This window comes from Saccopteryx bilineata, chromosome X (assembly GCF_036850765.1).
Source record: "Saccopteryx bilineata isolate mSacBil1 chromosome X, mSacBil1_pri_phased_curated, whole genome shotgun sequence".
Classification (NCBI taxonomy): domain Eukaryota; kingdom Metazoa; phylum Chordata; class Mammalia; order Chiroptera; family Emballonuridae; genus Saccopteryx; species Saccopteryx bilineata.
This window is the reverse complement of record NC_089502.1, coordinates 60,431,261-60,575,439: the sequence shown is the minus strand read 5'-3', so window position 1 is coordinate 60,575,439 and position 144,179 is coordinate 60,431,261. Positions and strand designations below refer to the sequence as shown.

The 144,179-nt window shown below is 38.9% G+C and overlaps 2 protein-coding genes and 2 pseudogenes across 2 annotated transcripts; 2 read left to right on the top strand and 2 right to left on the bottom strand.

Moving 5' to 3' along the window:
- Window positions 1-4,838: 4,838 nt before the first annotated feature.
- On the bottom strand, window positions 4,839-15,886 carry LOC136317682 (uncharacterized). The gene is given in 3 exon segments (XM_066250472.1): window positions 4,839-4,982; window positions 6,948-9,675; window positions 15,803-15,886. Coding segments are annotated over 3 exon segments (2,826 nt in total). The 3' UTR covers window positions 4,839-4,968.
- Window positions 15,887-20,828: 4,942 nt separating this feature from the next.
- LOC136316857 (protein BEX1-like) lies at window positions 20,829-22,399 on the top strand. The gene is made up of 3 exons (XM_066249172.1): window positions 20,829-20,972; window positions 21,321-21,401; window positions 21,765-22,399. The coding sequence occupies exon 3, from the start codon at window positions 21,770-21,772 to the stop codon at window positions 22,154-22,156; it is 387 nt and encodes a 128-aa protein (XP_066105269.1). The 5' UTR covers window positions 20,829-20,972; window positions 21,321-21,401; window positions 21,765-21,769; the 3' UTR covers window positions 22,157-22,399.
- Window positions 22,400-34,076: 11,677 nt separating this feature from the next.
- LOC136317681 (E3 ubiquitin-protein ligase SIAH1-like) lies at window positions 34,077-36,535 on the top strand (annotated as a pseudogene).
- Window positions 36,536-36,926: 391 nt separating this feature from the next.
- On the bottom strand, window positions 36,927-124,580 carry LOC136317680 (extracellular tyrosine-protein kinase PKDCC-like; annotated as a pseudogene).
- Between the last annotated feature and the right edge of the window lie 19,599 nt (window positions 124,581-144,179).

Sequence of the window (144,179 nt, the reverse complement as noted above, 5' to 3'; positions counted from 1 at the left end):
CAGTCAGACAGACTCCCGCATGCGCCCGACTGGGATCCACCCAGCACGCCCACCAGGGGCGATGCTCTGCCCACCAGGGGGCGCTGCTCTGCCCCTCCGGGGCGTCGCTCTGCCGCGACCAGAGCCATTCTAGCACCTGGGGCAGAGGCCAAGGAGCCATCCCCAGCGCCCGGGCCATCTTTGCTCCAATGGAGCCTTGGTTGCGGGAGGGGAAGAGAGAGACAGAGAGGAAGGAGGGGGGGGTGGAGAAGCAAATGGGCGCTTCTCCTATGTGCCCTGGCCGGGAATCGAACCCCGGTCCCCCGCACGCCAGGCTGACGCTCTACCGCTGAGCCAACCAACCAGGGCCCTTCTAAATAAATTTGATAATCAAAAAGTTATTGTCTAATATAATAATTGTTTAAATCCACAGAAACATGCTAATGGTATTTAATTTGTTTTTTTTTAGTGTTTTTTAAAAATTAATTTTAATGGAGTGACATTGATAATCAGGGTACATATGTTCAAAGAAAACATATCCAGATTATTTTGATATTTGATTATGCTGCATTCCCATCACTCAAAGTCCAATTGTCTTCCATCACCTCCCAACTGGTTTTCTTTGTGCCCCTTCCCTAACACCCTCCTTCTCCCCCCCACCCATAACCCCCACACTCTTGTCCATGTCTCTGAGTCTCATTTTTATGTCCCATCTATGTATGGATTCATATAGTTCTTAGTTTTTTTCTGATTTACTTATTTTGCTCAGTATAATGTTATCAAGGTCCATCCATGTTGTTGTGAATGATCTGATGTCATCATTTCTTATGGCTGAGTAGTATTCCATAGTATATATGTACCAAAGCTTTTTAATCCACTCGCCCACTGACGGACACTTGAGCTGTTTCCAGATCTTCGCTGTTGTGAACAATGCTGCCATAAACATGGAGGTGCATTTCTTCTTTTCAAACAGTTCTATGGTGTTCTTGGGGTATATTCCTAAAAGTGAGATGGCTGGGTCAAAAGGCAGTTCGATTTTTTATTTCTTGAGGAATCTCCATACTGTTTTCCACAGTGGCTGCACCAATAAATTAATAAATTAATTTGGGAAAATTTGTGTATTTATGGTGTTGAATCTTCCTAACCAAGAATATTATATTTATTTGTTTAAATTTAGTTTTGCTTTCTATGTAGGTTTTGTTGTTTTTTTTTTATTTTTTATATTTGTATTTTTCCAAAGTTAGAAGCAGGGAAGCACTCAAACAGACTATCGCACGCACCCAACCGGGATCTACCTGGCATGCCCACCAGGGGGCGATGCTTTGCCCATCTGGGGCATCGCTCCTTTGTGGCCAGAGCCATTCTAGTACCTGAGGAGGAGGCCATGGAGCCATCCTCAGCATCTGGGCCAACTTTGTTCCAATGGAACCTTGGCTGTGGGAGGGGAAGAGAGAGACAGAAAGGAAGGAGAGAGGGAAGGGTGGAGAAGCAGATGGGTACTTCTGTGTGCCCTGACTGGGAATCAAACCCAGGACTTCCATAGGTCGGGCTGACGATCTACCACTGAGCCAACTGGCCAGGGCCATTCTATGTAGATTTTGAACATTGCTTCTTAAGTTTATGTCCAGCCATTTTTACTTCCATTATGTTTTTAATTTTTTTTTAAGTTATACATGAGAAGCCTATTGATTTTGGATGTTAATAATATAACCTGCTATTTTGATAAATTCTCTTTTTGTTTGTTGCAATTTTTCAATATTTTTCTTTGAGTGTTTCAATGTGTGACCATATTATCAGCAATTATAGATTGACAACATTTACTTTTTTTTTATTTTTTATTTTTATTTTTCCATTTTTTTTTTTTTGAAGCTGGAAACAGGGAGAGACAGTCAGACAGACTCCCGCATGCGCCCGACCGGGATCCACCCGGCATGCCCACCAGGGGCGACGCTCTGCCCACCAGGGGGCGATGCTCTGCCCATCCTGGGCATCGCCATGTTGCGACCAGAGCCACTCTAGCGCCTGAGGCAGAGGCCACAGAGCCATCCCCAGCGCCCGGGCCATCTTTGCTCCAATGGAGCCTCGGCTGCGGGAGGGGAAGAGAGAGACAGAGAGGAAAGCGCGGCGGAGGGGTGGAGAAGCAAATGGGCGCTTCTCCTGTGTGCCCTGGCCGGGAATCGAACCCGGGGACAACATTTACTTTTAATTGCTTGTTTTTTCACTTACATTGGAAAATATCATCCAGAAAGTTTCAAACAGAGGAGATAAGTTGGTATCTTGTTTTTGTCTATAACGAGAAAAGAAAGACCTCCAGTATTTCCTCATTAAGTAAGATGCTGGCTATTGGCAATGTTGACCGAGGACACACCAATAGAATTCTAGACTCAGGGTAAAACAAAGGAAAAGTTTATTACACTCGCGAGCGGGCCCAAGGCAAGGAGATGGCCAAGAGCCCTGAGCAACTTCAGCAGGCAAGTTTTATACTTAATTTCAGGGAGGGGAGTTGTAACGGTTCTCAGGGTGATTGATTGCCTCAGATGCTTGCAGCCTTGCCTTTCTGATAAGCCCCTAATCAAACACCGGATGCCTGCGGCTTCTTCAAGGAGCCTGGGCAAACATCTAGGGGCCAGGTGGGCCAGTTATTGTTTTACAAGCCAAGATGAGTTAAGCAAAGATCAGACGGAAAAGATCAGACGGAATCCACTGTTACATTCCCCCCTTTCTTTGTTACATATCTCTAATCCTAGAGATCTGAGTTCTGTTCTAATTTCTCATAATGTTGTCTCATAATCATGAGTTTTACTGCTCCTATTTGCCCCTGCAGGAAGGTGGTGAGTCTATTCAGGACACAAGGTCCAATGGTGATAACTAGCAATAGCACTATAAGGGGTCCTGCTAAGGTGGAGATGAGGGTAGTCAACCAGGGTGATTTGGCATACCACCCTTCAAACCATCCCTGCTGATGTTGTAGTCTTTTTTCCCTAGCCTTTAGCCTTTCTTTCAGCTTATTCATGGAGTCCCTAACTATTCCAGTGTGGTCGGCATAGAAACAGCATTCTTCTTTTAAAGCAGCACATAAACCACCTTGTCTTAAAAATAACAAGTCTAAGCCTCATCGGTTTTGCAACACGACCTCAGAGAGGGAGGTCAGTGATTTTTCTAAAGCTTCTATTGATTGCTCTACGGCCCTTAAATCCTGGGTAATAGCAGACTCTAGCGAGGCCATTTGTCTGGGTCCTTCAACTAGGGCAGCAGCTCCTGTTCCTACTCCTGCCAATACCCCGGCTCCCAGCAGTACTGCTAGGGTGAGTGTGACAGGCTCTCTTCTATACCTGGTCCGCCCTTCAATCGCTTCTTCAAAGTCCTCAATTTCATGATATATAAGGCGGGGGAAAACCCTAACCATTACACAAAAATCTTGAGAGTTGTTAAAGGCCTGAGTGGACACACAGGGAGTCAGGCCCGTTCTGCATGCCCACCGAGTTCTTTTCTCAGGGATCAAATAGGAACTGTTAGGAGAAATTGAAATAGTCTGCAGGCATCGGGCCTTGTCTGAGGCAGACGGGGTCCCCAGGCATATCCCCTGTCCAGTCACTTCTGGGAGGGTAAGCATGTGATGCCTGCCCCAATTACACTGGGAAGGGCTTTTGTTCTCATAGTAGCTCCCATTGACTGTGACCCCTTCGTAATAGGGAGGCCCTGCCTGCAAGCATATCCAGCAGGAGTCAGTAAGGTTGGGATGGGTGCTATTTAAAGCTTCAAAACCTCCTTTTATTAGATCTAATAATCGCTGCCCCGTGGTTGGACCTGACGGGGTTTGTGACAGGGGTGTACTGCTGGCACTGGCTGGGCTGCTAGCTGTATCTCTCGGGGATGGAGTAGCTTGCACCGGGGCTGAAAGGGGCTTGCTAGGCCTTGGGGCCCCTTGGTCAGCCAGTACTCTGTTAGGTCCTAATGGGCTGCCTCCAGCGGTGCCTATCTGGAGTTTAATTTTGAACGTTAATCCAGCATCAGATCCTGACGCATACATTCTTAAGCCCCACCGCCTGCCCTTTAGCCATGTATTATTTTGCCTTTTTCCATAGTGGGTAAAGGTAATATTCAGTGTGTTACAGGTGAAATTGGTACATAGTCCTTCACCAACCCAAACTCCCGATTGCCTATGGCCTATTCCCGGTCTTTGACTAGGAATTCCTCTTCCTAGACACCGGGAGTTTTTAATCCCTGCTTCTTTTTTTGAGTTACTCGCGCAACCCTGATCCAGTCCCAGGAGGATGTGGGCTTCCAGTGAGTCGTCCCGGTAGTCTCACAACCCCAAGCCTTACAGTAAAAGACTTCCAGTCCTCCGCATCTCCAAGTTGTGTCCCTATCACGACCGTCCCGGGGACAGACATAAAAGTCAGTCGTTCTGAGAGTCGAGCGGAATTCTGGGTGAGAGCATCCAAAGCCTACAGTCCCTATACCACTAGTTGGACATTCACATTTCCCGGACTCACAAGGAGGAGGGTTACCCGGGTCTGTGGTCGGGATATCCCAAGTTTCTAGCCCCGCCGCGAGCTGACAAAGGTCTGGATACAGGGACGGCCACCAAGTCCAGGGGGGATGGTCATTGGAAGTCACTTCCCATACTATATTACTGGTCCCCGATATCACATACCATGTCTGCTGGGTCAGTTGGTGGGGATTTGTTGCGGCGGCGGACACGCAGCTTGAGGGGATTATCTGTTTTCTCCACTGTCCACTGGTCATCAGGAGCAGGAGCAAGCTTGAGGTGTGAAATATGGATTCAAGCAGTGATGCCATTGACCTTTACAGCAGTGGGTGTGATGAGGAGGACTTGGTAGGGTCCCTTCCAGCGGGGTTCGAGGGTCCGGTGTTGGTGTCTCCGAACGTAGACGAAGTCCCCGACTTGGTAGTGATGTGGGGTCCCGTCTCCTGCCGGCTGGTAAAGGTCAGACAACTGCTTCCATAGGCAATGTTGTACTCTGGTCAGGGCCTGTAACCTAATGGACAAAGGGGTATTGGGGATATTTAAGTCAGAGGGGGATAAATCCCGAATAGGCGGAGGGGTTCCAAAAAGTATTTCAAAGGGGGTTAGGTTAGTTTTAGCGGAAGGGGTATTCCGAGCCCGGAAAAGAGCATATGGTAGGAGCATTACCCAATCTCTATGGCCAGTCTCTATGACTAATTTAGTTAAGGTCTCTTTAATTGTTCTATTCATTCTCTCTACTTGTCCTGAACTTTGGGGTCTATAAGCACAATGTAGTTTCCAATCAATCCCCAATATTTTGGCTACCCCCTGGCTTACCTGGGCCACAAACGCCGGTCCGTTATCAGACCCTATTACCTTTGGAAGGTCAAATCTAGGAAAGATTTCTTTCATAATTTTAATTACTACCGCCACCGTCTCATGTTTGGTAGGGAAGGCTTCTACACATCCTGAAAAGGTGTCTACAAAAACTAAGAGATACCTTAGTCCATACTTGGCAGGTTTTACCTCAGTGAAGTCTACTTCCCAATATTGGCCTGGTCTGGTGCCTCGGAGATGGGTTCCACTGGTTCCTTTTGTTGGGTAGGCATTCACCATTTGGCAGGCCTTACAAGCTTTGACTATTTCCTTTGCCATTTGCCTCTTCTCGGGGGTGGTCAATGTTTTATCATCCTGAAGCAGTTGTACCAGTTTGTCAGTCCTAAGGTGGGTAAGATGGTGGGCCATTTGGAGGAACTTCCGAATATTCTCAGGTTCCTCTAAGTGGGTCAGGGTGGGGGATGGCTCTGCTTCTATAGTGAGGATGTTGGAGGCAGTCCTCATGGCTACCGCTCGAGCCTCTTCATCCGCCTTCCTGTTGCCTTTGGCTACTGGGTCTTGCCCTTTCTGGTGCCCAGGGCAATGGACAATGGCCATCTCCCATGGGAGCATGACAGCATCTAAGAGGGCTAGGATTTCTTGTTTGTGTTTAATGTCTTTACCTGCTGATGTAAGCAGGCCCCTTTCTTTGTAAATTGCCCCATGCACATGTGCAGTAGCAAATGCATACCTGCTGTCCGTGTAGACGGTGGCCCGTTTACCACTAGCCAGTTCCAGGGCCTTTGTTAGAGCTATTAGTTCTGCCTTTTGGGCTGAGGTTCCTGGGGCAAGTCTCTCTGACCAGATTACTTTTTCCTTGTCTACCACCGCAGCCCCAGCTCGGCGTTCTCCTTCATACAGAAAACTGCTTCCATCAGTATACCAAATTAAGTCAGATTGTGGCAATGGTGTGTCCCGCAAGTCTTGCCGGATTCCAGCTTCCTCGGCTAGGATATCCCTGCACTGATGGTGGACAGTTCCCCCCTCCTCCCTGGGTAGCAGGGTGGCTGGGTTCAAAACAGTTGGAGAGCCAAAGGTGATCCTGTCTTTATCTAACAGGAGGCTTTGGTAATGAGTAATGCGGGCATTAGTTAGCCAGCGGTCTGGAGGTTGTCTTACTATGCTTTCCAGGGCATGGGGGGCGACAACAGTCAATTTCTGGCCCAGAGTCAGTTTGTCAGCATCTTTGACTAGGAGGGCCACAGCGGCAATCACCCGTAGGCACCCCGGCCACCCTTTTGCGACTGCATCTAACCTCTTAGAAAGATAGGCTACTGGCCGTTTCCAGGGTCCCAGAGACTGAGTCAATACTCCTTTAGCTATCCCTTCCTTCTCGTCTACATAGAGAGTGAAAGGCTTCTCTATGTTGGGGAGTGCCAAGGCCGGGGCTGACAACAGTGCCCTCTTGATTTGGTCAAAGGCCTTTTGCTGTTCATCTCCCCAGGTATATTCAGTTCCATTCTTTAACAAGGGGTATAGGGGGCGGCTAGTGTGGCAAAGCCAGGTAATCATAGTCTGCAAAAACCTGCTGTGCCTAAGAATTCCCTGAGGCCCTTCCGATTTTTCGGAGGTGGGATTTGAGTAACAGTCTTTTTCCTGGCCTCAGTTAGCCATCTCTTACCGTCTCGGAGAGAGTAGCCCAGGAAGGTGACTTCGGGTTGGCAGATCTGGGCCTTTTTGGCGGATGCCCGGTATCCCAGTTTGGCCAGTTCGGCAAGCAGTTTCTCAGTTCCTTGTTCGCACTGCACTCTGGTGGCGGCTGCAAGTAACAGATCATCAACATACTGCAACAGAGTTACCTCAGGGGTGGAGGCTCGGTAGGCACTCAAGTCCTGGTGCAGCGCTTCGTCAAAGATGGTGGGAGAGTTCTTGAAGCCCTGGGGTAGCCGCGTCCAGGTGAGCTGTCCACTGAGTCCGCTCTCAGGATCCGTCCATTCGAAAGCAAACAGGGGTTGGCTGTCCTCATGCAGGCGCAGGCAGAAGAAGGCATCTTTCAGGTCCAGTACTGTATACCACTTCCTGTCAGGACTGAGGGTACTGAGGAGGTTGTAAGGGTTTGGGACCGTTGGATGTATGTCCATCACTTGACTGTTAACCTCTCTCAAATCCTGGACTGGTCTATAGTCCCCTTTCCCTGGTTTCTTTACTGGTAGCAGGGGGGTGTTCCATTCTGATTGACAAGGCCTCAGGATCCCCTGTCCTAGTAGCCTCTGGATGTGAGGCCTAATGCTTTCTCGGGCCTCTTTACTCATGTAGTATTGTTTGACCCTTACGGGGGTGGCGGAGGGCTTTAGGTATACTACCACTGGAGGCCTTTGTACTGCTAATCCTGGCCCTGCCGTTTCTGCCCAGGCCTCTGGGAAGCTCTGAAGCCACCTGTCTTCTGTTGAATGGGGTCCGGGGGCAGGGGTCTCATACAGTTTATACTCATCTTCAGCAGACAAGGTCAGCATGGTCACAATAGGCTGACTGACAAGAGGGTTACTGAATCTTACTTCTGGTCCCTGGGGCTTGAAGTCAATACTCGCCCCCAACATGGTAAGCAAATCCCTCCCCAGCAGCGGGGCAGGGCATTCTGGTATGACCAGAAAGGAGTGCTGTACTTTTCCCCTCCCCAGGTCCATTGTCCTTTTAGTTGTCCATGACCTATGCTGGCATCCATTTGCCCCCTGAACCAAGGATTTTTTGTTTGAGAGGGGGCCCAGCGGGTTCTGCAAGGCGGAGTAAACCGCTCCTGTATCCACCTCAAAGTCGATTGGTGTCCCCTCCACATTGAATGTTACCCTGAGTTCGGGGAGGGGGTCTGAACTCCGACGCCCCTAATCTCCTAGGGCAAGGATTTCCTCAGTCTTCTTTTTCTTCTTCTTAGGGCAATCCCTGACCCAGTGTCCTTCTTCTTTACACTAGGCACACTGGTTAGGTCCTAATTTTGGTTTTTGGTTTGGGCCCGAGGTACTATGCTTTCCTCTTCTATCTTGTTTCTCTACTACGGTAGCCAAAATCTTTGTTAACTCTTTATTTCTCTGTTTATCTCGCTTATTTTCCTATTCCTCACGTTCTTTTTCTAATCTTTGCTCCTTTTCCTCTGCTGTCTCTCTTTTATAGTATACTTTATCAGCTTCTTTGACTAAATCTCTCAGAGCCATGTCCTGTAACCCATCCATCCTCTGGAGTTTCCTCCGTATATCAGTAGCTGACTGTCCTATAAAAGCCATAGCCAGTGCCCCTCTCTGTTCTTCAGACTCAGGGTCGAAAGGGGTATACTTCCTATAGGCTTCTATTAGTCTCTCTAGGAATCTGGATGGGGATTCCTCTGGCCCTTGAATTACTTCTCTTACCTTAGCCAAATTAGTGGGGTGTCTCGCCGCCGCTCGGAGACCCATCATCAGAGTCTGGCAATAGAGTAAGAGTCGCGGCCTACCTTCAGGCGTACTAGGGTCCCAGTTAGGCCGCCTCAGGGGAAAAGCCTCATCTATAAGGTTGGGGAGTTGAGTAGGACGACCATCAGCTCCAGGAACCAATTTCCTGGCCTCAAGGAGAATTCGGTCTCTTTCTTCGGAGGTGAAGAGGATACCTAAGAGCTGCTGGCAGTCATCCCAAGTGGGCTGATGGGAAAACATAAGAGACTCGAGAAGGTCAGTAAGTTTGACAGGGTCCTCTGAAAAAGGTGGATTATTGTTTTTCCAATTATATAGGTCTGAGGAGGAGAAGGGCCAATACTGAAGCGCCGGCATGTTCCCCCCTTGGCCGTCAGGGACAGGGGGTCCGAAATGTCGAAGGGGCAGGGTGATGGCCACGTCATCTGGGGTTTGTGCTCTCCGGCTCCGGGTACCTTGGGCTGGACCCTCCACTGATGGTCCCCGTTCGTCCTGTTGTGGGGCCCCAAGCTGGGGACCTGCAGCGCTGGCAGGGACATCCCTGGGATAGGGAGGCGGGAGTCCCGAATCAAAAAGAATAAGGTCAGTTTGAGATTCAGGGAGAACAGAGGAGGGAAAGGGTGGATACAGGGATGAAGTAGGCACCGTTGGCTCCGAAGGTTTGAGTGGAAGCATAGAGCAGAGGTCTGGATGAGTTGGAGTAGGTCTGGGAGTGCCCGGAGTGGTGGAGAGGGTTGTTGGGAGGGAGGGTGCAGGGGGAGGAAGGAAAGGTTGGATCCAAGGAGGAGGGTCGTCGGCCAGGTCTTCCCAAACCCAAATATAAGGCTGTTGATCTGGATGGCCATGAGGTCCTGGACTGAAGACAACTGCTTTAACCGCCTTTATGGTGTCTTTGTGGAAGGTTCCAGTGGTCGGCCAACCTACTCCGAAGGTGGGCCACTCGGAGGTACAGAAAGTTTGCCACTTGCGCTTCTTAACAAGAAGAGACAGATTATGAGCTCAGGGATTAACCTCAGACCAATGAGACAGAGTCAGGGACAGTGGGGTGGAAGCTCCTTGTCCCATTTTAATTTCAAAGAGATAAAAAGACAGAAAGAAGGCAACAAATAAGACACTGACAAAAACAAACAGACAAAGCCGGCTGCGCTGCGAACGGCAAAATAAAACTAAAAATAAATCTAACGGTCCGGACCTACGAGCTCGATTGGAAACTGGCAACAAATTTACAGATTCTGTCTGAGACAGCAGATGGACTTCCAAGCATCCTTGGTTGCCCTCACACTCCAGGGCGTCCCCCAGAGTCGTGGCCTGCGACCCCCTGACACGTCTGTCGGTCGCAGCCAGGAGGGACTCACGTCCCGTCCTGACAGCCACCGCCAGTTTCACTCACCAGACGTCAGGCGTCCCGTGGTCTATGAAGATACTGAATCTCGGTGGAACCTCCAAATGTTGACCTAGGACTCACCGACAGAATTCTAGACTCAGGGTAAAACAAAGGAAAAGTTTATTACACTCGCGAGCGGGCCCAAGGCAAGGAGATGGCCAAGAGCCCTGAGCAACTTCAGCAGGCAAGTTTTATACTTAATTTCAGGGAGGGGAGTTGTAACGGTTCTCAGGGTGATTGATTGCCTCAGATGCTTGCGGCCTTGCCTTTCTGATAAGCCCCTAATCAAACACCGGATGCCTGCGGCTTCTTCAAGGAGCCTGGGCAAACATCTAGGGGCCAGGTGGGCCAGTTATTGTTTTACAAGCCAAGATGAGTTAAGCAAAGATCAGACGGAAAAGATCAGACGGAATCCACTGTTACAGCTAGAGTGTGTATATATGTTGCTATGCTAAGAAAGTGTCAACCAGTTCCTATTTTTTTGACTTTTAGAAAACCTGAATGGACATTAACATTGTCAAATACTTTTTCTTAATCTTTGGACCTTATAATATGATTGTTTTCCTTGACTTTATTATAAAAAGAGATTGCATTAATGAATTTCCTTATATAAAAATACTTTATGCATGTATGTATGTAGGTACATACATATGTATAATGTGTGTGTGTTATCTTACAAAATGTTGTATATCTAGAACCCATTCCTACTTCTTACTAGATGTATGTAACCCTGGAATAGTAAGTTATACTTTATAAGCCTGATTTTGGTCAACTGTAAAATGGGCATATTAATCCTTACCTTCCAGAGCTGTTATGAAGATAAAATAAACAAAGTTATGTAAAGTGTTTAACATGTAATACTTCAACAAATGTATGCATTGGCACCCTTTCCACAAAAGATATGACTTTACCATGAGCATGTCATAGAGATAGTTGGATTTCAAGGAGCATGAAATGTATACATATTTATATGATGGATAAGATTTGGTATATATGTTTTTTATTAAGTGAGAGGCTGGGAGGCAGAGTGGCAGAGAGCAGATCCTCGCATGCGCCCTGACCTGGATCAACCCAGCAAGCCCCGTACAGGTAAATGTTTTGCCTATCTGGGCTTGCTGCTCTGTTGCTCAGCAACTGAGCTATGTCAGCACCTGAGGTGAGGCCATGGAGCCATCCTCAATGTTCAGAGCAATTTTCTCAAACCATTTGAACCAAGCCATGTCTGTGGGAGGGGAGCAGAGAGACTGAGAGAGAGAGTGAAAAATAAGGGGAGGGGGTGGGGTGGAGAAGCAAATGGTTGCTTCTGTGGGCCCTTACTTGGAGTCAAACCGGAGGCTTCCACATGCTGGGCCAATGCTCTACCGCTGAGCCAACCAGCTAGGGCTTATAACTTCTTACAGAATGAGACACCTGAGGATAGTAAAGAAAAGGAATGAGACACCTGAAGATGATAAGAAAAAGGGTGAGAAGTCTGACCAGGCTGTGGCACAGTAAATAGAGGGTTGGACTGGGATGAAGAGGGCCCAGGTTCAAAACCCCGAGGTTGCCGGCTTGAGCACGGGTTCATTCGGCTTAAGCACAGGCTCACCAGCTTGAGCACAGGGTCATTAGCTTGAGCATGGGATCATGAACATGACCTCATGGCCACTGGCTTGAGCCCAAGTTTGCTGGCTTGAGCAAGGGGTCACTTGCTCTGCTGTAGTCTTCTAGCCAAGGCACATATGAGAAAGCAGTCAATGAACAATTAAAGAGCTGCAATGAAGAATTGATGCTTCTTATCTGTTTTTCTTCCTGTCTGTCTGTCCCTATCTGTCCCTCTCTCTGAGTCTCTCTGTCTCTGTCAGAAAAACAAAACAAAACAAAACAAAACAAAAAAACCCGCGAGAACAATAAGAGGATTTATTATATTATTTAACAAGAATTCTGGTGGATAGTTCCTGGATTGGTTAATTTAGCTGTTCAACAGTGTCATTGAGGACTCAGCAATGATTAATATCTACTGCTGCTTTCCTTGGTGACTGACACTGTTATAATTGCTAAACCTATACTTATTTCATTCTCACCACAATCTATGAAGAAAAACTATTTTTGCCTAACTTTAACCATCAGGGAACTGTGACAAAGCAACAGCAAGGCCAACTTGCCACAAGACTAAGATGTAAACAGAGTCTGTGTGGCTGCTGAGCTCTCCCCCATCTAAGCAGTGTACACTACTGCTTTGCATATAAGAAGATCTTCACCCTTACTGTTTGTTCATCAGGGTAGAGCAAAATAAATTAAACTGAAGTACCATGTTTCTTTAGTCACTTTATGCAAAAATTTAAAATATTGATAATAATCTGTGCTTTAGAATTGGGGAAATACATTCTGTTAAACTGTGGGAGGGGCTCTTCCAACCTCTTGTCTCCTTTTCTATGCCTCAGATATGTTTCCCATTTTAAAGCACAGTGACATTCTTGTGAGGTCGAGAATGTTTATATTTTACTGCCTTTTTATCTTATTTGTTTTTTGTAAAATTGTAAGAGCAATAGGCATTTCTTCTAGGTAAATGAAATGATAGAAAACATGAAATAAAATAATAATATCCAAAAGTCAGCCCTGCATTGTATTCTTTGAGAAGTTTTCTTACATAAATATTTATAGTTTTATGAGGGTATGCATGCATTTGTAGATTTATTTACAAAAGATAAGAGATATCTTACACTTATTTTTGTAACATGCTTGCCTCACTGCAGGAGGTTGAAATGTGTCCACCCAAAACATATGTCTACGTTCTAACCCTCCATATTTGTGAATGTGAACTTATTAACTTATTTGGAATTAGCATTCAAATAATTAATTAAGGCTCTCCAGATGAGGTAATCCTGGATTTAAGGTGTGCCTTAAATCTGATGACTGGTGTCTTTATAAGAGAGAGAGATTTAACACACACAGGGAAGAAGACCATTTGAAGACTGAGGCACATTTTGCTGCCACACACCAAAGAAAGGCAGAAGCAACCAGAAGTTGGAAGAAGCAAGTAAGACTTCTCCTCCAGAATCTTCAAAGGATATGTGGCCCTGTTAGTACCTTAATTTTGGATTTCTGGCCTCTGAATATGGAAGAAAATGAATTTTATGTTGTTTTAAACCACTGTTTATGATAACGATTTTTATAGTGACCCTGAAAAACTAATATACTCACTAACAGCATGTTTCAAATGTAACTGATTGTGAATAAAAAAACAGCTTATATCCAATTTTTTATGCTTGGAAATAGTAATGCCAACAAATGTACCATATTTCTCCATGTATAAGATGCACATTTTTAAAAAAAATGTGGGGTCTAAAAACTTAGGTGCATCTTATATAGTGGTTGTAGTTTTTTTTACTTGTATTTCCCGCTTTTTCACGCTTGTTTTTGTGCTCATTATTGAAGACAGTGATTCATCATCAGACACAGATGAGGACAAGCTAATGAATGGGAATTTTGACAGTGATGAGGAGTTGTATGAATTTTATGATGAATAAAACTTGAATTCAATAACTATGTAATACCTTTTTTTCAAATTTTGGGCCACAAAATTAAGATACATCTTATACATGGGAGTGTCTTATCCTTGGGGAAATATGGTATACACTGATCACAAAAATTAGGGGATATTTTATAGCTCATATTCATTTTGAAATATCCTCTAATTTTTGTGAGCAGTATATTTATATATATAACAATAAATTATGCCTAACATTTATTAAGTACCAAGTGATTTTTATTTATTGACTTATTTTATGCTCACAATACTTATAAGGTAAGTATTGTTTCTAATCTCTATAGATTAAAAAAACTGAGGGACATTCAACAATTGATGTTGGAACGATTGTATACCCACATGCATAAAAATGAATCTATACACAGACCTTGCTCTTTTCACAAAAAGTAACTCAAATTTTATTACAGCCATAAGTAAAAAAAACAAACTATAAAACTCCTAAAAGTTAACATAGGAAAAAAAAATCTAGATATCTTTATATTTGATAATTTTTAGATACCAAAAACACAACTATGAAAGAAAATATCAATAAGTTGGACTTCACTGAAATTAAAAACTTCTGCTCTGCGACAAACACTGTTCAGAGAATGAAATGACAAGCCCTAGACTGGGAGAAAATAATTCCAAAACCTGAGGTTGCTGGTTTGAGTGTGAGATCATAGACATAACCCCTGGTCACTACCTTGAGTCCAAGGCCACTGGTTTGAACAAGGGGTCACTGGCTTGGCTGGAGCCACACCCCTCCCTGTCCCACCACATTCCATATAAGTTGGGCAGGTTTTTCATTTACTGCCTGGGACAGCTCTGTGATTAACGTATCAGATACCAGTGAGTCACACTTCACAGATGATCAAGTTTAAGCTGACAGATCCTGTGTCACTCTCCAGATAAGTGACAGGATATTAATGAGAATTCACCCCCTTCCCCTCCAGGAGTATAAAGAGCAGCCTCTCTTTTAAAAGAAGGGCTTCCAGGGCTGGAGAAGTGGTCAGATCACAGTCCCAGCTATTATGGCCTTGAGGGTACACACAACAACCCCTCTAGGTAATGAAGATAACAGAAGAGATGAAATCCCTGCCTTGTGCCAGAGACCTGGGTGCCAGGCCACATTCATAGTTGATCCCTTAAGGAGGAAGTAAGGACTAGGCAGAAGCTCAGATGGGACAGGTGATCTACAGGGAAGGGATGTGACAGACCTGCTTTAATACTATGTAGTTTATATTTCATCTACTTTAATTCTAACAACTATTCAAGTTATTCATTTTTTTATTGTTTGAAAAAATGTTTATTTTTTAACTTACTGTGTGGACATGGGTTCAAGTGTTTCACTCAGTATAACACCTTTTATATACCACATCATGCTCCCTCCTGCCCTATGGAAAATATTTTTCCACACTCATTTCCCCTCCTTTCCCCTCTCCTTCTACCTCTACTTCCCCCTTTCCCTCTGGGATTTACTATCCTGTTGTCTGTATCTATGCATACTATATATATAATTTGGCTAATCCCTTTACCTTCTTTGATCTTATCCCCTCATCCCCCTTCCTTCTGATAGCTGTTCATTTGTTCCCTGTGACCCTGCCTCTGTTTTTATTTTGTTCTCAGTTTATTGTTTTCATTAGATTCCACATATAAGTGAGGTCATAAGATATTTGTCTTTCTCTGCTGGCTTATTTCACTTAGCATAATAATCTCCAGGTCCTTCCATGCTGTCACAAAAGGTAAGATTTAAAAGTCCATATTTTGAGATAAGGAGCTAAAAAAGAATAGAAAGCTAAAGATTGTATTTTCAGAAAAATATGTGTGCACATGTGCATATGTACATGCATCTGTATTGCTGTATTAATTTTATAGGTTTTTTATAACAAAACTACAAAATGGATGGGTTAAGATAACAGAAATGTATTCTTTTACTTCTCTGGAGGCCAGAAATCAAAACTCAAGTTGTCAGCAGGGCCTTGCTCCTATTAACACTCCAGGGAACAATCATTTCTTGCCAATTTCAGCTTTTGGTTGTTCCTGGTGTTTTCTGGCTTGTGTCAACATAACTTTATCTCTGCTTCTATTTTCGCATGGCCTTCTTCCTTGTGTCTCTGTTTCTTTTCCTTTCTGTTCTTTATTAGGTCAATCATCATTGGATTTATAGTCCACTCTAATCCATGGTGATTTCATTTTGCAATCGTTACCTTACTTTTATCTTCAAATACCTTTATTCCAAATAAGGTAACATTCTGAAGTTCTGTGGTTTTGTCATAAATGGCCTTTATCATGTTGAGGTATGTTTTCTGTATTCCCACTTTGCTGAGAGTTTTGATCATAAATGGGTGCTGATTTTTATCAGATGCTTTTTCTGCATCTACTGATATTATCATGTGATTTTTTTTTTCATTTTTCCGAAGCTGGAAACAGGGAGACAGTCAGACAGACTCCCGCATGCGCCCGACCAGGATCCACCCGGTATGCCCACCAGGGGGCGATGCTCTGCCCATCTGGGGGCGTCGCTCTGTTGCGTCCAGAGCCATTCTACCGCCTGAGGCAGAGGCCACAGAGCCATCCCCAGCGCCTGGGCCATCTTTGCTCCAATGGAGCCTCGCTGCGGGAGGGGAAGAGAGAGACAGAGAGGAAAGAGAGGGGGAGGGGTGGAGAAGCAAATGGGTGCCTCTCCTCTGTGCCCCGGCTGGGAATCGAACCCGGGACTCCTGCACGCCGGGCCGATGCTCTACCACTGAGCCAACCGGCCAGGGCCTATCATGTGATTTTTATCCTTCCTTTTGTTTACATTCTGATGTTCTGGATGGACATACCTTTTTTTAAATTTTATTCAGAAAATTAAATTTAACAGGGTGACATTGATCAATAAGAGTACATAGGTTTCAGGTAAATGTTTCTATACCATTTGAATTGTTGATTATGTTGTATGCCCATCATCCAAAGTCAAATCATTTTCCATCACTCAATATTTGTCCCTCTTTACTCCTTTCCCTCCCCCCTGGTAACCTCTTCACTTTTGTCTAAGACATACCTTTTAAAATTCACTCTTCTGCCCTCTGCTCCCCCTGCCCAATTCACATCAATCCCATGTAAATAAATACATTCACCTCATCACACCATCTCCCAAAGTCTTAATTAATTATAATCTTAACTCTAAGTCAAATATTTCATCTTAATATCAACTCAAAAAGTCTCAAATCTTATCATTTATATCAAGTATGGGTGAGACTCTACCTATGACATATCTGCAGGTAAAATTTCTTTCCATTTGTGGACCAAAAACAAACAAACAAACAAACAACCCAAACAAAAGCAAGTTATATGCTCCAAAATTTAATGATGGAACAGGCATATGATGCACATTCTCATTCTGAAAAGACTACAGAAAGGTAAAAGAGTCACTGGGTCCCAAGCAATTTTAAAACCTAGCAGGGTAAATTCTGTTAGGTTTCAATAACCCATGCTTACCTTTTGTGATTTCATGTTGTATTCTCTAGGCCCACGGCAACAGCTCCACACTCTCTAGTCTCTGCCTCTGTATCTGTATCTTTGTCCTCAGAGTTATTCTTCGGTTTCATTTCTCCTTCCTTCCTTCCTTCCTTCCTTCCTTCCTTCCTTCCTTCCTTCCTTCCTTCCTTCCTTCCTTCCTTCTCTTTCTCTTTCTTTCTTTCTTTCTTTCTTTCTTTCTTTCTTTCTTTCTTTCTTTCTTTCTTTCTTTCTTTCTTTCTTTGTGACAGAGAGAGAGTCAAAGAGAGGGACAGACAGGGACAGACAGACAGGAAGGGAGGGAGATGAGAAGCATCAATTCTTCATTGCGGCACCTTAGTTGTTCATTGATTGCTTTCTCATATGTGCCTTGACCAGGGGGCTACAGCAAAGCAAGGGACTCCTTGCTTCAGCCGACCTTGGGCTTCAAGCCAGTGACCTTTGAACTCAAGCTAGTGACCCTGTGCTCAAGCTGGTTAACCCATGCTCAAGCAGGATGAACCCATGCTTAAGCTGACGTCCTTGGGGTTTTGAACCTGGATCCTCCGCATCACAGTCTGACACTCCATCCACACTCTACCATAACCTCGTCAGGCAGGCAATATGTACATTTTAAATGGCAAATCTTATATGTGAATTATAGCTACATAATATTGCTTTTTTAAAAAGATATAAAGTTAGTTTCAGCCAGATTTGGTTATTAACTGAATATGGGGAACAATGGAAAGTGATTTAAGGATAATGGCTAGGTTCCGGGTAGGACAATGGATCAATACTAAGGTGAAAAACTGGAAAAAGAGCTGGTCTAGGTGAGAATAATTTACTAGAGAGTAAAACAGCATATATAGAGACTTTTAAACTTTTTGAGATATATGTGAGGTATCACAGCTTTTTTTTTGAGAACCTGCTAAAAGGTATTGTCTCTCTCCCCACAAAAAATGTTAATTTATTAACACCCCTCCACACACATACAGATAACTTTGAATAACATTTAATAGTTTCCACAGAAACTGTACTTAGAATGCCTGATCTAAGGTTATTCAGGATAGTCCGCAGAGTGTTCATCAGGCCCTGGCATAAACGAGGGAGTACTAGGGTGGGTATGGACTGGCAGATAGTGATCTTGCAGCAAGGCTGCGTTCTTCTTGAGAGCCCTGGAGGTGAAGCGGTTAGGGTGAGGATCTCAGGAGGCTCCACTTCCTAAGCCAGGTGAGAGATAACAGAACGGTCTGAGAGAGGCCTCTCCCTGGACAAAGTAAAAAAGAGAGACAAAGCAGGCTGACTGGGGAGGTTCTTCCTCCAGCAATTACCTCTCTCTGATTGTTGGAACACTCCACCACAAAGGTGCAGTAGCGCCTCCCCATCTGGTTTCCAGTATGAGAGCAGACGCTGCCCTCACCGTATATCTGGGAGATGAGTCACTAGGTGGGAACTTAGGGAATAAATGGGGGAACCAAAAGATTTGCTCAGGTCAGTACCTTGGTCATCTCTCCATCCATATTTTTTAGAGTAAGTCAGTCAAGAGGGTCAATGTAGGGAATGAGAAGTTCTGGAACGTGGCAATGGGAAGACCAGCCTCTTCCCAATCTCTTGGCAAGGAAGGGATAATCTATCTGCATCTTTCAACCTGCCTCCAATTAAATTTCAGAATTTGACTTCAATTGTCAACAAATGCTTTTCCACATTTAATGAATGTTTATTATAATAGAAAAATATATATAAATCTACTAATAAAACTTGAAATTTGACCCAGAAGGTAAAAAAAGGTAGATTATTTACATTAAAGCAGTGGTCCCCAACCTTTTTTGGGCCACGGACCGGTTTAATGTCAGAAAATATTTTCACCGATCGGCCTTTAGGGTGTGACGAATAAATGTATCACATGACCGAGACAAGTGTCAAGAGTGAGTCTTAGACGGATGTAACAGAGGGAATCTGGTCGTTTTTTAAAAATAAAACATCGTTCAGACTTAAATATAAATAAAACAGAAATAATGTAAGTTATTTATTCTTTCTCTGCGAACCAGTACCAAATGGCCCACAGACTGATACCGGTCGGCGGCCTGGGGGTTGGGGACCACTGCATTAAATGACTAAGACCTGACAACTGGATTTCTTCTTGAAGGTTTACTTTACTGGTAATTTTCAAAACCATAACTGTGTTTAGAAATGTTTCCTTCCTTTTTTCCATAATTTTTTTAAAAATAATTTTATTTTTTTAATGGGGCGACATCAATAAATCAGGATACATATATTCAAAGATAACATGTCCAGGTTATCTTGTCGTTCAATTATGTTGCATACCCATCACCCAAAGTCAGATTGTCCTCTGTCACCTTCTATCTAGTTTTCTTTGTGCCCCCCTCCCCCTCTCCCTCTCCCTCTCCCCCCTCCCCCTGTAACCACCACGCTCTTATCAATGTCTCTTAGTCTCACTTTTATGTCCCACCTACGTATGGAATAATGCAGTTCCTGATTTTTTCTGATTTACTTATTTCACTTTGTATAATGTTATCAAGATCCCACCATTTTGCTGTAAATGATCCGATGTCATCATTTCTTATGGCTGAGTAGTATTCCATAGTGTATATGTGCCACATCTTCTTTATCCAGTCATCTATTGACGGGATTTTTGGTTGTTCCCATGTCCTGGCCACTGTGAACAATGCTGCAATAAACATGGGGCTGCATGTGTCTTTACGTATCAATGTTTCTGAGTTTTGGGGGTATATACCCAGTAGAGGGATTGCTGGGTCATAAGGTAGTTCTATTTTCAGTTTTTTGAGGAACCACCATACTTTCTTCCATAATGGTTGTACTACTTTACATTTCCACCAACAGTGTATGAGGGTTCCTTTTTCTCCACAACCTCTCCAACATTTGCTATTACCTGCCTTGTTAATAATAGCTAATCTAACAGGTGCATAATTTTTTTAACCGAGAGGAGAAGAGATCGAGAGACAAATTCCCGCATGCACCCTGATGGGATACACACAGCAAACCCTGTCTTGGGCTGACGCTAGAATCAACTGAGTTATCCTCAACGTCCAGGCCTATGCTCCAACTAATTGAGCCAGTCTTTGTTAGAGAGGAAGAGAGAGAGAGAGAAGGGTGACAGGGAGGGAAGAGGAGCAGACGGTGGCTTCTCACCTGTACCCTGATCAGGGATTGAACCCGCGACTTCCCTAGGCTGCTTCAACACTCTATCCACTGAGCCAACTGGCCAGGGCCTACATAAAATTTTGAAACAAGCTATAATCTTCAAAAAATGTTGTGTGGAGCCCAGAGAAATAAATTTTTTGTGTATGATGCCTGAGAACAAAAACAATGGTTTTTTTTGTTGTTGTTGCTGTTGTTTTTTTACTTTCCTAGGTTGAAGCACGTCTTTTAAAAAGATAATTTTCAGGTTTTTGAAACATCCTGATTTTAAAAAAGGAAATAAAGAGAAATGATTAGAAAGCAGATGTACAGCCAGGGAGAAAAGGAGAGAAAACAGAAAAGGCCAAAGCCAATGACTAGGCTATAATGGTGGTGGTGATGTTGGGGGGGGATGCAGACTCTCCCTGGTAACCAGAGAACAAACCACAGCCGCAGGGAGGGGAGGCGATTTGTGGGCACTGAGATTGGAGAGGATCGAGATGAGTGACAGGGCGGTGCACGCTGGGAGCAACAGACTTGGACAGGGAGTTCTGCGTGCGGAGTGGGGGGAGGGTCTTGCCGAACTCCCCGCAGCCGGTGGGGGTTGGGGGACGAGCTTGTCGGTGACGCGAGACCCTCACGTGACCGAGGGCTGCAGGGCGACGCAGCCTTCGGTGCAGTCGTCACTTCGGTCTGGGTACCAGCTTCCCGCTGTGGCATCGGGCCGGGAAAGCGGAGCAGGTAAGGGTCCGGGGCCCGCGCGGAGGCCAGGGCGGCAGCCGCCCGCCAGCCCGGAGGCGGGCGCAAGGAATCAGTGCAGCGTCCCTGCCCGCTTTCTCCACCCCGGCATTCTCGGGAACTTAAACAGTGACCCCCCCCCCCCCCAGGGTGAGGGTGCTGGGGCGGCAAGGTTCCAGGGAGGGCAGCAGAACCGCTCACCCCGAGGTCCTGTAGGGAAATGGGGAGTCGGTGGGGGGAGAGAGGGCGGAAGACGCGGTCGGGGGCGGAGGCAGGGCCGGGAAGGGGCCCTGATCAGTATATAGCATTTGGCTACAGCAGCCCCTGCTCCCTCTCCCCGACCCTCTGCAGCTCTGTGAGTCTGTGTGAAGTATCCGGCGGCGCACTCGTGACAAGAATTGAGAAGAGGGGAGACGAGGAGGATAGGCCCAGGTGGGTACGGGGGAGAGTGGTGCGGGTCGGGCGTAGAAACCAGCCTGAAACCTCCCTCATCCCCTACCACCAAGTCCTCCTTCTCGGTCACTTGTCCTCCATTTTCATGCCTGAAGAGGCTTGGCGATGGATTTGTAGGTAAAATGGTGGGTTTGGAGGGAGGGAGGGGAGGGAAGTCAATGGGGGGGGGGACTGAGACTGGAGGCCCACTAGAGGGTGCAAGGAGCCTCTCAGATGGGAAACGAGATTCAGAAAGTAATCTTTGTTGTTCAGGGCTCTGAAAGATGCGTACTATGGTCTCTGTCCTCGGTGCTGATCTGGCCACAAAAAATTAAATCCCTTTCCTCCCCTTTTATTTTATAGGAGCAATGGTGTCCAAAGAGGAACAAGCGGTAAAAAATCTCAACATGGAAAATGCCAAGCAGGAAAATGAACGAAAGGACGAGAAGGAGCAGGCTGCTAATGCAGGAGGGCCGCTGGCCCCCCCTGTGGTCGCTGGCGAACATTGTGAGCCCAGGGGGAACCGTAGGCGGTTCCGTGTTAGGCAGCCCATCCTGCAGTACAGATGGGACGGGGGTCAGCGGCTGGGAGAGCCCCAGGCCAGGATGAGACCCGAGAACATGGAAAGGGTTGGGGAGGAGATGAGACAGCTGATGGAGAAGCTGAGGGGGAAGCAGTTGAGTCACACTCTGCGGGCCGTTAGCACTGACCCCCCTCACCAAGGCCATCATGATGAGTTTTGCCTTATGCCTTGAATCCTGACGTTTTCCCTGAAAAGTAGGGAGACACACCTGCTTCCTAAACTTACATGTTTGTAATGTACCTTTGCTGTAAGCCTTTTGATGTACCTTGTTTCTACTGGTTCTCTACCAGCTTCAAGTTGGATGTTGTGCTTTTGACACAGTCTGTGAAATTTTGTTAGCTGGAGAATTTTACCTGTTGCATGAAAAGATGCTGATTATATATTGTGGAGTTAATAAAGTAGTTTTAAAAAGCAATCTCTTTATTATTTTTATTTCAAAACTTACATTTATTTATTTAATACATGAAGAGAAAATTGCTGAAATTAAATATACCAAATGGTTAATACAGGGACTCATTTTTGTGACACAAGTTAACCCTTTAAATAATATGAACACTCATGTATGTCTTCGTGCCTCCTGACCATCCACAGTACAATTGATTTTTTTAAAATGTGTAAGGCAACATTAATAAAGGCAAATGTATGTTCTTCTTGTTTCCAGAAATTGGTTATCAAACAAAGAGGATTTTAAGTTAATAAAACTGGAACTGGAACTAATTTCATTTTTTGAATAAAACTTACTCTCACTGGGAGTGAGCATGAAAAAGCCACACTACTCAAAGGGTTAATATGTTTTACTTTATATTATCTCTACTTTGAGAAGAAATGGAAACTATTTTTAATGATCATATGAAAGCAGGACAGTCATTTAATAAATACTTGGTCACGAAATTTGAATATTTTAGTCATATGAATAAACCCAGGACTTCTTTATATATTAGAGATTATGTTTATTTCACATAACAACTTAAGAAGTGTTTGAGCTGTGTTCACCTATTTTTGTCCCATCCCCCCTTATTAGGTCAGATCCCCTATCCTTAGATTTTCCTTTAGATATTTAGCAGAGTCCCCAAACATAGGTCTCATCAGTCCATCATCCCTCCAACTGAGGGATGCAGTGTCTGATGTTTAAGCTGCAATTTCTGTATGACAAGAGATAGGCACTTAAAGTACAATTAATGACTGAGTGAGAAGCTTTTGAGTTCCTGTCTCAGTTCAGTTCCTGAATAAAATAACCTTGGATGCCTAACTTGACTCCTGTAGAAGAGACTACAGTAATGTACTTGGAACTCTTGAATTTATTTAATTATGTCCTAGTGTTTTTAAAAGTATGCTAATCTGCTACTTGTGTGAGAATCACCTCAAGACTTTTTCAAATGTGGATTATTGCTTCTACTTTTAATCAGAATGGGATTCCAGAACTTTTATTTTTAGCAGGTTTCCCTGGTGATTCTGATGCACATTAATATCTAAAAGGCACATTAATGTCTAAAAGGTCAGGTGGCGGCTCTGGCCGGTTGGCTCAGCGGTAAAGCATTGGCCTGGCATGTGGGGGACCCAGGTTCGATTCCTGGTCAGGGCACATAGGAGAAGCGCCCATTTGCTTCTCCACCCCTCCCCTCCTTCCTCTCTGTCTCTCTCTTCCCCTCCCACAGCCAAGGTTCCATTGGAGCAAAGATGGCCCGGGCGGCGCTGGGGATGGCTCCTTGGCCTCTGCCCCAGGCGCTAAAGTGGCTCTGGTCGCAACAGAGCGATGCCCTGGAGGGGTAGAGCATTGCCTCCTAGTGGGCAGAGCGTTGCCCCTGGTGGGCGTGCCGGGTGGATCCTGGTCGGGCGCATGCGGGAGTCTGACTGTCTCTCCCGGTTTCCAGCTTCAGAAAAATACCAAAAAAATAAAAAATAAATAAAAAATAAAAGGTCAGGTGGCCAGACTGGGTGTTGCTGCAGTGGATAGAGCGTCGGACTGGGATGTGGAGGACCCAGGTTCAAGACCTCGAGGTTGCCAGTTTGAGTGCAGGTTCATCTGGTTTGAACAAGTTTCACCAGCTTGAGCTCAAGGTCACTGGCTCGAGCAAAGGGTCACTCAGTCTGCTGTAGCCCCCCAGTCAAGGCACATATGAGAAAGAAATCAATGAACAACTAAGGTGCCACAACAAAGAATTGATGCTTCTTATCTCTCTCCCTTCCTGTCTGTTCCTCTATCTGACTCTGCCACAAAATAAATAAATAATATTAAAATGTTTTTTTAAAAAAGCTTTAGAAACTTAAAAAAAATAAAAGGCTACTGGTGTGTATATATTTTTTATAATCTTAATTTTTTTTTTTTTTGACAGGGACAGAGAGAGTCGGAGAGGGACAGATAGGGATAGACAAACAGGAAGAAATAGAGATGAGAAGGCTCAATTCTTTTTTGCGGCACCTTAGTTGTTCATTGATTACTTTTTCATATATGCCTTGACCAGGGGGCTATAGCAGACCGAGAGACCCCTTGCTCAAGCCAGCGATCTTGAGCTCAAGCTGGTGAGCCCATGCTCAAGCCAGATGAGCCTGCACTCAAGCTGGTGACCTCAGGATTTTGAACCTGGGTCTTCCCAGTTCGATGCTCTCTCCCCTATGCCACTGCCTGGTCAGGCTATAATCTTAATTCTTAAATAAAAACCATAATAACTAGAAGAACATAAAGGTGAATGCAGTGGAGAGAAGCATTAAAATACAAAGGGTGAGAGAATTTTGAAATCTAAAGATTTACTACGTAAAAATGAACATTGAAAGTATATACACTAAAATTTAACAGTGGTTATCTCTTGTGGAATATTGGATGATTTTTTTTCTTTGTAGTCTACATATTTCTTAATGTGCATTATTTGTGCTAAAAAGAAATAAAAGCCAACAATAAATCCCAATCCAAAGAACTCTTCAGTGAACTCATAAATGCAATGATGACATGTAAAAATTTTCATTGTCAGAACCTAGATATGTAGATTTCAAGTTACCTTTGAATATGATATTCATGCCTTGGTGTAAGTGTCCCTCCTATTGAGTGTGGAAAAAATTGTAAGTCTTCTAATATATACAATACAAACAAACTGATGTGATGTCACTTCTGTGATTGCGTTACAGGAGACTGTGATTTCTGTCTTGCTGGGAGACTCCCCCCCCATTTTCAACCCCCTCTTTGTTGGCTTTGATGAAACAAGATGCCATGTTAGAGAAGTCCATATGGCAAAGAACTGAATCTATCTGGCAGCCAATAGCCAGTGAGGAACTGAGATAAGAGGATGTGAATCTTGCCAAACAACATAAGTGAGCTTGGAAGCAGCTCTTTTCCCATGCAAGCCTTCAGATAAGACCCTGGCCCTGGCTAGCATATTGATTGCAACTTTGTAAACTATGTCAAGGCAGAAAACACAGATTAGCTACATCCAGACTTCAGACTCACAGAATCGCTGAGAAAAATAATGCATGTGGTTTTAAACTGTAAAATTTAGGGGTAATTGTTACACAACAATAGATAATATAATATGTACCTCTAAAGGATAATGGTCTTTTTAAAAAATAATCAGAGTAATATGCTCTGGCCAGATAGTTCAGTTGGTTAGAGCATTGTCTTAATATGCAAAGACTGCCAATTCAATCCTCGGCCAAGGCACATACAGAAACAGATTTGATGTTTCTGTCTCTCCCTTCCTTTCTCTAAAAAAATAAAAATATAATAACCACAGTACCATAATCACACATTAAAAGGGACAAATATGTCTAGAGCTCAAATTTTCGGAAATCTCATAATTTTTAAAAAATTTAATTTGTTTATTTTAGTAAGGGGGGAGAGAGAGAGAGAAAAGGGGAGAGGAGCAGGAAGCATCAATTCTGGCAACCTCAGCATTCCAGATTGACACTGTACCACCACAGATCAGGCAAAGAAAGCTCATAATTTTTAACTCCAAATAATTTAACCAACAAAGAACAAATTACATTCTTAAACAACTATTGGCCTTGACAGGTTGCAAATGACAGGAACAACCTAATATAAAATTTTGTACTAGGAAACCAGCAAGAGTATGTGTTTGAAAAACAGTTTCATATCCAACATAGGCCTTGAGTCACAGACTGAAAATCTAGCCAATTCTAAGAGAAAAACTGATCTGTTCTATGCAATGAAAATATAAAGTAAGGTGAGAATCAGGGAGGGGCATCACAAACACAAGTGCATAACCCCCTTTTGGGACTGTATAAATGGCCCTACTACAGTTGATTTTCAGCTACGAACGTGATGTCACTTAATGCAGAGTTTGAAAAAGTTACGCACAATTAGCTGTCCTGAGTTAGTAAGAACCAGCGTCAACATAATATTGGTTCAGACTATTCTCTTACCAAAGTGGGTAAAAAAGAATCATGCAATGAAAATGAAAGATGAGAATGAGAAAAGGAAAATACCTTTAGTAAAGGAGTAGTAGGGTAAAAATAAAGTTGTAGAGAAAGATAGAAGAAAAAGATGAAGACAGAGGTCCAATGTATGAAATATTCTGGTAAGAGACTAGGTAAGTATGTGTGTGTGTGTGTGTGTGTGTGTGTGTGTGTGTGTGTGTGTGTGTGTGTATGAGGGAGGGAGAAATGGAAGGAGGGAGAGAAAGAGAGAGAAATTGGTAGATTACCTGGATATGGAAATATGGAAACTCTTAGGCTATTTATTTATTTATAATAGATTTTTTTTGAGTGAGAGTAGGGAGATAAAGGAACAGATTCCTACATAAGCCCCAACGGGGATCCACCTGGCAACCCGCATCCGGGGCCGTTGCTCTGCCCATCTGGAGCCATGCTTGCAACAGAGCTATTTTTAGCTCCAGAGGCAGAGGCTCCACAGAGCCATTCTCAGTGCCCAGGGACCAACGTGCCTGAATCAATCAAGCCTTAACTGTGGGAGGGAAAGGCAGAGGGGGGGAAAGAGAGAGAGAGAGAGAGAGAGAGAGAGAGAGAGAGAAGGTGAGGGGGAAGGGTGCAGAAGCAGATGGTCACTTCTCTTGTGTGTTCTGACCTGGAATCGAACCAGGATTTCCATACACTGGGCCAATGCTCTACCACTGAGCCAACTGGCCAGGGCTATACTGTAATAGAATTTCTAGAGATGATACTGGTTCACAAAAGCATACAGATTTCAAGTGTGCAACTTAACAAATCATCTGCACACTGCATTGTGTGCCATCACCCAAAGGAAAGTCTTTACCCATCCCCATTTCCCCCCTTTGCCCACCTCCACCTACCCCCAACACTAGTTATCACCACACAGTTGTCTGTGTCTATGTGTTATGTATGTGTGTATGTGTATATATATACATATTATATACATATACACACATATACATATTATATATATACATACATACATATATTATATGTATATAATTTTTTTCCTTAATCCTTTCACCTTCTGTCATCCAATCTCCCAACACCCTTCCCCTCTGACAGTTGAGAGTCTGTTACATGTAAACATACCTGTTTCTTTTTTTTTCTGACAGAGACAGAGAGAGCGACAGATAGGGACAGACAGACAGGAAGGGAGACGAGAAGCATCAATTTATCATTGTGGCACTTTTAGTTGTTCAGTGATTGCTTTTTCATATGTGTCTTGACTAGGAGGCTACAGTGGAGCAAGTGACCCCTTGCTCAAGCCAGTGATCTTGGGATCAAGCCAGAAACTTTGGGCTTCAAGCCAGTGACCTTTGGGCTTAAGCCAGCAACAATGGGGTCATGTGTATGATCCCATGTTCAAGCCAGCAACCCATGCTCAAACTGGTAAACCTGTGCTCTCAAGCCAGTGACCTCGGGGTCCTCTGCATCCCAGTCTGATGTTCTATCCACTTGCCACCTGTCTTGTCAGGCTGCTTTTGCAACTCTTATTCAACATAATACTGGAAGTCCTAGTTATAGCAATCAGAGAAGAAGAAATAAAAGGCATCCAAATAGGAAATGAAGAAGTAAAACTGTCATTATTCACAGATGTCATGATATTGTATAGAAAACTCTAAACTCCACCAAAAAAACTACTAGATTTAAAAAATAAATTCAGGCTGACCAGGCAGTGGTGCAGTGGATAGAGTGTGGGACTGGGACACGGATGACCCAGGTTTGAAACTCTGAGGTTGCCAGCTTGAGCGAGGTGGGCTCATTTGGCTTGAGCATGGGCTTACCAACTTGAGTGCAAGGTCGCTAGCTTGAGCGTAGGATCATAGACATGACACCATGGCTGCTGGCTTGAGCCCAAGGTTGCTGGCTTGAGCAAGGGGTCACTCGCTCTGCTGTAGCCACACAGTCAAGGCACATATGAGAAAGCAATCAATGAACAACTAAGGAGCCACAACGAAAAATTGATGCTTATCTCTCTCCATTACTGTATGTCTGTCCTTATCTGTCCCTCTCTCTGACTCTTTCACTGTCTCTGTAAAAAAAAAGGGGGGGGGAATTAAAGCCATGACCGGTTGGCTCACTGGTAGAGCGTCGGCTGGGAGTATGGAAGTCCTGAGTTCGATTTCTAGTCAGGGCACACAGGAGAAGCGCCCATCTGCTTCTCCACCCTTCCCCCTCTCCTTTCTCTGTATCTCTCTCTTCCCCTCCTACAGCCAAGGCTCCATTGGAGCAAAGTTGGCCCAGGCGCTGAGGATGACTCCATGGCCTCTGTCTCAGGCACTCAAATGGCTCCGATTGTAATGGAGGAAGTCCCAGATGGGCAGAGCATCACCCCCAAGTGGACATACCAGGTAGATCCTGGTCAGGAGTATGCAGGAGTCTGTCACTTTGCCTCCCTGCTTTTCACTTCAGAAAAAAAAATGAATTCAGTAAAGTAGCAGGATACAAAATCAATATTCAGAAATTAGTGGCATTTTTACAAACCAATAATAAACTATCAGAAAGGGAAATTAAGAAAATCCAATATACTATTGTGACAACAAAAATGTAAGGTACCTAGGAGTAAACCCAGGATTTAACCCAGTAAGTAAAAGACCTGTACTTGGAAAATTATAAGATACTAAAGAAAGAAATTAAAGAAGATACAAATAAGTGTAAGTATACACTGTGTTCATGGACAGGAAAAATTAACACCTGTCGACTGTCAATAAAAAGAGGCACTTCGTTTCTTCCCTCATTTTATAAACTCACAGGACAAAAGAAAACTTTGAATCTGTTGACTGGATTCTTCCTAATGGAGAATATCACTGACAACACATGATGGTGCACAGTTCAGAGAAAAGGCTTCTATGGGGCTGAATCTTCTTTGCAAAGTTTCAGCAAGAAACCATAGGACCACATGGTAATATGAGAACTGAATAATACAGTAACTGAAATTTCAATGAACAGGCTTAAAAGCAGAATAGAGAGGGCAGAACATCATTCTACAGGAAGGTAGGTTAGCTGTCCTATTAGGCTCCAAGAAGCACATTGACATTCATTTTCTTGGCCAGATATTTTAGACCTTTCTTGGGAGAAGCAAAATCACTACTCAAGGCATTATGACAACAACTTTGTTTTGAGAAAATGATGTAAGTTAAAGAATGAAGCAGGATGATTATGTAGGGATTATATTTAAGTTAGGTTCATAAATATATATGAACGCTGACTGAACTAGGAGCAAAGATCTCAGATAAACTTGCAACTATAAGGTCAACTTTGATTGTATAGAAGATTTAGATTGACAACAGCTGATTAGTAAGCAAATCAGAGAACAAATTGATGGTCACCATATGGGAGGGTGTTGGGATATAGGTGAAAAAGGCAGAGGAATTAAGAAGTACAAATGCCAGTTTTAAAAATAGTCCTGTGAGGCCTGACTTATGGTGGTGCAGTGGCTAGAGCCTCGACCTGGAATGCTGAGGTCACCAGTTCAAAGCCCTATGCTTGCCCGGTCAAGGCACATTTGACAAGCAATTAAAGTGAAGTAACTCTGAGTTGATACTTCTAGTTTCCCCAAACCCTCTCTCTTCTCTCTCTGTAAAATCAATAAATAAAATCTTAAAAAAATAGTCATGGGTATGTAAATACATATAGGGTATGAAATAAAGTCAATAATATTATAATAACTATTTATGGTGTCACATATGTACTAATCTTATCAGGGTGATCACTTTGTAAGATTTATAAATGTCTAATCACTAAGTTGTACACCTGAAACTAATATAATGTTGTATGTCAAATGTAATTGAAAAATAAATTAAAAAAAATTAGTAAGCCAATCACAACATATCTCTAATTCTTTAAGGTATCTTTTGGTAAGAAATTTTCTTACAAGAATACTAGAATTATTTAATATTGAAAAACTTATAAATATGATTTATATGAATACACTAAAAGATACAAAATATTTTCATCTCAAAAGTTGCTAAAAGAGCATGTGTTAATGTTTGATATTTCTTATATTACCTAAGAAGCTTGGAAACACCAGAATTTCTTTTGAACAGATAGACCTCATAAAAGCCTAATATCATGTGTGCTTAAGAAATGTTAATGCCATAGTTCTAAAAATCAATATAAGCAAATTTTATATCAGTATTATTTGAAAGTATACATATATTAGGCAACTGACATTTAGAGAGATTTGACCATTGAAAAAGAATAAAGAAAAAAATGGTTCTAGATATTTACTGAATTGCAATGTAATTGTATCAACTGAAAATGTTTATCTCTTTTTTCAGTATGTGTCCCAAATATTGCATGTAATGTATGAATACTAAAAAAGTATTCATTGTTTATCTGAAGTTCAAATATCTTTTTTTTTTTTTTGACAGAAACGAAGAGAGAGAGAGTCAGAGAGAGGGACAGATAGGGATAGACAGGAAAGGAGAGATGAGAAGCATCAATTCTTCTTTGTGGCACCATAGTTGTTCATTGATTGCTTTCTTATTTGTGCCTTGACTGGGAGGGGGGCTACAGCAGATTGAGTGACCTCTTGTTCAAGCCAGTGACCTTGAGCTCAAGCCAGCATTGATGCGATCATTTTCTATGATCCCACGCTCAAGCAAGCGACCCCGTACTCATGCTGGCGAGCCTGCATTCAAGCCGAATGAGCTTGTGCTCAAGTTGGCTACTTCGGGTTTCAAACCTGGGTCTTCCATGTCCCAGTCCTATGCTCTATCCACTGCATCACTGATGGATCAGATTGAAGTTCAAATTGCATTGGGTATTCTGTATTTTTGTTTGCTAATCTGGCAAACCTAATTACATGATACCATAAAAGGCAAGTTTTCATGAAAAATGTGTTTTTCTAAAATAAAGCACTGTGGACAAAAAAAGGGACCACATATTAAACTCGAAAAATTCAGGGGAGGCTTGCATAGTGGGCTTTACAAAATCAGAGACTGAAAGTAAACACATAGATGGTCTAAACATAAAATTTCCAAACTAAAAACAGGTCATTGAGGGTAGTCACATCTTAGGCCTGTAGTTTCCTTGAAAAATATCAACATTTGCCTTAAGTGAGCATTTCTATTGTCCATTTGACATCTAATATAACATATTTTTGAAATGTCAGCACACTTTCTTTTTCTAGACCACTCAAGGCCCCACCAGTGACACCAGAGCACAAGACCACAGAACCCTTAATTCTTATCTTATTTCCTGCATACCATCGCTATGCAGTATCCTGTACTCGCCTCTGTAAAAGAAGAATGTGTCTCTCCATTTTGCCTTTTATCCAATCCCAGAGATTCCCACCCTCTTTGCTTTCTCTTGCTTCCTTAATCTACCGCCAGTGAGTGTCATGTAAATCTTATGTCTCCTCCTTTTATTCTAATTTATAAAATAAGCTGAAAAAGTATCATTCTCTGGAGCATTTTCTCAATCCGTTGAGATTTTGCTTCCTAGCAATTGTCGTCAGTTTGGCTCAAATAAACTAAAAAATTATCTACAGGTTTGGATGTTCATTATGTTGAAAGCAGTAAACAGATTAACATTGTTTTACATATTAAAAATTGCCTTGCAGAAACTGATAACAAAATAAACAGAAAGCCAACTAAATGGGAAATGATATTTTCAAACAACAGCTCAGATAAGGGCCTAATATCCAAAATATACAAAGAACTCAGAAAACTCAACAACAAACAAACAAACAATCCAATAAAAAAAATGGGAAGAGGATATGAACAGACACTTCTCCCAGGAAGAAATACAAATGGCCAACAGATATATGAAAAGATGCTCATCTTCTTTAGTTATTAGAGAAATGCAAATCAAAACTGCAATGAGATACCACCTCACTCCTGTTCAATTAGCTATTATTAACAAGACAGGTAATAGCAAATGTTGGGGAGGCTGTGGAGAAAAAGGAACCCTCATCCACTGTTGGTGGGAATGTAAAGTAGTACAACCATTATGGAAGAAAGTATGGTGGTTCCTCAAAAAACTGAAAATCGAACTACCTTATGACCCAGCAATCCCTCTACTGGGTATATACCCCCAAAACTCAGAAACATTGATACGTAAAGACACATGCAGCCCCATGTTTATTGCAGCATTGTTCACAGTGGCCAGGACATGGGAACAACCAAAAATCCCGTCAATAGATGACTGGATAAAGAAGATGTGGCACATATACACTATGGAATACTACTCAGCCATAAGAAATGATGACATCAGATCATTTACAGCAAAATGGTGGGATCTTGATAACATTATACGAAGTGAAATAAGTAAATCAGAAAAAACAAGAACTGCATTATTCCATACGTAGGTGGGACATAAAAGTGAAACTAAGAGACATTGATAAGAGTGTGGTGGTTACGGGGGGGGGGAAAGGGAGAGGGAAAGGGGGAGGGGGAGGGGCACAAAGAAAACTAGATAGAAGGTGACAGAGGACAATCTGACTCTGGGTGATGGGTATGCAACATAATTGAACGACAAGATAACCTGGACTTGTTATCTTTGAATATATGTATCCTGATTTATTGATGTCGCCCCATTAAAAAAATAAAATTTTTAAAAAAATTGCCTTGCTACATGGCTAAGTAGAAGTCCCCTGAATTTTATGTTTGCTTTCAAATTAATCTATTGACATCTCATGCATGATATACCTCTGGAAATTCCACTGTACAGCTGTGGAAGAATGAGGGTGAAAAAACAATAAAATACTTTTCAAAATAGTTTTGACAATACAGAACTCCTGAAAGGCTTATCTAGAAATATAACTAGTAGACTAACTTTATAGTAAAGTAGTAAAATAGAGCATTATTGGACACAACTCTACTCTTTCCTCTGAATAAATTTCAGTACAGATATGTAAACTCGAGATGATAATATTTAGTTTGTAATAAGAATGACATCTTCAAACCACATCAAAGCACAACCCAATTAGCTCCATACAACACACACAAAGGGAGATCACAGCAGGCACCAGACTCTGCTAGGGTAAATTCCACTCATAGGGTCAACCCCCTACACAGCAGCTAATACACTGTGGCTGGGGTCAGTCCTCATGGTCAGCCAGCCTGAGGGTCAACTCCACCAACGGACAGGCCAACGTCAATCAAAACTACACTTAAACAGCAGGGATCACATAACCCACATAAGGGACATTACTAGAGTACCTAGCTAACGTGTAATCAGAAAGATTGTGTCACTGATACACCTACTACAGACTGAAAGTAAAGGGATGACCCCCTCTGCGGTATGTGGTATTTAGTGAGAGTACAGCTGGGAGAGGGGTGCGGGCTGGAGGACATAGAAATGGCAACTGGCTGCAGCAGCCAGGGTGGAGCTCTGGCAACAAAGGCTGAAGTGAAGCAGCCCGGGTAACCCTGGCAACGCAGAAGTGATGGCCAAGGGGTAACCTTGGCAACGCAGAAGTGATGGCCAAGGGGTAACCCTGGCAACCGTGGCCATTAAGGATATGAGCTTTCCAGTGGCTGTGGTGGCTGCAACAGCAGCCCAGAGTATCCTGTTGGCTTCTGTACCAGGAAAAGGTGGTGGCTCTTCCTGAGATTGACAGGATTAGTGGGGAGATGGAATATCTGTGAGGAGACAGTTGGAGGTTCGCTCTCCACCCAGGGACACGAGCCGCCAGACTGGGACAGGTTACTGCTGAGACCTCCAAGTGCACACTGTCCCATGGGATGACCACCCTGACCAGGATAGTCACGTCCAACAGTGACTTGGACAGTCCTTTTGGGCATCTCATCTGCTTTGATCATGTGTCACCACCCATTCTTCAGTGTCAGAGTGGCCATTTTGTTGGAAGCCTGTCATCCAAAGCTAAAGTGTTGTCCAACGTGCTGGGCCCATTGGGATCTATTCGCCACTTGGCGATGGAGAAAGTGGCCCACTCAGTACTTAACCCTGTGAACATGCTTCTTCTGGCTGTCAGATAACTCTGCCACACACGGAAAAAGCAGACCATCAAAAGCTTTGTGACTTTCAGCCTGACCTGTGGTGGCGCAGTGGAGAAAGCCTCGACCTGGAATGCTGAGGTCGCTGGTTCAAAACCTTGGGCTTGCCTGGTCAAGGCACATATGGGAGTTGATGCTTCCTGCTGCTCCTCCCTTTCTCTCTCTCTGTCCTCTGTAAAATGAATAAATAAATAAATAATAATAAAAAAGCTTTGTGACTTTCAGCCCAGTGATTCCTGTAAGTGGCAAGGGTCTTTGAATGATGTCATCCCTCCCCTGAACGGTCAGCATAAGTCCATCAGAACCCTGCAGGGAGAGAAAGTAGTCTTTCTTCCTATAGGCATCGCTTGTCCTGGTGTTGTGGACTGGGTCATGATGCAGTCCTGTTATGGCTTTCATTTCACCATAGGCTTGAAGAAACAGGAAAATTATGATGGTCACCAGCAGTTCTTTGCAGCTGTACAGCTGATAGAAACACACAGTAAGCTAAAAATTTTACTTACAGACTTGAGCTAAATGGTCATACATTGTGATTGACTTGGGAAGCTACTCCCCGATATTTCATGAGGAGACTGAAACAGTGATTATGAACAGTGACTGTCTAGTCTTTGACACCAGCATCCGCACAGTTTATTGCAGAAAGTAGCAATTTAGGCATCAATGTATATTTTTCTATGTGTTGAAATGGCAATCCGCCTGACCTGTGGTGGCTCAGTGGATGAGGCGTCGACTTAGAATGTTGAGATTGCCGGTTCAAAACCCTGGGCTTGCCTGGTCAAAGCATGTATGGGAGTTGATTCTTCTTGCTCCTCACCCCTTTTCTCTTTCTCTCCTCTCTTCCCTCTCTCTAAAAATGAGTAAATAAAATCTAAAAAAAAAAAGAAATGGCAATAAAACATTTTCTGTTCACTATGTAAAAACGTTGTATTCAATTTCATAGAGCATAGGCACTTTTCTGCCTGCCAACCTGATACTTTTGGTAGGTGGAAGGTAGTTATATGAATGTAAATAAAATAAAAGGCTGTTAAATGGAAACAGTTGCATGTGGTAACACTAATATATTTAAAAGATAAGTCAACAGTTAACCACTGGAAAAAATATATCTATATACACACCATAGAAGGGCATCTTTTGCATTAAGAAAGGAAGCATTGTAAAATAATTCTAATTTTGTGTTTGTTGTAGATTGAGTGCAATGTTGAAAAATACTAGATTTTTGTTTTGTTTTATTGTTGCTTTCATGATCACGTGTGTTTGTTTTCCTTTAACTGACAAGTCACTTTGGTCTTAAACCACTGCTCCCCCCTTTTAAGATTAAACTCATTGGGGTGGTGTTGGTTAAAAAAATTATATAAGGTTCAAGTGTAAAATTCTATGATATATCATCTGTATATTGCATTGTGTGCCCACCACCCAAAGTTAAAATTTTTCCATCACCATATATTTGACCCTCTTTACCTGTTAGTAGCTTCCCAGTCACCATTTCCTCTGGTAACCACCATATTACTGTCTGTGTCTATGAGTTTTTTCATTGTTTTTCTTGTTGTCCATTTGTTGCTTTCAGTTTTATATTCCACATAGAGTGAAATCAATTGGTTCTTAAATTTTTATGCCTCATCCATTTTGCTCAGCATGATATTCTTAAGATCTTTCCATGTTGTTGCAAATGGCAGTATTTCCTCTCTTCTTATGGCTGAGTAGTATTCCATTGTATACTACTTCCTCTCTCTGTCTTCCACATCTTCCTCTCTCTGTCTCCTTTTCCTTTTTTTTTGTCCTGAAATGCCATTTTGTTAATTGATTAAATTTAAAAAATAAAAATTGAAATGAACAAGAAGTACAAAAGCTTCTGAATATACAAACTTCAGGAGGAGGGAGAGGCTGTTTCTGGCTGTTTTGTGGCTTTCACTGAAAGCCAATGAGGTGGAAAGGCCTCATTACCACCCCACTCTGGGATCTGGATCAAACCGCAACCTGTTGCTCGGCCCCACATCTTGACTAATACTGTGTGTTTCTTCTGCCTTTGTCCCTAGGCTGGCCTGCGAGAGACTCCTAGTCGGATGGCCAGAGGTGGCTTTCTCAGGTACAGAGTCACTGACTTCTTGGAGTGTCCTATCAAGTCACCTGTCTGGAGCTCAGTTGAGAGAACATTTTGTGACCAATTGTCCTTACACAGCTCCCACTAAGTCATGGCACCTGTAGCAGCAGTAGCAACAGCAGCAGTGGTCGTGGCTTTGGCTACATTCTCACACTATGAACACGATGATGGGGCTGCCCATGGAATTGTCCCACTAAGAGGCAGAACCCAGAAAAGGAAACCAGTCTGAGCTTTGCTGGCAGCCCAGAGTGTTGGAGAGGCTGTCAGCCTCTCATGATTCCTAGCCATAGGCATCCCATACTGAGACTGGTAAACTCACATTTTAACATTTTTGCATTATTGCATATTGTCCTGGTCACCTCATTCTCTCTGGGATGTCAGCCTTGTCTGCAGCGGTTCCTGGGTAAAATGCAATGTTGCTAATGCAAATCATTCCCTCTACACTGGTCAGCTGGTTAGCTGAACCCTCAGATAAGTCATCAAGAGGCCATCAGATATGTGGTCTTGCTGAGATCAGAGACCACATGGCTCTATCTTGTCTTGACAAAGATCAGCTGCCGACCTGTCCAGGTGGTTTGGTTGGTGACAAAGAAAGGCTCAACACTGGTATGGCTCTAACAGACGTTCATGGCTTGAGCCAAATTGAACTAAAAAAACATGCAGCTTCTATGGTGATAGGATGAACAGCAGTGGTGGTCTTCTTGGGGGAGAGTGTGGTCTGCCCTGCACTGATTCTCAGCTCTGCTGCCGTGGTGGACTTCTGCAGATACTGCAAGCTCAGGTAAAGGTGCAGTATTCTTTCCAGCTAGGCCAAGGTCCAAGGTACTTTGCACCTGCCAAGTACCGTAAGTTCTCCTGTGGCATTGCTAATGCTGTCCAGTAGAGGCTATAGTGAGCCTGCGGCACTGTGAGGAAGGAGGCATGTGAAGATAAAACCTGTTGGCATTGTAGTGGGTATGCTTCTTGTTCATGCCCTGGCACTAGCCCTGGGCTGAGCAAGGCAGAAAATACAGTTCCAGGATGGAAACTCCAGTATGCACCTGGCGTTGCTTGCACATGGTGCCTCCTCCATGCGTGCATTGGCTCCCCGTTCACCCACACAAAACTTTTGGGGACAAAGTCCAGCAGAGTGACTGAGCTCAGCAGGGAGTGGTGGAAAAAGTGGCCCATACTCAGGCAGATTAGGAATTGATTTTTCCAGGACATCTGTAGTAGTTAGATTATGTCCACCAGGGTGTCCAGCTCTGTGACGGTGGTCAAGGTGTCTGGGATGTCCTTGCTGTCTTAGTAGCAGTAGCCATAGAGCTGCAGCACATTAGGATGCCACAGCCACTTCGGCAGTAACATCTCTTTGAGCAGCTTGTGGGCTGCCAGCCAGTAGCAGACCCTCTGTGCCCCAAAGTCACGCATGCAGCTGCATAAATCATGGCCTTTTAAGTCCAACACCTTGAGTGTCACCGAGGTTCCGCCAGGCAGGAAGCCCTTTCAGGATCTTGGCATAGCCAGAGCCCACGTACGTGTGCGCCGGACACATTGTGGTACGCCACACAGCCAAGGTGCTGGTATGGGCCAGGCAGGTAGCAGAGGGCCAACCCAAAGCGTCATAAGGAAGGGGCTTGCCCGCAGGTACCCTGGGACAATGCAGGCTCGGCCCTCCCTTAGCCAGTTCCATCAAGCTCCTCTGCTCAAGCTGGCCAGCCAGTCTCTCACAGGAATAGAGCTGCACCTTCTTTTCATTTTTTTAATATTTTATTTTATTTTACTTATTTTTAATGGGGTGACATCAGTAAATCAAGATACATATATTCAAAGATAACATGTCCAGGTTATCTTATCGTTCAATTATGTTGCATACCCATCACCCAAAGTCAGATTGTCCTGTCACCCTCTATCTAGTTCTCTTTGTGCCCCTCCCCCTCCCCCTTCCCTCTCCCTCTCCCCCCTCCCCCCGTAACCACCACACTCTTATCAATGTCTCTTGGTCTCACTTTTATGTCCCATCTACGTATGGAATAATGCAGTTCCTGGTTTTTTTCTGATTTACTTATTTCACTCCGTATAATGTTGTCAAGATCCCACCATTTTGCTATAAATGATCCGGTGTCATCATTTCTTATGGCTGAGTAGTATTCCATAGTGTATATGTGCCACATCTTCTTTATCCAGTAATATATTGACGGGCTTTTTGGTTGTTTCCATGTCCTGGCCACTGTGAACAATGCTGCAATGAACATGGGGCTGCATGTGTCTTTAGGAGTCAATGTTTCTGAGTTTTGGGGGTATATACCCAGTAGAGGGATTGCTGGGTCATAAGGTAGTTCTATTTTCAGTTTTTTGAGGAACCACCATACTTTCTTCCATAATGGTTGTACTACTTTACATTCCCACCAACAGTGGATGAGGGTTCCTTTTTCTCTACAACCTCTCCAACATTTGCTATTACCTGTCTTGTTAATAATAGCTAATCGAACAGGTGTGAGGTGGTATCTCATTGCAGTTTTGATTTGCATTTCTATAATAGCTAAAGAAGATGAGCATCTTTTCATATATCTGTTGGCCATTTGTATTTCTTCCTGGGAGAAGTGTCTGTTCATATCCTCTTCTCATTTTTTTATTGGATTGTTTGTTTGTTTGTTGTTGAGTTTTATGAGTTCTTTGTATATTTTGGATATTAGGCCCTTATCTGAGCAGATGTTTAAAAATATCATTTCCCAATTAGTTGGCTGTCTGTTTATCTTGTTATCAATTTCTCTTGCTGAGCAAAAACTTCTTAGTCTGATGTAGTCCCATTCATTAATTTTTGCTTTCACTTCTCTTGCCTGTGGAGTCAAATTCATAAAATGCTCTTTAAAGCCCAGGTCCATGAGTTTGGTACCTATGTCTTCTTCTATGTACTTTATTGTTTCAGGTCTTATGTTTAGATCTTTGATCCATTTTGAGTTAATTTTAGTACAGGGGGACAAACTGTAGTCCAGCTTCATTCTTTTGCATGTGGCTTTCCAGTTTTCCCAGCACCATTTGTTGAAGAGGCTTTCTTTTCTCCATTGTGTGTTGTTGGCCCCTTTATCAAAAATTATTTGACTATATATATGTGGTTTTATTTCTGGGCTTTCTATTCTGTTCCATTGGTCTGAGTGTCTATTTTTCTGCCAATACCATGCTGTTTTGATTGTCGTGGTCCTATAATAGAGTTTGAAGTCAGGTATTGTAATGCCCCCAGCTTCATTCCTTTTCTTTAGGATTGCTTTGGCTATTCGGGGCTTTTTATAGTTCCATATAAATCTGATTATTTTTTTTCCATTTCTTTAAAAAATGTCATTGGAATTTTGATGGGAATTGCATTAAATTTGTATATGAGCTGCACCTTCTGCTGTGGTGCTCAGAACTGCAAAGCAAGATCCCTGTGACTCCCGCAATGGCCCGGAGGCCCAAGGCTGGCGAGGGACCCAGGGACTGATCAGCGGGGAGGCACAGAGCCGGGTGCTAAAAACACTTTCAGGATCTGTACCACATCTTTCTTAATGTTTATTTTATTGATTTTAGAGAGAGGAAAAGAGTGAGAGAAAGACAGGAACATCAATCTGTTCTGCATGTACTCTGACTGGGGATAGAAACAGCAACCTCTGTGCTTCTGGACAATGCTCTAACCAACGAAGCTATCTGGCCAGGGCACCACGTTTTTATCTAATCTTCTAGCAAAGGAGTCTTTGGTTGTTTCTATGTCTTGGCCACTGTGAATAATGCTGCAGTGAATATTGGGATGCATATATCTTTGAAAATAATTGTTTTCAAATTTTTGGGTAGTTATGCAGAAAAAGGATTGCTGGGTTATATGACAACTCTATTTTCAATTTTTAAAGGAGCTTCCATATTGTTTTCCATAGTGGCTGTACCACTTTACATTCCCACCAGTTGTGATTGAGAGTTCCATTTTCTCTACAGCCTCTCTACCACTTATATTGGTGATAAAGGTCATTCTAGCAAGTGTGAGATGACATCTCATTGCAGTTTTGATCTGCATTTCCTTAATAGGTAGTGAAGTTGAGCATCTTTTCCTATATCTATTAGCCATTTGTATGTCTTCTTGGGAGCAGTGTCTCCTTGGGCCTTCTGCCCATTTTGAAATTGGATTGTTTGTTTCTTCGGTGTTGAGTTGTATAAGATCTTTATATATTTTGGATATTAACCTCTTGTTGGAGCTGTTGTTTGCCAATATTTTCTTCCATTCTGTTAGTTGCCTTTTTGTTGTTGTTGTGGTTGTTCTTTTTTTTGTTGTGCAGAAGCTTTTTGGTTTGATATAGTAATTCATTTATTATTACCTTTCCTTCCCTTGCCTTTGGGTCAAATTAAAAATCCTCTAATACTAAGGTCTATAAGTTTAGTATCTATGTTTTCGTCTATCTAATTTATTATTTCCAGCCTGACCAGGTGGTGGCGCAGTGGATAGAGTGTTGGACTGGGATGTGGAGGACCCAGGTTCAAGACCCCAAGGTCGCCTGCTTGAGCGCAGGCTCATCTGGTTTGAGCAAGGCTCACCAGATTGAGCCCAAGGTCGCTGGCTCGAGCAAGGGGTCACTAGGTCTGCTGTAGCTCCCCAGTCAAGGCACATATGAGAAAGCAATCAATGAACAACTAAGGAACCACAACAAAGAATTGATATTTCTCATCTCTCTCCCTTTCTGTCTGTCTGTCCCTATCTGTCCCTCTCTCTGACTCTCTGTCTCTGCCACAAAAAATTAATTAAATAAAGAATTATTTCCAGTCTTATATTCAGTTCTTTGATCCATTTTGAGTTAATTTTTGTATATGGGAAAAAACAATAATCTAGTTTTAGTCTTTTACATGTGGCTTTCCAATTTTCCCAGCACTATCTATTGAAGAAATTGTCTTTCTCCATTGAATGTTTCTAACTCCATTGTCAAACATTATTTGTCCATATACATGTCATTTTATTCCCAGGCTCTCAATTCAGTTTATATTGGTTTGTGTGTCTGATTTTCTGTCAATACCATGCTCTTTTGATTACTGTAGGCTTGTAGTATAATTTGAAAATAGAGAGTGTGATACTTCTGGTTTGCTCTTTTTTCTTAAGATTGATTTGGCTTTTTGGAGTCTTTTGTGGATAAATACCAGTCTGATGATATTTTTTCTTCTATTTCTTTAAAAAATGTCATTGGGATTTTGTTTGGGTTTGCATTAAATTTGTATATTGTTTGAGTAATATTAGTATTTTACCCATGTTGATTCTTCCAATCTATGAACATGAAATATCTTTCCATTTCATTGTGTCTTTTAAAATCTCTTTTAATAATGCTTTGTGATTTTTAGTATATAGGTCTTTCACATCCTTTAAGTTTATTCTTAGGTATTTTAATACTTTTAAAAATATTTATAAAATTAGGAAGCCGGCTGGCCACCAGTGGGCTCAGGTGTGAGCTCAATCTTGCCCGGCTAGGGAGAAGGGGGCGTGCAAAAGCAGCCAAGCTCAGCTGCCAGCAGCCTGTAATCCAGCCTCCGGGAGAAGGGCGGGAAACCCAGAAAGGGTAGAAACCAGCCCCGGAGCAAGGGCAGAGGAGCACATCCCTGCCCTGCCCGTGCAACCCAGGCTTGCTGTCTGACTTGGTAGCCGGCTCCTCCCGCGAGGGTGGAGCCAAAAGCCCAGAAGAGGCGGAGTTCCGCTACGAAGCTGACCTTGGGCACGCAGCCCTGCCTGGTGGTAGAGCCAAGGCTAGCAGCTGTTCCTTGAGTGGGATCATCCTGCAAAGGCAGGGCGAAAGCTCGGAAACAGGCGGAGACCGGCAGCTGAGCAAAGTTGCTCGCCAGTGCCCTCAGGACCGAGCATAACGTCACACATGGGGGTGGGGCAAAGGCCAAGGCCACCAACCCTTGTACACCGGAGCACGTGATTACAGCCACTTTCGTGAAGAGAAAATGCGGAGGCAGAGAAATACAACACAAATAAACCAAGAGAAATCCCCAGAAAAGGACCTAAGTGAATCAGATATAACCAAATTACCAGATGCAGAGTTTAAAATAATGATTGTTAGGATGCTCAAAGATATTAGAACCACCATAGAGGGCCATTACGAAAACCTAAATAAAGAGATAACAAATATAAAAAAGGACATTGAAATAATAAAAAAGAATCAGACAGAAATGACAAATACAATATCTGAAATAAAGAATACAATGGAAGGAATTAAAAGCAGGATGGATGAAGCAGAGAATTGAATCAGTGAGTTAGAGGACACAATAAATAAAGGCATGGAAGCAGAGCAGAAAAAAGAAAAGAGACTCAAAAAGTCTGAGGAAACTCTAAGAGAGCTCTGTGACAACATGAAGAGAAATAACATCCGCATCATAGGGGTTCCTGAAGAAGAGAAAGAACAAGGGATAGAGACTTTGTTCAAATATATTATAGCGGAAAACTTCCCCCAATTAAGGCAGGAAAACATTTCACATGTTCAGGAAGCACAGAGAACTCCATTAAGGAGAAACTCAAAGAAACCAACACCAAGACACATCATAATTAAATTACCAAAGCTAAATGATAAAGAGAAAATATTAAAAGCTGCTAGAGAAAAAAAGACTATCACCTACAAAGGAGCCCCCATAAGGATGACTTCTGACTTCTCAACAGAAACACTTGAGGCCAGAAGAGAATGGCAAGAAATATTCAAAGTAGTGCAGAACAAGAACCTACAACCAAGACTACTTTATCCAGCAAGGCTATCATTTAAAATTGAAGGAGAAATAAAAAACTTTACAGACAAAAAAAACCCTCAAGGATTTCACTGCAACCAAACCAAGGCTGCAAGAAATGCTAAGGGACCTGTTGTAAACAGATCAAAGGAAAAAAAGAATATAGCAAAAGAGAAAAACAGTTTTAAAGAAAAAAAATGGCAATAAACAATTACATATCAGTAATAACCTTAAATGTTAATGGATTAAATGATCCTATCAAGAGACATAGGGTAGCTGCGTGGATAAGAAAACAGGACCCATACATATGCTGTCTACAAGAGACACACCTTAAATCAAAAGATGCACACAGACTGAAGATAAAAGGATGGAAAAAAATATTTCACGCAAATGGAAATGAAAAAAAAGCTGAGGTAGCAATATTTATATCAGACAAAATGGACTTTAGAACAAAGACCATAGTTAGAGATAAAGAAGGTCACTACATAATGATAAAGGGAGAAATCCAAAAGGAAGATATAACCATTATAAATATCTACGCACCTAATATAGGAGTATCTAAATATATAAAGCAGACTTTGATAGACTTAAAGGGCGAGATCAACAGCAATACTATAATAGTAGGAGATTTCAATACCCCATTAACATCATTAGATAGATCCTCAAGAAAGAAAATTAACAAAGAAACAACAGACTTAAAGGACATATTAGATCAACTCGATTTAATAGATATCTTCAGAACCTTTCACCCTAAAACAACAGAATATACATTCTTTTCAAGTGCTCATGGTACATTCTCTGGAATAGACCACATGTTAGGGCACAAAAGCGGGCTCAAAAAATTTAAGAAGATTGAAATCATATCGAGCACTTTCTCTGATCACAATGGCATTAAACTATAAATCAACCACAATAGAAAAATTGAAAAACATCCAAACACTTGGAAACTAAATAGCATGTTATTAAACAATGAATGGATTAACATTGAGATCAAAGAAGAAATTAAAAAATTCCTAGAAACAAACAATAATGAGCATACATCAACTCAAAATTTATGGGACACAGCAAAAGCAGTCCTGAGAGGGAAGTTTATAGCATTACAGGCATACCTCAAGAAGCTAGAAAAAGCTCAAATTAACAACTTAACCCTGCATCTAAAAGAACTGGAAAAAGAACAGCAAGTAAAGCCCAGAGCTAGTAGAAGGAAGGAAATAATAAAGATCAGAGCAGAAATAAATGACATAGAGGCTAAAGAAACAATACAGAGGATCAATGAAACCAGGAGCTGGTTCTTTGAAAAGGTAAACAAGATCGATGAACCTTTAACAAGACTCACCAAGAAAAAAAGAGAGAGGACTCAAATAAATAAAATTAGAAATGAGAGTGGAGAAATAACAACTGACACAACAGAAATACAAAATATTGTAAGAAAATACTATGAAGAACTGTACGCCAAAAAACTAGACAACCTAGATGAAATGGACAAATTCCTTGAATCATATAATCTTCCAAAGGTCAATCTGGAAGAATCAGAAAACCTAAACAGACCAATTACAACAAATGAGATTGAAACAGCTATCAAAAAACTCCCAAAAAAGAAAAGTCCTGGGCCCGATGGCTTCACAAGTGAATTCTACCAAATATTCAAAGAAGAACTAACTCCTATCCTTCTCAAGCTATTTCAAAAAATTCAAGAGGAAGGAAGACTTCCAAACTCCTTTTATGAGGCGAGCATAATTCTGATTCCAAAACCAGGCAAAGACAACACAAAAAAAGAAAATTATAGGCCAATATCCCTGATGAACTTAGATGCAAAAATCTTCAATAAAATATTAGCAAACCGGATCTAGCAATATATGGAAAAAATCATACACCATGATCAAGTAGGATTTATTCTTGGGAGGCAAGGCTGGTACAATATTCGCAAATCAATCAATGTGATTCATCACATAAACAAAAGAAAGGAGAAAAACCACATGATAATTTCAATAGATGCAGAAAAAGCATTTGATAAAGTCCAGCACCCATTCATGATCAAAACTCTCAGCAAAGTGGGAATACAGGGAACATACCTACACATGATAAAGGCCATCTATGACAAACCCACAGCCAACATCATACTCAATGGGCAAAAATTAAAAGCAATACCCTTAAGATCAGGAACAAAGCAGGGGTGCCCCCTTTCACCACTCTTATTCAACATAGTGCTGGAAGTCCTCACCACAGCAATCAGACAAGAAAAAGAAATAAAAGGCATCCAAATTGGAAAAGAAGAAGTAAAACTATCATTATTTGCAGATGACATGATATTGTACATAGAAAACCCTAAAGTCTCAGTCAAAAAACTACTAGACCTGATCAAAGAATTTGGCAAGGTGGTAGGATATAAAATCAATACTCAGAAATCAGAGGCATTTTTATACACTAATAATGAACTGTCAGAAAGAGAAATCAGGGAATCAATCCCCTTTACCATTGCAACAAAAAAAATAAAGTACCTAGGAATAAATCTAACCAAGGAGATTAAAGACTTGTACTCAGAAAATTATAAAACATTGATAAAAGAAATCAGGGAAGATACGAATAAGTGGAGGCATATACCGTGCTCATGGTTAGGAAGAATAAACATCATTAAAATGTCTATATTACCCAAAGCAATTTATAAATTCAATGCAATACCAATGAAAATACCAATGACTTACTTCAAAGACATAGAACACATATTCCAAAAATTTATATGGAACCAAAAAAGAACACAAATAGCCTCAGTAATCCTGAAAAGGAAGAAAAAAGCGGGAGGTATCACACTTCCAGATATCAAGTTATATTATAAGGCCATTGTACTCAAAACAGCATGGTACTGGCATAAGAACAGGCACATAGATCAATGGAACAGAACAGAGAACTCAGAAATAAACCCACAGCTCTATGGACAACTTATATTTGACAAAGGAGGTAAGACAATACAATGGAGTAAAGAGAGCCTCTTCAACAAATGGTGTTGGGAAAACTGGACAGCTGCCTGCAAAAAAATGAAACTAGACCACCAACTTACACCACTCACAAAAATAAACTCAAAATGGATAAAAGACTTGAATGTCAGCTGTGAAACCATAAGCATCTTAGAAGAAAACATAGGCAGTAAGCTCTCTGACATCTCTCGCAGCAATATATTTGCTGATTTGTCTCCACAGGCAAGTGAAATAAAAGACAGGATAAACAAATGGGACTTTATCAAACTAAAAAGCTTCTGTACAGCTAAAGACAATAAGAACAGAATAAAAAGACAAACTACACAATGGGAGAATATATTTGACATAGCGTCTGATAAGGGGTTAATAACCAATATTTATAAAGAACTTGTAAAACTTAATACCGGGAAGACAAACAATCCAATCCAAAAATGGGCAAAAGAAATGAATAGACACTTCTCCAAAGAGGACACACAGATGGCCAATAGGCATATGAAAAAATGTTCAACATCACTAATGATTAGAGAAATGCAAATTAAAACCACAATGAGATATCACCTCACACCAGTCAGAATGGCGCTCAGCAATAAAACAACACAGAATAAGTGCTGATGAGGATGTGGAGAAAAGGGAACCCTCCTGCACTGCTGGTGGGAATGCAGACTGGTGCAGCCACTGTGGAAAACAGTATGGAGATTCCTCAAGAAATTAAAAATCGAACTGCCTTTTGACCCAGCTATACCACTATTAGGAATATACCCCAAGAACACCATAGCACTGTTTGAAAAGAAGAAATGCACCTCCATGTTTATGGCAGCATTGTTCACAATAGCAAAGATTTGGAAACAGCCCAAGTGTCCATCAGAGGACGAGTGGATTAAAAAGCTTTGGTATATATATACTATGGAATACTACTCAGCCATAAGAAATGATGACATCGGATCTTTTACAACAACATGGATGGGCCTTGATAACATTATACTGAGTGAAAGAAGTAAATCAGAAAAAAAACTGATTTAAGAACTATATGTTTCCATACATAGGTGGGACATAAAGATGAGACTCAGAGACATGAACAACAGTGTTGGGGTTACAGGGTGGGGGGAGGAGAGGGAGGGGGTTGGCGGAAGGGAGGGGCACAAAGATCATGGCTTTTCAGCATTTGCCATATTCCCCCCTTAATCTATAGACAGACAGCAAATATTTACGTATGGTGTTCCCACTATAAAGACTGCTGTCTTAGGGACAAATGCTGATAAACTATTTCAGCAGTTCCTCCTTCTTCAAAGACTTATATGTAAACATAGAGCTCCATGTTTCATAGGACATACTCAAGCTCACTCCATGCTCCCTGGAGCTTTAGCACAAGGGAATGCCCTCCTCCCTTTTTTTTATTTATTTTTATTTTTTAGTATTTTTTCTTTTCTTTATTTATTTTTTGTATATTTCTGAGGATGGGGATGGGGAGGCAGTCAGACAGACTCCTGCATGCGCCTGACTGGGATCCACCTGGCATGCCTACCGGGGGGAATGCTCTGCCCATCTGGGATGTTGCTCTGTTACAACCGGAGCCATTCTAGCGACTGGGGTGGAGTCCATGGGGCCATCCTTAGTGCCCAGGGCGGATTTGCTCCGGTGGAGCCTTGGCTGCGGGCGGGAGGAGAGAGACCAAGAGGAAGGAGAAGGGGAGGAATGGAGAGGTAGAAGGGCGCTTTTCCTGTGTGCTCTGGCCGGGAATCGAACCCGGGAATCCTGCACACCAGGCCAATGACTCCGATGGGTCTACCATATCATGCTTTTTACTTAAAAAAAAAAAATTACATTTCTTTTGAATGCTGATGAACAGGAGACATCAAATCTTTTTCGCCTGCAAACTACTACCTTCTTTATTAGATCTAGCTAATAACACTGTTCTGTCTTTTTTCCAAATAGCTCCAGATATATGGAAAAGATTTATATAGGCGGATGGGGATCCTCAAACCCCTCAGCGAGATCTTCTGAGAATGGCTTTTAAGATACCTAGAGGCAGAAAAAGCCCAATAGAGATCAGGGGGAACTACCAGCTTTTAGGATACACCCTTAAAGGCTCCAACACCCCAAAGGGGTCTCATAGGATGCCATCTGGGTCCTGCTTCAATAGTGGAAAGGAAGGTCCTTGAGCTAAAGCCTGCCAGGCTTACACGCCTCTGCTGTGAGGAAACAGGGACACTGGAAGGTGGGTTTCCCCCTCGCTCCTCTAAGGGAGGGTTCAGTCTCTTCCAGCCCTGCTCCAGCCACCTATGACCTAACCTTGCCCAGAAAGCTAGGGTTTGCCACTGAAGGCTGAAGGTGCCCAGGGCCGTCGGCCCCATCTACGACACTGTGGACGAGCCTAGGGTATTTCTTCCAAGAAGCAGGTAAACTGATCTCATTCGCACAAGGGCCACTTAACTATGTTTTGCCTGAATAGTCAGGTTTTTTATTCTTCCCTCAAAGATCTCTGTTGTGGGTGTTGATAGTCCTATTTTCTGCTGCTTTGCTTAATATATAGTGTTTCCTTTATCCCTCCTACCTCAATGCCCCACTCATATTTCAGGCTGGGACCTACTCTTAATTTAGAGCTCTCTTTCCTCCTTTTGCCAACTTGTATTATGAATTTACCTTTGCCACCCAGCTTAGTGTATCCCAAGGTTCTCTTTACCAGGCCACAGTCACAGAGCTCCAGGGAAAAGCAACCTGGTCTCAACTCTCCAGGCAGAGGAGAACAGAAACTCCATATCCATGCAGGCTGAAAATGGCTTTTTCCAGTCTACCTGAATCATTACCAGCTAGAAGCAGCGGTCATTGGGACTTGGACATGAGCTGCAAAGTATAGAATGGTGACAACAATTCCAGTGCCATGCGGACTTTTCCTGTGGGGAACTTTCCTGGACTCCTGCTCCCTGTGACAGCTCCTAACAGACTGAACTGTGGTTGGGTTGCATTTTTCAGGGATTTGGCATGGTGATGGGGCCAACTTGGACTTGGGGAACATGTTAAGGACACTACTCATTTATGGATTCTTGCTGTATTGGCCAAGAGTTTGCTTAAAGGCTCTTAATCACTGTAAAAAAAAATAGAGGACTGGATGAAGAAGATGGGGCACATATACTCCATGGTATATTATTCAGCTAGGAGAAATGGTGACATCGGATCACTTATAGCGGAATGGTGGAGTCTTGGTAGCATTGTGTGGGGTGAAATAAGCGAATCAGAAAAAAACAGGAACTGCAGGATTCCATACATTGGTGGGACATAAAAGCGAGACTAAGAGACATGGACAGGAGTGTGGTGATTACGGGGGGTGGGGGGAGGGAAGGAGGGAGAGGGGGAGGGGGAGGGGGAGGGGTACAGAGAGAATTGGATGGAGGGTGGCGGAGGATGATCTCTCTTTGGGTGATGGGTATGCAACATAACTAAAGGACAAGATAACCTGGAAATGTTTTCTTTGAAGGTATGTACCCGGATTTATTGATGTCACCCCATTAAAATAAAAATTTATTTATAATAAAAAAAAAAGAAAAATAAAGAAGACAACCCCCCCCCAAAAAAAAAAATTCAAACAGTTTGGAAGCAGTTTTCATGTAATTTCATGCTCTATGAAAAATCCACTTGGATATTTTGGAAATAATAAGTGACATTTGTTATTAATAGTACATTTATATGTACATCCCTCTATCTTTCTATTTTTCATCAACTGCTGCTTAACATATTTCTAGGAAGGACAAAAGCCTGCCATCAGTCTGAAATCACTAGGATGTGTTTGTTGCAATCATTTAGACTCCTGAGACTTTATGTTCTGCATGGAAGTCCAAAGAATATGTTTAAAGAACCTATTAGGCCTGACCTGTGAGGGCACAGCGAATGAAGCATCAACCTGGAATGCTATGGTCGATGGTTTGAGGCCCTGGGCTTGCCTAATCAAGGCACATATGGGAGTTGATGCTTCCTGCTCCTCCCCCCATCTTTCTCTCTCCCCTCTCTAAAATGAATAAATAAAATCTTCAAATAAAATATAAAAGAACCTAAAAAAATATATATATTTATAAAATTAAATTTAATGGGATGACATTGATCAATTAGAGTACATAGGTTTTAGGTAAACATTTCTATAGCATTTGAACTGTTGATTGTACTGTGTGCCTATCACCCAAAGTAAAATATTTTATTTTTTTGAAGAAATTGCAAAAGAAATTGTTTCTTCCATTTCTTTTTCTGAAATATATTTATTAGTATATAGGAATACAGTGAATTTTTCTACATTGATTTTGTATTCTTCAACTTTACTATACTTATTGTTTCTAATATTTTTTTGATGGAGTATTTAGGGTTTTCTATATAAAGAATAATGTCATCTGCAGAAAGTGACCATCTTACTTCTTCATTTCTAATTTGGATGCCTTTTATTTATTTCTCTTGCCTGATTGCTCTAGCTAGGACTTCTAACCCTGTGTTGAACAAGAGTGGTGAGAGTGGACATCTTTATCTTATTTCTGATTTTAGAGGAAAAGCTTTCCGTTTTTCATCATTAAGTAAGATATTATTAGCTGAAAGCTTGCCATATATGGCCTTTATTATGTTGAGGTACTTCCTTCTATACTCATTTTATTGAGTATTTTAATAATAAATGGGTATTGGATCTTATCAAATGCTTTTTCTGCATCTATTGATATGATCATATGATTATTTACCCTTCATTTTGTCAATGTGGTATATTACCTTGATTGATTTGCTTATTTTAAACCATCTTTGTGCCCCTGAAATGAACCCCACTTGGCTGTGATGTATTGTTGTATTTGATTTGCTAGTATTTTAGTTAAGATAGAACACATATTAAACTAGAAAACAAGTTCATTAAATTTAAAAAGTACAAATCATATAAAATATTTTCCCCAACCATAATGGAATAAAATTAGAAATCTCTAACTAAAGGAAAACTAAACAATTAAAAAATATGAGGAAGTTAAACAATAAATCAAAGAGAAATCACAAGGGACACTAGAAAATTCTTTGAACCTGAATACACAAAATATCACAATTTATGGGATACATTGAAATCAGTGCTCTGAGTGATATTTACAGCTATAAACAATGATATTAAAAAAGAAACATCTCAAATTAAAAGATAACTTTACACTAAAACGAAATAGAAAAGTAAAGCAAACTAAACCCAAAGCTTACAAAAGGAAGGAAACAATAAAGGCTAAAGCAGAAACAAATGAAATAGAGACTAGAAAAAAATTCAATGAGGTTAAAATTATTTCTCTGAAAAGATCAACAAAATTGACAAACTTTATTTAGATCGGGCAATTTAAAAATAGAGAAGACTCAAATTATTAAAATTGGCCTGACCAGGCAGTGGTGCAGTGGATAGAAGATCAATCTGTGATGCTGAGAACTTACGTTCAAAAACCCAAGGTTGCCAGCTTGAGCATGGGCTCATCTGGCTTGAGCCCAGGCTCACCAGCTTGAGTGTGGGCTTGCCGGCTTGAGCCCAACAGGTCGCTGGCGTGAAGCCCAAGGTAGCTGGCTTGAGCAAACGGGTCGCTGGCTTGAGAATGGGTCACTGGCTTAGCTGAAGCCCCTCATCTTCAGTCAAGGCACTTATGAGAAAGCAATCAATGAACAACTAAGGTACCACAATGAAGAATTGTTGCTTCTTATCTCTCTTTACCTTCCTGTCTGTTTGTCCCTCTCTGTCCTTCCCTCTCTCACCTTTTTTTAGTTAAAAAGATTACTAAAATCAGAAACTACTGACCTTATAAAAATAAAAAGGATTGTAGAAGAATACTATAATAATTATATACCAAGAAATTAGATAACTTAGATAAAATAGGCAAATATTTAGACATACACAAACTACCAAAATTGTCTCAAGAAGAAATAGTCAATGTGAATATACCTATAATGTGGGAGACTGTGAGTTGACAAAAGTCCTCGCAGTTTAAGAATTAAGCCAAAAAGATAAGCTTTTCCTCACAAATCTCTGATTGTTTGATAAAGTTGCTAAAGGCTATGCCTTTCTCCACACAACCGTGTTAGCTGTGTTTCCATTCGTCCCATACCCCATGTTCCTTGAAGAGACTGGAGGCAGTTTTCTTTTTACCCTTTGTTTTGTGAAGTTAAAATGTTATGCACAGTGAGGGTTTTCTGCACTTGGGAGAATTCTTGGTTTTCCTCAGAAGTGTGACTTTGTATTGAGCTTTCTTTGATTTGCAAATGACTTTGTTTTACACTACAAAAATAAAACTTTTGGGAGTGCAGGCACTTTTGGTAGGCCATCAGCCACCATAAGACCTCCCGATATCATCCCTTTTTTTCTGTGTTTATTTTCTAATCCTTCACCATTCCCACCCGAGAACTGCAAAATTTGCCATGCTGGTTTGTGACAATATAACAAGTGAAATAATTAAAACAAAACAAAACAAAACCCCCCACAAACCCCTACAAAGTAAAACCTAGTTTCGGATAGCATCACTGCTGAATTCTATAAAACATTTAAAGTGGAATTAATAACACTTCTTCATCAACTTCTTCAAAAATTAGAATATAGCCTGACCTGTGGTGGCGCAGTGGATAAAAGCGTCGACCTGAAATACTGAGGTCGCCGGTTCAAAACCCTGGGCTTGCCCAGTCAAGGCACATATGGGAGTTGAAGCTTCCTGCTCCTCCCCTCCTTCTCTCTCTCTCTCTCCCCCCCTCTAAAATGAATAAAAAAAAACAAAACAAAAAACCCCAAAAATTAGAATATAAAGAAACACTTCACAACTCATTTTATTGCCCCAACATTCAAGCCATCACAAGGAAACAAAACTACAGACTAGTATCTTTTATAGATATTGATGCAATTATCCTCTATAAAATACTACAAACCAACCCTAACAATATATAAAAAGAATTATATGCTATGACAAAATTAGATTTATCTGAAGGATGAACGTTGGTTCAGCATCCAAAAAATAAATAAAATAATGTAATACAGCATATTAATAGAATAAAAAATTAAAATCACATGATCATCTCCCTAAATATAGAAAAAGCTTTTAACAAAATTCCAAAACTCTTTCATGACAATCATCTCAAGAAACAAGAAATAGGGGAAAACTTCTTCAATGTGGTAAAGGGCATCTATAAAACCCTACAGTTAACATCATATCTCATAATGAAAGACTGAATTCTTCCTCCCATAAAATCAAGATCAAGACACTCTCATCATTTCTATTCAACATTAAACTGAAGGTTCTAGGCAGGATTATTAGGCAAGAAGTAAAATTAAAAGCATGAAATTTGAAAGGAAGAAGCAAAGCTACCTGTTTGTAGATGGCATGTATATAGAAAATACTAAAACAATAACAAATAACTATTAGGTCTAATAAACAAATTCAGCAATATTGCAGGAGATAAGATTAATCTACATTATATAAACTAAATAATTTACAGTGACAAGAAAACAATTCTGATTACAAAAATATCTAAAAGAATAAAATGTTTAGGAATAAATTTCACAAAAGGATTATAAAACTATGCTCTAAAAATAAAAATCAGTGTTGAAATTAAAGAAGATTTAAATAATTAAGAAAATATAACCTGTTTATGGATCAGAAGACTAAATAAACATGGTTAACCTGTACTCAGGCTCTCTCTCTCTCTCTCTCATTCATCAGGTTCTCTTATAACAATACTAGAATTTACCCAAGAGGTCAAAAAGGACACATTCAGCCGTTGTAAAGCCAGTAGCCATGGCCACCATCACAGCTGCCTGGCCAGTGCAGGTTCGCATTTGCTTTGGACAGATGGTAATGAAACAATGGAGCCAAGAACTGGTGGGCCATTACCTTTAATCCTAGCTCGCACCCGGCGGGCGAGAAATACACACAGTGGGAAAACACTTCCCTTTCCATTCAGGGCTCCTAAAGTGACTGACTTATCCAAGTTTCCTAAAATCAAAAGTTTCTACCTCATCAGCCTTATTCACTTCTGCTCCCCATCTCCTTCTCCCTGCACAAACTCTGCACAAACTGGCTTCTCTCTCAGTACTCCACCATCTTGGCTACTTCTCCTCTGCAATGCTACTTTCAGGAACCAAGAGAGAGAGAGAGGAACCCGGTTTGCCCCATTTTATAGTGTAGAAATCAAAACCTTTAAACCAATATACAAATAAGGAAGTCTCTGATACAAAGTCACTTATCTGAGACATAAATGGGATTCTTTTTTGTTTGTTTATTTATTTATTTTTTAAAAATTAATTTTAATGGGGTGACATTGATAAATCAGGGTACAAATGTTCAAAGAAAACATCTCTAGGTTATTTTGACATTTGATTATGCTGCATTCCCATCACCCAAAGTCCAATTGTCCTCTGTCACCTTCTATCTGGTTTTCTTTGTGCCCCTTCCCTCCCCCAACACCCTCCCTCTCCTCCCCCCACCCCTTAACCCCCACACTCTTGTCCATGTCTCTGATTCTCATTTTTATGTCCCACCTATGTATAGAATCATATAGTTCTTAGTTTTTTCTGATTTACTTATTTCGCTCAGTGTAATGTTATCAAGGTCCATCCATGTTGTTGTAAATGATCCGATCTCATCATTTTTTATGGCTGAGTAGTATTCCATAGTATATATGTACTAAAGCTTTTTAATCCTCTCGTCCACTGATGGACACTTGGGCTGTTTCCAGATCTTTGCTATTGTGAACAATGCTGCCATAAACATGGGGATGCATTTCTTCTTTTCAAACAGTGCTATGGTGTTCTTGGGGTATATTCCTAAAAGTGGGATAGCTGGGTCAAAAGGAAGTTTGATTTTTAATTTATTTTTATTTTATTTTATTTTTTTAATTAAATTTAATGCAGTGACATTGATAAATCAGGGTACATATGTTGAGAGAAAACATCTCCAGATTATTTTGACATTTGATTGTGCTGTATACCCCTCACCCAAAGTCAGAATGTCTTCCACCTTCATTCTGGTTTTCTTTGTGCCTTCCACTCCCTCATACCCCCCTTCTTCCTTGACCCATCCCAGCTCCCCCACCCTCCCACCCCCATTACCATCATATTCTTGTTCATGTCTCTGAGTCTCATTTTTATGTCCCATCTATGTATGGATTCATATAGTTCTTAGTTTTTTTCTGATTTACTTATTTCACTCCATATAATGTTATCAAGGTCCATCCATGTTATTGTAAATGATCCGATGTCATCATTTCTTATGGCTGAGTAGTATTCCATAGTATATATGTACCAAAGCTTTTTAATCCACTCATCCTCTGACGGACACTTGGGCTGTTTCCAGATCTTTGCTATTGTGGACAATGCTGCCACAAACATGGGGGTGCATTTCTCCTTTTGGAACAGTTCTATGGTGTTCTTGGGGTATATTCCTAAAAGTGGGATAGCTGGGTCAAAAGGCAGTTCGATTTTCAATTTTTTGAGGAATCTCCATATTGTTTTCCACAGTGGCTGCGCCAATCTGCATTCCCACCAGCAGTATAGGAGGGTTCCCTTTCCTCCACATCCTCGCCAGCACTTATTCTGTGTTGTATTGTTGGTGAGTGCCATTCTGACTGGTGTGAGGTGATATCTCATTGTGGTTTTAATTTGCATTTCTCTAATGATTAGTGATGTTGAACATTTTTTCATATGCCTATTGGCCATGTGTATGTCCTCTTTGGAGAAGTGTCTATTCATTTCTTTCACCCATTTTTTGATTGGACTTTTTGTCTTCCTGGTATTGAGTTTTACAAGTTCTTTGTAAATTTTGGTTATTAATCCCTTATCAGATGTATTGTCAAATATATTCTCCCATTGTGTAGTTTGTCTTTTTATTCTGTTCTTATTGTCTTTAGCTGTGCAGAAGCTTTTTAGTTTGATATAGTCCCTAAGTTGTATTATTCATAAGAGTGCACCACCCCACATCATACAACAGTCAAGGGTGTAGGGATAAGCTTAGTTTTGAAAAGATCTTAGTATTAAAAAGGCAGGAAAGGCTTAGTCTTAAAATTAAGCCTTAGGCCAGGCATGGACAACATACAGTAATGAGGTTATGCAGCCCGTGATCAAATTTTTAATGTTCTTCAGTACTTTAAAATCTCAGCTACTCAGAAGTGGAAGCGTCTTTGATTATTGGAAATCGAGATATTTAAGAAGATAGTGATACATGGAAAAGAATTCCACATGTGACTAATCTAGGGTTAATTTCCAATAATTGGTAGAATGGTTTTGCGATACTTCTTTATATTTTAAAAAATTCCATTATAAAGATTTAAAATTTTTGTACTCCTCTGTACTCAATATGAACTGTTTGATGTTTAGTGGCGATGTGAAACCCATTCTTTTAGGTGGAGTTTGCCAGTGTGCACTCAAGGTGCACAATTCGTTATTTTTGTGGTCAAGAGTGCTGAATCAAGTGGCATTGTAGCATAGACAATAGCTGCAGTTGATAACTGAAAATGTGTCCAGGCTGTTTTTAAAACAAAATAATTGTTTTATTTGCAATATAACCCCTTCAAGCTCATTCTGTTAATTAAATATTGTTTAGATTGATTGCAATACAGTTTGGATATTTATACCGTATGTAATTATATTTTTATTAAAATATATTTTTATTAAAATAATATTGTATATTAAAAATATTTTTCACTTACATTTTTCATAAACAAATTACATAATAAAATTTTGTTTACTTAAATGAATCATTTTTGTATTTAACATTTTTAAATTTTAATATTTTGTCCGGCCTGTGAAAAAAGTTTTCTTTTTAATCTGGCCCGGGGGCAAAAACTGTTGGCCACTCCTGCCTTAGGCTATAATGACTTTGCCAGCTCGTAGCCTGTCTCCCACACCCAATGCAAACTATAGGCGAACAAACATATATATCATATTTACAAACTTATTTGACCAACAGCTGTCTAATGTGAATAGACAAATGAAATGTAGCCTAAACTGTGCAATTTACCAGAGTACAGACACTGAAAACATGCCATCTACCCAGTGTTGATAATAGGCAATATCAGAAAGATTCTGAATTCCAAATAACAGAAAGTTGTAAAAATTGAGTATCACATCATTAAGATGGAATTCAACTAGGGATTAAAAGTGAGTTATAATGAAAACAAATGAGAGACGATTTATTGTTTATTAGATTAGCAATGATTCAAATGATCTCCAACATGTTGAAAACAAACATTATAATAATGTATTGTTAAGAATAAATATAGGTAATAGAATTTTGAATGTGATGGGTTAATAGAAAAGCTTTTAGATTGTATAGTCTTGAAAGAAAGCTTTCAGAAACATAAAGAATGCTTACAATGATATCTGAATATATATGAACAAGAATGTTAAATAAACTATTTTTTGTAATAGAAGTTATGGTAAAGGAACTAAATTTTGATCACTAGGATACTGGCGAAATAAATTTTTTGGCATCTATATAATGAAATGCCCAGTTGATGTAAAACAAAGAAACAAACAAACCAATAAATCTGAAGTTTTCTTTTTTTCTGAAATTTTATTGTGAAATAACTTGTTATTGTAAAAAACTATTAATGGGGAAAATTGGTCATAATAAATGTTAAACAGAGTTTACAACAATAAAAAATGACACAGATTTATTTTTGCTTATGGATATGTCCAGTGATTTATCCATAGGTCTCAGAGGATAAAAATAAAACTCTTTTTACTCTTACAGTTTTCTCTTCAGCATAAGAAGAGGCTGCACTTTCTGTCTGGAAGCCATCAGTACCCTTGTACACTGGCAATGCCCTCTTCCCTCCAGGATTTCCAAGAACAGCCACCTCACCCTCCCTCCCTGTCACCTTCCTGCTCTGCAATGTTCAAGCTGCAGTGCAGGCTTCTGTCACAAGATGGCACCAACCCACTATCATCATCAAACTTCTGTACAGAGCTTTTTCAAAGAGCAAAAATACACAATCCCTTCTCTCAAAACTCAGCCTATGAACCTATGCACAGAATAATTCTAATTCTGTCTGGAAACATGATAAATATAAAAGAAGATTGTTATAACATTGACTCCAGGGCCTGCACAGAATGGAACACCAGGTGGCATTAATGTGCCTTGGTAGTGGGAGGCAGGCCAAGGACAGCTCAGGGCAGATGGGAAGTGACAGGGAGCCTAAGACATTACAGCAGGGTTTGGTCAGCTGTGTCCATTGTTTTGCTGAAAGGATGATAGACAAAGGTACAGGAAAAGGACTGGGTGGCTTATACAGAGGTGAGGTAATGGAGGGTGAACACCTTTCTCTCTGGGAAAGGGGCAGAAGTGGGAAGTGGGGGTAGAAAGAAATTTTGCATGGGGCATAGGGGGCATGATATGGTGTGTAAATGGTTTTATATGGAATAGGACACTTGAAAGCATGCCAGCACAATTAAAAAATAAATTGAATTTTTTTCTGAAAAAAAAATATAAGAATTGTACATCTGAAACCTATATAACTTTATTAACCAATGTCACCCTAATAAATCTAATTTATAACAAATCAGCCCTGGTCAGTGGATACAGCATCATCCTGGAGTTCCAAGATCACCAGCTAGATCCCACAGGTGCCAGCTCCACTGTGAGGTCATTCGTTTAAGCCTCAGTCAAGGCATGTATCAGAAGTAATCAATGGGTGCACAACTAAATAAAACAATTAGATTGTGTTTCTCTCTCTCTTGTTTCCTCTTCCCTCTCTCCCTTCCTCACTCTCAAAAATCAAAGGGGAAAATTTAACAATTAAAAAATCAATAAAAAAATAAAATTACAAAAGAAAACACTGAAAGAAATATGTAGTTGGTTGGATGAAGCAGAGTATCAAATCAGTGATTTAGGAGATGTGGTAGAAAAAAAACTGATCAGAGCAGGAAAAAAAAAAGAATTAAAGAGAATGAGGACAGTTTAAGGAACATTTGGGACAACATGAAATGTAACAACATATGTATTATAGGGGAACCAGAAAAAGAGAAGAGAGAGCAAGGCAGTGAGAATCTATATGAAAAAATAATGACTAAAAATTTGTCTAACTTGGTGAAGGAAAAAGAAACACAAGTCCAGGAAGAACAGAGAGTCCCATGCAAGGTGGAGCCAAAGAGGACTACACCAAGACAGATCATAATTAAAATAGGAAAGGTTAAAGACAAAGAGAAAATCTTAAAAGCAGCAAGAAAAAAGCATTTAATTACTAATACTTTAACTCCCATAAGTCTGTCAGATTATTTCTCAACAGAAACATTTTAGGTTAGAAGGGATTGGAACGAAATATTCTAAGTGATAAAAAGCAATGGCCTACAACTGAGACAACTTTACACAAAAAGCTATTATTTAAAGTTGAAGAGGAAATAAAGAGCTCCCCAGACATAAAAACTCTAAAGAACTTTAGCTTTTATACAGATTTGTTCCCACCAAACTTGTATAAAAGAAATCTTAAAGGACCTGTTTTAATAATAATAATAATAATAATAATAGAGAAACATAGCTAAAAGAATAAAAAGGCAATAAATACATACCTATCAATAATCATTTTAAATGTAAATGGCTTAAATATACCAATCAAAAAACATTGGGTAACTGAATGGATAAGAAAGTCAGACACATATAAATACTGTTTGCAAGACACTCATCTCAGAATGAAAGATACAGACAGACTAAAAGTAAAGTGATGGAAAAAGATATTTTATGGAAATGGAAATGAAGAAAAGCTGGGGTAACAATATTTATATCTGACAGAATGGGCATTAAAACAAAGGCTATATAGTAAGAGACAAAAAAGAACACTGCATAATGATAAAGGGAGCAATCCAACAGCAGGATATAACCCTTGTAAATATTCATGCTCCCAGTGGGGAAGTACCTAAATATGCACAGCAAATCTTGATGTACATAAAGGGAGAGATCAAAAGCAATACAGTAATAATAGGGAACTGTAACACCCCTATGACATCAACAGCTAGATCTTCCAGACAGAAAATAAACGAGGAAATAGTGGCCTTAAATGACACATTAGAGCAGTTGGAGTTGCTATCTTCAGAGCATTTCACCCCAAAGCAGCAGAATATACATTCTTTTCACATACGCACAGAACATTTTCTAAGATAGATCACATGTTAGGACACAAAACGAGTCTCAATAAATTTAAGAAGACTGAGCTCATATCAAGCATCTTCTCTGACCATAATGGTGTAAAATTAAAAATAAATCACAAGAAAAAAACCTGTAAAGCACACAAAGACATGAATGCTAAATAACATGTTCCGAAGAAAATGAGTGGGTTAACAATGAGATCAAGACACAAAACAAAAGATACTTTGAAACAAATAAAAATGAGAAAACAATAACTCAAAATCTATGAGACACAGCAAAAGAAGTTCTAAGAGGGAGTTTATAGCAGTATAGGCCTACCTCAAGAAACAAGAAAAATCTCAAATGAGCAATCTTACTTTACACTTAAAGGAACTTGAAACAACAACAATAAACAAAGCCCAAAGTGAGTAGAAGGAAAAAGATAATTAAGATCAAAGCAAAAATAAATGCAATAGTGCCTATAAAAATACAAAAGATCAATGAAACCAAGAGCTAGTTCTTTGAAAAGATAAACAAGATTGACAAACTTTTAACCAAACTCATCAAGGAAAAAAAGAGAGAGGACAGAAATAAATAAAATCAGAGATGAGCCTGACCTATGGTGGCACAGTGGATAAAGCGTCGACCTGGAAATGCTGAGGTCGCCGGTTTGAAACCCTGGGCTTGCCTGGTCAAGGCACACATGGGAGTTGATGCTTCCAGCTCCTCGCCCCTTCTCTCTCTCTGTCTCTCTCTCTGTCTCTCTCTCTCCTCTCTAAAAATGAATAAAGAAAAAAAAAGTAAAAAAAAATATCAGAGAAGAAAGAGAAGTAACATCAGACACCAAAGAAGATTGTAAGAAAATATCACAAACAACTACATGCCAACAAGTTGGATAATTTGGACAAAATGGGTAAATTCCTAGGAATATACAATCTTCCAAAACTGAATCATGAAACATGAGAGCACCTGAATTGACAGATTAGAGCTAGTGAAATTGAAGAAGTAATGTATTATTATTATTATATATTATATAATATATGTATATAAAAAAGAACTCCCAACGAACAAAAATCCCTTTACCAGATGGTTTGTCTGGTGAATATTACCAAACATTCAAAGAAGAATTAATACCTATTCTTCTCAATTTATTTCAAAAAATTAAAAAAGAAGGACGACTCCCAAGCTCATTTTACGAGGTCAGCATTATCATAATTCCAAAACCAGCTAAAGACACTACAAAGAAAAAAAATCATAGGCCAATATCCTTGATGAACATAGACACTAAAATATTCAACAAAATATTAGCAAAAAAGATCCAGCAATACATTAAAAAGGTCATATACCTTGATGAAGTGAGATTTATTTCAGGAATGCAAGGTTGGTAAAGCATTTGCAAAACAATAAACATGAAACATCACATAAAAAAATTGAAGGATAAAAATCACATGATCATATCAGTAGATGTAGAAAAAGCATTTGATAAAATTCAGTACCCATTTATGAAAAAACACTAAGCAAAATGAGAATTGAGGGAACATTCTTCAATGCAATAAAGGCCATCTATGACAAACCCACAACCATCATCATATTTACTGGGCAAAAACCAAGCATTTACTCAAGATTAGAAACAAGAAAGGGATGTCTACTTAACATTTAAAAGAAATTAAAATTAAAGCCACATGAGATACCACCACACACTAATTTAAAGAATAAAAATGAAAAATGTGGAAAATGCCATGTTAAATTAATATGTAAAAATATTTAGACAAGCGTTAGACATACAATAACAACTCAATAAATACTAGATATATTGAGTGGGACACTGGAAACCATGACAACATAATAAATTAAAAATAAAAGTAAAAGTTTATTTTAAAAAAGAATTATTTACAAGTTGAGATTTTTATCATCATTTCGATAATTTGAGTTTGTATGTGTCAATAATAAAGCTTAATGATCTAACAACTAAGCTCTATTCATCAATTGCTGCATATTTTAAATTATTAATTTTTATTATTATCACTGTTAGATACCACTGCTGAATGAAGGATGTAACGTTGGAATGAAGAAGTAAAATTTAGTGAGAGCTTCTTAGATGCATGCTTTGTTGATTGTAATTTTGTCTTCAATTCTTCAAAGTGATGCTCTGACGTAGGTATAGATTTAGAGATAACATCAAAAGAAAAGTACATGTTAAAGGCATTCTAAGGACATGTCAAATGGATACAGCAGCCACTTCAAGGTGCTTCCATTGGCCAATTTTGTGATAATCTGAGCATTAAAATAAATAATTATAGCGTCAGCCAGTAACCCTTAGAGCAAAATAAGAATCTACAATATAAGTCAATAAATAAATATATACCTAGGGAGAAGAGAAAACTCTACCTCCAGTCCAATTTCAATTAATAAATCTACAAAGAATGCAAAAATTAGAAAAACAATATTCGAAAATGATCATAATAATAGGTGATTCAGCCTAGAATAATAAAATGATGCTCGATCTGCACCAAATCCCACTGCAGTCCGGAGTCACCATGGTAACCATGTGGGCAAGAGAAGATGGAAAAACACCCATTTCTGTTTTTCAGTTTCTATTATCCGCTTGGAAGTGAACAGGACTGACATGATCATAAAGGTAATGAGGATGCAAAATGGAAATGAAGAAAAAAAATTTTGAGAGCTTACTAGGTGCCATGCATTGTACGTTGTTATTTCGTCCTCAATTCCTCAGTGATGCTCTGAGGTGGGTATAGATTTGGAGACAACTTCAGAGAGCAAAGTACATGTTCAAAGCATTCTAAGGACGTGTCAAATGGACCCAGCAGTCAACTTAAAAATGCCTTCCTTGGCCAATTCTGTGACAATCAGAGCATCAAAATAAACAATTATTGTGTCAGAAGGCAACATATTGGGCAAAATAACAATCTATGATATAGCCCTGGCCGGTTGGCTCAGCGGTAGAGTGTCGGCCTAGCGTGCGGAGGATCCGGGTCCGATTCCTGGACAGGGCACACAGGAGAAGCGCCCATTTGCTTCTCCACCCCTCCGCCGCGCCTTCCTCTCTGTCTCTCTCTTCCTCTCCCGCAGCCAAGGCTCCATTGGGGCAAAAATGGCCCGGGCGCTGGGGATGGCTCTGTGGCCTCTGCCTCAGGCGCTAGAGTGGCTCTGGTCGCAACATGGCGACGCCCAGGAAGGGCAGAGCATTGCCGCCTGATGGGCAGAGCTTCGCCCCATGGTGGGCGTGCGGGGTGGATCCCGGTCAGGCGCATGCGGGAGTCTGTCTGACTGTCTCTCCCTGTTTCCAGCTTCAGAAAAATGCAAAAGAAAATGCAAAAAAAAAAAAAAAAGAATCTATGATATAAATGAATGAATCAATCAATCAATCAGTGAATCAATCAATCAATCAATAAATAAATACCTAGGGAGAAGAGAAAGCTGTACCTCTGGTCCAATTTCAATTAATCTAAAAAATTGAGAAAATAAGAAAAACAGTATATGACAGCAATCATAATAATAGGTGATTCAGCCTAGAATTATAAAATGTCGCTTGATGTGCACCAAATCCCACTGCAGTGAGGAGTCACCATGGTAACCATGTGGGCAAGTGAAGATGGAAAAACACCACACTTCTGTATTTCAGTTTCTATGATGTGCTAGGGAGAGAACAGGTCTAACTTGATCATAATAGTTCAACTCAATTTTCCTCACAATCATGATTCCTGGCAGCTTCAGCAATCTGCACACGTACAAACATACTTATACACATACATACGTGCTGTCTCCTTCTGTTTGTGTTACCATCCAAGAACTCCGGAGTTCACTGGGATGGATTTGCTAGGGAACAAAAAAGAAAAAACCCACAATTTAACTGGTACAATTCTAACCATACATATAAAATTGAAAGCCACCAAAGTATTTTTTTAAATAATTGATTTCTCTGGAGATGACTAGTAGCATTTTCTCTGTGACATTGTCCTCCCTAGTATCAGTACATTGCTATATGCCTAGATGTTGATAGAGAAAAAAAATCAAATTTATGTTGTGCATTAAGTAGTTTTTCCATCCTAGGATAGCCTATTCTTTTGACCAGAAGTATCACCAATGGCTATTATCAATCATATGGCTTTTAACAGTTTAGTGAAAATAAAATAACTGGGAACTATATTTGCAAAATAATGTTTTTTACAATAGCATCAAAAAGCATGAAATACTTATGGATTATCTGTCTACAGATATGCAAAGCTTGTTCATTGAAAACTACAAAACCCTGTTCAAAAAATTAAAGAAAATCTAAATCAATGGAGAGAAAACTATTTTAATAATTCAAAAGACTCTATATTGTTAAGATATCACTTTCCCTCTAATTGATCTATATAGTCAGTGAAATCCCAATATAATCCCAGGAAATGTTTTTTAAAAGAAATCGACATGCCAGCCTGAGCAGGTGGTAGCACAGTGGGTAGAGCGTTGGAGAGGGATGCAAAGGACACAGATTGAAACCCTGAGGTTGCCAGCTTGAGCATGGGCTCACAACTTTAGCGTGGTATCATAGACATGACCCCATGTTCACTGGCTTGAGCCTGAAGATTGCCTGCTTGAGCCTAAAATCACTGTCTTGAGCAAAGGATCACTCGCTCTGTTGTAGCTCTCTGGTCAAGGCACATATGAGAAAGCAATCAATGAACAACTAAGGTGTTGTAAAAAAAAATTGATGCTTCTCATCTCTCTCCCTTTCTGACTATCTGTCTTTATCTGTCCTTCCCTCTTTCTGTCACACACTAAAAAAGAAAGAAATCAGCAGGCCAATTCTGAAATTAATGTAAAAATGAAAAAGAGGTAGAATATAAAAAATAACTAAAAAATAAATAAAAAGTTGGAGGATAAATAATCCCAGGTTTGATGACACATTATAAACTTATAGTAACCAAAACAATGTGGTATTATAAATTAAAACTAAATTTTGATAACATTACACCCCATGAGAATTGCTAAAATAAAAAAACTGCCAATACCAAGCATTGTCAAGATTGTGAAGGATGGCAATCATGTACACTGTTGGTGGTCGTTAAAATGATTAAACTCCTTTGGCAGTTTCTTAACAAAGTGTCAAAATAGGAATCAAGGGTTAAATAAATAAATAAATGAATAAACAAATAAACAAATAAATACCTAGGGAGAAAAAAAGCTCAATCTTCAGTCCAATTTTAATTAATTAACCAGGAAAGAATGAGACAATTAGAAAAACAATATTCGGGAATGATCAAAATAATAGTTTGAGAATTGAGGGAACATTCTTCAATGCAATAAAGGCCATCTATGACAAACCCACAACCATCATCATATTTATTGGGCAAAAACCAAGCATTTACTCAAGATTAGAAACAAGACAGGGATGTCTACTATCACCACTCTTACCCAATATAATGCTGGAAGTCTTAGCCACAGCAATCAGAAAAGAAGGAGCCATAAAAGACTTCCAAATTGGAAAGAAAGAAGTAAAGCTGCCATTGTTTGCATGTGACATGATACTCTATATACTGAATCCTAAAGAGTACATAAAAACTACTAGAACTGACAAATGTACTGTATTTCCCCATGTATAAGACAGCATTTTCGAAAAAGTTGGAGTTTAAAACTGGGTGTGTCTTATACGTTGATTGTAGTTTTTCCACTTGCATTTTCTGCATTTTTGTGCTTCTTTCTGCACTTATTTGTGCAGATTTTTTTACTTGCATTCCTTGCTGTTTTGTACTTGTTTTTGCGCTGATTGTAGATTTTTTTACTTGCATTTTTGGCTTTTTTATACTTGTTGTCTTTGCACTCATTGTTTTGCACTTGTTACGGGTGCATTACAGTAGGTTATGCTTTGCCACCCTCTTCCCAGAAATGGTTCAGAAAAGATGTTTGTACATTGCTGAATTCAAGTTAAAAGTGATCCAGTTTGCAAAACTGAATGGAAATCGTGCTGCTAAACTTAAGTTTGGTCCTCCTCCAACTGAGAAATCAATCTGAGACTGGCTAAAGAAGAAGAAACCCTACTGAAATTGCCATGGCAAAAGGAGGCCCTGAGAGTCAAATCAGCAACATGGCCTGATTTAGAGAGGGAATTGAAGATATGGATGGAAGAGCAAAGGGCAATTGGAATTCCTGTGTCCACAAAGATGGTTCAGCCTGAGGCAAGAAGAATTGCTGATGAGAAAGAAGTTATTGATTTCAAAGGAGGACACAATTGGTGCTTCAGGTTCATGAAATGGAATGGACTAATTATATGTATGTGCACCAGACTTACTCAAAAGATGCCTGGAAACTATGAGCAGAAGGTCTTTAAATTTCATCATTTTGTCATTCAATTTTGGAAGACACATCAGTTTGAGTTGGGACACATTGCAAATATGGACAAAGTCCCCCTTCAATTTGATGTCCAAAGTAACAGAACTGTTGATAAGAAGGGGGTGAAAACTGTAACTGTGAAGACAAGTGGACATGAAAAGAGTCATTACACAGTTATTGTAGCTTGCCGTGCCTACGGAACTAAGCTGCCACTTATGCTGATTTTCAAACGCAAAAAAAAAAAAAAAAAAAAGTGCCAAAAGAAGACATTCCTTGAGGAGTGATTGTCCATGTTCATGACAAGGGTTGGATAGATCAGGATGAAATGAAGATCTAGTTTGAGAAAGTTTGGAGAAGGAGATCAGGCGAGTTCTTAAAAAAACCTGCCCTATTGGTGCTTGATCAGTTCAGGGCACAAAACAAAATACACAAAGAAGATTGCTGCAGAGCAAAAAACAAAACTTGCCATCATACCTGGAGGCTTGACATTCCAGCTTCAACCACTTGATATCAGGATTAAGAAACCCTTCAAAGCTGCCATGAGAAACACATGAAACCAATGTATGAAGTCTTCTGGGGACAATTTGACACCAGCAGGAAGAGTGAAAAACCCAACTATAGGAGAAGTTTGTACCTGAGTGAAAAGATCCTGGAATAATATCAAGATTGAGATCGTTGTGAAGTCATTAAAAAAGTGTGGCATTTCAAATGCCATAGATGGAACTGAGGACAAGGCAATATATGAAGACAGTGATTTGTCATCAGACATAGATGAGGACAAGCTAATGGATGAGAGTTTTGACAGTGATGAGGAGTTAGTTGTATGAATTTTTTTGTGGCAGAGACAGAGAGAGTCAGAGAGAGGGACAGATAGGGACAGACAGACAGGAAGGGAGAGAGATGAAAAACATCAATTCTTCGTTGCGGTTCCTTAGTTGTTCATTGATTGATTTCTCATATATGCCTTGACCGGGGGCTACAGCAGACGGACTGAGAGATCCCTTGCTCAAGCCAGCGACCTTGGGCTCAAGCTGGTGAGCCTTGCTCAAACCAGATGAGCCCGTGCTCAAGCTGGCATCCTTGGGGGTCTCAAACCTGGGTCCTTCACATCCCAGTCCAATGGTCTATCCACTGCGCCACAGCCTGGTCAGGCAAGGAGTTGTATGAATTTTATGATGAATAAAACTTGAGTTCATTTATGTAATATATTTTTTTTTCAAATTTCAAGCCCAAAAATTAGGATGTGTCTTATACATAGGGAAATATGGTATTCAATAAAGTAGTAGGATACAAAATATATATTCAGAAGTCAGTTGCACCCTGGCTGATTTGTTCAGTGTTAGAGTGTTGGCCTTCTGTGTGGATGTCCCAGGTTTGATTCTTAGTCAGGGCACACAGAAAAAACACCTATCTGCTTCTCCACTCCTCCCTTTCTTGCTTCTCTCTCTCTCTCTCTTTCTCTCTATCTTTCTCTTTCACCACCCTTCTGCAACCATGGCTCAATTGAAGTAAGTTATCCCCCAGCACTCAGGATGACACCATGGCCTCTGCCTCAGGTGCTAAGAAGAGCTCAGCTGCTGAGCAATGGAACAACGTCCCAGATGGGCAGAGCATCATCGTCCCCTAGTGGGCTTGCCTGATTGATCCCGGTTAGGGCACATGCGGGAGTCTGTCTCTGCCTCCCTTCCTCTCCCTGAATTAAAAAAATAAAAAGGAACTCTGACCTGTGGTAGCATAGCAGATAAAGCATAGACCTGGAATGCTGAGGTCACTGGTTTGAAACCCTGTGCTTGCCTGGTCAAGGCACATGTGGGAGTTGATGCTTTCTACTCCTATCCTCTTCTCTCTCTCTCTCTCTTTCTCTAAATGAATAAAGTCTAAAAAAAAGAAATACATTAAATTAGGAGAAGAAAAAAAGATCAGTTGCATTTTTATACACAAATAATGAACTATAGGAAAGAAAAACTAAAAAGTTAGTACCAGTCACAATTCCTTTAAAAAAAGAGTAAAAATGCCTGACCTGTGGTGGTGCAGTGGATAAAGCATCAACCTGGAAATGCTGAGGTCGCCGGTTCGAGACCCTGGACTTGCCTGGTCAAGGCACATACGGGAGTTGATGCTTCCAGCTCCTCCCCCCTGTCTCTGTCTCTCTCTCCCTCTCTCTCTCTCCTCTCTAAAATGAATAAATAAAATAAAAATTAAAAAAGAGTAAAATACCTAGTAAAAAATTTAACCAAGGGTATAAAAGACTCAAAAAATAAGACACTGAAGAAAAAAAAATCCAAGAAGATACATATAAGTAGAAGCCTATATTGTGCTCATGGATAGTGAAATTAACATAATTAAATTGTTCATATTACCCAAAACAATCTATATATTCAACACAATTTCTATCAAGACACCAATGATATATCTCACCAAACCAGAAAAAATATTCCTAAAATTTATATGGAACCAGAAAAGACCCTAAATAGCCACAGCAATCTTGAGAAAGAAGAATATTGGCGGAATCAAACTACCTGATACAAAATTATAATACAAAGCCAAAGTAATCAAAACAACATGGCAATGACATAAAAACAAATAAACAGATCAATATAATAGAAAAGAGAGCCCACAAATCAACCCATGCCTGCATAGTTGATTAATATTTGACAAAGGACACAGTCTATTCAATAAATGGAGTTGGGAAAATTTTGCAGGTATGTACAAAAAAAAAAAAAAAAAAAAAAAAGGGAATTAGACCACCTTCTTACACCATACACAAGAATAAACTCAAAATGGATTGAAGACTTAAATATTAGACTTCAAACCATAAGAATCCTAGAATAAAACATAGGCAGTAAAATTTCAGATATTTCTTGTAGCAAAATTTTTTTCTGATATATTTCCTTGGGCAAGGAAAACAAAAGAAAATTAACTAATGGGATGACAACAAACTAAAATGTATTTGCACAGCAAAAGAAACCCATCAACAAAATGAAAAGACAACCCCCTGAATGGGAGATGAATTCACCAATAAGGGAAAAATATTTAAAAGTTACAAAGAACCTGTAAAACTCAACACCAAAAAGCAAACCATCCAATTTAAAAAATGGGCAAAGGACTTAAATGAACACTTCTCTAAAGAGGATATACAGATGGCCAATAAACATATGAAAAGATGTTCAATGTCACTATTCATCAAAGAAATGTAAATTAAAACCACAATGAGGTCGCACATCATACCTGTTAGAATGGCTATCATTAATAAATCAAAAACAGGTGTTGGCAAGGGTGTGAAGAAAAGGTAACCCTTGTGCACTGTTGGTGTAAATACAGAGCGGTACAGCTACTGTAGAAAGCAGTATGGAGTTATTTCAAAAAATTAGGGATGAAATTGTCTTATGACCTAACATTTCCACTTCTACAAATTTCTTCAAAGAAAGCCAAAACACTAATTTGACAGAATATATGCACCTCCATGTTCAGTGCAAGATTATTTACAATAGCCAAGATTTGGAAGCTGCACAAGTGCCGATCTGTAGATGAGTGGATAAAAAAACTGTGGTATATTAACACAATGGGATACTATGCACCATAATAAAGAAGGCAATCTTTTCTTTTGTGACAGCATGGATGGATCTGGAAAGCATTATGCTAAGTAAAATAAATCAGCCAGAGAATGATAAGCACCATATGATTTCACTTATATGTTAAATCTAATGAATAAAATGAACTAACTAGTAAAATAGAGAGAGACTCATACATTTAGAGCAGGCTGACATCTGTCGGCGGGGGGTGGGGGGTGGCTGGTTGAGAGGCATGAAGGGATTGAGCAAAAAGAAGACATTATTTTGAAAAGAAAAAAACTCTTGGAGATGGACAACCATATGATTACTGTGGGTGTGGGGAGGTAGAAGAGTATATAGGGAAGATAAATTGTGATAGACCAAGACTTGACTTAGAGGGTCAACACACAGTTTGGTTACAGAGATGTGTTATAGAATTGGGCACCTGAAACCTGTATAATTATGTCAACCAGTGTCACCCTAATAACATCATTTAAAATACATTTATCAATTTAGAAACACATCTATATATTGTGTGTGAAAATAATACTTGGGGAGGTGGGTAAAAAATGGGAAAGGATTAAGCAAAAAAAAAAAATCAAAAACCAAAAAACCCCTCATAGACACACATAATGGTATGGGGATGACAAGATGACAAGAGGGAAAGGGGTGGGGGAGGTAGAAGAGGGCAAAGGGGGGTAAATGGTGTTGAAAGGAGACCTGACTTGGCGTGCTGAATGCACAGTACAATATACAGATGATGTGTTATAGAATTGTACACCTGAAACCTATAACTTTTTATTTAGAGGTTAAATCATGGGGTGATGGGGTGACATTGATCAATTCTAAGAGTACATAGGTTTCAGGTAAACATTTCTATAGCATTTAAACTGTTGATTGCATGGTGTACCTATCACCCAAAGTCATATCATTTTCCATCACCATAGATTTGTCCCTCTTTACTCCTCTCCTCCCACCCTCTTCCCTGATAACCACTTAACTTTCTTATAATGTTATTAACCAATGTCGCCCCAATAAATTCAATGAAAAATGTAAAAAACCCATTTATTTGGTAATAATTAGAAGGAGTGGGTTAGAGGGAGATAGAAGATAATTTCATTTTATAAATTTTCTTTTCCAAAGTGTTTTAAATATAGAACACATTTTGAATAAAATGTTGAAAACCAAATAATTATGAGGTGCTCAAAAATATGATGTTTATATATTCATTGTTTTGGAAACATGATCATAGTATAATTTTTTACCAGTAAAAAGAGAAGATTAAAACAAAGTATTTGAGACGGCTTTTCTGTGTGTGCATGTTTCTATCACCTCGAATTTCTTTATACCAATTATTCATTTACACACTTGAGCAGCTTTCCGTGTAGTTCACATGGGGCTGGACTTGTACGCTCACAGCCTAATAATCCAAGGATGGGCATGAATATAGGATAGTCAGCACTAGTGTGTGGAAAATTCCAGAAAGCTTTGTACTTCCTGTCCATTGGAACTCATGCACCTCCCTCACTCCCTAGTCTATTACCTCAACTTTTGCCAAGATTCCTAGTTAACTTCCACACCTGCAATTCTTCAGTAGGTCAGCAGGTGGCATGTTTGCCCATTTTCTACACATTTATTTCCCCAAAGAAAAGGCATACATTTTGCAAATAAGAAAAATATTTTCTTAAAAAGTAGGCAACTAATAAGTACAGTGTAATACCAACTGTCTCTGAAAAAATTAACATGTAAATAAAAGCCAGGGGGGATGTTTGTTTCTTGGTTATTTCTGCATCTATAGTACATCTCACTTAAAATGTATATTGTCTACTGTGTGCCAGGCACTGTAACTCCAGGTTCACATCTGAATCTCATTCCTTCCCTCCCTTGATCTCTAGACCTGGAAAATGGGAAATGTCCACAGGGAGCAGAATGTATTCTAATGCCCATCCAAAACAGACTACATTCCACACAAGTGTAGCCCAAGCTTCACTCAAGTCCTGGAAACCCAGTGTCTAAACAGATGCAGTTAGGTGGAGAAGGTTTGCCACCTTGGGAAACGGGGGCTTCTTTTCATGCACACGCCTGTCCTTTTGCATAGTGCTAACGAGCTACTACTCCCTTCTGACAGGATCTCACTCCAAGATAGAGTGTGAAGAATACAGTAACCCTTGTGTGCTTTCAGTCTTGGTTCTTCTCCTGAGTGTTAACTAGGGTTTTACTCCCTTTTTAGTTCTTGGCTAGGTCCTGTGGTAAATTTTGGAATGGTTTTGTGTCGGTCTTGTCCCACTTAGTCCTGCAAGGGTTTCCTTTGAGGGGACATAGAGTTTCTGTTTCGTGTAAGATCTTTTCTACCAGTAAGGAGGCTTGGACCCAGTTCCACAAGGTACAGAGAAGAGTATTGACTGAGTTCTCAAATATAAGCACAAGACCAAGACGCTGATCTGAACACTGAGTCCTCCTGATTTAGTGGAATTTTTTAATAGGTTTCCCACATTATGGTCACTTTCCCTCAGAACTCCCTTTATACCTAACACCCAGTAGGATTCATAATACTTTTCTCTATCTCTTGTTCCTGGAAGTACACCCCTGGAAAAATTCCTCTATAACATGGTAGTGGAGAAAACTTAAAATCCTGAAGCAATAAGGGGAAAGTGTACTACATATGAATTTTTTCATTAAAAAATATTGAATGGCAAAAACCAAACCCAAAAGCAAAATAAAATTAAAAATTAATAATTGGGAAAGGTATATACAACTTAGATTACAAAGGAAGGGGTATATCTCTAATATGTAGAAATCTTATTAAAAAGTGAATACAAAAGCCAACAAGGTGAGAGAGGGAAAAAAAGCAATGAATACAAGCAGGTATTTTACCCAAAGATATTGATGCAGGGTAAAAGAAAATAATACTTAAATACAAGAAAAATGCTCAATCTGCCTGACCAGGCAGTGGTTCATTGGATAGAGCATTGGCCTGGGATGCTGAGGACCCAGGTTTGAAACTCCAAGATCAGTGTCTTCAGCATGGTCTCACCAGCTTAAGCTCAGTTTTGCCGGTTTGAGTGTAGGATCATTGACATGACTACATGGTCCTGCTTGAAGTCCAAGGTCGCTGGCTTGAGCAAGGGTCACTGGCTCGGCTGGAGCCCCCCAGCAAGGCACATATGAGAAAGCAACTAATGAACAATTAAGGTGCTGCAAGTATGAGTTGATGCTTCTCATCTCTCTCCCTTCTTACAAACATTTTTTTTACAGTGACAGAGAGAAAGAGTCAGAGGGAGGGATAGACAGGGACAGACAGACAGGAAAGGAGAGAGATGAGAAGCATCAATCATCAGTTTCTCGTTGCAACACCTTAGTTGTTAATTGATTGCTTTCTCATATGTGCCTTGACCATGGGCCTTCAGCAGACCGAGTGACCCCTTGCTCGAGCCAGGGGCCTTGGGTCCAAGCTGGTGAGTTTTTTTTTTTTCTCAAGCCAGATGAGCTCGTGCTCAAGCTGGTGACCTCGGGGCCTCAAACCTGGGTCTTCCGCATCCCAGTCAGATGCTCTTATCCGCTGCGCCACTGCCTGATCAGGCTCTCCAACCCTTCTTGTTTGTCTCCACTCCCCTCTCTGTTGGAAAAAAATGCTTAATCTGATTCATGATAAACAATGCAAAGAAAAATAACTATAACCAGCTACTTCTTCTTATCAATTAGGTAGCCTGTGAAAAAATAGTTATTCTCATATATTGCTGGTGGTCATGTAAAATGGTACTAGCCTATGAGAGAATGTGACATTATCTAGTAAAATTACATGGGTGTATACTCTTAGAATCAGTATTCTTTAAGAATTTATGCCACGGAAAGAATGCAAAACAAAACAAAAACCCGCAAAAGTTCAAAACTACTGAGAAATCTGTGACAATAAGAGATTAGCAACAAACAAATGCCCTCCATTTGAGGGTTGGTTGAGTAACGTAAGATATACCTACATTCTAGAGTACTATGCATCTATAAAAATCAATGACTGCTATGAAGTAATCTCCAGGATATACTGCTTAGTAAAAAAAAAAGCCAGGCACAGAAAAATGTATAGAGCCGCTGCTGTCTAATACAGGAGCCACTGGCCAGAAACAAATATTTAAGTTTAATTTAAAAAATTAAGAATTCAGTTTTTCAGTCATACCGGCCACATTATAGATGCTCCGAAGCCACTTGTTGCTGATGGCTACAGTGTTGGACAGCGCAGACACAAAACTTTTTCATTTCTGCAGATATTTCTATTGGATATTGTTGGCGAAGAATGTGCTACCTTTTACCCATGATTGGGGAAGAAAACTAATATACATATTGCATTTGGTTATATATTTAAAATCTGAAAGGTTAAAACAAAAAACTGAGAAAAATTATTACCTATAAGAGATGGAGGAGCATCCCATTATGGAAACCAATTACCTGTATTCTCTTAAAAGTATAATACAGATTTCTAGGCTCCAATTTCAAAAAGGGGAAGAAACAATGACCATTCAAGTAGCAACTTGCAACTCTAATACCCAGACTGAATCCTCTGAAAACATTTCCCAATAAAGGAACCAGGCATCCTTGGAGAAATGGCTGATTCCAGGTCTGGATAAAATTGTACCAAGTAAGTCTGGACCAAACTCTCATGGCAGAAAGCATGTTAAAGACTCAGAAGCCAACCTGAGGGCTTCTACTGGACAAAGAACAATTTAAAAATCAAAAAGATTCAGGACCATAATGGGTTAAAATGCATCAAATATATAAGTATCTGTGAGCTCCTTATGACACTCAAAACAAACAAAACAAACAAACAAAGAAACAAACCCATTGTTCACCTTTGGAAGATCCTAAAGAAATAACTCATTCTGAAAAATGAAAATAATGCAAAATAATTAAACATTCATCCTACTCTTCCTATTTGTAGCATACTTCAGCATAACCTCATAGTTGATGAAGAGAAATTTCTTTATGGAAGTATTACAGATAAAAATATAGAAGAAAGTTATGAATCACACTTCTGCAACTTTTAATGATATATAGGTCTTCAGAGGGTGCAAAAATATGAAGTGAACAGTAGATGGGAAATTTGACAAAACCTGAACCCAGTGATCAATTTCAATGACACAGAAAGAGAGATAAGTGACAAGATGAACCTCCCAGTGTTATTACAGGAAGTACACTGAATCACATCTGAGGTATTCTTGTCAAAACACCTGAATTTCATCAATCCTGAAAATCTACTTACCAATTTCAAGGAAATGGGAAGAGGCAGTGGAACATAATAAACAACACAATAGGGATACAAGTAGCAAAATCCAGATTGCAGATTCCACAAGACAAAATATATATTTTCATGATCAAATAAGCTGGAAGGTTATAAAAAAAGAGGGATGGTGTTCTTTAGGTTAAAAGGAACTTAACATTTAAAAGAAATTAAAATTAAAGCCACATGAGATACCACCACGCACTAATTTAAAGAATAAAAATGAAAAATGTGGAAAATGCCATGTTGAATAAATATGTAAAAAAATTTAGACAAGTGTTAGACATACAATAACAACTCAATAAATACTAAATATATTGAGTGCAACCATGTCAACATAATAAATTAAAAATAAAAGTAAAAGTTTATTTTAAAAAAGAATTATTTACAAGTTGAAATTTTTATCATCATTTCGATAATTTGAGTTTGTATGTGTCAATAATAAAGCTTAATGATCTAACAACTAAGCTCTATTCATCAATTGCTGCATATTTTAAATTTTTATTATTATCACTGTTAGATACCACTGCTGAATGAAGGATGTAACGTTGGAATGAAGAAGTAAAATTTAGTGAGAGCTTCTTAGATGCATGCTTTGTTGATTGTAATTTTGTCTTCAATTCTTCAAAGTGATGCTCTGACGTAGGTATAGATTTAGAGATAACATCAAAAGAAAAGTACATGTTAAAGGCATTCTAAGGACATGTCAAATGGATACAGCAGCCACTTCAAGGTGCTTTCATTGGCCAATTTTGTGATAATCTGAGCATTAAAATAAATAATTATAGTGTCAGCCAGTAACCCTTAGAGCAAAATAAGAATCTACAATATAAGTCAATAAATAAATATATACCTAGGGAGAAGAGAAAGCTCTACCTCCAGTCCAATTTCAATAAATAAATCTACAAAGAATGCAAAAATTAGAAAAACAATATTCTACAATGATCATAATCATAGGTGATTCAGCCTAGAATAATAAAATGATGCTCGATCTGCACCAAATCCCACTGCAGTGAGGAGTCACCATGGTAACCATGTGGGCAAGAGAACATGGAGAAACACCCATTTCTGTTTTTCAGTTTCTATTATCCGCTTGGAAGTGAACAGGACTGACATGATCATAAAGGTAATGAGGATGCAAAATGGGAATGAAGAAATAGAATCTGGTGAGAGCTTACTAGGCGCCATGCATTGTACGTTGTTATTTCGTCCTCAATTCCTCAGTGATGCTCTGAGGTGGGTATAGATTTGGAGACAACCTCAGAGAGCAAAGTACATGTTCAAAGCATTCTAAGGAGGTGTCAAATGGACACAGCAGCCAACTTAAAGGTGTCTTCCTTGGCCAATTCTGTAAAAATCAGAGCATCAAAATAAACAATTATTGTGTCAGAAGGCAACATATTGGGCAAAATAAGAATCTATGATATAAAGGAATGAATGAATGAATGAATGAATGAATGAATGAATGAATCAATACCTAGGGAGAAGAGAAAGCTCTACCTCTGGTCCAATTTCAATTAATAAATCTAAAAATTGAGAAAATTAGAAAAACAGTACATGACAACAATCATAGTAATAGGTGATCCAGCCTAGAATTATAAAATGACGTTTTATCTGCACCAAATCCCACTGCAGTAAGGAGTCACCATGGTAACCATGTGGGCAAGTGAAGATGGAAAAACACCACACTTCTGTATTTCAGTTTCTATGATGTGCTAGGGAGAGAACAGGACTGGCTTGATTATAATAATTTAACTCAAGTTTCCTCACAATCATGATTCCAGGCACCTTCAGCAATCTGCACACATACAAACATACTTATACATATATTCAATACATACATGCTGTCTCCTTCTGTTTGTGTTACCATCCAAGAACTCCGGAGTTCATTGAGATGGATTTGCTAGGGAACAAAAAAGAAAAAACCCACAATTTAACTGGTACAATTCTAACCATACATATAAAATTGAAAGCCACCAAAGTATTTTTTTAAATAATTGATTTCTCTGGAGATGACTGGTAGCATTTTCTCTGTGACATTCTTCTCCAAGTATCAGCACATTGCCAGATGCCTAGATGTTGATAGAGAAACAAAATCAAATTTATATTGTGCATCAAGTAGTTTTTCCATCCTAGGACAGCCTATTCTTTTTACCAGAGTTATCATTGAATGGCTATTATCAATCATATGGCTTTTAACAGTTTAGTGAAAATATAATAACTGAGAACTATATTGGCAAAATAATGTTTTTTACAATAGCATCAAAAAGCATGAAATACTTATGGACTTTCTGTCTACAGATATGCAAAGCTTGTTCATTTAGAACTACAAAACCCTGTTCAAAAAATTAAAGAAAATCTAAATCAATGGAGAGAAAACTATTTTCATAATTCAAAAGACTCTATATTGTTAAGATATCCCTTTCCCTCTAATTGATCTATATAGTCAGTGAAATCCCAATATAATCCCAGGAAATGTTTTTTTAAAAGAAATCGACATGCCACCCTGAGTAGGTGGTAGTACAGTGGATACAGCATTGGAGAGGGATGCAAAGGACCCAGATTGAAACCCTGAGGTTGCCAGCTTGAGCATGGGCTCACAGCTTAACGTGGTATCATAGACATGACCCCATGGTCACTGGCTTAAGCCTGAAGATTGCCTGCTTGAGCCTAAAATCGCTCTCTTAAGCAAAGGATCACTCGCTCTGTTGTAGCTCTCTGGTCAAGGCACATATGAGAAAGCAATCAATGAACAACTAAGGTGCTTTAACAAAAAATTGATGCTTCTCATCTCTCTCCCTTTCTGACTATCTGTCATTATCTGTCCTTCCCTCTCTCTGTCACACACAAAAAAAGAAAGAAATCAGCAGGCCAATTCTGAAATTGATGTAAAAATGAAAAAGAGGTAGAATATAAAAAATAACTAAAAAATAAATAAAAAGTTGGAGGATAAATAATCTCAGGTTTGATGACTCATTATAAACTTATAGTAACCAAAACAATGTGGTATTATAAATTAAAACTAAATATTGATAACATTACACACCATGAGAATTGCTAAAATAAAAAAAAACTGCCAGTATCAAGCATTGTCAAGATTGTGAAGGATGGCAATCATGTACGCTGTTGGTGGTCGTTAAAATGATTAAACTCCTTAGGCAGTTTCTTAACAAAGTGTCGAAATAGGAATCTAGGGTTAAATGAATAAATAAATGAATAAACAAATAAATACCTAGGGAGAAAAAAAGCTCTACCTTCAGTCCAATTTTAATTAATTAACCAGGAAAGAATGAGACAATTAGAAAAACAATATTCGAGAATGATCAAAATAATAGTTTGAGAATTGAGGGAACATTCTTTAATGCAATAAAGGCCATCTATGACAAACCCACAACCATCATCATATTTATTGGGCAAAAACTAAGCATTTACTCAAGATTAGAAAAAAGACAGGGATGTCTACTATCACCACTCTTACCCAATATAATGCTGGAAGTCTTAGCCACAGCAATCAGAAAAGAAGGAGCTATAAAAGACTTCCAAATTGAAAAGAAAGAAGTAAAGCTGCCATTGTTTGCATGTGACATGATACTCTATATACTGAATCCTAAAGAGTACATAAAAGACTACTAGAACTGACAAATGTACTGTATTTCCCCATGTATAAGACAGCATTTTCGAAAAAGTTGGAGTCTAAAAACTGGGTGTGTCTTATACATTGATTGGAGTTTTTCCACTTGCATTTTCTGCATTTTTGTGCTTGTTTCTGCACTTATTGCTGCAGATTTTTTTACTTGCATTCCTTGCTGTTTTGCACTTTTTTTTGTGCTCATTGTTGTAGATTTTTTAACTTGCATTTCCTGCTTTTTTATACTTGTTGTCTTTGCACTCATTGATTTGCACTTGTTACGGGTGCATTACAGTAGGTTACGTTTTGCCACGCTCTTCCCAGAAATGGTTCAGAAAAGATGTTTGTACAATGCTGAATTCAAGTTAAAAGTGATCCAGTTTGCAAAAGTGAATGGAAATCGTGCTGCTAAACTTGAGTTTGGTCCTCCTCCAACTGAGAAATCAATCTGAGACTGGCTAAAGAAGAAGAAACCCTACTGAAATTGCCATGGCAAAAGGAGGCCATGAGAGTCAAATCAGCAACATGGCCTGATTTAGAGAGGGAATTGAAGATATGGATGGAAGAGCAAAGGGCAATTGGAATTCCTGTCTCCACAAAGATGGTTCAGCCTGAGGCAAGAAGAATTGCTGATGAAAAATAAGTTATTGATTTCAAAGGAGGACACAATTGGTGCTTCAGGTTCATGAAATGGAATGGACTAATTATATGTATGTGCATCAGACTTACCCAAAAGATGCCTGAAAACTATGAGCAGAAGGTCCTTAAATTTCATCATTTTGTCATTCAACTTTGGAAGACACATCAGTTTGAGTAGGGACAGATTGCAAATATGGACAAAGTACCCCTTCAATTTGATGTCCAAAGTAACAGAACTGTTGATAAGAAGGGAGTGAAAACTGTAACTGTGAAGACAAGTGGACATGAAAAGAGTCATTACACAGTTATTGTAGCTTGTCGTGCCTACGGAACTAAGCTGCCTCTTATGCTGATTTTCAAACGCAAAAAAAAGAAAAAAGAAAGTGCCAAAAGAAGACATTCCTTGAGGAGTGATTGTCCATGTTCATGACAAGGGTTGGATAGATCAGGATGAAATGAAGATCTAGTTTGAGAAAGTTTGGAGAAGGAGATCAGGTGAGTTCTTATACAAACCTGCCCTATTGGTGCTTGATCAGTTCAGGGCACAAAACAAAATACACAAAGAAGATTGCTGCAGAGCAAAAAACAAAACTTGCCATCATACCTGGAGGCTTGACATTCCAGCTCCAATCACTTGATATCAGGATTAAGAAACCCTTCAAAGCTGTCATGAGAAACACATGAAACCAATGAATGAAGTCTTCTGGGGACAATTTGACACCAGCAGGAAGAGTGAAAAACCCAACTATAGGAGAAGTTTGTACCTGAGTGAAAAGATTCTGGAATAATATCAAGATTGAGATCGTTGTGAAGTCATTAAAAAAGTGTGGCATTTCAAATGCCATAGATGGAACTGAGGACAAGGCAACATATGAAGACAGTGATTTGTCATCAGACATAGATGAGGACAAGCTAATGGATGAGAGTCTTGACAGTGATGAGGAGTTAGTTGTATGAATTTTTTTGTGGCAGAGACAGAGAGAGTCAGAGAGAGGGACAGATAGGGACAGACAAACAGGAAAGGAGAGAGATGAAAAACATCAAATCTTTGTTGCGGTTCCTTAGTTGTTCATTGATTGATTTCTAATATGTGCCTTGACTGGGGGGCTACAGCAGACAGACTGAGAGATCCCTTGCTCAAGCCAGCGACCTTGGGCTCAATATGGTGAGCCTTGCTCAAACCAGATGAGCCTGTGCTCAAGCTGGCAACCTCGGGGGTCTCAAACCTGGGTCCTTCACATCCCAGTCCAATGGTCTATCCACTGCGCAACAGTCTGCTCAGGCAAGGAGTTGTATGAATTTTATGATGAATAAAACTTGAGTTCATTTATGTACTACAATATTTTTTTCAAATTTCAAGCCCCAAAATTAGGATGTGCCTTATACATAGGGAAATATGGTATTCAATAAAGTAGTAGGATACAAAATATATATTCAGAAGTCAGTTGCACCCTAGCTGATTTGCTCAGTGTTAGAGCGTTGGCCTTCTGTGTGGATGTCCCAGGTTTGATTCCCAGTCAGGGCACACAGGAAAAACACCTATTTGCTTCTCCACTCCTCCCTTTCTCGCTTCTCTCTCTCTCTCTCTCTCTCTCTCTCTTTCTCTCTCTCTCTCTCTTTCACCCCCCTCCTGCAACCATTGCTCAATTGAAGTAAATTAGCCTCCAGCACTCAGGATGACGCCATGGCCTCTACCTCAGCTGCTAAGAAGAGCTCAGTTGCTGAGCAATGGAACAACGTCCCAGATGGGCAGAGCATCATTGTCCCCTAGTGGGATTGCCTGATTAATCCCAGTTGGGGCACATGCGGGAGTCTGTCTCTGCCTCCCCTCCTTTCACTGAATTAAAAAAATAAAAAGCAACTCTGACCTGGGTAGCATAGCAGATAAAGCATAGACCTGGAATGCTGAGGTCACTGGTTTGAAACCCTGTGCTTGCCTGGTCAAGGCACATGTGGGAGTTGATGCTTTCTACTCATATCCTCTTCTCTCTCTCTCTTTCTCTAAATGAATAAAGTCTAAAAAAAAAGAAATATATTAAATTAGGAGAAGAAAAAAAGATTAGTTGCATTTTTATACACAAATAATGAACTGTCAGAAAGAAGAACTAAAAAGTTAGTAACATTCCAATTCCTTTAAAAAAGAGTAAAATACCTAGTAACAAATTTAACCAAGGGTATAAAAGACTCAAAAAATAAGACACTGAAGAAAAAAATCCAAGAAGATACATATGAGTAGAAGCCTATATTGTGCTCATGGATAGTGAAATTAACATGATTAAATTGTCCATATTACCCAAAACAATCTACATATTCAACACAATTTCTATCAAGACACCAATGATATATCTCACCAAACCAGAACAAATATTCCTAAAATTTTTATGGGACCAGAAAAGACCCTAAATAGCCACAGCAATCTTGAGAAAGAAGAATATTGGCGGAATCACACTACCTGATACCAAATTATAATACAAAGCCAAAGTAATCAAAACAACATGGCAATGACATAAAAACAAATAAACAGATCAATGTAATAGAAAAGAGATCCTACAAATCAACCCATGCCTGCATAGTTGATTAATATTTGACAAAGAACACAGTCTATTCAATAAATGGATTTGGGAGAATTGTGCAGGTATGTGCAAAAAAAAAAAAAAAAAAAAAAAAGAAAGGGAATTAGACCGCCTTCTTACACTATACACAAGAATAAACTCAAAATGGATTGAAGACTTAAATATTAGACTTGGAACCATAAAAATCCTAGAATAAAACATAGGCAGTAAAATTTCAGATATTTCTTGTAGCAAATTTTTTTTCTGATATATTTCCTTGGGCAAGGAAAACAAAAGAAAATTAACTAATGGGATGCCAAGAAAGTAAAATGAATTTGCACAGCGAAAGAAACTCATCAACAAAATGAAAAGACAACCCCCTGAATGGGAGATGAATTCACCAATAAGGGAAAAATATTTAAAAGTTACAAAGAACTTGTAAAACTCAACACCAAAAAGCAAACCATCCAATTTAAAAAATGAGCAAAGGACTTAAATGAACACTTCTCTAAAGAGGATATACAGATGGCCAATAAACATATGAAAAGATGTTCAATGTCACTATTCATCAAAGAAATGTAAATTAAAACCACAATGAGGTCGCACATCATACCTGTTAGAATGGCTATCATTAATAAATCAAAAAACAGGTGTTGGCGAGGGTGTGAAGAAAAGGTAACCCTTGTGCACTGTTGGTGTAAATACAGAGCGGTACAGCTACTGTAGAAAGCAGTATGGAGTTATTTCAAAAAATTAGGGATGAAATTGTCTTATGACCTAACATTTCCACTTCTACAAATTTCTTCAAAGAAAGCCAAAACACTAATTTGACAGAATATATGCACCTCCATGTTCAGTGCAAGATTATTTACAATAGCCAAGATTTGGAAGCTGCACAAGTGCCGATCTGTAGATGAGTGGATAAAAAGCTGTGGTATATTAACACAATGGGATACTATGCACCATAATAAAGAAGGCAATCTTTTCTTTTGTGACAGCATGGATGGACCTGGAAAGCATTATGCTAAGTGAAATAAGTCAGCCAGAGAAAGATAAGCACCATATGATTTCACTTATATGTTAAATCTAATGAATAAAATGAACTAACTAGTAAAATAGAGACAGACTCATACATTTAGATCAGGCTGACATCTCTCAGGGTGGGGTGGCTGGTTGAGAGGCATGGAGGGATTGAGCAAGAAAGGACCAAAAAAAAAAAAAAAAGAAAAAAACTCTTGGAGATGGAAAACCATATGGTGACTGTGGGTGTGGGGAGGTGGAGGAGTATATAGGGAAGATAAATTGTGATAGATCAAGACTTGACTTAGAGGGTCAACACACAGTTTGGTTTACAGAGATGTGTTATAGAATTAGGCGCCTGAAACCTGTATAATTATGTCAACCAGTGTCACCCTAATTACATCATTTAAAATACATTTATCAATTTAGAAACGTGCATATATTGTGTGTGAAAATAATACTTGGGGAGCTGGGTGAAAAATGGGAAAGGATTAAGCGGAAAAAAAACCCCCAAAAAACTCTCATAGACACAGACAATGGTATGGGGATGACAAGAGGGAAAGGGGTGGGGGAGGTAGAAGAGGGCAAAGGGGGGGTGAATGGTGTGGAAAGGAGACCTGACTTGGGGTGCTGAATGCACAGTACAATATACAGATGATGTGTTATAGAATTGTACCCATGAAACCTATAACTTTTTATTTAGAGGTTAAATCATGGGGTGATGGGGTGACATTGATCAATTCTAAGAGTACATAGGTTTCAGGTAAACATTTCTATAGCATGTAAACTGTTGATTGCATGGTGTACCTATCACCCAAAGTCCTATAATTTTCCATCACCATAGATTTGTCCCTCTTTACTCCCCTCCTCCTACCCTCTTCCCTGGTAACCACTTCACTTTCTTATAATGTTATTAACCAATGTCGCCCCAATAAATTCAATGAAAAATTTAAAAAACCCATTTATTTGGTAATAATTAAAAGTAGTGGGTTAGTGGGAGATTGAATATATTTACATTTTATAAATTTTCTTTTACAAAGTGTTTTAAATATGGAACACGTTTTGAATAAAATTTTGAAAACCAAATAATTATGAGGTGCTCAAAAATATGATGTTTATATATTCTTTGTTTTGGAAACATGCTCATAGTATAATTTTTTACCAGTAAAAGGAGCAGATTAAAACAAGGTATTTGAGACGGCTTTTCTGTGTGTGCATGTTTCTATCACCTCGAATTTCTTTATACCAATTATTCATTTACACACTTGTGCAGCTTTCTGTGTAGTTCACATGGGGCTGGACTTGTACGCTCACAGCCTCATAATCCAAGGATAGGCATGAATATAGGATGGTCACCACTAGTGTGTGGAAAATTCCAGAAAGCTTTGTACTTACTGTCCATTGGAACTCATGCACCTCCCTCACTCTCTCGTCTATTATCTCACCATTTGCCAAGATTCCCAGTTAACTTTCACACCTGCAATTCTTCGGTAGGTCAGCAGGTGGCATGTTTGACCATTTTCTACACATTTTTTTCCCCAAAGAAAAGGCATACTTTTTGCAAATAAGAAAAATATTTTCTTAAAAAGTAGGCAACTAATAAGTACAGTGTAATACCAACTGTCTTTGAAAAAATTCACATGTAAATAAAAGACAGGGAGAATGTTTGTTTCTTGGTTATTTCTGCATCTATAGTACATCTCACTTAAAATGTGTATTGTCTACTGTGTGCCAGGCACTGTAACTCCAGGTTCACATCTGAATCTCATCCCTTCCCTCCCTTGATCTCTAGACCTGGAAAATGGGAAATGTCCACAGGGAGCAGAATTTGTTCTAATGCCCATCCAAAACAGACTACATTCCACACAAGTGTAGCCCAAGCTTCACTCAAGTCCTGGAAACCCAGTGTCTAAACAGATGCAGTTAGGTGGAGAAGGTTTGCCACCTTGGGAAACGGACGCTTCTTTTCATGCACACACCTGTCCTTTTGCATAGTGCTAACGAGCTACTACTCCCTTCTGACAGGATCTCACTCCGAGATAGAGTGTGAAGAATACAGTAACCCTTGTGTGCTTTCAGTCTTGGTTCTTCTCCTGAGTGTTAACTAGGGTTTTACTCCCTTTTTAGTCCTTGGCTAGGTCTTGTGGTAAATTTTGGAATAGTTTTGTGTCGGTCTTATCCCACTTAGTCCTCCAAGGGTTTCCTTTGAGGGGACATAGAGTTTCTGTTTCGTGTAAGATCTTTTCTACCAGTAAGGAGGCTTGGACCAGTTCCACAAGATACAGAGAAGAGTATTAACTGAGTTCTCAAATATAGGCACAAGACCAAGACACTGATCTGAACACTGAGTCCTCCTGATTTAGTGGGATTTTTTAATAGGTTTCCCACATTATGGTCACTTTCCCTCAGAATTCCCCTTATACTTAACACCCAGTAGGATTCATAATACTTTTCTCTATCTCTTGTTCCTGGAAGTACACCCCTGGAAAAATTCCTCTATAACATGGTAGTGGAGAAAACTTAAAATCCTGAAGCAATAAGGGGAAAGTGTGCTACATATGAATTTTTTCATTAGAAAATATTGAATGGCAAAAACGAAACCCAAAAGCAAAATAAAATTAAAAATTAAAAATTGGGAAAGGTATATACAACTTAGATTACGAAGAAAGGGGTATATCTCTAATATGTAGAAATCTTATTAAAAAGTGAATACAAAAGCCAGCAAAGGTGAGAGAGGAAAAAAAAGCAATAAATACAAGCAGGTATTTTACCAAAAGATGTTGATGCAGGGTAAAACAAAATGATACTTAAATACAAGAAAAATGCTCAATCTGCCTGACCAGGCCGTGGTTCATTGGATAGAGCATTGGGCTGGGATGCTGAGGACCCAGGTTTGAAACTCCAAGATCAATGTCTTCAGCATGGTCTCACCAGCTTAAGCTCAGTTTTGCCGGTTTGAGTGTAGGATCATTGACATGACTACATGGTCCTGCTTGAAGTCCAAGGTCGCTGGCTTGAGCAAGGGGTCACTGGCTCGGCTGGAGCCCCCCAGCAAGGCACATATGAGAAAGCAATTAATGAACAATTAAAGTGCTGCAACTATGAGTTGATGCTTCTCATCTCTCTCCCTTCTTACAAACATTTTTTTAAAGGGACAGAGAGAGAGAGTCAGAGGGAGGGATAGACAGGGACAGACAGACAGGAAAGGAGAGAGATGAGAAGCATCAATCATCAGTTTCTCGTTGCGACACCTTAGTTGTTCACTGATTGCTTTCTTATATGTGCCTTGACCATGGGCCTTCAGCAGACCGAGTGACCCCTTGCTCGAGCCAGGGGCCTTGGGTCCAAGCTGGTGAGTTTTTTTTTTTTTTTTTGCTCAAGCCAAATGAGCTCGTGCTCAAGCTGGTGACCTCAAGGCCTCAAACCTGGGTCTTCCGCATCCCAGCCCGATGCTCTTATCCGCTGCGCCACTGCCTGATTGGGCTCTCTCTCCCTTCTTGTTTTTATGTACTCCCCTCTCTCTTGGAAATAAAATGCTTAATCTGATTCATGATAAACAATGCAAAGAAAAATAACTATAACCAGCTACTTCTTCTTATCAACTAGGTAGCCTTTGAAAAAATAGTTATTCTCATATATTGTTGGTCGTCATGTAAAATGGTTCTAGCCTATGAGAGGATGTGATATTATCTAGTAAAATTACATGGGTGTATACTCTTAGAATCAGTATTCTTTAAGAATTTATGCCAAGGAAACAATGCAAAACAAAAGAAAAAGCCCCAAAAGTTCAAAACTATTGAGAAATCTGTGACAATAAGAGATTAGCGAAAACGTCAGAGTAATGGTGGGGTAGGAAGCGATACCGATAAATTTCCCCCAAAACTCAACAAGATCTTCAACCAGAAACAGAAAAACCTATACTTGGAGCCTCCAGATGCTTTGCAATACACCAGAAGTTATGGTCAGGTGAAAAATTGGCTAAATATATAACCAAACCCCGAAGGAAATAGGGAGTAAGAAATGTTCCACCTTCCTCACAACCTAAACAGGGGGGCTTTCTCTGGTAACTGTGAATATAGAAACTGAGGCGGGGAAAGGGGGTGAATAGATCCAGGCCGCGGCACAAACGGCCAAACCAGGCTGTGGCACGGAGATCCAAGCTGAGGAAAAACTGATCCTGTGGCAACCCGGGCAATACAAGCTAACACTCGCGCCAAACCCAAACAAAGAAAGACAAGCGAGGCAGCCATTTTACCCGATCTCCTGGTCGGCACACGCAGTTAGTGGGCGAGAGATTTCTTCCTAAGCCCCGGGAGTGGGTGCCCGTGTTACCCCACAGAGAGGCAGAGTCAGAGGCCTTTCTGTGGGCCGAAAGCAGAATCTCTGGGCAGCCCCAGCGCCCTGGGAAAGCCGCGCACGGGAGGGAGCGAGAACTAATTCCAATGGTGAAAATTTTCCGTGCTGGTGGGGGTTTCACTCAGAGGGAAACGCGGCCGGCCTCATATCCTGGTCTGCGCGCACAGATAGTGAGCGAGAGATTCCTCCGAGTGCCTCAGCAGTGCGCGCCCATGTTATCGCACAGAGGGGCAGAGTCAGGGGCCTTTGTGTGGGCCAAAGCGGAATCTTGGGCCGCCCCAGCGCCTTGCAAAAGCAGCTCACGGGGACGGAGCTAGAGCCAATTCCAACGCTGCAACTTTTCCATGCGGTTGGGGGTTTCACCCAGAGTGTGAGACTGCTGGCTGGATATCCTGGTCTGCGCGCGCAGATAGTGAGCGAGAGTTTCCTCCAAGCGCCCCGGAAGTGGGCGCCCGCCTGTGTTACTGGACAGAGTGGCAGAGCCAGAGGTCTTTGAGTGGGCGGAAACCCTGCCTGATTATGCTAGCAGCTCTGACTGACTGAGCCTTACCCAGAGCCCTGTGCTGAGTGGAAATAGAGTGGGGAGTGGCCAGCTCTTTGAGCCTCTTCCTATCCAGGCAGAGGCAGCAGCAACCCCATAGCTGGATTATCAGGCTACTAATTGAGGAAGGAAAGACTAGGAGAAAGGCTCCAGGAACATGGACTCTCTCACTGTCGGAGCCTATAAATGCTAATGATCCTCGACTGCCAACGAGACTAAAGCACAATACATGACATTGCCATAGAGACTTATCAACTGCAAACCTCTACCTGAGCGTGCCAAAGGGGCAGAACCCGGGGTACAGAGTCACCGACCAGGAAGAGGGAGAGAAAAGAAAAAGCAAGAAGATAACCTCTCAAAATCAAGAATAATCTGCAGACTTTATAACCTATCCCATTTTATTATATTTGTTCGTTTGTTTCTCTTATCTTCATTCTTGAGACTTTTTTTTCCTCCTCCAATTTGGCCGATTAACTCTCTACCGGTCTTACTCTCTCCTCTCCTTGAACTACACTACCCATAAGTGTTATATCTCCCATTATCTTTTCTCTCCTCTTCCTTTCTCTCTATGAGGGTTGCACTCCAAAACCTTTAACTCTCTCTCTCTCTCTCCTCTTTTTTCTTTTTTCTTCTTTTAGTGGTTCCCTCTTTTTTTCTCTCTCTCTCTTTCTTTTCTCCCTCTATATTAGTTTCTTCCTTTCTCCTTTACATCTCCTCTCATTCAAACCTCAATAACAAACAAATTATCTTATCTGGGACTCAAACTTATGTTTGTGGCATTTTGGGGGTTTTTTACTTCACCTTTTTAACTCACTAGCAGTGCTCCCATCCCTGGCTCTCCATTTTATCTAGTTCTTGTTCCACTAAATACAATAGTAGTTTTTTAATTTGTTCCCCCATTTTTCTGTTTTCCTCTTATTCCTCTCATCATAACTCTTAGACAACCAACATCTAAAAGCAAATCATTTTACTCTTGACCCAAATTTTTTCCTTATTTGCTTTTTGTGCGTCCATACCCCCTTCTTTTTTTCTTTTTTTTTCTTTTTTTTGCCCCTTTATTACTTTTTTTCTAATATATTTCCTTGGGCAAGGAAAACAAAAGAAAATTAACTAATGGGATGACAACAAACTAAAATGTATTTGCACAGCGAAAGAAACCCATCAACAAAATGAAAAGACAACCCCCTGAATGGGAGATGAATTCACCAATAAGGGAAAAATATTTAAAAGTTACAAAGAACTTGTAAAACTCAACACCAAAAAGCAAACAATCCAATTTAAAAAATAGGCAAAGGACTTCAATGAACAGTTCTCTAAAGAGGATATACAGATGGCCAATAAACATATGAAAAGATGTTCAATGTTACTATTCATCAAAGAAATGAAAATTAAAACCACAATGAGGTCACACATCATACCTGTTAGAATGGCTATCATTAATAAATCAAAAACAGGTGTTGGCAAGGGTGTGAAGAAAAGGTAACTCTTTTGCACTGTTGGTGTAAATACAGAGCGGTACAGCTACTGTAGAAAGCAGTATGGAGTTATTTCAAAAAATTAGGGATGAAGTTGTCTTATGACCTAACATTTCCACTTCTACAAATTTCTTCAAAGAAAGCCAAAACACTAATTTGACAGAATATATGCACCTCCATGTTCAGTGCAAGATTACTTACAATAGCCAAGATTTGGAAGCTGCACAAGTGCCGATCCGTAGATGAGTGGATTAAAAAGCTGTGGTATATTAACACAATGGGATACTATGCACCATAATAAAGAAGGCAATCTTTTCTTTTGTGACAGCATGGATGGATCTGGAAAGCATTATGTTAAGTGAAATAAATCAGCCAGAGAAAGATAAGCACCATATGATTTCACTTATATGTTAAATCTAATGAATAAAATGAACTAACTAGTAAAATAGAGACAGACTCATACTTTTAGAACAGGCTGACATCACTGATCAATTTTAAGAGTACATAGGTTTCAGTGGTGGTGGTGGCTGGTTGAGAGGCATGAAGGGATTGAGCAAAAGAAGACAAAATAAAAGAAAAAAACTCTTGGAGATGGACAACCATATGGTGACTGTGGGTGTGGGGAGGTGGAGGAGTATATAGGGAAGATAAATTTTGATTGACGAAGACTTGACTTAGAGGGTCAACACACAGTTTGGTTTACAGAGATGTGTTATAGAATTGGGCACCTGAAACCTGTATAATTATGTCAACCAGTGTCACCCTAATAACATCATTTAAAATACATTTATCAATTTAGAAACACGTCCATATATTGTGTGTGAAAATAATACTTGGGGAGCTGGGTGAAAAATGGGAAAGGATTAAGCAAAAAAAAAAACCAAACAAACCCCAAAACCCCTCATAGACAGAGACAATGGTATGGAGATGACAAGATGACAAGAGGGAAAGGGTTGGGGGAGGTAGAAGAGTGCAAAGGGGGGTAAATGGTGTTGAAAGGAGACATGACTTGGGGTGCTGAATGCACAGTACAATATACAGATGATGTGTTATAGAATTGTACCCCTGAAACCTATAACTTTTTATTTAGAGGTTAAACCATGGGGTGATGGGGTGACATTGATCAATTCTAAGAGTACATAGGTTTCAGGTAAACATTTCTATAGTATTTAAACTGTTGATTGCATGGTGTACCTATCAGCCAACGTCATATCATTTTCCATCACCATATATTTGTCCCTCTTTACTCCCCTCCTCCCACCCTCTTCCCTGGTAACCACTTCACTTTCTTATAATGTTATTAACCAATGTCGCCCCAATAAATTCAATGAAAAATTAAAAAAAACCATTTATTTGGTAATAATTAAATGTAGTGGGTTAGTGGGAGATAGAAGATATTTTCATTTTATAAATTTTCTTTTCCAAAGTGTTTTAAATATGGAACACGTTTTGAATAAAATGTTGAAAACCAAATAATTATGAGGTGCTCAAAAATATGATGTTTATATATTCATTGTTTTGGAAACATGATCATTGTATAATTTTTTACAGTAAAAGGAGAAGATTAAAACAAAGTATTTGAGACGGCTTTTCTGTGTGTGCATGTTTCTATCACCTCGAATTTCTTTATACCAATTATTCATTTACACACTTGTGCAGCTTTCCGTGTAGTTCACATGGGGCTGGATTTGTATGCTCACAGCCTAATAATCCAAGGATGGACATGAATATAGGATGGTCACCACTAGTGTGTGGAAAATTCCAGAAAGCTTTGTACTTCCTGTCCATTGGAACTCATGCACCTCCCTCACTCCCCAGTCTATTACCTCACCTTTTGCCAAGATCCCAAGTTAAGTTCCACACCTGTAATTCTTCAGTAGGTCAGTAGGTGGCATGTTTGCCCATTTTTTACATTACTTTTTCCCCAATGAAAAGGCATACTTTTTGCAAATAAGCAAAATATTTTCTTAAAAAGTAGACAACTAATAAGTACAGTGTAATACCAACTGTCTTTGAAAAAATTCACATGTAAATAAAAAACAGAGAGCATGTTTGTTTCCTGGTTATTTCTGCATCTACATCTCACTTAAAATGTGTATTGTCTACTGTGTGCCAGGCACTGTAACTCCAGGTTCACATCTGAATCTCATTCCTTCCCTCCCTTGATCTCTAGACCTGGAAAATGGGAAATGTCCACAGGGAGCAGAATTTATTCTAATGCCCATCCAAAACAGACTACATTCCACACAAGTGTAGCCCAAGCTTCACTCAAGTCCTGGAAACCCAGTGTCTAAACAGATGCAGTTAGGTGGAGAAGGTTTGCCACCTTGGGAAACGGACACTTCTTTTCATGCACACACCTGTCCTTTTGCATAGTGCTAACGAGCTACTACTACCTTTTGACAGGATCTCACTCCGAGATAGAATGTGAAGAATACAGTAACCCTTGTGTGCTTTCAGTCTTGGTTCTTCTCCTGAGTGTTAACTAGGGTTTTACTCCCTTTTTAGTCCTTGGCTAGGTCTTGTGGTAAATTTTGGAATGGTTTTGTGTCGGTCTTATCCCACTTAGTCCTCCAAGGGTTTCCTTTGAGGGGACATAGAGTTTCTGTTTCGTGTAAGATCTTTTCTACCAGTAAGGAGGCTTGGACCAGTTCCACAAGATACAGAGAAGAGTATTGACTGAATTCTCAAATATAAACACAAGAGCAAGACACTGATCTGAACACTGAGTCCTCCTGATTTAGTGGGATTTTTATTTTATTTTATTTATTCATTTTTAGAGAGGGGAGAGAGAGAGACAGAGAAGGAGAGAGAGGAGAGACAGAGAGAGAGAGAGAGAGAGAGAGAGAGAGAGAGAAGGGGGAGGAGCTGGAAGCATCAACCTCCATATGTGCCTTGACCAGGCAAGCCCAGGGTTTTGAACCGGCGACCTCAGCATTTCCAGGTTGATGCTTTATCTACTGCGCCACCACAGGTCAGGCATGGGATTTTTTAATAGGTTTCCCACACTATGGTCACTTTCCCTCAGAAATCCCCTTATACCTAACACCCAGTAGGATTCATAATACTTTTCTCTATCTCTTGTTCTTGGAAGTACACCCATGGAAAAAGTCCTCTATAACATGGTAGTGGAGAAAACTTAAAATCCTGAGCAATAAGGGGAAAGTGTGCTACATATGAATTTTTTCATTAGAAAATATTGAATGGCGGATGTCACGGAAATGGCGCCGTGAGTAGCGCATCCGACAGATCTCCCCAAAATCACAACAAATTTATCAACTAGAAACAGAAAAATTTATCCTCGGAGCATTCCGGAGTTCCACACAAACTGAAAGCGAAAGGACTGTTTTCACTTGAACCTGAGAAACGAGGGTGTAGAGGAAGCTACCGCAGGGACGTTCATTCAAGCCGCGGAGGGAGTGCGCCTGTGGTGAGTCGGCCCACACTCAGGAGCGGCGAGCAGCCGCTGGCGCGCGCCCGGTCTGGTTGCAGAGCGAGCACCGCTAACGTTCCCAGCGGCCTGTGCACTGCGAGTGAGAGTCCCCAGCCACCGGTGCCCGGAGCACCCCATTCGCACGTGTGCCCTGTGCATTCCACGCGCCCAGAGCGCCCTACTGGCCCGCACACCCAGGGTGCCCATTATCCTGCGCCCAGTGCGCCCCAGCCGCCAGCAGTGGGGCGAGCAGGAGAGGCACCAGGGCGGTCTTCCCTACTTGGGAGATTCTCTCCGTGGGCGGGGCACCTCACCCAGCCATTCAAGCTAACAATCAAGCGTTGGGGGAGGGGCGCTCAGGCAGCCTGAAATACCTTCAGGAGCACAGCTGCGGACCCAATCACTGAAATTAGCTTAACCCATGAAATATGCGCACCCACGGGTTCTAATTGATTAGATCTCTCTCAGTTCAGCGATCCAAGACAAGAGGCGTGATATTTTTTAGTGCCTCTCGCTAAAGGGGTGGGGGCAACTTCTGATTGATAGAGCCTCCACATTCAGGGATAAACGCTAACAAGAGAGACTTGGCAGATAATAAGATTTATACTACACTAGTCGCAAGCAGAGACTAGTGCCTCTTCTTCCCAGCCAAAACAGGCTACAAAGTGTGGAAAGCCTGGGTTGAGTGGTCCAACTGAATGCTAGGCGCTAAACAGTCACCTTGACAACAATTGACTCCCACCCCCGCCTGATTACACTGGAGGCTCTGACTGCCAGAGCCTTTCCCAAAGCCTTGCGCTGAGTGGGGATAGAGTGGGGATTTCCCAGCTCTTTGAGCCTCTTACTCCCCAGGCAGAAGCAGTTGCAGCCTTATAGCTGGATCACCAGGCTGCTAATTCAGGAAAGGGGGACTAGGAGAGAGACTCCAGGAAAGCAAACTCTCTCATCGTTGGACCCTGCAAATGCCAACAAGCCTTGACTACCACCAAGACTAAAGCCAATTATATGACATTGCCATAGAATCCCATCAACTGCAAATGCCTACCTAAGTGTGACACAGAGGCAGAGCATGGGGTACAGAGTCACCGACCAGGAAGAGGGAGAGAAAAGAAAAAGGAAGAAGTTAACCTCTCAAAATCAAGAAAAATCCACAGACTTTACAACTTGTTCCACTAAATTTTTTTTGTTGTTTGTTTCTTCTATCTTATTGCCTTTATTATTATTATTTCTATTTCCTCCACCTCGGTCCTTCTATTCTCTGCCCATCTTATGCTTCCCTTTTCTTGAACTACACTACCCATGAGTGTTACATTTTATTTCTCTTCTTCATCCTCACCCTCCTTTAAGGTTATACTCCAAAACACTTAACTCTCACTCTCTCCTCTTTTGGTTTTTTTTTTGTTTTGCTTTATTTTGTTTTTTTCTCTTCCTTTTTTTTCTTCCTTCATTTTTCTCTTTTTCTTATTTTTTCCTTTCTATTCGTTTTTTCTTTTCTCATTTTACTTTCCTCCCATTTAATCCTCAATCACGAACAAATTAGTTAATTTGGGACTCAAGGTTTTTTTTTGGCTTTATTTTTCTTTTTTGCTTTTGTTTTTGTTTTTTTTCTTGTTTGTTTATTTTTGTGGCATTTTGGGTACTTTTTACGTTGCTTTTTAACTCACTAGCATTCTTCCTCACCTAAGGTCTCCATTGTATTTAGTCTTCACTCCACTTAATACAACAGATTTTTACTTATTATTTTTATTTTTTTCTTCTTTATTATTCTTTTTTTCCTCCTTTTTTCTGATTCCCTCTTATCCCTCTCATTATATCTCTTAGTTGACCATCACTTACAAGCAAATTATCTTATGCTTGTCTAAGATTTTCTTCCTTTTGTTTTGCATTTAGTAGGTCCCTACTCCCTTTTTTTGCACCTTGAACTCTTCACCCCAAATCAGGCCCTCCATTATAGGCAGTTTTTGTTCCATTTAGCATAATATAATTCACAGGTCATCACGATATTTCCCTGAGGAGGGGAGAGGAGGGAAAGAGAAGAAAGAAAAAAGGGGGAAATAGGATTCAGAAGATGGCAGTGGAGTAGGTGGATGCACAGACGCCCAGCTCTCAACACCAAACTGGAATACAAATCAATTTAGAAAAAATCAGCATGAAAAACCAACACTGAACTGCAAGAACAGCTCTCAAAAACCAAGGAGCAAAGAGGAAGCCACAATAATCCTGGTAAGGAGTGCCTGAATCTCCTCTGCTTACAGGAAGGGAAGGAGGGGGGTGAGGCTGAGAGCCCAGAGAGGATTTCACAGAGGAAAAAGAGCAGAAACTACTGCTCACAGCCACTTACCTGGTGACCAGGGAGCAAGGTGGGTTGAAAAGACCAGCTTATCTCCCAAGTGGAAAAGACAGGGAGAGGGACAGACTGTGAGGGGCTAAGGTATGCAAGAAACGAAATAAAAAAGCTGACTCATTCGTGCTGGAGGCGGCCATAGCTGGGGGAGGGACTGAAACTTTCACAAAACAGAGCTGAAGTGCTTCCGGATCAGAGATCTCTGGACATCTATTCAGCTCCAATCAGCAAAACAAGACACAGCTGAAAACAAGAAGTGGGGAGGAGGGGCAGTAACTCAGGTCTCCATGGAGATCTGAGATACACCTCCCCCTACTAAAGCTGAGAAAAAACCCTGCCCCCAGTGAGATTAGTTGGTGGAAGAGACCTTCAGTGTCTCAGGTTACACCCACAGCATTCCTGGATACAGTTTCAAGGAAGCCCCCTGCTGAGATCAGTTAACAAGACTATCACCTGTTAAGAAAACAAACAAATCAAGACTTCAAAGCTGCCCAAATCTGAAAGTGGATTACAAATAATAGCTGATACCAACCCAGGAAGACCTAAAAATAACACAACTGAAAACTGGAGGCAGACAACACCAAGCCTAGACTCAACAACCTCTACAAATAAAAAAAATAAAAAAAGAAGATGAGAAGACAAAGGAGTGCAATCCAAATGAAACCACAAGAGACACCTTCGAGAGATGAACTGAGTGATATGGAAATAATCAAACTCCCAGATGTGGAGTTCAAAATAATGATTGTAAGGATGCTTAGGGATCTTAGAACAACAATGGAGGGGCAGTTTGAAAACCTAAAGAAAGAAATAGCAAGTATAAAAAAGAATCAGTTGGAGACCACAAATACAATATCAGAATTAAAGACCACAATGGAAGGAATTAAAAACAGGATAGATAGAGCAGAGGATCGAATCAGCGAGTTAGAAGACAACTGGAATGAAGGCATGAAAGCAGAGAAGAAAAGAGAAAAAAGACTCAAAAAGTCAGAGGAAACTCTTAGAGAGCTCTGTGACAACATGAAGAGAAATAACATCCGCATCATAGGGGTTCCTGAAGAAGAAGAAAAGGAACAAGGGATAGAGACTTTGTTCAATCATATCATAGCTGAAAACTTCCCTAAATTAATGCAAGAGAAACTCTCACAAATCCAAGAAGCACAGAGGACTCCATTAAAGAGAAACCCAAAGAAACCTACACCAAGACACATCATAATTAAAATACCAAAGCTAAGCGATAAAGAGAAAATATTAAAAGCTGCAAGAGAAAAAAAAGTTATCACCTACAAAGGAGCCCCCATAAGGATGACATCTGACTTCTCAACAGAAACACTTGAGGCCAGAAGGGAATGGCAAGAAATATTCAAAGTAATGCAAAACAAGAACCTACAACCAAGACTACTTTATCCAGCAAGGCTATCGTTTAAAATTGAAGGAGAAATGAAAAGCTTCCCAGACAAAAAACAACTCAAGGAATGCATTACAACCAAACCAATGCTGCAGGAAATATTAAGGGGCCTGGTGTAAACAGATAAAGTGGGAAAAGAATACAGAAAAAAGAAAAAGAAAAAGGAATACACCTTTAAAGAAGAAAATGGCAATAAACAACTACATATCAATAATAACCTTAAATGTAAATGGATTAAATGATCCAATCAAAAGACATAGGGTAGTTACATGGATAAGAAAACAGGATCCATACATATGTTGTCTACAAGAGACACACCTTAGAACAAAAGACACACACAGATTGAAGGTAAAAGGATGGAAAAAAATGTTTCATGCAAACGGAAATGAAAAAAAAGCTGGGGTAGCAATACTTATATCAGACAAATTGGACTTTAAAACAAAGGATATAGTAAGAGATAAAGAAGGCCACTACATAATGATAAAGGGAGTAATCCAACAGGAAGATATAACTATTATAAATATCTACGCACCTAATATAGGAGCACCCAAATATATAAAACAGACTTTGATGGATTTAAAGGGCGAGATCAACAGCAATACTATAATAGTAGGGGATTTCAATACCCCACTAACATCACTAGATAGATCCTCAAGAAAGAAAATTAACAAAGAAACAGCAGACTTATTGGAAACACTAGATCAACTCGATTTAATAGATATCTTCAGAACCTTTCACCCTAAACCAGCAGAATATACATTCTTTTCAAGTGCTCATGGTACATTCTCTAGGATAGACCACATGTTAGGGCACAAAAGTGCTCTCAACAAATTTAAGAAGACTGAAATCATATCAAGCACTTTCTCCGATCACAACGGCATGAAACTAGAAATGAATCACAGCAGAAAAGCTCAAAAATTCTCAAACACATGGAAACTAAATAGCGGGTTGTTAAATAATGAATGGATTAAGAATGAGATCAAAGAAGAAATAAAGAAATTCCTAGAAACGAATGACAATGAGCATACAACAACTCAAAATTTATGGGACACAGCGAAAGCAGTGCTGAGAGGGAAGTTCATAGCACTACAGGCACACTTTCAGAAGCTAGAAAAAGCTCAAATAAACAACTTAACCCTGCATCTAAAAGAATTAGAAAAAGAACAGCAAGTAAAGCCCAAATGTAGTAGAAGGAAGGAAATAATAAAGATCAGAGCAGAAATAAATGACATAGAGGCTAAAGAAACAATACAGAAGATTAATGAAACTAGGAGCTGGTTCCTTGAAAAGGTAAACAAGATTGATGCACCTTTAAGTAGACTCACCAAGAAAAAGAGAGAGAGGACTCAAATAAATAAAATTAGAAATGAGAGAGGAGAAATAACAACTGACACAACAGAAATACAAAATATTGTAAGAAAATACTATGAAGAACTGTATGCCAAAAAACTAGACAACCTAGATGAAATGGACAAATTCCTTGAAACGTACAATCTTCCAAAAATCAATCTGGAAGAATCAGAAAACTTAAACAGACCAATTACACCAAAGGAGATCGAAACAGTTATCAAAAAACTCCCAACAAAGAAAAGTCCGGGGCCCGATGGCTTCACAACGGAATTCTACCAAATATTCAAAGAAGAACTAACTCCTATCCTTCTCAAACTATTTCAAAACATTCAAGAGGAAGGAAGACTTCCAAACTCCTTTTATGAGGCGAGCATAATTCTGATTCCAAAACCAGGCAAAGACCACACAAAGAAAGAAAATTATAGGCCAATATCTCTGATGAATATAGATGCTAAAATCCTCAACAAAATATTAGCAAACCGGATCCAACAATATATGGAAAAAATCATACACCATGATCAAGTGGGATTTATTCTGGGGAGGCAAGGCTGGTACAATATTCGTAAATCAATCAATGTGATTCATCACATAAACAAAAAGAAGGAGAAAAACTATATGATAATTTCAATAGATGCAGAAAAAGCATTTGATAAAATCCAGCACCCATTCATGATCAAAACTCTCAGCAAAGTGGGAATACAGGGAACATACCTCAATATGATAAAAGCCATCTATGAGAAACCCACAGCCAACATCATACTCAATGGGCAAAAATTAAAAGCAATACCCTTAAGATCAGGAACAAGGCAGGGGTGCCCCCTTTCACCACTCTTATTTAACATAGTCCTGGAATTCCTAGCCATAGCAATCAGACAAGAAGAAGAAATAAAAGGCATTCAAGTTGTAAAAGAAGAAGTAAAACTATCATTATTTGCAGATGATATGATATTGTATATAGAAAACCCTAAAGTCTCAGTCAAAAACTACTGGACCTGATAAATAAATTCAGCAAAGTGGCAGGATATAAAATCAATACTCATGAATCAGAAGCATTTTTATACACTTACAATGAACAGTCAGAAAGAGAAATTAAGGAAACAGTCCCCTTCACAATTACAACGAAAAAAATAAAGTACCTAGGAGTAAACTTAACCAAGGAGACTAAAGACTTGTACTCGGAAAATTACAAAACATTGATAAAAGAAATCAAGGAAGATACAAACAAGTGGAAGCATATACCGTGCTCATGGTTAGGAAGAATAAACATCATTAAAATGTCTATATTACCCAAAGCAATTTATAAATTCAATGCAATACCAATTAAAATACCAATGACATACTTCAAAGATATAGAACACATATTCCAAAAATTTATATGGAACCAAAAAAGGACACGAATAGCCTCAGCAATCTTAAAAAAGAAGAATAAAGTGGGAGGTATCACACTTCCTGATATCAAGTTATACTACAAGGCCATTGTACTCAAAACAGCCTGGTACTGGCATAAGAACAGGCATATAGATCAATGGAATAGAACAGAGAACCCAGAAATAAACCCACAGTTCTATGGACAACTGATATTTGACAAAGGAGGTAAGGAAATACAATGGAGTAAAGACAGCCTCTTTAACAAATGGTGTTGGGAAAATTGGACAGCTACCTGCAAAAAAATGAAACTAGATCACCAGCTTACACCACTCACAAAAATAAACTCAAAATGGATAAAAGACTTGAATGTAGGCCGTGAAACCACAAGCATCTTAGAAGAAAACATAGGCAGTAAGCTCTCCGACATCTCTCGGAGCAATATATTTGCTGATTTATCTCCATGGGGAAGTGAAATAAAAGACAGGATAAACAAATGGGACTATATTAAACTAAAAAGTTTTTGCACAGCTAAAGACAACAAGAACAGAATAAAAAGACAAACTACACAATGGGAGAACATATTTGACAATACGTCTGATAAGGGGTTAATAACCAAAATTTATAAAGAACTTGTAAAACTCAACACCAGGAAGACAAACAACCCAATCCAAAAATGGGCAAATGAGATGAATAGACACTTCTCCAAAGAGGACATACAGATGGCCAATAGGCATATGAAAAAATGCTCAACATCACTAATCATTAGAGAAATGCAAATTAAAACCACAATGAGATATCACCTTACACCAGTCAGAATGGCGCTTATCAACAAAACAACACAGAATAAGTGCTGGCGAGGATGTGCAGAAAAGGGAACCCTCCTGCACTGCTGGTGGGAATGCAGACTGGTGCAGCCACTGTGGAAAACAGTATGGAGATTCCTCAAAAAATTGAAAATTGAACTGCCTCTTGACCCAGCTATCCCACTTTTAGGAATATACCCCAAGGACACCATAGAATGGCTCGAAAAGGAGAAATGTACCCGCATGTTTGTGGCAGCATTGTTCACAATAGCGAAGATCTGGAAACAGCCCAAGTGTCCGTCAGAGGACGAGTGGATTAAAAAACTTTGGTACATATATACTATGGAATACTACTCAGCCATAAGAAATGATGACATCGGATCATTTACAATAACATGGATGGACCTTGATAACATTATACAAAGTGAAATAAGTAAATCAGAAAAAAAACTGAGATGAATCCATACATAGAAGGGACATAAAAATGAGACTCAGAGACATGAACAAGAATGTGATGGCAACAGGGGTGGGGGGTTGGGGGAGGGGGGATGGGGTGAAGAAGGAGAGAGAGGTTAGGGGAGGGGAGGGGAACAAAGAAAACCAGATAGAAGGTGACAGAAGAGAATATAACTTTGCGGGAGGGGTATACAGCACAATCAAATGTCAAAATAATCTAGAGATATTTTCTCCCAACATATGTACCCTGATTTATCAATGTCACTGAATTAAATTTAATAAAAAAATAATAATAAAATAAAATAAAAATAAAAATAAAAAAAGGGGGAAATAATAAATTATTACTGTTTTTTTTGTGTGGGGTGTTTTACCTTTTTTTTTTTTACTTTTTACTCTTTATTAATTCTAATTAGTGCTATCAACAAGACCACCCTCAGATGCCAATAAGAAAGAGGAAATCGAATATTATGGATACAAAAGAAACAGAGGTAACACAAATAGATGTGGAAAAATCTATGGAGAAAAGACTTAACATATTGGAAGCCTTCGAGCTAAATGACAGAGAATTTACAATAGAAATCTTAAAAATACTCAGAGATATACAAGAAAACACAGAAAGGCAATTTAAGGAGATCAGAAAACAACTCAATGAACACAAAGAATATATCACCAAGAAAATTGAAACTATAAAAACAAATCAAACAGAAATGAAAAACTCAATTCAAGAGCTGAAAAACGAGGTAACAAGCTTAGCTAACAGAACAGCCCAGATTGAAGATAGGATTAGTGAAATAGAAGACAAACAACTTGAGGCACAGCAGAGAGAAGAAGAAAGAGACTTAAAAATAATAAAAAACGAGAAAGCCCTACAGGAATTGTCTGACTCCATCAGAAAGAATAACATAAGAATAATAGGTATATCAGAGGGAGAAGAGAAAGAAAATGGAATGGAGAATATACTCAAACAAATAATAGATGAGAACTTCCCAAGCCTGTGGAAAGAACTAAAGCCTCAAATTCAAGAAGCAAACAGAACACCAAGTTTTCTTAACCCCAACAAACCCACTCCAAGGCACATCATAATAAAGATGACACAAACCAATGACAAAGAAAAAATTCTCAAGGCAGCCAGGGAAAAGAAGAGTACAACATATAAAGGAAGGCCTATTAGATTATCATCAGATTTCTCAGCAGAAACTCTACAAGCAAGAAGAGAGTGGACCCCAATATTTAAAGCCCTGAAAGAATGGAACTTTCAGCCAAGAATACTATACCCATCAAAGCTATCCTTCAAGTACGAAGGAGATACAAAAACATTCACAAATACAGAAAAGATGAGAGAATTTATCATCAGAAAGCCCCACTCCAGGAAATACTAAAGGGGGTTTTCCAACCAGATTCAAAGAACAAAAGAAAACAACACCACAAGTAACAGCTTCACCAAGAACACAAAAAAACCAAACTTAAACTGTGACAACAAAGGAAAAAAAGGGGGGAGAGGATGGAGATTAACAGTAGCAAAGGACGATGAAATGCAGAAATACTCATAAGATAGGGTACTACAATGAATATGGTAGGTACCCTTTTCATTACTTAATGGTAACCACCCTTGAAAAAACCACCACAAAAACACTTGACTTAAAAAAGGTAGCAACAGAGGAAAGAAGTATGGAACACAAACAAACAAAAACAAATGATAGAAAAACAAAAGAGAATAACCAAACAAGATACAAAACTAACAGAAAGCAATTTATAAAATGGCAGTAGGGAACCCACAAGTGTCAATAATTACACTAAATGTAAATGGATTAAACTTACCAATAAAAAGACACAGAGTAACAGAATGGATTAAAAAAGAAAATTCACACTATATGCTGCCTACAAGAAACTCATCTAAGCAACAAGGATAAAAACAAATTCAAAGTGAAAGGCTGGAAAACAACACTCCAAGCAAACAACACCCAAAAAAAAGCAGGCGTAGCAATACTCATATCTAATAATGCTAACTACAAGACAGAAAAAGTACTCAGAGACAAAAATGGTCATTTCATAATGATTAAGGGGAAGTTGAATCAAGAAGACATAACAATCCTTAATATATATGCACCAAACCAAGAGCACCAAAATATATAAGACAGCTACTTATTGACCTTAAAACAAAAACTAACAAAAATACAATCATACTTGGAGACCTCAATACACCGCTGACGGCTCTAGATCAGTCATCCAAACAGAGAATCAATAAAGATATAGTGGCCTTAAACGAAATACTAGAACACCTGGATATGATAGACATCTACAGGACACTTCATCCCAAAGCGACAGAGTATACATTTTTCTCTAGTGTACATGGAATATTCTCAAGAATTGACCATATGTTGGGCCACAAAGACAATATCAGCAAATTTAGAAAAATTGAAATTGTACCAAGCATATTTTCTGATCATAAAGCCTTGAAACTAGAATTCAACTGCAAAAAAGAGGGGGAAAAACCCACAAAAATGTGGAAACTAAACAACATACTTCTAAAAAATGAATGGGTCAAAGAAGAAATAAGCGCAGAAATCAAAAGATATATACAGACAAATGAAAATGAAAATACGACATATCAGAATCTCTGGGATGCAGCAAAAGCAGTAATAAGAGGAAAGTTCATATCACTTCAGGCCTATATGAACAAACAAGAGAGAGCCGAAGTAAACCACTTAACTTCACACCTTAAGGAACTAGAAAAAGAAGAACAAAGACAACCCAAAACCAGCTGAAGAAAGGAGATAATAAAAATCAGAGCAGAAATAAATGAAATAGAGAACAGAAAAACTATAGAAAAAATCAATAAAACAAGGAGCTGGTTCTTTGAAAAGATCAACAAAATTGACAAACCCTTGGCAAGACTCACCAAGGAAAAAAGACACAGGACTCAAATAAATAAAATCCAAAATGAAAGAGGAGAGATCACCACAGACATCATAGAAATACAAAGAATTATTGTAGAATACTATGAAAAATTATATGCCACCAAATACAACAATCTAGAAGAAATGGATAAATTCCTAGAACAATACAACCTTCCTAGACTGAGTCATGAAGAAGCAGAAAGCCTAAACAGACCAATCAGCAGGGAGGAAATAGAAAAAACTATTAAAAATCTCCCCAAAAATAAAAGTCCAGGCCCAGACGGTTATACTAGTGAATTCTATCAAACATTCAAAGAAGACTTGGTTCCTATTCTACTCAAAGTCTTCCAAAAAATTGAAGAAGAAGCAATACGTCCAAACACATTTTATGAGGCCAACATAACCCTCATACCAAAACCTGGCAAGGATGGCACAAAGAAAGAAAACTACAGACCAATATCTCTAATGAATACAGATGCTAAAATACTAAACAAAATACTGGCAAACCGAATACAACAACATATTAAAAAAATAATACATCATGATCAAGTGGGATTCATCCCAGAATCTCAAGGATGGTTCAACATATGCAAAACGGTTAACGTAATACACCATATCAACAAAACAAAGAACAAAAACCACATGATCTTATCTATAGATGCAGAAAAGGCTTTTGATAAAATACAACACAATTTTATGTTTAAGACTCTCAACAAAATGGGTATAGAAGGAAAATATCTCAACATGATAAAGGCCATATATGATAAACCATCAGCCAACATCCTATTAAACGGCATAAAACTGAGGACTTTCTACCTTAAATCAGGAACAAGACAGGGTTGTCCACTCTCTCCACTCTTATTCAACGTGGTGCTAGAAGTTCTGGCCAGAGCAATCAGACAAGACAAAGAAATAAAAGGCATCCATATCGGAAAAGAAGAAGTAAAGCTATCACTTTTTGCTGATGATATGATCCTATACATCGAAAACCCGAAGGACTCCACAAAAAGAGTATTAGAAATAATAAACCAATACAGTAAGGTCGCAGGATACAAAATTAACATACAAAAGTCCATAGCCTTTCTATATGCCAACAATGAAATATTAGAAAAGGAACTCAAAAAAATAATCCCCTTCACAATTGCAACAATAAAAATAAAATACCTAGGAATAAACATAACAAAGAACGTAAAGGACCTATATAATGAAAATTACAAAGCATTGTTAAGGGAAATCGAAAAAGATACAATGAGATGGAAAAATATTCCTTGTTCTTGGATAGGAAGAATAAATATAATCAAAATGGCCATATTACCCAAAGCAATATACAAATTTAATGCAATTCCCATCAAAATCCCTATGAGATTTTTTAAAGAAATGGAACAAAAAATCATCAGATTTATATGGAACTATAAAAAACCCCGAATAGCCAAAACAATCCTAAGGAAAAAGAATGAAGCTGGGGGCATTACAATTCCTGACTTTAAACTATATTATAGGGCCACGATAATCAAAACAGCATGGTATTGGCAAAAAAATAGACACTCAGACCAATGGAACAGAATAGAAAGCCCAGAAATAAAACCACATATATATGGTCAAATAATCTTTGATAAAGGGACCAACAACACACAATGGAGAAAAGAAAGCCTCTTCAACAAATGGTGTTGGGAAAACCGGAAAGCCACATGCAAAAGAATGAAACTCGACTACAGCCTGTCCCCGTGTACTAAAATTAATTCAAAATGGATCAAAGACCTAAATATAAGACCTGAAACAATAAAGTACATAGAAGAAGACATAGGTACTAAAATCATGGACCTGGGTTTTAAAGAACATTTTATGAACTTGACTCCAATGGCAAGAGAAGTGAAGGCAAAGATAAATGAATGGGACTACATCAGAATTAAAAGTTTTTGCTCAGCAAGAGAAACTGATATCAAAATAAACAGACAGCCAACTATATGGGAACTGATATTTTCAAACAACAGCTCAGATAAGGGCCTAATATCCAAAATTTACAAAGAACTCATAAAACTCAACAACAAACAAACAAACAATCCAATAAAAAAATGGGAAGAGGACATGAACAGATACTTCTCCCAGGAAGAGATACAAATGGCCAACAGATATATGAAAAGATGCTCAGCTTCATTAGTTATTAGAGAAATGCAAATCAAAACTACAATGAGATACCACCTCACTCCTGTTAGATTAGCTATTATCAACAAGACGGGTAATAGCAAATGTTGGAGAGGCTGTGGAGAAAAAGGAACCCTCATTCACTGTTGGTGGGACTGTAAAGTAGTACAACCATTATGGAGGAAAGTATGGTGGTTCCTCAAAAAACTGCAAATAGAACTACCTTATGACCCAGCAATCCCTCTACTGGGTATATACCCCAAAACCTCAGAAACATTGATACGTGAAGACACATGTAGCCCCATGTTCATTGCAGCACTGTTCACAGTTGCCAAGACATGGAAACAACCAAAAAGCCCTTCAATAGAAGACTGGATAAAGAAGATGTGGCACATATACACTATGGAATACTACTCAGCCATAAGAAATGATGACATCAGATCATTTACAGCAAAATGGTGGGATCTTGATAACATTATAAGGAGTGAAATAAGTAAATCAGAAAAAAACAAGAACTACATGATTCCATACATTGGTGGAACATAAAAATGAGACTAAGAGACATGGACAAGAGTGTGGTGGTTACCAAGGGTGGGGGGGGGAGGGAGGACATGGGAGGGAGGGAGGGAGAGAGTTAGGGGGAGGGGGCGGGGCACAGAGAACTAGATAGAGGGTGACGGAGGACAATCTGACTTTGGGCGAGGGGTTTGCAACATAATTTGATGACAAAATAACCTAGACATGTTTTCTTTGAATATATGTACCCTGATTTATTAATGTCATCCCATTACCATTAATAAAAATTTATTAAAAAAATAATGCAAAATAATTAAACATTCATCCTACTCTTCCTATTTGTAGCATACTTCAGCATAACCTCATAGTTGATGAAGAGAAATTTCTTTATAGAAGTATTACAAATAAAAATATAAAAGAATGTTATGAATCACCCTTCTGCAACTTTTAATGACATATAGGTCTTCAGAGGCTGCAAAAATATGAAGTGAACAATAGATGGGAAATTTGACAAAACCTGAACCAAGTGATCAATTTCAATGACACAGAAAGAGAGATAAGTGACAAGATGAACCTCCCAGTGTTATTACAGAAAGTACACTGAATCACATCTGAGGTATGCTTGTCAAAACACCTGAATCTCATCAAGCCTGAAAATCTACTTACCAATTTCAAGGAAATGGGAAGAGGCAGTGGAACATAATAAACAACACAATAGGGATACAAGTAGCAAAATCCAGATAGCAAACTCCACAAGACATAATATATAGTTTCGTAACCAAATAAGCTGGAAGGTTATAAAGAAGAAGGATGGTGTTCTTTAGGTTAAAAGGAAATTAACATTTAAAAGAAATTAAAATTAAAGCCACATGAGATACCACCACACACTAATTTAAAGAATAAAAATGAAAAATGTGGAAAATGCCATGTTAAATTAATATGTAAAAAATTTAGACAAGCGTTAGACATACAATAACAACTCAATAAACATTAGATATATTGAGTGGAACACTAAAAACCATGTCAACATAATAAATTAAAAATAAAAGTAAAAGTTTATTTTAAAAAAGAATTATTTACAAGTTGAGATTTTTATCATCATTTCGATAATTTGAGTTTGTATGTGTCAATAATAAAGCTTAATGATCTAACAACTAAGCTCTATTCATCAATTGCTGCATATTTTAAATTATTAATTTTTATTATTATCACTGTTATATACCACCGCTGAATAAAGGATGTAACGTTGCAATGAAGAAGTAAAATTTAGTGAGAGCTTCTTAGGTGCATGCTTTGTTGATTGTAATTTTGTCTTCAATTCTTCAAAGTGATGCTATGAGGTAGGTATAGATTTAGAGATAACATCAAAAGAAAAGTACATGTTAATGGCATTCTAAGGACATGTCAAATGGATACAGCAGCCACTTCAAGGTGCTTCCATTGGCCAATTTTGTGATAATCTGAGCATTAAAATAAATAATTATAGCGTCAGACAGTAACCCTTAGAGCAAAATAAGAATCTACAATATAAGTTAATAAATAAATATATACCTAGGGAGAAGAGAAAGCTCTACCTCCAGTCCAATTTCAATTAATAAATCTACAAAGAATGCAAAAATTAGAAAAACAATATTCGACAATGATAATAATAATAGATGATTCAGCCTAGAATAATAAAATGATGCTCTATCTGCACCAAATCCCACTGCAGTCCGGAATCACCATGGTAACCTTGTGGGCAAGAGAACATGGAAAAACACCTATTTATGTTTTTAGTTTCTATTATCCGCTTGGAAGTGAACAGGACTGACATGATCATAAAGGTAATGAGGACGCAAAATGGGAATGAAGAAATAAAATCTGGTGAGAGCTTACTAGTCGCCATGCATTGTACGTTGTTATTTCATCCTCAATGCCTCAGTGATGCTCTGAGGTGGGTATAGATTTGGAGACAACCTCAGAGAGCAAAGTACATGTTCAAAGCATTCTAAGGACGTGTCAAATGGACACAGCAGCCAAATTAAAGGTGTCTTCCTTGGCCAATTCTGTGACAATCTGAGCATGAAAATAAATAATTATTGTGTCAGAAGGCAACATATTGGGCAAAATAAGAATCTATGATATAAATGAATGAATGAATGAATGAATCAATCAATCAATACCTAGGGAGAAGAGAAAGCTCTACCTCTGGGCCAATTTCAATTAATAAATCTGAAAAATTGAGAAACTTAGAAAAACAGTATATGACAACAATCATAGTAATAGGTGATTCAGCCTAGAATTATAAAATGACGTTTGATCTGCACCAAATCCCACTGCATTAAGGAGTCACCATGGTAACCATGTGGGCAAGTGAAGATGGAAAAACACCACACTTATGTATTTCAGTTTCTATGATGTGCTAGGGAGAAACCAGGACTGGCTTAATTATAATAATTTAACTCAAGTTTCCTCACAATCATGATTCCTGGAAGCTTCAGCAATCTGCACACGTACAAACATACTTATACATATACATACATGCTGTCTTCTTCTGTTTGTGTTACCATCCAAGAACTCAGGAGTTCATTGAAATGGATTTGCTAGAGAACAAAAAAGAAAAAACCACAATTTAATTGGTACAATTCTAACAGTACATATAAAATTGAAAGTCACCATAAGTGTTTTTTGAAATAATTGATTTCTCTGGAGATGACTGGTAGCATTTTCTCTGTGACATTGTCCTTCCTAGTATCAGTACATTGCCATATACCCAGATGTTGATAAAGAAACACAATCAAATTTATGTTGTGCATCAAGTAGTTTTTCCATCCTCGAACAGCCTATTCTTTTGACCAGAGATATCATTCAATGGCTATTATCTATCATATGGCTTTCAACAGTTTAGTGAAAATATAATAACTGAGAACTATATTTGCAAAATAATGTATTTTTATAATAGCATCAAAAGGCATGAAATACTTATGGATTATTTGTCTACAGATATGCAAAGCTTGTTCATTGAAAATTACAAAACCCTGTTTAAAAAAATTAAAGAAAATCTAAATCAATGGAGAGAAAACTATTTTCATAATTCAAAAGACTCTATATTATTAAGATATCAATTTCACTCTAATTGATCTATATAGTAAGTGAAATCCCAATATAATCCCAGGAAATGTTTTTTAAAAGAAATCGACATGCCAACCTGAGCAGGTGGTAGTACAGTGGATACAGCATTGGAGAGGGATGCAAAGGACCCAGATTGAAACCCTGAGTTTGCCAGCTTGAGCATGGGCTCACAACTTTATCGTGGTATCATAGACATGACCCCATGGTCACTGGCTTAAGCCTGAAGATTGCCAGCTTCAGCCTAAAATCGCTGTCTTGAGCAAAGGGTCACTCGCTCTGTTGTAGCTCTCTGGTCAAGGCACATATAAGAAAGCAATCAATGAACAACTAAGGTACTGTAACAAAAAATTGATGCTTCTCATCTCTTTCCATTTCTGTCTGTCTGTCCTTATCTATCTTTCCCTCTCTCTGTCATTCACACAAAAAAGAAAGAAATCAACAGGCCAATTCTGAAATTAATGGAAAACTGAAAAAAACATAGAATATAAAAAATAACTGAAAAATAAATATAAAGTTGGAGAATAAATAATCCCAGGTTTGATGACTCATAATAAACTAATAGTAACCAAATAAACCATGGTATTATAAATTAAAACTAAATTTGATACCATTACACCCCATGAGAATTGCTAAAAGTAAAAAAACTGCCAATACCAAGCATTGTCAATGTTGTGAAGGATGGCACTCATGTACACTGCTCGTGGTGGTTAAAATGGTAAAACTCCTTAGGCAGCTTCTTAACAAAGTGTCAAAATAGGAATCTAGGATTAAATAAATAAATAAATGGTTAAACAAACAAACAAATAAATACCTAGAGAGAAAAGAAACCTCTACATTTAGTCCAATTTCAATCAATAAATCTGGAAAAAAATGAAAAAATTAGAAAAACAGTATATGACAGCAATCATAATAATAGGTGATTCAGCCTAGAATTATAAAATGACGTTTGATCTGCACCAAATCCCACTGCAGTGAGGAGTCACCATGGTAACCATGTGGACAAGTGAAGATGGAAAAACACCACACTTATGTATTTCAGTTTCTATGATGTGCTAGGGAGAGAACAGGTCTAACTTGATCATAATAATTCAACTCAATTTATCTCACAATCATGATTCCTGAAAGCTTCAGCAATCTGCACACGTACAAACATACGTATACATATACATACATGCTGTCTCCTTCTGTTTGTGTTACCATCCAATAACTCAGAAGTTCATTGAGATGGATTTGTTAGAAAACAAAAAAGAGAAAAAACCCACAATTTAACTGGTACAATTCTAACCATACATATAAAATTGAAAGTCACCATAAGTATTTTTTTGAAATAATTGATTTCTCTGGAGATGACTGGTAGCATTTTCTCTGTGACATTGTCCTTTCTAGTATCAGGACATTGCCATATGCCCAGATGTTGATAGAGAAACACAATCAAGTTTATGTTGTGCATCAAGTAGTTTTTCCATCCTCAGACAGCCTATTCTTTTGACCAGAAATATCATCAATGGCTATTATCAGTCATATGGCTTTTAACAGTTTAGTGTAAATATAATAACTGGGAACTATATTTGCAAAATAATGTTTTCTATAATAGCATCAAAAAGCATGAAATACTTATGGATTATCTGTCTACAGATATGCAAAGCTTTATCATTGAAAACTGCAAAACCCTGTTCAAAAAATTAAAGAAAATCTAAATCAATGGAGAGAAAACTATTTTAATAATTCAAAAGACTCTATATTGTTAAGATATCACTTTCCCTCTAATTGATCTATATAGTAAGTGAAATCCCAATATAATCCCAGGAAATGTTTTTTAAAAGAAATCGACATGCCACCCTGAGCAGGGGGTAGTACAGTGGATACAGCATTGGAGAGGGATGCAAAGGACACAGATTGAAACCCTGAGGTTGCCAGCTTGAGCATGGGCTCACAGCTTTAGCGTGGTATCATAGACATGACCTCATGGTCACTGGCGTAAGCCTGAAGACTGCCTGCTTGAGCCTAAAGTCGCTGTCTTGAGCAAAGGGTCACTCACTCTGTTGTAGCTCTCTGGTCAAGGCACATATGAGAAAGCAATCAATGAACAACTAAGGTGCTGTAAAAAAAATTAATGCTTCTCATCTCTCTCCCTTTCTGTCTATCTGTCATTATCTGTCCTTCCCTCTTTCTGTCACACACAAAAAAGAAAGAAATCAGCAGGCCAATTCTGAAATTAATGTAAAAATGAAAAAGAGTTAGAATATAAAAAATAACTAAAAAATAAATAAAAAGTTGGAAGATAAATAATCCCAGGTTTGATGACTCATAATAAACTTATAGTAACCAAAACAATGTGGTATTATAAATTAAAACTAAATTTTGATAACATTACACCCCATGAGAATTGCTAAAATAAAAAAACTGCCAATACCAAGCATTGTCAAGATTGTAAAGGATGGTAATCATGTACACTGCTCGTGGTGGTTAAAATGATTAAACTCCATTGGCAGTTTCTTAACAAAGTGTCAAAATAGGAATCTAGGGTTAAATAAATAAATAAATGAATAAACAAATAACAAATAAATACCTAGAGAGAAAAAAAGCTCTATCTTCAGTCGAATTTTAATTAATTAACCAGGAAAGAATGAGACAATTAGAAAAATAATATTCGAGAATGATCAAAATAATAGGTTGAGAAATGAGGGAACATTCTTCAATGCAATAAAGGCCATCTATGACAAACCCACAACCTTCATCATATTTAATGGGCAAAAACTAAGCATTTACTCAAGATTAGAAACAAGACAGGGATGTCTACTATCACCACTCTTACCCAATATAATGCTGGAAGTCTTAGCCACAGCAATCAGAAAAGAAGGAGCTATAAAAGACTTCCAAATTGGAAATAAACTAGTAAAGCTGCCATTGTTTGCATGTGACATGATACTGTATATACTGAATCCTAAAGAGTACATAAAAAACTACTAGAACAGACAAATGTATCGTATTTCCCCATGTATAACACAGCATTTTTGAAAAAGTTGGAGTATAAAAACTGGGTGTGTCTTATACATTGATTGTAGTTTTTCCACTTGCATTTTCTGCATTTTTGTGCTTGTTTTTGCACTTATTGCTGCAGCTTATTTACTTGCATTCCTTGCTCTTTTGCACTTGTTTTGCGCTCATTGTTGTAGATTTTTTTACTTGCATTTCCTGCTTTTTTATACTGGTTGTCTTTGCACTCATTGTTTTGCACTTGAAACGGGTGCATTACAGTAGGTTATGTTTTGCCACCCTCTTCCCAGAAATGGTTCAGAAAAGGTGTTTGTACAATGCTGAATTCAAGTTAAAAGTGATCCAGTTTGCAAAAGTGAATGGAAGTCGTGCTGCTAAACTTAAGTTTGGTCCTCCTCCAACTGAGAAATCAATCTGAGACTGGCTAAAGAAGAAGAAACCCTACTGAAATTGCCATGGCAAAAGGAGGCCATGAGAGTCAAATCAGCAACATGGCCTGATTTAGAGAGGGAATTGAAGATATGGATGGAAGAGCAAAGGGCAATTGGAATTCCTGTCTCCACAAAGATAGTTCAGCCTGAGGCAAGAAGAATTGCTGATGAAAAAGAAGTTATTGATTTCAAAGGAGGACACAATTGGTGCTTCAGGTTCATGAAATGGAATGGACTAATTATATGTATGTGCATCAGACTTACCCAAAAGATGCCTGAAAGTTATGAGCAGAAGGTCTTTAAATTTCATCATTTTGTCATTCAATTTTGGAAGACACATCAGTTTGAGTTGGGACAGATTGCAAATATGGCAAAGTCCCCCTTCAATTTGATGTCCAAAGTAACAGAACTGTTGATAAGAAGGGGGTGAAAACTGTAACTGTGAAGAGAAGTGGACAAGAAAAGAGTCATTACACAGTTATTCTAGCTTGCCGTGCCTACGGAACTAAGCTGCCTCTTATGCTGATTTTCAAACGCAAAAAAAATAAAGAAAAAAGAAAGTGCCAAAAGAAGACTTTCCTTGAGGAGTGATTGTCCATGTTCATGACAAGGGTTGGATAGATCAGGATGAAATGAAGATCTAGTTTGAGAACGTTTGGAGAAGGAGATCAGGTGGGTTCTTACACAAACCTGCCCTATTGGTGCTTGATCAGTTCAGGGCACAAAACAAAATACACAAAGAAGATTGCTGCAGAGCAAAAAACAAAACTTGCCATCATACCTGGAGGCTTGACATTCCAGCTCCAATCACTTGATTTCAGGATTAAGAAATCCTTCAAAGCTGTCACGAGAAACAAATGAAACCAATGAATGAAGTCTTCTGGGGACAATTTGACACCAGCAGGAAGAGTGAAAAACCCAACTATAGGAGAAGTTTGTACCTGAGTGAAAAGATCCTGGAATAATATGAAGATTGAGATCATTGTGAAGTCATTAAAAAAGTGTGGCATTTCAAATGCCATAGATGGAACTGAGGACAAGGCAATATATGAAGACAGTGATTTGTCATCAGACATAGATGAGGGCAAGCTAATGGATGAGAGTTTTGACAGTGATGAGGAGTTAGTTGTATGAATTTTTTTGTGGCAGAGATAGAGAGAGTCAGAGAGAGGGACAGATAGGGACAGACAGACAGGAAGGGAGAGAGATGAAAAACATCAATTCTTCGTTGCGGTTCTTAGTTGTTCATTGATTGATTTCTCATATGTGCCTTGACCGGGGGGCTACAGCAGACAGACTGAGACATCCCTTGCTCAAGCCAGCGACCTTAGGCTCAAGCTGGTGAGCCTTGCTCAAACCAGATGAGCCCGTGCTCAAGCTGGCAACCTCGGGGGTCTGAAACCTGGGTCCTTCACATCCCAGTTCAATGGTCTATCCACTGTGCCACAGCCTGGTCAGGCAAAAAGTTGTATGAATTTTATGACGAATAAAACTTGAGTTCATTTATGTAATACATTTTTTTTCAAATTTCAAGCCCCAAAATTAGGATGTGTCTTATACATAGGGAAATACGGTATTCAGTAAAGTAGTAGGATACAAAATATATATTCAGAAGTCAGTTGCACCCTGGCTGATTTGCTCAGTGTTAGAGTGTTGGCCTTCTGTGTGGATGTCCCAGGTTTGATTCCCAGTCAGGGCACACAGGAAAAACACCTATCTGCTTCTCCATTCCTCCCTTTCTCGCTTCTCTTTCTCTCTCTCTCTCTCTCTCTCTCTCTCTCTCTCTCTCTCTCTCTCTCTTTCACCCTCCTCCTGCAACCATGGCTCAATCGAAATAAGTTAGCCCCCAGCGCTGAGGATGACGCCATGGCCTCTGCCTCAGCTTCTAAGAAGAGCTCAGTTGCTGAGCAATGGAACAACGTCCCAGATGGGGAAAGCATCATCATCTCCTAGTAGGCTTGCCTGATTGACCCCGGTTGGGGCACATGTGGGAGTCTGTCTCTGCCTCCCCTCCTTTCACTGAATTAAAAAAATAAAAAACAACTCTGACCTGTGGTAGCATAGCAGATAAAGCATAGACATGGAATGCTGTGCTCACTGGTTTAAAACCCTGTGCTTGCCTGGTCAAGGCACATGTGGGAGTGGATGCTTTCTACTCCTATCCTCTTCTCTCTCTCTCTCTTTCTCTAAATGAATAAAGTCTAAAAAAAAGAAATACATTAAATTAGGAGAAGAAAAAAAGATTAGTTGCATTTTTATACACAAATAATGAACTATCAGAAAGGAAAACTAAAAAGTTAGTACCATTCACAATTCCTTTAAAAAAGAGTAAAATACCTAGTAATAAATTTAACCAAGGTTATAAAAGACTCAAAAAATAAGACACTGAAGAAAAAAATCCAAGAAGATACATATAAGTAGAAGCCTATATTGTGCTCATGAATAGTTAAATTAACATAATTAAATTGTCCATATTACCCAAAACAATTTATATATTCAACACAATTTCTATCAAGACACCAATGATATATCTCACCAAACCAGAACAAATATTCCTAAAATTTATATGGAACCAGAAAAGACCCTAAATAGCCACAGCAATTTTGAGAAAGAAGAATATTGGCTGAATCACACTACCTGATACCAAATTATAATACAAAGCCAAAGTAATCAAAACAACATGGCAATGACATAGAAACAGATAAATAGATCAATGTAATAGAGGAGAGCCTACCCATCAACCCATGCCGGCATAGTTGATTAATATTTGACAAAGGACACAGTCTATTCAATAAATGGTATTGGGAAAATTGTGCAGGTATGTGCAAAAAAAAAAAAAAAAAAAAAAAAAAAAAAAAAGGAAATTAGACCACCTTCTTACACCATACACAAGAATAAACTCAAAATGGATTGAAGACTTAAATATTAGACTTGAGACCATAAGAATCCTAGAATAAAACATAGGCAGTAAAATTTCAGATATTTCTTGTAGCAAAATTTTTTTCTAATATATTTCCTTGGGCAAGGAAAACAAAAGAAAATTAACTAATGGGATGACAACAAACTAAAATGTATTTGCACAGCAAAAGAAACCAATCAACAAAATGAAAAGACAACCCCCTGAATGGGAGATGAATTCACCAATAAGGGAAAAATATTTAATAGTTACAAAGAACTTGTGAAACTCAACACCAAAAAGCAAACAATCCAATTTAAAAAATGGGCAAAGGACTTAAATGAACACTTCTCTAAAGAGGATATACAGATGGCCAATAAACATGAAAAGATGTTCAATGTCACTATTCATCAAAGAAATGTAAATTAAAACCACAATGAGGTCGCACATCATACCCGTTAGAATGGCTATCATTAAAAAAACAAAAAACAGGTGTTGGCGAGGGTGTGAAGAAAAGGTAACCCTTGTGCACTGTTGGTGTAAATACAGAGCGGTACAGCTACTGTAGAAAGCAGTATGGAGTTATTTCAAAAAATTAGGGATGAAATTGTCTTATGACCTAACATTTCCACTTCTACAAATTTCTTCAAAGAAAGCCAAAACACTAATTTGACAGAATATATGCACCTCCATGTTCAGTGCAAGATTATTTACAATAGCCAAGATTTGGAAGCTGCACAAGTGCCGATCTGTAGATGAGTGGATTAAAAAGCTGTGGTATATTAACACAACGGGATACTATGCACCATAATAAAGAAGGCAATCTTTTCTTTTGTGACAGCGTGGATGGATCTGGAAAGCATTATGCTAAGTGAAATAAATCAGCCAGAGAAAGATAAGCACCATATGATTTCACTTATATGTTAAATCTAATGAATAAAATGAACTAACTAGTAAAATAGAGACAGACTCATACATTTAGATCAGGCTGACATCTGTCAGGGTGGGGTGGCTGGTTGAGAGGCATGGAGGGATTGAGCAAGAAAGGACAAAAAAAAAAAAGAAAAAAACTCTTGGAGATGGACAACCATATGGTGACTGTGGGTGTGGGGAGGTAGAAGAGTATATAGGGAGATAAATTGTGATAGATCAAGACTTGACTTAGAGGGTAAACACACAGTTTGGTTTACAAAGATGTGTTATAGAATTGGGCACCTGAAACCTGTACAAGTATGTCAACCAGTGTCACCCTAATAAAATCATTTAAAATACATTTATCAATTTAGAAACACCTCCATATATTGTGTGTGAAAATAATACTTGGGGAGCTGGGTGAAAAATGAGAAAGGATTAAGCAAAAAAAAACAACCCAAAAACCTCTCATAGACACAGACAATGGTATGGGGATGACAAGAGGGAAAGGGGTGGGGGAGGTAGAAGAGGGCAAAGGGGGGGTGAATGGTGTGGAAAGGAGACCTGACTTGGGGTGCTGAATGCACAGTACAATATACAGATGATGTGTTATAGAATTGTACACCTGAAACCTACAACTTTTTATTTAGAGGTTAAGTCATGGGGTGATGGGGTGACATTGATCAATTCTAAGAGTACATAGGTTTCAGGTAAACATTTCTATAGCATGTAAACTGTTGATTGCATGGTGTACCTATCACCCAAAGTCCTATAATTTTCCATCACCATAGATTTGTCCCTCTTTACTCCCCTCCTCCCACCCTCTTCCCTGGTAACCACTTCACTTTCTTATAATGTTATTAAGCAATGTCGCCCCAAAAAATTCAATGAAAAATTTAAAAAAACCATTTATTTGTAATAATTAAAAGTAGTGGGTTAGTGGGAGATAGAAGATATTTTCATTTTATAAAGTTTCTTTTCCAAAGTGTTTTAAATATGGAACACATTTTGAATAAAATGTTGAAAACCAAATAATTATGAGGTGCTCAAAAATATGATGTTTATATATTCATTGTTTTGGAAACATGATCATAGTATAATTTTTTACCAGTAAAAGGAGAAGATTAAAACAAAGTATTTGAGACGGCTTTTCTGTTGTGCATGTTTCTATCACCTCGAATTTCTTTATACCAATTATTCATTTACACACTTGAGCAGCTTTCCGTGTAGTTCACATGGGGCTGGACTTGTACGCTCACAGCCTAATAATCCAAGGATGGGCATGAATATAGGATGGTCACCACTAGTGTGTGGAAAATTCCAGAAAGTTTTGTACTTACTGTCCATTGGAACTCGTGCACCTCCCTCACTCCCCAGTCTATTACCTCACCTTTTGCCAAGATCCCAAGTTAACTTCCACACCTGCAATTCTTCAGTAGGTCAGCAGGTGGTATGTTTGCCCATTTTTTACACATTTTTCCCCCAAAGAAAAGGCATACTTTTTGCAAATAAGCAAAATATTTTCTTAAAAAGTAGACAACTAATAAGTACAGTGTAATACCAACTGTCTTTGAAAAAATTCACATGTAAATAAAAAACAGAGAGGATGTTTGTTTCTTGGTTATTTCTGCATCTACATCTCACTTAAAATGTGTATTGTCTACTGTGTGCCAGGCACTGTAACTCCAGGTTCACTTCTGAATCTCATCCCTTCCCTCCCTTGATCTCTAGACCTGGAAAATGGGAAATGTCCACAGGGAGCAGAATGTATTCTAATGCCCATCCAAAACAGACTACATTCCACACAAGTGTAGCCCAAGCTTCACTCAAGTCCTGGAAACCCAGTGTCTAAACAGATGCAGTTAGGTGGAGAAGGTTTGCCACCTTGGGAAACGGACGCTTCTTTTCATGCACACGCCTGTCCTTTTGCATAGTGCTAACGAGCTACTACTCCCTTCTGACAGGATCTCACTCCAAGATAGAGTGTGAAGAATACAGTAACCCTTGTGTGCTTTCAGTCTTGGTTCTTCTCCTGAGTGTTAACTAGGGTTTTACTCCCTTTTTAGTTCTTGGCTCGGTCCTGTGGTAAATTTTGGAATGGTTTTGTGTCGGTCTTATCCCACTTAGTCCTCCAAGGGTTTCCTTTGAGGGGACATAGAGTTTATGTTTCGTGTAAGATCTTTTCTACCAGTAAGGAGGCTTGGACCCAGTTCCACAAGGTACAGAGAAGAGTATTGACTGAGTTCTCAAATATAAGCACAAGACCAAGGCACTGATCTGAACATTGAGTCCTCCTGATTTAGTGGAATTTTTAATAGGTTTCCCACATTATGGTCACTTTCCCTCAGAACTCCCCTTATACCTAACACCCAGTAGGATTCATAATACTTTTTCTCTATCCCTTTTTCCTGGAAGTACAACCCTGGAAAAATTCCTCTATAACATGGTAGTGGAGAAAACTTAAAATCCTGAAGCAATAAGGGGAATGTGTACTACATATGAATTTTTTCATTAGAAAATATTGAATGGCAAAAACCAAACCCAAAAGCAAAGTAAAATTAAAAATTAAAAATTGGGAAAGGTATATACAACTTAGATTACAAAGAAAGGGGTATATCTCTAATATGTAGAAATCTTATTAAAAAGTGAATACAAAAGCCAGCAAAGGTGAGAGAGGAAAAAAAAGCAATAAATACAAGCAGGTATTTTACCAAAAGATGTTGATGCTGGGTAAAACAAAATGATACTTAAATACAAGAAAAATGCTCAATCTGCCTGACCAGGCCGTGGTTCATTGGATAGAGCATTGGCCTGGGATGCTGAGGACCCAGGTTTGAAACTCCAAGATCAATGTCTTCAGCATGGTCTCACCAGCTTAAGCTCAGTTTTGCCGGTTTGAGTGTAGGATCATTGACATGACTACATGATCCTGCTTGAAGTCCAAGATCGCTGGCTTGAGCAAGGGGTCACTGGCTTGGCTGGAGCCCCCCAGCAAGGCACATATGAGAAAGCAATTAATGAACAATTAAGGTGCTGCAAGTATGAGTTGATGCTTCTCATCTCTCTCCTTTCTTACAAACATTTTTTTACAGGGACAGAGAGAGAGAGTCAGAGGGAGGGATAGACAGGGACAGACAGACAGGAAAGGAGAGAGATGAGAAGCATCAATCATCAGTTTCTCGTTGCGACACCTTAGTTGTTCATTGATTGCTTTCTCATACGTGCCTTGACCATGGGCCTTCAGCAGACCGAGTGACCCCTTGCTCGAGCCAGGGGCCTTGGGTCCAAGCTGGTGATTTTTTTTTTGTTTTTTTTTTTTTTGCTCAAGCCAGATGAGCTTGTGCTCAAGCTGCTGAGCTCGGGGCCTCAAACCTGGGTTTTCCGCATCCCAGTCCGACGCTTTTATGCGCTGCGCCACTGCCTGATCACACTCTCTCTCCCTTCTTGTTGTCTTTACTCCCCTCTCTCTTGGAAAAAAAATGCTTAATCTGATTCATGATAAACAATGCAAAGAAAAATTACTATAACCAGCTACTTCTTCTTATCAAGTAGGTAGCCTGTGAAAAAATAGTTATTCTCATATATTGCTGGTGGTCATGTAAAATGGTACTAGCCTATGAGAGGATGTGATATTATCTAGTAAAATTACATGGGTGTATACTCTTAGAATCAGTATTCTTTAAGAATTTATGCCAAGGAAACAATGCAAAACAAAACAAAAAGCCCCAAAAGTTCAAAACTACTGAGAAATCTGTGACAATAAGAGATTAGCAACAAGACAAATGCCCTCCATTTGAGGGTTGGTTGAGTAACCTAAGATATACCTACATTCTAGAGTACTATGCAGCTATAAAAATCAATGACTGCTATGAAGTGATCTCTAGGATATACTGCTTAGTAAAAAAAAGCCAGGCACAGAAAAATGTATAGAGCCACTGCTGTGGAATACAGTAGCCACTGGTCACAAGCAGATATTTAAGTTTAATTTAAAAAATTAAGAATTCAGTACTTCAGTCATACCGGCCACATTATAGATGCTCAGAAGCCACTTGTTGCTGATGGCTCCAGTGTTGGACAGCGCAGACACAAATTTTTTCATTTCTGCAGATATTTCTATTGTATATTGTTGGCGAAGAATGTGCTACCTTTTACCCATGATTGGGGAAGAAATCTAATATATATATATTGCATTTGGTTATATATTTAAAATCTGAAAGGTTAAAACAAAAAACTGAGAAAAATTATTACCTCTAAGAGATGGAGGAGCATCCCAGGATGGAAGCCAATTACCTGTATTCTCTTAAAAGTATAATACAGATTTCTAGGCTCCAATTACAAAAAGGGGAAGAAACAATGACCAATCAAGTAGCAATGTTCAACTCTAATCCCCAGACTGAATCCTCTGAAAACATTTCCCAATAAAGGAACCAGGCATCCTTGGAGAAATGGCTGATTCCAGGTCTGGATAAAATTGTACCAAGTAAGTCTGGACCAAACTCTCATGGCAGAAAGCATGTTAAAGATTCGGTAGCCAACCTGAGGGCTTCTACCGGACAAATAACAATTTAAAAATCAAAAACATTAAGGACCATAATGGGTTAAAATGCATCAAATATATAAGTATCTGTGAGCTCCTTATGACACTCAAAACAAACAAAGAAACAAATTCATTGTTCACCTTTGGAAGATCCTAAAGAAATAACTCATTCTGAAAAATGAAAATAATGCAAAATAATTAAACATTCATCCTACTTTTCCTATTTTTAGCATACTTCAGCATGACCTCATAGTTGATGAAGAGAAATTTCTTTATGGAAGTATTACAGATAAAAATATAAAAGAGCCTGACCTGTGGTGGCGCAGTGGGATGAAGCACCAACCTGGAACACTGAGGTTCCCGGTTCGAAGCCTTGGGCTTGCCTGGTCAAGGCACGTATGGGGGTTGATGCTTCCTGCTCCTCCCCCTTCTCTCTCTTTCTCTTTCTCTCTCTAAAAAAATCAATAAATAAAATATTAAAAATATATATATAAAAGAAAGTTATGAATCACCCTTCTGCAACTTTTATTGACATATAGGTCTTCAGAGGCTGCAAAAATATGAAGTGAACAGTAGATGGGAAATTTGACAAAACCTGAACCCAGTGATCAATTTCAATGACACAGAAGGAGAGATAAGTGACAAGATGAACCTCCCAGTGTTATTACAGGAATTACACTGAATCACATCTGAGGTATACTTGTCAAAACACCTGAATCTCATCAAGCCTGAAAATCTTCTTACCAATTTAAAGGAAATGGGAAGAGGCAGTGGAACATAATAAACAACACAATAGGGATACAAGTAGCAAAATCCAGATTGCAAATTCCACAAGACAAAATATATAGTTTCATGATCAAATAAGCTGGAAGGTTATAAAAAAAGAGGGATGGTGTTCTTTAGGTTAAAAGGAAATTAACATTTAAAAGAAATTAAAATTAAAGCCACATGAGATACCACCACACACTAATTTAAAGAATAAAAATGAAAAATGTGGAAAATGTCATGTTAAATTAATATGTAAAAAAATTTAGACAAGTGTTAGACATACAATAACAACTCAATAAATACTAGATATATTGAGTGCAAACATGTCAACATAATAAATTAAAAATAAAAGTAAAAGTTTATTTTAAAAAAGAATTATTTACATGTTGAGATTTTTATCATTTTGATAGTTTGAGTTTGTATGTGTGAATAATAAAGCTTAATGATCTAACACCTAAGCTCTATTCATCAATAGCTGCATATTTTAAATTATTAATTTTTATTATTATCACTGTTAGATACCACTGCTGAATGAAGGATGTAACGTTGGAATGAAGAAGTAAAATTTAGTGAGAGCTTCTTAGGTGCACGCTTTGTCGATTGTAATTTTGTCTTCAATTCTTCAAACTGATGCTCTGAGGTAGGTATAGATTTAGAGATAACATCAAAAGAAAAGTACATGTTAAAGGCATTCTAAGAATGTGTCAAATGGACACAGCAGCCACTTCAAGGTGCTTCCATTGGCCAATTTTGTGATAATCTGAGCATTAAAATAATTATAGCATCAGACAGTAACCCTTAGAGCAAAATAAGAATCTACAATATAAGTTAATAAATAAATATATACCTAGGGAGAAGAGAAAACTCTACCTCCAGTCCAATTTCAATTAATAAATCTACAAAGAATGCAAAAATTAGAAAAACAATATTCGACAATGATCATAATAATAGGTGATTCAGCCTAGAATAATAAAATGATGCTTGGTCTGCACCAAATCCCACTGCAGTCCAGAGTCACCATGGTAACCAGGTGGGCAAGAGAACATGGAAAAACACCCATTTCTGTTTTTCAGTTTCTATTATCCGCTTCGAAGTGAACAGGACTGACATGATCATAAAGGTAATGAGGATGCAAAATGGGAGTGAAGAAATAAAATCTGGTGAGAGCTTACTAGGCGCCATGCATTGTACGTTGTTATTTCTTCCTCAATTCCTCAGTGATGCTCTGAGGTGGGTATAGATTTGGAGACAACCTCAGAGAGCAAAGTACATGTTCAAAGCATTCTAAGGACGTGTCAAATGGACACAGCAGTCAACTTAAAAATGCCTTCCTTCGCCAAATCTGTGACAATCTGAGCATGAAAATAAATAATTATTGTGTCAGAAGGCAACATATTGGGCAAAATAAGAATGTATGATATGAGTGAATGAATGAATGAATGAATGAGTCAATACCTAGGGAGAAGAGAAAGCTCTACCTCTGGTCCAATTTCAATTAATAAATCTAAAAAATTGAGAAAATTAGAAAAACAGTATATGACAACATTCATATTAATAGGTGATCCAGCCTAGAATTATAAAATGACATTTGATCTGCACCAAATCCCACTGCAGTGTGGAGTCACCATGGTAACCATGTGGGCAAGTGAAGATGGAAAAACACCACACTTCTGTATTTCAGTTTCTATGATGTGCTAGGGAGAAAACAGGACTGGCTTGATTATAATAATTTAACTCAAGTTTCATCACAATCATGATTCCTGGGAGCTTCAGTAATCTGCACACATACAAACATACTTATACATATACATACATGCTGTCTTCTTCTGTTTGTGTTACCATCCAAGAACTCAGGAGTTCATTGAGATGGATTTGCTACGGAACAAAAAAGAAAAAACCACAATCTAATTGGTACAATTCTAACCATACATATAAAATTGAAAGCCAACATAAGTATTTTTTTTAAATAATTGATTTCTCTGGAGATGACTGGTAGTATTTTCTCTGTGACATTGTCCTCCCTAGTAGCAGTACATTGCTATATGCCTAGATGTTGATAGAGAAACAAAATCAAGTTTATGTTGTGCATTAAGTAGTTTTTCCATCCTAGGACAGCCTATTCTTTTGATCAGAAATATCATCAATGGCTATTATCAATCAAATGGCTTTTAACAGTTTAGTGAAAATATAACTGGGAAGTATATTTGAAAAATAATGTTTTTTACAATAGCATCAAAAAGCATGAAATACTTATGGATTATCTGTCTACAGATATGCAAAGCTTGTTCATTGAAAACTACAAAACCCTGTTCAAAAAATTAAAGAAGAGTGACGTCACAGAAATGGCGCCGTGAGCAGCGCGTCCGACAGATCTCCCCAAAATCTCAACAAATTTATCAACTAGAAACAGAAAAATTTATCCTCGGAGCATTCCAGAGTTCCACACACACACTGAAAGCAAAAGGACTGTTGCCGAGGAGGTAGTACACCTGTGGTGAGTCAACCCACACGTGCAGCTGCCCGCCCACACTCGGGGACGGCAGCTTGGGCACTGGTGGCCGTCGCTGCATGCCCTGAGAAACTGGGCTCGCGCCCCCCATGCCGCGGTCCGGAGAGTCCTCAACCACTGGCGTGACGAGAAACCGCGCCATGCCGCGGTCCAGAGAGTCCCCGGCCACTAGCGTGCCAAGAAACCGTGCGCGTGCACCCCGAGCCGCGGTCCGGGAGTCCCGGCTACTGGCGTGCGCTGAGAAGCCACGCTCGCCCCTGTGTCACAGACCGGGAGAGGCACCAAGGCTGTCTTTCCTAGTCAGGAGATTCTCTCCTTGGGCGGGGCAACTCACCCAGCCATTCAAGCTAACAATCAAGCGTTGGGGGGAGGGGCACGCAGGCAGCCTGAAATACTTTCTGGAGCACAGCTGCAGATCCAATCACTGAAATTAGCTTAACCCACGAAATCTACACACCCACGGGGCTCTAATTGATAAGATCTCTCCCAGTTCAGCGATCCAAGACAAGAGGCGTGATATTTTTCAGTGCCTTTTGCTAAAGGGGCGGGGGCAACTTCTGAGTGACAGAGCCTCCATATTCAGGGATATACCTAACAAGAGGGACTTGGCAGATATTAAGATCCATAAAGCAAACAGCGACTAGTGCTTCTTCTTCCCAGCCAAAACAGGCTACCAAGTGTGGAAAGCCTGGGTTGAGTGGTCCAACTGAATGATAGGCACTGAACAGTCACCTTGACAACAATTGACTCCCAGACCCACCTGATTACACTGGAGGCTCTGACTGCCAGAGCCTTACCCAGAGCCTTGTGCTGAGTGAGTATAGAGTGGAGATTTCCCAGCTCTTTGAGCCTCTTACTCCCCAGACAGAAGCAGTGGCGGCCTCATAGCTGGATCACCAGGCTGCTAATTCAGGAAGGGGAGACTAGGAAAGAGACTCCAGAAAAGAAAACTCTCTCATTGTTGGACTCTGCAAACACCAACAAGCCTTGACTACCAGCGAGACTAAAGCCAATTATATGACATTGCCATAGAATCCCATCAACTGCAAATTCCTACCTAAGAGTGACACAGGGGCAGAACCTGGGGTACAGAGTCACCGACCAGGAAGAGGGAGAGAAAAGAAAAAAGGAAGAAGTTAACCTCTCAAAATCAAGAAAAATCCACAGACTTTATAACTTGTTCCACTAATTCTTTGTTGTTGTTGTTTCTTTCTTCTATCTCATTGCCTTTATTATTATTTCTATTTCCTCCACCTCGGTCCTTCTATTCTCTGCCCATCTTATGCTACCCTTTTCTTGAACTACACTACCCATGAGTGTTACATTTTATTTCTTTTCCTCATCCTAACTCTCCTTTAGGGTTACACTCCAAAACCCTTAACTCTCACTCTCTCCCCTTTTGTTTTTTTTTCCTTTCCTTTTTTCATCCTTCTTTTCTCTCTTATTCTTATTTTTTCCTTTCTATTCATTTCTTCTTTTCTCCTTGTACTTTTCTCCCATTTAAGCCTCAATCACGAACAAATTATTTAATTTGGGACTCAAGTTTTTGTGGGGTTTTTTTTGTTCTTTTTTTTCTTCTGCTTTTGTTCTTGGTTTTCCTTTATTTGTTTGTTTTTGTGGCATTTTGGGCACTTTTTACATTGCTTTTTAACTCACTAGCATTCCTCCCAACCCAAAGTCTCCATTGTATTTAGTCTTCGCCCCACATAATACAACAGATTTTTACTTATTATTTTTATTTTTATTTTTTTCTTCTTTAATTATTATTTTTTCTTTCTTTTTTTGTTTCCCTGTTATCCCTCTCATTATATCTCTTAGTCAACCATCACTTACAAGCAAATCATTTTATGCTTGTTTAAGATTTTCTCCCTTATTTTTATTTTTTTTATTTTCATTTTTTTTGTATTTAGTAGGTCCCTACTCCCTTTTTTGCTCCTTGAATTCTTCACCCCAAATCAGGCCCTCCATTATAGGCAGTTTTTGTTCCATTTAGCATAATATAATTCACAGGTCATCACGATATTTCCCTAAGGAGGTGAGAAGAGGGGAAGAGAAGAAAGAAAAAAGGGGGAAATAATAAATTATTACTTTTTTTGTGGAGTGTTTTCCATTTTTCTTTCTTTCTTTTTTTTCCTTTTTATTTTTTTGTTAATTCTAATTAACACTATCATCAAGACCACCTTCAGATGCCAATAAGAAAAAGGAAATCGAACATTATGGATACAAAAGACAGAGAGGTAACACAAATAGATGTGGAAAAATCAATGGAGAAAAGATTTAACATATTGGAAGCCTTGGAGCCAAATGACAGAGAATTTAAATGGAAATCTTAAAAATACTCAAAGATATACAAGAAAACACAGAAAGGCAATTTAGGAAAATCAGAAAACAACTCAATGATCACAAAGAATATATTACCAAGGAAATTGAAACTATAAAAACAAATCAAAAAGAAATGAAAAACTCAATTCAAGAGCTGAAAAACGAGGTAACAAGCTTAGCTAATAGAACAGCCCAGATAGAAGACAGGATCAGTGAAATAGAAGACAAGCAACTTGAGGCACAACAGAGAGAAGAAGAAAGAGACTCAAAAATAATAAAAAACGAGAAAGCCCTACAAGAATTGTCTGACTCCATCAGAAAGAATAACATAAGAATAATAGGTATATCAGAGGGAGAAGAGAAAGAAAATGGAATGGAGAATATACTCAAACAAATAATAGATGAGAACTTCCCAAGCCTGTGGAAAGAACTAAAGCCTCAAATTCAAGAAGCAAACAGAACACCGAGTTTTCTTAACCCCAACAAACCCACTCCAAGGCACATCATAATGAAGATGACACAAACCAATGACAAAGAAAAAATTTTCAAGGCAGCCAGGGAGAAGAAGAATACAACATATAAAGGAAGGCCCATTAGATTATCATCAGATTTCTCAGCAGGAACTCTACAAGCTAGAAGAGAGTGGACCCCAATATTTAAAGCCCTGAAAGAGAGGAACTTTCAGCCAAGAATACTATACCCATCAAAGCTATCCTTCAAGTACGAAGGAGATATAAAAACATTCACAAATACAGAAAAGATGAGAGAATTTATCATCAGAAAGCCCCCACTCCAGGAAATACTAAAGGGGGTTTTCCAACCAGATTCAAAGAACAAAAGAAAACATAACCAAAAGTAACAGCTCCACCAAGAAAACAATAAAACCAAACTTAAACTGTGACAACAAAAGAAAAAAAAGGGGGAGAAAGGATGAAGATTAACAGTAGCAAAGGACAATGAAGCGCAGAAATACTCACAAGAAAGGGTACTACAATGAATATGGTAGGTACCCTTTTCATTTCTTAATGGTAATCACCCTTGAAAAAACCACCACAAAAACACTTCACTTAAAAAAGGTAGCAAAAGAGGAAAGAAGTATGGAATACAAACAAACAAAAACAAACGATAGAAAAACAAAAGAGAAGAATCAAACAAGATACAAAACTAACAGAAAGCAATTTATAAAATGGCAATAGGAAACCCACAAGTGTCAATAATTACACAAAATGTAAATGGATTAAACTTACCAATAAAAAGACACAGAGTAGCAGAATGGATTAAAAAAGAAAATCCAACTATATGCTGCCTACAAGAAACTCATCTAAGCAACAAGGATAAAAACAAATTCAAAGTGAAAGGCTGGAAAACAATACTCCAAGCAAACAACACCCAAAAAAAAGCAGGCGTAGCAATACTCATATCTAATAATGCTGACTACAAGACAGAAAAAGTACTCAGAGACAAAAATGGTCATTTCATAATGATTAAGGGGAAGTTGAATCAAGAAGACATAACAATCCTTAATATATATGCACCAAACCAAGGAGCACCAAAATATATAAGACAGCTACTTATTGACCTTAAAACAAAAACTAACAAAAATACAATCATACTTGGAGACCTCAATACACCGCTGACGGCTCTAGATCGGTCATCCAAACAGAGAATCAATAAAGATATAGTGGCCTTAAACGAAATACTAGAACACCTGGATATGATAGACATCTACAGGACACTTCATCCCAAAGCGACAGAGTATACATTTTTCTCTAGTGTACATGGAACATTCTCAAGAATTGACCATATGTTGGGCCACAAAGACAATATCAGCAAAGTTAGAAAAATTGAAATTGTGCCAAGCATATTCTCTGATAATAAAGCCCTGAAACTAGAATTCAACTATAAAAAAGAGGGGGAAAAACCCACAAAATTGTGGAAACTAAACAACATACTTCTAAAAAATGAATGGGTCAAAGAAGAAATAAGCGCAGAGATCAAAAGATATATACAGACAAATGAAAATGAAAATACGACATATCAGAATCTCTGGGATACAGCAAAAGCAGTAATAAGAGGAAAGTTCATATCACTTCAGGCCTATATGAACAAACAAGAGAGAGCTGAAGTAAACCACTTAACTTCACACCTTAAGGAACTAGAAAAAGAAGAACAAAGACAACCCAAAACCAGCCGAAGAAAGGAGATAATGAAAATCAGAGCAGAAATAAATGAAATAGAGAACAGAAAAACTAGAGAAAAAATCAATAAAACAAGGAGCTGGTTCTTTGAAAAGATCAACAAAATTGACAAACCCTTGACAAGACTCACCAAGGAAAAAAGACACAGGACTCAAATAAATAAAATCCAAAATGAAAGAGGAGAAATCACCACAGACATCACAGATATACAAAGAATTATTGTAGAATACTATGAAAAACTATATGCCTCCAAATACAACAATCTAGAAGAAATGGATAAATTCCTAGAACAATACAACCTTCCTAAACTGAGTCATGAAGAAGCAGAAAGCCTAAACAGACCAATCAGCAGGGAAGAAATAGAAAAACTATTAAAAACCTCCCCAAAAATAAAAGTCCAGGCCCAGGTGGTTATACTAGTGAATTCTATCAAACATTCAAAGAAGACTTGGTTCCTATTCTACTCAAAGTCTTCCAAAAAATTGAAGAAGAAGCAATACTTCCAAACACATTTTATGAGGCCAACATAACCCTCATACCAAAACCTGGCAAAAATGGCACAAAAAAGAAAACTACAGACCAATATCTCTAATGAATACAGATGCTAAAATACTAAACAAAATACTGGCAAATCGAATACAACATATTAAAAAAATAATACATCATGATGAAGTGGGATTTATCCCAGAATCTCAAGGATGGTTCAACATACGTAAAACAGTTAACGTAATACACCATATCAACAAAATAAAGAACAAAAACCACATGATCTTATCAATACATGCAGAAAAGGCTTTCGATAAAATACAACACAATTTTATGTTTAAGACTCTCAACAAAATGGGTATAGAAGGAAAATATCTCAACATAATAAAGGCCATATATGATAAACCATCAGCCAACATCATATTAAATGTCGTAATACTGAGGACTTTCCACCTTAAATCAGGAACACGACAGGGTTGTCCACTCTCTCCACTCTTATTCAACGTGGTGCTAGAAGTTCTGGCCAGAGCAATCAGACAAGACAGAGAAATAAAAGGAATCCATATAGGAAAAGAAGAAGTAAAGGTATCACTTTTTGCTGATGATATGTTCCTATACATCGAAAACCCAAAGGACTCCACAAAAAGATTACTAGAAACAATAAACCAATACAGTAAGGTCGCAGGATACAAAATTAACATACAAAAGTCCATAGCCTTTCTATATGCCAACAATGAAATATTAGAAAACGAACTAAAAAAAATTAATCCCCTTCACGATTGCAACAAAAAAAAATAAAATACCTAGGAATAAACATAACAAAGAATGTAAAGGACATATATAAAGAAAACTACAAGGCATTGCTAAGAGAAATAGAAAAAGACACAATGAGATGGAAAAATATTCCTTGTTCTTGGATAGGAAGAATAAATATAATTACAATGGCCATATTACCCAAAGTAATATATAAATTTAATGCAATTCCCATCAAAATCCTTATGAAATTTTTTAAAGAAATGGAACAAAAAATCATAAGATTTATATGGAACTATAAAAAACCCCAAATAGCCAAAGCAATCCTAAGGAAAAAGAATGAAGCTGGGGGCATTACAATACCTGACTTTAAACTATATTATAGGGACACAATAATCAAAACTGCATGGCATTGGCAGAAAAATAGACACTCAGACCAATGGAACAGAATAGAAAGCCAAGAAATAAAACCACATATATATGGTCAAATAATCTTTGATAAAGAGGCCAACAACACAAAATGGAGAAAAGAAAGCCTCTTCAACAAATGGTGTTGGGAAAACCGGAAAGCCACATGCAAAAGAATGAAACTCGACTACAGCCTGTCCCCGTGTACTAAAATTAATTCAAAATGGATCAAAGACCTAAATATAAGATCTGAAACAATAAAGTACATAGAAGAAGACATAGGTACTAAACTCATGGATATGGGTTTTAAAGAACATTTTATGAATTTGACTCCAATGGCAAGAGAAGTGAAGGCAAAGATAAATGAATGGGACTACATCAGAATAAAAAGTTTTTGCTCAGCAAGAAAAAGTGATATCAAAATAAACAGACAGCCAACTAAATGGGAACTGATATTTTCAAACGACAGCTCAGATAAGGGCCTAATATCCAAAATTTACAAAGAACTCATAAAACTCAACAACAAACAAACAAACAATCCAATAAAAAAATGGGAAGAGGACATGAACAGACACTTCTCCCAGGAAGAAATACAAACGGCCAACAGATATATGAAAAGATGCTCAGCTTCATTAGTTATCAGAGAAATGCAAATCAAAACTACAATGAGATACCACCTCACCCCTGTTAGATTATTATCAACAAGACGGGTAATAACAAATGTTGGAGAGGCTGTGGAGAAAAAGGAACCCTCATACACTGTTGGTGGGAATGTAAAGTAGTACAACCACTATGGAGGAAAGTATGGTGGTTCCTCAAAAAACTGCAAATAGAACTACCTTATGACCCAGCAATCCCTCTACTGGGTATATACCCCAAAACCTCAGAATCATTGATACGTAAAGACACATGTAGCCCCATGTTCATAGCAGCACTGTTCACAGTGGCCAAGACATGGAAACAACCAAAAAGTCCTTCAATAGAAGACTGGATAAAGAAGATGTGGCACATATACACTATGGAATACTACTCAGCCATAAGAAATGATGACATTAGATCATTTATAGCAAAATGGTGGTATCTTGATAACATTATACGGATTGAAATAAGTAAATCAGAAAAAAAAACAAGAACTACATGATTCCATACATTGGTGGAACATCAAAACGAGACTAAGAGACATGGACAAGAGAGTGGTGGTTACCAGGGGTGGGGGGAGGGAGTATGCAGGAGGCAGGGAGGGAGGGAGTTAGGGGGAGAGGGAGGGGCACAGAGAAAACTAGATAGAGGGTGACGGAGGACAATCTGACTCTGGGCGAGGAGTATGCAACATAATTTATTGACAAGATAACCTAGACATGTTTTCTTTGAATATATGTATCCTGAATTATTAATGTCATCTCATTAACATTAATAAAAATTTATAAAAAAAATTAAAGAAAATCTAAATCAATGGAGAGAAAACTATTTTCATAATGCAAAAGACTCTATATTGTTAAGATATCACTTTTCCTCTAATTGATCTATATAGTCAGTGAAATCCCAATATAATCCCAGGAAATGTTTTTTAAAAGAAATGGACACGCCACCCTGAGCAGGTGATAGTACAGTGGATACAGCGTTAGAGAGGGAAGCAAAGGACCCCATTGAAACCCTGAGGTTGCCAGCTTGAGCATTGGCTCACAGCTTTAGCGTGGTATCATAGACATGACCCCATGGTCACTGGCTTAAGCCTGAAGATTGCCTGCTTGAGCCTAAAGTCGCTGTCTTGAGCAAAGGGTCACTCGCTCTGTTGTAGCTCTCTGGTCAAGGCACATATGAGAAAGCAATCAATGAACAACTAAAGTGCTGTAAAAAGAAAATTGATGCTTCTCATCTCTCTCCTTTCTGTCTATCTGTCATTATCTGTCCTTCCCTCTCTTTGTCACACACACAAAAAGAAAGAAATCAGCAGACCAATTCTGAAATTAATGTAAAAATGACAAAGAGGTAGAATATAAAAAATAACTAAAAAATAAATAAAAAGTTGGAGGATAAATAATCCCAGGTTTGATGACTCATTATAAACTTATAGTAACCAAAACAATGTGGTAATATAAATTAAAACTAAATTTTGATAACCTTACACCCCATGAGAATTGCTAAAATAAAAAAACTGCCAATACCAAGCATTGTCAAGATTGTGAAGGATGGCAATTATGTACACTGTTGTTGGTGGTTAAAATGATTAAACTCATTTGGCAGTTTCTTAACAAAGTGTCAAAATAGGAATCTAGGGTTAAATAAATAAATAAATGAATAAACTAATAAATACCTAGGGAGAAAAAAAGCTCTACCTTCAGTCCAATTTTAATTAATTAACCAGGAAAGAATGAGACAATTAGAAAAACAATATTCGAGAATGATCAAAATAATAGGTTGAGAATTGAGGGAACATTCTTCAATGCAATAAAGGCCATCTATGACAAACCCACAACCATCATCATATTTAATGGGCAAAACCTAAGCATTTATTCAAGATTAGAAACATGACAGGGATGTCCACTATCACCACTCTTACCCAATATAATGCTGGAAGTCTTAGCCACAGCAATCAGAAAAGAAGGAGCCATAAAAGACTTCCAAATTGGAAAGAAAGAAGTAAAGCTGCCATTGTTTGCATGTGACTTGATACTGTATATACTGATCCTAAAGAGTACATAAAAACTACTAGAACTGACAAATGTACCATATTTCCCCATGTATAACGCAACATTTTCGAAAAAGTTGGAGTCTAAAAACTGGGTGTGTCTTATACATTGATTGTAGTTTTTCCACTTGCATTTTCTGCATTTTTGTGCTTGTTTCTGCACTTATTGCTGCAGATTTTTTACTTGCATTTCCTGCTTTTTTATACTTGTTGTCTTTGCACTCATTGTTTTGCACTTCTTATGGGTGAATTACAGCAGGTTACGTTTTGCCACGCTCTTCCCAGTAATGGTTCAGAAAAGATGTTTGTACAATGCTGAATTCAAGTTAAAAGTGATCCAGTTTGCAAAAGTGAATGGAAATCGTGCCACTAAAGTTAAGTTTGGTCCTCCTCCAACTGAGAAATCAATCTGAGACTGGCTAAAGAAGAAGAAACCCTACTGAAATTGCCATGGCAAAAGGAGGCCATGAGAGTCAAATCAGCAACATGGCCTGATTTAGAGAGGGAATTGAAGATATGGATGGAAGAGCAAAGGGCAATTGGAATTCCTGTCTCCACAAAGATAGTTCAGCCTGAGGCAAGAAGAATTGCTGATGAAAAAGAAGTTATTGATTTCAAAGGAGGACACAATTGGTGCTTCAGGTTCATGAAATGGAATGGACTAATTATATGTATGTACACCAGACTTACCCAAAAGATGTCTGAAAACTATGAGCAGAAGGTCCTTAAATTTCATCATTTTGTCATTCAATTTTGGAAGACACATCAGTTTGAGTTGGGACAGATTGCAAATATGGCAAAGTCCCCCTTCAATTTGATGTCCAAAGTAACAGAACTGTTGATAAGAAGGGGGTGAAAACTGTAACTGTGAAGAGAAGTGGACATGAAAAGAGTCATTACACAGTTATTGTAGCTTGCCGTGCCTACGGAACTAAGCTGCCTCTTATGCTGATTTTCAAACGCAAAAATAAAAGAAAAAAGAAAGTGCCAAAGAAGACATTTCTTGAGCAGTGATTGTCCATATTCATGACAAGGGTTGGATAGATCAGGATGAAATGAAGATCTAGTTTGAGAAAGTTTGGAGAAGGAGATCAGGTGGGTTCTTACACAAACCTGCCCTATTGGTGCTTGATCAGTTCAGGGCACAAACAAAATACACAAAGAAAATTGCTGCAGAGCAAAAAACAAAACTTGCCATCATACCTGGAGGCTTGACATTCCAGCTCCAACCACTTGATATCAGGATTAAGAAATCCTTCAAAGCTGCCATGAGAAACAAATGAAACCAATGAATGAAGTCTTCTGGGGACAATTTGACACCAGCAGGAAGAGTGAAAAAACCAACTATAGGAGAAGTTTGTACCTGAGTGAAAAGATCCTGGAATAATATCAAGATTGAGATCGTTGTGAAGTCCTTAAAAAAGTGTGGCATTTCTTTTTTTTCTTTTTTTATTTTTTATTTTTAAATATAATTTTATTTTTTTAATGGGGCGACATCAATGAATCAGGATACATATATTTAAAGATCAACAAATCCAGGTTATCTTGTCTTTCAATTATGTTGCATACCCATCACCCAAAGTCAGATTGTCCTCTGTCACCTTCTATCTAGTTTTCTTTGTGCCCCTCCTTCTCCCCCTTTCCCTCTCCCTTTCCCCCCTCCCCCCGTAACCACCACACTCTTATCAATGTCTCTTAGGTTCACTTTTATGTCCCACCTACGTATGGAATAATGCAGTTCCTGGTTTTTTTCTGATTTACTTATTTCACTTCGTATAATGTTATCAAGATCCCACACTTATGGCACATATACACTATGGAATACTACTCAGCCATAAGTGTGGCATTTCAAATGCCATAGATGGAACTGAGGACAAGGCAATATATGAAGACAGTGATTTGTCATCAGACATAGATGAGGACAAGCTAATGGATGAGAGTTTTGACAGTGATGAGGAGTTAGTTGTATGAATTTTTTTGTGGCAGAGACAGAGAGAGTCAGAGAGAGGGACAGATAGGGACAGACAGACAGGAAGGGAGAGAGATGAAAAACATCAATTCTTCGTTGCGGTTCCTTAGTTGTTCATTGATTGATTTCTCATATGTGCCTTGACGGGGGGGGGGGCTACAGCAGACTGACTGAGTCTTGCTCAAGCCAGCGACCTTGGGCTCAATATGGTGAGCCTTGCTCAAACCAGATGAGCCCGTGCTCAAGCTGGCAACCTCAGGGGTCTCAAACCTGGGTCCTTCACATCCCAGTCCAATGGTCTATCCAGTGCGCCACAGCCTGGTCAGGCATGGAGTTGTATAAATTTTATGAAGAATAAAACTTGAGTTCATTTATGTAATACAGTTTTTTTTTCAAATTTCAAGTCCCAAAATTAGGATGTGTCTTATACATAGGGAAATATGGTATTCAATAAAGTAGTAGGATACAAAATATATATTCAGAATTCAGTTGCACCCTGGCTGATTTGTTCAGTGTTAGAGCGTTGGCCTTCTGTGTGGGTGTCCCAGGTTTGATTCCCAGTCAGGACACACAGAAAAAACACCTATCTGCTTCTCCACTCCTCCCTTTCTCGCTTCTCTCTCTCTCTCTCTCTCTCTCTTTCACCCCCCTCCTGCAACCATGGCTCAATTGAAGTAAGTTAGAGCCCAGCGTTCAGGATGACGCCATGGCTTTTGCCTCAGGAGATAAGAAGAGCTCAGTTGCTGAGCAATGGAACAACGTCCCAGATGGGCAGAGCATCATCATCCCCTAGTGGGCTTGCATGATTGATCCCGGTTGGGGCACATGCGGGAGTCTGTCTCTGCCTACCCTCCTTTCACTGAATTAAAAAAATAAAAAGCAACTCTGACCTGTGATAGCATAGCAGATAAAGCATAGACCTGGAATGCTGAGGTCACTGGTTTGAAACCCTGTGCTTGCCTGGTCAAGGCACATGTGGGAGTTGATGCTTTCTACTCCTATCCTCTTCTCTCTCTCTCTCTTTCTCTAAATGAATAAAGTCTAAGAAAAAGAAATACATTAAATTAGGAGAAGAAAAAAAGATCAGTTGCATTTTTATACACAAATAATAAACTATCAGAAAGAAAAACTAAGAAGTTAGTACCATTCACAATTCCTTTAAAAAAGAGTAAAATACCTTGTAACAAATTTAACCAAGGGTATAAAAGACTCAAAAAATAAGACACTGAAGAAAAAATCCAAGAAGATACATATAAGTAGAAGCCTATATTGTGCTCATGGATAGTGAAATTAACATGATTAAATTGTCCATATTACCCAAAACAATCTATATATTCAACACAATTTCAATCAAGACACCAATGATATATCTCACCAAATCAGAACAAATATTCCTAAAATTTATATGGAACCAGAAAAGACCCTAAATAGCCACAGAAATCTTAAGAAAGAAGAATATTGGCGGAATCATACTACCTGATACCAAATTATAATACAAAGCCAAAGTAATCAAAACAACATGGCAATGACATAAAAACAGATAGACAGATCAATGTAATAGAAAAAAGATCCTACAAATCAACCCATGCCTGCATAATTGATTAATATTTGACAAAGGACAGTCTATTCAATAAATGGTGTTGGGAAAATTGTGCAGGTATGTGCAAAAAAAAAAAAAAAAAAAGGAAATTAGACCACTTTCTTACACCATACACAAGAATAATCTCAAAATGGATTGAAGACTTAAATATTAGACTTGAAACCATAAAAATCCTAGAAGAAAACATAGGCAGTAAAATTTGAGATATGTCTTGTAGCAAAATTTTTTTCTGATATATTTCCTCGGGCAAGGAAAACAAAAGAAAATTAACTAATGGGATGACAACAAACTAAAATGTATTTGCACAGCAAAAGAAACCCATCAACAAAATGAAAAGACAACCCACTGAATGGGAAGATGAATTCACCAATAAGAAAAAAATATTTAAAAGTTACAAAGAACCTGTAAAACTCAACAGCAAAAACAAACAATCCAATTTAAAAAATGGGCAAAGGACTTAAATTAACACTTCTCTAAAGAGGATATACAGATGGCCAATAAACATATGAAAAGATGTTCAATGTCACTATTCATCAAAGAAATGTAAATTAAAACCACAATGAGGTCGCACATCATACCTGTTAGAATGGCTATCATTAATAAATCAACAAACAGGTGTTGGCAAGGGTGTGAAGAAAAGGTAACCCTTGTGCACTGTTGGTGTAAATTCAGAGCGGTACAGCTACTGTAGAAAGCAGTATGGAGTTATTTCAAAAAATTAGGGATGAAATTGTCTTATGACCTAACATTTCCACTTCTACAAATGGCTTCAAAGAAAGCCAAAACACTAATTTTTACAGAATATATGCACCTCCAAGTTCAGTGCAAGATTACTTACAATAGCCAAGATTTGGAAGCTGCACAAGTGCCGATCCATAAATGAGTGGATAAAAAAGCTGTGGTATATTAACACAATGGGATACTATGCACCATAATAAAGAAGGCAATCTTTTCTTTTGTGACAGCATGGATGGATCTGGAAAGCATTATGCTCAGTGAAATAAATCAGCCAGAGAATGATAAACACCATATGATTTCACTTATATGTTAAATCTAATGAATAAAATGAACTAACTAGTAAAATAGAGGCAGACTCATACATTTAGAGCAGGCTGACCTCTGTCGGTGGGCGGGTGGTGGCTGGTTAAGAGGCATGAAGGGATTGAGGAAAAGAAGACAAAATAAAAGAAAAAAACTCTTGGAGATGGACAACCATATGGTGACTGTGGGTGTGGGGAGGTGGAGGACTATATAGAAAAGATAAATTGTGATAGACCAAGACTTGACTTAGAGGGTCAACACACAGTTTGGTTTACAGAGATGTGTTATAGAATTGGGCACCTGAAACCTGTATAATTATGTCAACCAGTGTCACTCTAATAACATCATTTAAAATACATTTATCAATTTAGAAACACATCTATATATTGTGTGTTAAAATAATACTTGGGGAAAATAATTTTAGGATGACATCAGAGTAATGGCGGGGTAGGAAGCGATACCGATAAATCTCCCCCAAAACTCAACAAGATCTTCAACCAGAAACAGAAAAACCTATACTTGGAGCTTCCAGATGCTTCGCAATACACCCAAAGGGCGGCTTTCTCTGGTAACTGTGAATATAGAAACTGAGGCGGGCAAAGGGGGTGAATAGATCCAGGCCGCCGCGGCACAAACGGCCGAACCAGGCTGTGGCACGGAGATCCAAGCCGAGGAAAATCTGATCCTGTGGCAACCCGGGCAATACAAGCTAACACTTGCGCCAAACCCAAACAAAGAAAGAAAAGCAGAGCGGCCATTTTACCCGGTCTCCTGGTCGGTGCGCAGTTAGTGGGCGAGAATTTCTTCCTGGGAAAGCCACGCACGGGAGGGAGTGAGAACTAATTCCAACGGTGGAGATTTTCCATGCTGGAGGGTGTTTCACTCAGAGGGAACCGCGGCCGGCCTCATATCCTGGTTTGCGCGCGCAGATAAGGAGTGAGCAATTCCTCCGAGTGCCTCGGCAGTGCGCGCCCGTGTTATCGCACAGAGGGGCAGAGTCAGGGGCCTTTGTGTGGGCCAAAGCGGAATCTCGAGCCGCCCCAGCGCCTTGCAAAAGCCGCGCACGGGGACGGAGTGAGACTCAATTCCAACGCTACAACTTTTCCCTGCGGTTGGGGGTTTCACTCAGAGCGTGAGACTGCTGGCCGGATATCCTGGTTGCAGACAGTGAGTGAGAGTTTCCTCCAAGCGCCCCGGAAGTGGGCGCCCACTTGTGTTACCAGACAGAGTGGCAGAGCCAGAGGTCTTTGAATGGGCAGAAAGCCCGCCTGATTATGCTAGCAGCTCTGACTGACTGAGCCTTACCCAGAGCCCTGTGCTGAGTGGAAATAGAGTGGGGAGTTGCCAGCTCTTTGAGCCTCTTACTATCCAGGCAGAGGCAGCAGCAACCCCATAGCTGGATTATCAGGCTACTAATTGAGGAAGGAAAGACTAGGAGAAAGGCTCCAGGAACACGGACTCTCTCACTGTTGGAGCCTATAAATGCTATTGAGCTTCGACTGCCAACGAGACTAAAGCACAATACATGACATTGCCATAGAGACTTATCAACTGCAAACCTCTACCTGAGCGTGCCAAAGGGGCAGAACCCGGGGTACAGAGTCACCGACCAGGAAGAGGGAGAGAAAAGAAAAAGCAAGAAGATAACCTCTCAAAATCAAGAATAATCTGCAGACTTTATAACCTATCCCATTTTATTATATTTGTTCGTTTGTTTCTCTTATCTTCATTCTTGATACTTTTTTTTCCTCCTCCAATTTGGCCGATTAACTCTCTACCGGTCTTACTCTCTCCTCTCCTTGAACTACACTACCCATAAGTGTTACATCTCCCATTATCTTTTCTCTTCTCTTCCTTTCTCTCTATGAGGGTTGCACTCCAAAACCCTTAACTCTCTCTCTCTCTCCTTTCTTTTTTCTTCTTTTAGTGGTTCCCTCTTTTTTTCTCTCTCTCTCTTTCTTTTCTCCCTCTATATTAGTTTCTTCCTTTCTCCTTTACATCTCCTCTCATTCAAACCTCAATAACAAACAAATTATCTTATCTGGGACTCAAACCTATGTTTGTGGCATTTGGGGGGTTTTTACTTCACCTTTTTAACTCACTAGCAGTGCTCTCATCCCTGGCTCTCCATATTATCTAGTTCTTGTTCCACTAAATACAATAGTAATTTTTTAATTTGTCCCCCCATTTTTCTGTTTTCCTCTTATTCCTCTCATCATAACTCTTAGACAACCAACACCTAAAAGCAAATCATTTCATTCTTGACCCAATTTTTTTCCTTATTTGCTTTTTGTGGGTCCATACGCTCTTTTTTTTTCTTTTTTCTTTCCTTTTTTTTTTTTTTTTCCTTTTTTTTTTTTTTTTTTGCCCCTTTATTACTTTTCCCCAATTCAGGCCCTCCATCACAGGCATTGTTTGTTATAATTCTCAGTCCACCACAAGATTTTCTCAAAAAAGAGGGGAGAGGAGAGGAGAGGAAAAAAGGAGGGGGGGGAATAATTTCCTTTTTTTAATTTTTATTTTATTTTTCTTTATTTCATTATTAATTTTTTTTTTAAAAAAAACAACTCTTGAGATGACGTCAGAGTAATGGCGGGGTAGGAAGCGATACCGATAAATCTCCCCCAAAACTCAACAAGATCTGCAACCAGAAACAGAAAAACCTATACTTGGAGCTTCCAGATTCTTCGCAATACACCCAAAGGTCAGATACAAAGAACAAAAAAAAAACAGAGCCACAAGTAAAAGCTCCAAGAAGAACACAATAAAACCAAATTTAAACTGTGACAACAACAAAAAGAAAGAGGGGGAGAAGACGGAGATTAACAGTAGCAAAGGACGATGGAGTGCAATAGTACTCACAAAATAGTTCGCTACAATGAACAGGGTAGGGACCCTTTTCATTACTCAAAGGTAACCACCATTGAAAAAACCACCACAGAAGCACATGAGATAAAAAAGATAGCAACAGAGGAAAGATGTATGGAATACAACCAAATAAAAACAAAAGATAGAAAAACGAAAGAGAAGGATCAAACAAGACACAAAACTAACAGAAAGCAAGATATAAAATGGCAATAGGGAACTCACAAGTATCAATAATTACACTAAATGTAAACGGATTAAACTCACCAATAAAAAGGCACAGAGTAGCAGAATGGATTAAAAAAGAAAATCCAACTGTATGCTGCCTACAGGAAACTCATCTAAGTAACAAGGATAAAAACAAATTCAAAGTGAAAGGCTGGAAAACAATACTCCAAGCAAATAACATCCAAAAAAAAGCAGGTGTAGCAATACTCATATCGGATAATGCTGACTACAAGACAGGAAAAGTACTCAGAGACAAAAATGGCCATTTCATAATGGCTAAGGGGACACTGAATCAAGAAGACATAACAATTCTTAGTATATATGCACCAAACCAAGGAGCACCAAAATATATAAGACACCTACTTATTGATCTTAAAACAAAAACTGACAAAAATACAATCATACTTGGAGACCTCAATACACCGCTGACGGCTCTAGATCGGTCATCCAAACAGAGAATCAACAAAGACATAGTGGCCTTAAACAAAACACTAGAGCACCTGGATATGATAGACATCTACAGGACATTTCATCCCAAAGTGACTGAGTATACATTTTTCTCCAGTGTACATGGATCATTCTCAAGAATTGACCATATGTTGGGCCACAAAAACAATATCAGCAAATTCAGAAAAATTGAAGTTGTACCAAGCATATTTTCTGATCATAAAGCCTTGAAACTAGAATTCAACTGCAAAAAAGAGGAAAAAAATCCCACAAAAATGTGGAAACTAAACAACATACTTTTAAAAAATGAATGGGTCAAAGAAGAAATAAGTGCAGAGATCAAAAGATATATACAGACTAATGAAAATGACAATACGACATATCAGAATCCATGGGATGCAGCAAAAGCAGTGATAAGAGGGAAGTTCATATCGCTTCAGGCATATATGAACAAACAAGAGAGAGCCCAAGTGAACCACTTAACTTCCCACCTTAAGGAACTAGAAAAAGAAGAACAAAGACAACCCAAAACCAGCCGAAGAAAGGAGATAATAAAAATCAGAGCAGAAATAAATGAATTAGAGAACAGAAAAACTATAGAAAAAATTAATAGAACAAGGAGCTGGTTCTTTGAAAAGATCAACAAAATTGACAAACCCTTGGCAAGACTTACCAAGGAAAAAAGAGAAAGAACTCATATAAACAAAATCCAAAATGAAAGAGGAGAAATCACCACGGACACCGTAGATATACAAAGAATTATTGTAGAATACTATGAAAAACTTTATGCCACTAAATTCAACAACCTAGAAGAAATGGATAAATTCCTAGAACAATACAACCTTCCTAGACTGAGTCAAGAAGAAGCAGAAAGCCTAAACAGACCTATCAGTAGAGAAGAAATAGAAAAAACCATTAAAAACCTCCCCAAAAATAAAAGTCCAGGCCCTGACAGCTATACCAGCGAATTTTATCAAACATTCAAAGAAGACTTGGTTCCTATTCTACTCAAAGTCTTCCAAAAAATTGAAGAAGAAGCAATACTTCCAAACACATTTTATGAGGCCAACATAACCCTCATACCAAAACCAGGCAAGGATGGCTCAAAAAAAGAAAACTACAGACCAATATCTCTAATGAATACAGATGCTAAAATACTAAACAAAATACTAGCAAATCGAATACAACAACATATTAAAAAAATAATACATCATGATCAAGTGGGATTCATCCCAGAATCTCAAGGATGGTTCAACATACGTAAAACGGTTAATGTAATACACCATATCAACAAAACAAAGAACAAAAACCACATGATCTTATCAATAGACGCAGAAAAGGCTTTCGATAAAATACAACACAATTTTATGTTTAAGACTCTCAACAAAATGGGTATAGAAGGAAAATATCTCAACATGATAAAGGCCATATATGATAAACCATCAGCTAACATCATATTAAATGGCACTAAACTGAAGGCTTTCCCCCTTAAATCAGGAACAAGACAGGGTTGTCCACTCTCTCCATTCTTATTTAATGTGGTACTAGAGGTTCTAGCCAGAGCAATCAGACAAGACAAAAAAATAAAAGGCATCCATATCGGAAAAGAAGAAGTAAAGGTATCACTTTTTGCAGATGATATGATCCTATACATCGAAAACCCCAAAGAATCCACAAAAAGACTACTAGAAACAATAAGCCAATACAGTAAGGTCGCAGGATACAAAATTAACATACAGAAGTCAATAGCCTTTCTATATGCCAACAATGAAACAACTGAGAAGGAACTCAAAAGAATAATCCCCTTCACGATTGCAACAAAAAAAATAAAATACTTAGGAATAAACATAACAAAGAATGTAAAGGACTTATATAATGAAAACTATAAACCATTGTTAAGGGAAATCGAAAAAGATATAATGAGATGGAAGAATATACCTTGTTCTTGGCTAGGAAGAATAAATATAATCAAGATGGCTATATTACCCAAAGCAATATACAAATTTAATGCAATTCCCATCAAACTTCCAATGACATTTTTTAAAGAAATAGAGCAAAAAATCATCAGATTTATATGGAACTATAAAAAACCCCGAATAGCCAAAGCAATCCTAAAGAAAAAGAATGAAGCTGGGGGCATAACAATACCTGACTTCAAACTCTATTATAGGGCCACGACAATCAAAACAGCATGGTATTGGCAGAAAAATAGACACTCAGACCAATGGAACAGAATAGAAAGTCCAGAAATAAAACCACATATATATAGTCAAATAATTTTTGATAAAGGGGCCAACAACACACAATGGAGAAAAGAAAGCCTCTTCAATAAATGGTGCTGGGAAAACTGGAAAGCCACATGCAAAAGAATGAAACTGGACTACAGTCTCTCCCCCTGTTCAAAAATTAACTCAAAATGGATCAAAGATCTAAACATAAGACCTGAAACAATTAAGTACATAGAAGAAGACATAGGTACTCAACTCATGGACCTGGGTTTTAAAGAGCATTTTATGAATTTGACTCCAATGGCAAGAGAAGTGAAGGCAAAAATTAATGAATGGGACTACATCAGACTAAGAAGTTTTTGCTCAGCAAGAGAAACTGATAACAAAATAAACAGAAAGCCAACTAAATGGGAAATGATATTTTCAAACAACAGCTCAGATAAGGGCTTAATATCCAAAATATACAAAGAACTCATAAAACTCAACAACAAACAAACAAACAATCCA

Bases quoted from the DNA above. Each gene is read 5' to 3' on its own strand.
- LOC136316857 (XM_066249172.1), top strand. From the start codon at position 21,770: ATGGTGTCCAAAGAGGAACAAGCGGTAAAAAATCTCAACATGGAAAAT.